We start from the raw sequence: 143,019 nt of genomic DNA on the forward strand, positions 1-143,019 counted from the left end.
AACTGAGGCACACAGTATTCATACAAAACATTAAGAAAATCCCCCCACTTCATAGAATCAGAAGATTAGGGTTGGAAGAGACCTCGAGATCATCTAGTCCAACCCCTGCTCAAAGCAGGACCAACACCAACTCAATCAATTCACACCTAGCTCTGTTTTGTTCTGAAACAGATTTCTCAAGCTGGGAGATCCTGATATGCTCTGCATTGTAATTTCTTTGCAGTGAATTACTAGGCAACCTTGCCAATTTGCTTTAAATATTATAGGGTGGCAAAAGCCATTGTACCTCTATGATCTCTATGCCACAGGAAAAGCAAGTCATCACAAGGGAGTTTGTTGCTGACCTGTAACTTTCTTTTGTGTGTCTTGAAATCTATTACAGTTCCAAACTAAACAACACTGCTCATAATGTAGGTCCTACTGATACAAAGCTGTAGTGATGTGTGCATTCTGATTCAGTTTTAATAAGAGTAATTTGTATAAACGTGAGACATGTATGAATAGTCAGGATGTCACGGAGATGAAAACTGTATGTTGGGTCACCTTGAAGTCTATCAATCCCTGTTCAGGCTGAACAGAAGTGCAAATTGCCTTCCAATCTGCTCCTTTCCCCGGCAGCCCCAAGCTGGCTGCCACATAAGCATACATGCCACAACATGCGTCGCTTGGTGCTAACAGTGTGTCATTGTGTCCTCATGCAACATCCCAGTGCAACATCCAACATACAGTAATTGTGAAGACTCTGTAAAGATCCCACAAGCTGGTCTCTCAAGCTGAGAGAAGGACCCTGAAGGACCAGGACAGTCCCTTGATCTTTGGGCCAGAGAACCAACGTACAAAAGCCTGATTAATAACATTAGGTTCACCCTGGAACCCTGACTGGCTGCAGTCCTGCTGTGTAGAAGTGATCTGGGACTTGTTCCCTTAATGAGAGGGATTTGTGTCTGGTAACAGATTGTTACAGTGCAGTAGATCCCAGAGGCAGATTCCTTCTCCAAAGTGACTCCTGTATAACTTCCTGATCAGGAGTCAGGAAGGAACTGTACCGATGGCACTGTAGGATTTTAAGGTGGGCATGGTGGTGAGGCAGCAGGTCCTCTTTCTCTGGTGCTTTCAGCTGGGACCTTCCATCAGCATCAGGTGGATGTAACCATCACAATCATTTTCCTACAGTACAAAGTACTAGGATTGATTCCTTTGAATGGAGGGGAAGCAGGAGGTGAGAAGGCTGGACTTGATGAAAAACAAGCCACAAGAGCTTTTCTTTGCTCTCTAGCCAATCCTTCCTGCATCTGCTCCTCTCAGCTGTTTCATGGTAGCTGCAGCCAGCAGAGGGCACTGTAGCACTGAGCTACTTTTCTGAAACAATGAAGCTCTTAAAGAGAAGGCTGATAAAAGCACTGAGTTGCAGTGGTGCCAAGGCTTCTGCCTTTCCCTGACTCAATCTGCCAGCGACCCCCAACTCCCACATGAGGCCTAAGCCAGGAAAGATATCATTGTAGGCAGGTGGTGTATTTAACCTTTGACTCCCAAGATACTGTATATACCCTACCCACCCTCCCAAAAACACCAGTGTTTGCAGTGCCTCTGAGGATCATTCCACATGTCATGGACACCAGTCAAACCTCGGAGGGTTTTTCCTTAGTTACCCTGGGCACTGCACCACCCTTCCCAGGTATTGCCTCTCATAGAATAGAATCATAGAACATCAGGGTTGGAAGGGACTTCAGGAGGTCATCTAGTCCAACCCCCGCTCAAAGCAGGTCTCTCTCCCTGATGAGCTCTGAGTCTGCTTGGGTTGGGCTGCAAAGCAGATCCTGGTGTGAATAAAGGGAGGGCAAGGTGGCCTCCTTCATCCTGCCCCAGTGCAAACAGGTACATTTGGGTATAGGGGTGGTAATTACTGTCAGGTATCCCTATACGTCATAAAATATTGTGAGACTGGGCTCTAGTGACCTGTGTGAGGGAGCACAGCACCTCTGTCCCCTGCACACCCACATGCTGTAGGAACAGAGCACTCCAGGGTTGGGTGACGGGCCTGGCTGAACCTGGACCATAGGGAGCTGTTAGTTCTACAGACCTACAGGTGTGGGTTGAGTGGCAAAACCAGGTCCCCAAAAGCAGTCAGCAGTGTGGTTTTAGTCAGCAAGGGCCTGATTCTCCCATACCTTGCTGCTTGTGTCGCCGTTCACACTTGTGCAAAGCAAGGGCCCAAAGGGTGTAATGCACTCTCAGTGGAGTGATCAAGGAGAGGAGCCTGACCCAGGAGCCTTTGACTCCCCATTTGGCACAGGTCTAAATGGTGACACCAGGGGGAGAAACAGGCCCAAGTCCTTATCAGGGATTTTATACACCTGCCCGATGACAAGGAAGGGAAGGGCAGTGAAGCAACTGCTCACACATGGCTTTGGCTGCTCCAGGAGAGATTCACATGGATTTTGTACCATCAGAAGACAGCAAACTTTGGCCGAAGTAAAAGTCTCAGTTCAGCCTCCTGTGATTAGATATTTGTTACTCTAATACTTTATCCACATGGGTTGTGAATGAGAACTGGCATTTCTTCATCAGTGTTAACACCAGGTGACAAAAACCAACCCAGTTATTCTTTCATATTAACCGAAAGACTCATGGTCGAGTCATTTAAGTTCAAATGTGACTGGCTTTAAAATGGTTCTTATCCAATGGGAAATCCTCTCTAGTTTCTGGGGATGACAGAGCAATCAAAAAGCTGTTGTTCTTGTAGGGCCTACACATGAGCCAGACTTTGTGCTCCTCTTAGATTACCACCTCTTTCAGATTTCTTGAGACTATTCTGATTTTGAAAGGTTTCTCTTACAAGTTGCAGGATGTTATTTCTAAAAAAGCCCCCTAATTTAAATGTAGTTAATAAATCAACAAGAGGGAAAAACTCTTGCATGTGACAGGCAGTATTGTCACAACATTGCAATGTGATGGCATCATGATGTGACACAAGACAAGTCTCCAAATGTGGAAGCAGCAGAATTTCTCTAGCGGACATTTTCCCTAGAGTTGTGTCTGAGCTTACCTGTCCAAGTCCTTGAGGCAGAGTGCTCAGACATATGCTACCAGCCCCTACTGGTCATGTGCTGACATTGGGCCTGACCCTGTACTACTGAAATCCATCAGTAGTTACCATCAACATCAGTGAGCACAGGATCAAGCCCATTGGTACTGATACTGATTCACAAAACTGTCAGGAAACAGATGGAGTCATGTCCATTCCATGAAGCCCAGGTGAGAGGTGGCATTACCACAGGGGAAGGGAGTTTTATTAGACAAGAGGAAAACAAAAAATAGGCAGGGAAAGGAACATTATCTCTATAGAATCATGTGGCTAGATTTGTGACTCGATCACGCACCAACACAAGGAAGTAAGATTCCCTGCTGAAGGGAATCCTGGAGGGCTTTCTCCTGAACCAGGGAGAATCCCTGTCCATTGCAGGAAATCCCAAGGGGCTCTGCCTATTAGGGAAATCATTTCTAAAGCCTGCTCTCCAACAGGAAGCCAGGTCCTGTACAGATAAATTCTCCAGGGGAGGAGAACCTCCTGCAAAGAGCAGAGTGCCAGCTGGGGACAGCAAGCCACACAAACCCTGGTATTGCCTGTGTAGCACAGTAAATATAGACACCAGGCCAGGTCCAAGGATAGTGGGACTATATGGGGCCACTCACATTGCTACAGAAACTCCCTGTGTGGATCAGCTATGGGCCTGACTGTCACCAGCTAGGGGTGGACACACAAGCCACCCACAAGAAGGTGCTTTGAAATGTCTGGGCAGGTCCCACATTGCCCAGATGGCTCCTCTGGAGAAAGAAGTGCCCTTGGATTGCCCTCTGTGGGTTTCATATAGGAACCTTCTGCTATGGTTGAGTGGAGGGTGCAGACATATGGAGAGGTCAGAGTAAGGAAGTGTGGAGCTGAGGTGCTGACCCCGCACAAAGTGCTCATTCATGATTCAGGGACTTCTGGAAGCCCTCCTTGGCCCCCACTGCTCTGCACCAGCTGCACTTTCTCTTCTGAGTCTCTCCTCACGTGTGGCTGGGATCAGAGTTTGTGTAAACTCCTTAAGCAATAGGAGACAAGGGGCAGCTTTTGTTGCATGAGGGAGTTTGACCTGTGTTTAAGTAGCTGGGATTTAGCTGAAGGATCGGTACACAGAGCAAACACAGAGTTAGGGCTTTCATAAGCCCTGCATTAATCAGGGACAGGAGCCACTGAAAAAAGCAATGTTGAAGGGGGGTTGACTTCTCACCAGCTCACATACCTCAGGGGTCCTCAGCAGGCAGGGATCCAGATGGGTAACACTCAGGAGTCCTGGCAGAGTCTGCTTCACACAACATGTGGCCTGCCCCATTGTCCCCAAAGGATTCCGGACACAGTGCAGCTGAGAGCACTTGACTGTTGCCCTCTGGGTTTGATAGCGCCCCAACACCCCTTCTTTCAAGGTTGTTCTCTGCACCAACCCCGGAGGAACAATCTCTGTTTCTGGGTGCGTGGCAGCACCCTAGTAGTATCACTGAGGGTCCAGACAAGGATTTTAAATGATATGCATTAAATATACTGCAACACCTGAGATTTCTTGGCTGTCCTTGTGCTTCACTAGAACTGTAAAGAGAGCATCCAGATTTTCCTGTGGGAAAGCACAGGTCCCTGCCATTTGAACTAAAGGAGAATCTCCATTACTTGTTTGCATTATAGGGCATATGACACACAGCACAGCTCTGACTCTATCCAGGAGCAGGCAGGGGTGCAACATACACACCAGGCCACATGTTACAATAGATTCCAAATCTCTAGCACCTTTCACCTGAAGATCACACTGTGTTTTAGAAGCTTTAATTAAAACCTCAGTCCTGACCCAATAGAGGTGGGCATGTCGGTGTTGCTGTCCCCATTTCACATATGGGGAAACTGAGGCACAAAGCAGAGACATGACTTGTCCAAGATCACACTACAAGTCACTGGCAGAGCCAGGAGGAAAATCTAGAAGTGAGAGACTCCTAGTATCCCAGCACTGATAATTACACAACCCACCTTCTCCTGTGAAAAACTTCATAGCATCCCCACCATCCACATGCTCTCTCTCCATAACACACACATGCACACGCACTTTCTAAACATTGTTTTGGGCCAAATGCTGGGTCACAAAGGAACACTCCCTTGCTGGACACATTGACAGCGACTGGCTGGAGGTGTTCATGTCCCCTGCACACATGGATGAAGTGGAGGGGCCATTTGTTAACAGAGCTGCTTTTGGGCTCCAGGACAGAGAACTCAAGCTTTCATTTAAAACAAGCTTGAGGCAAGCCTTGAAAATGTAACTATCAATAAGCCGACAGCTAAGAGTGATTGGAACATACAGCCTGGCTGCATGCTACAGCAAGGCTGAGGGACCCATCAATCCACACGCACATGCACTTCTCAGGGGAAATGAGCTGCGAAATCTGAGGAGCATCCCAGAGGATCTTCTCCCTGCCCTTCCTCACAATTCTCCACCCAGCCCTGTGATCATCAAGGGCAGAAACTGGTTCTGTTTGGAGGCAAGCAACCAAACATTGTTTCTAACCAGCCCCAACATGCCTTGGATGACTCTGCTCATGTTCAGAGTGCTGCAAGGGGAACTCCCCTCTTGTACCCCCATCTGTGTCAATAGCTCACATGGGTGAGGTGCCTTCCTAGTCTCTGCTCCCCAGGAGCAGGAGAGGTGAAGGGCAGAGCTGCTGCTGCTGCGCTGAGTGGGAGTCCTGTATTGACTGCAGCCCAGCCTCAGCCCAGAATCTATAGAGCTAGTACCAGCAGGGAGCCTGGAGTCCTGTTCCTCTACCCATCAGGCAGGGGATGCTCACTCCCCAACACAGCTACAGAAGTGCTGCAGCCGCCAGAAGAGACCTGCCTCATGGACCATCCATTAGGACCACTTGGTCTCTCTTGTCTGCTATTCCAAGGAGACCTCGGCCCTTCCCAGCATCTCCCTCTACAGCCAGTGGCAGATTGCGTTTTCTTTCCCTTCTCACTTCTCTCAGCGCAGCCTCAAACCTCTTAGGAACCACAGCCTCCCAGCATCTCTGAGGAAGGAAGGGTGTGTGGGAGTGAGGAGATTTGGGGCCAATTTCTAACTCTGCCACAGCGTCACTGAGCAACTATGGGCAAGTTACATGATCTCACTGGGCCTCAGCTCCCAGAGCGGGATCCCGACCCAGCTCCCAACCTGCATGAGGGCTCAGGTACTATAGCAATGATCACCACAGAAGAGCCTCTAAATACAAGATCTTTGCATTTCTAGGGCTCCTGTGGCCCCCTCCGTTCTTCTGCTTCTCAGGGATTCCCAGAGAGAGAGAAGGCTTTTCAGCCACCCTAGCTGCAGGAAGGAGCCTGGTATTCCCTTGTGCAGCCCGTAGTGATAATTGCACTTGCTCCCAGGCAGAACAATGCTTGTTTTAGCATCAACAGTTTCTCCATTCTGATAACCTGCTTCTGAGGGGCTCTGACTGATTCACAGACAAAACAGCCGCTGGCACCATCGACTGGAAACGGGTCACCCAACCGACCACAATGGGCCCATTGTACTGGAGATGGACACTGCTAAGTGGGCAGGACGGTGCATCTGGAAGGTGCTTTTCATGGGTCCTGTTAAAGTCAAGAGGTAAAAGCACACCCTTTAAAGCAGGAGAGATTCCCAGGGATCTGGAACCTGCCCACACAGTCTCCATTGTGATTGGATCTGGGGAAGTCAACATCTTAGGGAACCCTCCCTGAAGATAGGTGAACATGCACATCCTTGGCTGGGCTTCCCAGAGCAGACGTCATTCCCAGCACTAGCAATATCCCTTAATGTCGGGCATCACCCTGCTAGCTGGGCTGAGCTGCGGGTGAGAGAGGAGTAGGGGATGCTCCAGTGTAGGCAAGGTGTGGTATTAGAGCCTACACTGGGAACTGTGCTCCAGCAGATGCCGAAGTTTCAAATCCCTGGATGGTGGAGTATTAAACTGTAGTGATTTTGGCAGAAGCCCATTCCTCTCTACCTCTCCCCAGGCCTGCCCCTATCCCGAGTCATAAGTCTCCTTCCTTCCTCCTTCCCAGCAGGGTTTCAATTCCGTTTGCAGTGCAACAATATGGAATTCAAATCCTTAAATCCCAGCAGTGTTACAAAACATACCTTGTGTAAAACCCTTCATTCCTGCACCAGCCACTTAGCCAGAGCTCCCCTCAGAAACCTCCTTCAGAATAAGAGCCTGGCTAACATCGAGTGGTTCTCAATGGGCCCTTGTATTCACTTACCTTGTTCCCAAGGATGAAGTGTCCTTCAAAGGGAAGTTAGATCCTCCTCTTATTAAAGAGAGAAGAGTTTTTGTCCACAGCAGCACTAGCTGTGAAAGGACCAGGAGATATGGAAAGTTGCAGAGTCCTTAGCATGAAGTAATTCAAAGCTGGCTAGCAACCCAAGGAGAAGGCTTCCATCTTTGTTACCACTCACCCACTGGCTAACAGAACCCTCTGACTGGGTGCCAGGGCTCTGAGTTCAGTGTTCAGGTGTAACCATCATACCTTTCTCACATCAGATAGGGGATGGGGGAAGAGCCTGAGGGATGCCCAGTGATCACTGAAATCAAGTCCCCCATATAAAGACTGATTTGGCAAGAGTCCTCACGTTCAGCTCTGGAAATTATGTGGGAAAGAGAGGTCAGGTGGGAGATCTCTGATCTCCACTGGAATTTCATCCTCAGAAATCTCCTGGCTATGGAGCAGGGACTGAGGAACTACCAATAGGACATGACCAGAGCAGGCTGGAATTCAGTCAGCTCCAGAATGCACCCTACAGCTTTTGACATGGTCCAGAAACGTTATGGGCATGTTAGTGAACAGTCCTTGGGAAAGTCCCAAAGGGCAGGCATTTGGGAGTGAGGGTCAAACCAGAATCAGCCTCATTTTACAGTAAGATCTTGGTGGGTCTTGGAGTTCTTGGTCAATGTAGCTGGCTGGTGAGTCTGACAACACAAGGAAAAGGAGGGCCCACTCTATCACAGCTAAAACTGAAACTTGGTGCATGGGAGAGGGAATCCACTGCAGTCCAAATACACAAGAAACCAGGAGGTCCCTTTACAAGTGAACAAGTCTGAGAGGGGTTACCTTTGTCCAACTGAACAAAAGGATGAAGAGGTGCCATTATCCAGCCTACCTTGGGCCCAAAGCCTCTCTGAAGTCAGCTGAGTTACCCAAGCAAGGAATCTGAGTCCTTCCCTCTTCATATTTCTACATATGTAGAAGAGGTTCCAAAGTCCTTTTTTGGTGGATTGATTTCAGGTTCCAAAGGTTATTACTAAAAGCCTTCACCTGAGATCCCCAGGTCCAAGCTGGTCCCTGGGGCAAAGAGTAATGACCTTGGTGATCTCTCTGGACTCAGCTGCAGTTAGATTGCCTCCTGTGGGGAATGTTACTGTCTTGCCTTTGGCAATGAACATCATTAAAGGCTGCTTCTGTTCCAAGTCTATAGCTGTATCACAGAGGCATTGTGCACCAACACTGGGATGTTTGGTAATTACTAACTGGGTGCCCACACTGTAATGCTCCATAGCGAGGGGGAAGGGTGGCATCCACAGTTCTCTCTCTCTACGTTTGCATCAGGGTAATTTACAAATTCTAACCACATTTTAATTTTAAAAAAGAAAAACACCACAGAACAGCTGTGTATTGCTCATCCTCACTGGCAGGCAGACAGCGGCCCAGCCAAGGCCTCAGGGTGGGATAGTAGGGGAGCGGGGGTGATGTAGGTGAGGTGCATTGGCAGAGCTGTGAATGTGGGAACCCGTGCTGGACCAGCAAGGGGTGTGCAGGTAGCAGGGGTGGGGGAGCAGCAGAGCTGTGTGGGATGGGCTGCCCAGCACCTCCGTTCACTCTGCCTAGTTCTGTTCCCTGAGGCCAGCTCCTCACGCTTTCCTGACCAAATTCACTCACAAATTCTAACAGCTAATGCATCTGTGAGCCCAAGGGCAGGGCTTGGGAGCAACCTGGTGATTGCCTTTATCCCTGATCACCTGTGTGGGAGCAGGGATGAGCCAGAGCATGGAGGGCACAGACATACCCAGGGCCCTGCCCTCTCTCCATCCCTCCCACCCAGCCCCCTTAGCCTCCATTCAGTGATTGCTGCTATGGACCCATGTCTCACTGCATTAGAGGACACAGGAAATTTTTGCAGGAGCGGGGAGTGGCATTCTGCCCACTTCCTCTGCCCCCACTCTCCTTTCCACACTGCCGAACGCTAATGAGCAAGGCCCAGTTACACAATAAGAAGCTTTTATACTTCACTAATCGGCCCAAGATCCCACTGGCTCCCCCCTCTCTCTACCCCCCTCCCCCACCGGCCAAGAGGCCACTTGCTTCCCCCCTCCCACCCCTCGTCTGCCTTTTGTAATTTTTAATGGGGTCTCTTGCCTGTTTTGAGCGGACTTAATTAAAAAGCCGCTGTGAGTGATGCCTTGTGACAGCCTAATCCCAACCCGGTGACTCTACAAAGCTTTCGCCTGGGTTTCCCCCTGCTCCACTCCGGCCCTGCTCACTCCCTCGCTGTCTGTGTCAGGTCTCCGTTCCAGTCCCCCCCAACTGCACACGCTGACCCCTCCAGGACCGTTTGGTTTCTCGCAGCCCGGTAAGTATTTGGGACTCTGCAGCTTAGGCTTGTAGTAACAGATGTTAAACCAAGCCCCCTACCTGCTCCCGGGGGCCAGCCCAGGATCATTTCCTACAGCCAGTTCTCCAGGGCTTAGTCTAGTAGTTTGAAATGCCCTGAGCAAGACGGCTCCCCTTCCTTCACTTCCCAGCCTGATAGACAACAGGCAGGGGGAAACCACTGTAATGGACTGAGTGGCTTTGACCTAAACAGCTCTAGAGAGACTGGCTTCACTCGCAGGAGGGACTCAGGGTCCTACAAGATGGAGAACCCCATGCAGCACTGCTGCCAACCTGCCAGTCTGCCTGCTGCAGCAGAAGCTACTCAGAGGAGCTTGGCAGAGACCTTTGTGTTTGCAGCTCATCCTCCCTGTTGTGTGTTTTCAAACAGCCGCCTGTAGTGGCTGCCCATCTGAGCTGCTCACTAGTGCTTGAGTTACCTGCAGCTGTTTCTGGGAGCTTTGGGAACAGGGCATTTGGGTTCTGAGGAGGGAAGGTCTGTTTGTCCATTCAGAACTCTCCCTGTTGGTTCTGCCCAGCCCATATGATAGCTTCAATAACACCACCTCTGGTCTCGCTGTGGAAATGGATCTGACTTTCCAAAGAGGACTTGAATGGCAAGTCAAGCAGAAACATCAACCCAACTGTGGCGGAGAACAGGCAGCTGGGAAACAAGCATAATGAAAGGCATCCTACTGTCTGTGGGTGGAAGTTGATCAAGGAGAATTGTTTTGTCTGTTGTATTCAAACAGGATCCTACACAGCTAGGATTTGGGCAATAAGGGGGAACAGATGCTTTTGCCAGTCAGAGAATTGAGGAACCTCTATTTGAAAGAGTGGATCATGCATGGAAGAGATGCTATGTTGTTTTGCTGTCCAGTGGTTTGAGGTCCAAGCACAGAGCTGAGTGCAGGGCTTAGGATGGGAATAGCAGAGGATTCTGCAGTTCAAGATCCAAGTGCATTGGCAGCACTGTGTAGGGTACCCCAGGATTGAAATACCTGCTTGTCAATGGGGGATGAAATGATTCCTAAACAGAGGGGCAAGTTCATCTCCCAGTTATACTTGTGCAGCCCCAGCGAAGTCGGGAAATAGGTCCATAGTTTGGAAAGCACTCTGGGTCCTTTGGGATTAAGAGCTTGATAGAAAGAACAAGGAAGAATCTCATTGTTTTGTATTGTTGCTCTTTATAAAACTTCAGGCAGGTCTGGGGAACTGCTCTCACATCAAAAGCATGAAATCCAGATATTGCCTCAGATTACAATAGGGGGTTCTGTGCATTCCTCTTCATGTCTCTGCAAAGACTCTTGCGGACCAGCTGTAATCCTTGTATTAGAGAACGGGGAGCCATGGAGTCAAGTAGAGAATTAGAAGTGGGAAGGCACCTTCCTGGGAATTGACCAACTCTACTAGGCAACGCTGGCAGCACAAGACATTAGACTGGCAATCGCGGAAAGACTCTCCTAGCTTTATGGGGCCACCACAGAGCTGCGTGAAAGCTCCACCAGAAACCTGTCTGGGACTATCTGACCTTCTTCTTATCATATGCACAATGTAGCTCAGGTGGCACGTAACCAGGATTGATCACCAAATTTGGTCCGCTGGTTATAGCATTAGCTTCCCCAGCCCAGGCTGGGTACTGATGGGGAGCAAGACGTGAACACTGATCTAAGCCTCCAGTCTGACCTTCATCAGGTGCCTCTGGCTTAGAGTATTCCACAGCCAAAGTGACTCTCACCAGATCCTTTATGGACTGATTGCCAGGCAGAATTCTCAGCTGGCTCTGTGCACTGGTTCCAGCCATGCTGCATGGAATCCTTCCATCTGCTTCCTGACCACAATGGAACTAGGTGTTTGTGTCTTCCATGAATGAACAAGATGGAACCTGACCGACTGAGCTCATGGGGTCTGTGGTGATGCCCACTGGGACCTCCCTATTGCTCACAATATGGTTTGCCAAAACCCCAGATAGGAGCTGTGAGTCCTCAGCATCCCTGAAAAATCAGTCCCAAGGAGTCTGAATAAAGACACCCACATTCCAAGGCTACTTTGGCAAATGTTAACCTTAATGTTTATAAAACTGCTTGAGTTCCATAGACAGAAGGTGGCATTAATTATTATCTGAATTAAGTGAAGGGGGGAGGTGGGCATCTGATGGCAAATTCCATTTACATCCTATCTCCAGATGAATTCTTCACCCCTTCTTGTGTAGAGCTGGAGAGCAAGTGGGGTGAGTTCAGGCCAGGACATGGCTTCCTGGCTGTTATCCAGGACAGGTGTTGAGGCTGGGGAAAGCTTTAGAAATGCTTCCCCAGCTAGTGTTAATGTGGGATTCTTCCTTGTCTCTTTCAGTGTCCTGTGGATGATAAGGAAGCAGCATGTCTGCAATAGTGAGTACTTCCATTGTTCAGCTCTGTGCTGTCCCCTCCCCTGCACTAATTGGGAACTCGGACCAAGAATGGGCCATTGCTCTCTGTTCACTCACAGAGCTGGGGAAAGCCAGCTGGCTGTAAACATTCCTTATCCACAGTGCCAGGCCCAGGTGATGTGCACAACAATCTGACTCCCCAGTTTCTCAGCCAGCTAGGTGTGGGGATCTCAGGTTGGCAGTCAGGTTGGATCAGCATTGATGTTAATGGGCACACACACAAACGGATGCTGTTCTGAATGGTCAGGACAGTGATCTAGTGGCTTGCCATGCAGGTCTTTACACGGTGTTTACTGCACCAATCGTGGCTGAATCCTGAGCTCACACACAATGGAAGCTATGGGAATCATAGAATCACAGAATATCAAGGTTGGAAGGGACCTCAGGGGGTCATCTAGTCCAATCCCCTGCTCAAAGCAGGACCAATCCCCAACTAAATCATCCCAGCCAGGGCTTTGTCAAGCCTGACCTTAAAAACCTCTAAGGATGGAGATTCCACCACCTCCCTAGGTAACCCATTCCAGTGCTTCATCACCCTCCTGGTGAAAAAGTCTTTCCTAATATCCAACCTAAACCTCCTCCACTGCAACTTAAGATCATTACTCCTTGTTCTGTCACCTGCTACCACTGAGAACAGTTTAGATCCATCCTCTGGAACCCCCTTTCAGGTAGTTGAAAGCAGCTATCAAATTCCCCCTCATTCATCTCTTCTGCAGACTAAACAATCCCAGTTCCTTCAGCTTCTCTTCATAAGTCATGTGCTCCAGCCCCCTAATAATTTTTGTTGCCCTCCGCTGGACTCTCTCCAATTTTTCCACATCCTTCTTGTAGTGTGGGGCCCAAAACTCGACACAGTACTCCAGATGAGGCCTCAACAATGTCAAATAGAGGGGAATGATCATGTTCCTCGATCTGCTGGCAATGCCCCTACTTGTCTTAGAGAAGTTAGGTGCAACATCTAGCAGGCTGGAAAAGTGCCACTGGCTGGCATCCTGCTGCAGTGACTAAATCAGATCCACTGTGCGAAGAACATGCAGTCTGCCTAGGTGCCTTCCAGGCCCATTTCTTCTCTTTCTTTACAGCCTACAGCTCCAGCCATCAGGAAACTTAATTCTCCTCCCACTTCCCTCCAGCCCTAATCACTTCTCCCATCCTCCTCTTCCCCACACTTCCTGAGTGTCACCAGCACCTTCTGTATCTCAAGCTAACAGTCAGGCCCCCACCTCCATTCTCCATAGAGCTGGAAGAGGACAGAAGGGAAACTCTTGGGCTGCAGCACTACCATGTCTCTTATAACTGGCCATGTGTGTTCTCTGAGCAGCTCCTGTGGCTCACAGTGAAAGACCATGTTCCCTCAGGGTTTCTTAAAAGGCACCCACAAAATCGCGCTGTGCCATTTGCCCCGGTGATCGCATGTGCCAATGGGGGATTTGTGTGCACAGAGTAAAGGCATTTGCCAATCTCATGGGCTTGAAGGCTTCTTTCAAATATAAACTAGATTTACTTTGTCAGCCCATGCTAAGTGCAGGAGCCAAAACACAGTGGAAGAGGGAACCTTCTCTCTGTCCAACCCTGACACAGGTCCCATTGCAACCTCTTTCCCCATATAAACCAGAAGCAAGCCCTGACACGTCTTACAGTCTGAGGGAACTGTCCCCATTCTGTTCGCAACACAGACGCCATTACCTCCCCCAGCCAAGGGAGCCCCCCACCCCACCCTACCAACTCCCATGGCGACCCTGGTACCTTTGCTGGATAAGTCAGCGCAGGGAGCTGGTGTCTCAGCTGTTGCCCTGGGCACACTAGGCATCTCTGCTCTCAGTGCTCACTGCATGCACAGCCCCAGCCCGGGTCTGGAACAGGGAGGGCTGGGGCACTTCATAGGGTGAGCCTTGCAAGGCGTTCTCGTCTAGCTGTGGTTTTGTTCCCAGACTGGAACGTTCCGGATCGTTTCCGAGGAGGAGCAAGCCCTTCGCACCAAACTCGAGCGACTCACCACTAAGGACCATGGCCCCGTCTTCGGAAAGTGTGACAAAGTCCCTCTGCATACCATGCAGAAGGTGAGAACCACGGCATGGGAGAGGGGCCAGGGGAAGCCAGGCCCATGGGGAGGTCACATACTGGGGGGTGGGGAGCAAATGAGGGGGCAGGAGGTACTAAGGAGATGGGAACAGGATCGTTTCTCCTTTGAACCATCTGAGGCTGAGCCTCTACTCCTGCTCATCGTCCCCTCCTACCTATCAACGTTCCCAGCCCTACATTGCTCCCATTACTCAGACAAGACCCTGGTCATTCCCCATCTCCACAAGTGCTGCTGACCATGCTAGCTTCTAGATGCCACTGAGCACCCAGCCAGGGCACAGTGCCTTTCTCCGGCTGGCCAGGCTGTATACAATATATTTGCATGGCTGCCTCTTCCTCTGGGGCTTGTACTCCACCCCTCTGCCACTTGGCTGCCTGCTAATGAGGCTCGTCTGGCTCCTTGCCAGGAGCCCCTGCTGGCTAGCAGAGCGCAGGGAGAGATGGTTGTCTGGGGAGGTGATTTACCCCCATTCCTGCCAGGGCATGCAGGCAACCCTTTTGCTATGTTTCTGGGGGAGCGTGAAAAGACTGACCCCCCACAAATGAACCATTGGGTAGTGAGAGAGGAGGAGACAGTGGGGGAGGCAGGTGGCTAAGTCTCAGCCACAAGGAGGCAGAAAGGAGGTGTGATAGAGGAGGGGGATAAGGCATAGGATGTGTCCCCTCCAGCAGAGTGAGGAAGGGGATTAATCTGCTCTGATCTCAGAGGAAATCCCTCCAATGGATCCTTTGTCTGAGGGAGCAGCTCTAGAAGCTGCCTCACAGGAGCCTCATTTAAGGATGAGAGACAGGACACCGAGTCCCCACAGTGACACCGGCACAGCTGCTCCCCTCTGTAATCTGGGACTCGAGGAGTGATGTGGCCAACAGGTCACAGGCCAGCTCACAGAGAACAGGCCAGGCGATGACATGAAATCTGCCAAGCAAGGCAGAGACAGTGTCCCAAATCCTCCATCCCAGAGCAGAGCCAAGGACTGCAGGACTGGAGAGCAACACTGCTCTAACCAGCGAGGGTTAACACAGGCAAATGGGGAGCAGGCATCTTTGCGCCCCTTGAGGGGATCTGACAGTGCTCAAGAAAGGCAAGTAGCAAGAGTGGTGGGGGGGCGCAGCAGTGCACAAGGTAGGCTGGAGGGGCATCCATGGAGCAGGGTGGAGCCCCAAGACTGGGATAGCAGAGACGTGAGGCTGCGAGGGTGCTTTAAGGCAGGCCTGAGGTACCATGGAAACCCCTTAGCTAGATTAGGTTAATCAGAAGGGCATTCAAAGAGTAGTGAGGGGAGGGTCTGCACAGTCCGACTCTGTTCTGCCTAGCTGCAGCCAGTTAGCCATTTCACGAGCAGTAACTTAGCCCCTCTGTAATGTCAAACCTAAAACCGGCCCTTGGTGCTCAGGCATCCTAAGCTATCTCCTCTTGCAGCTGCTGCTAACACAAGTGATAAGTCAGTTTCTCATGGGAGGCTTGGACAGGGCCGCCCAGAGGATTCAGAGGGCCTGGGGCAAAGCCGGGGAGCTGCAGCGCTTGTACTCACCCGGCGGTGGTCTGGGTCTTCGGCGGCATTTTGGCGGTGGGGGGGCCCCTTCAGTCGCTCCGCGTCTTCGGCAGCACTGAAGGGCCCCCCGCTGCCGAAAACCTGGAGCAACCGAAGGGCCCCCACTGCAGAAATGCTGCCGAAGACCCAGACTGCAGCCGGGCCAGGGCTCGCGGGGCCTCTGTGAGGTCCCGGGGCAAATTGCCTGACTTGCTCCCCCTCTGAGAGGCCCTGGACTTGGAGGCCAGGGCACTGAGAGAGCCCCTGGGCCTAGCGTGACTGCACAGGCTGGCAGGCCTGGTCTCTCCTGCAGTTGAAGTGGCAGATCTGGGGGCCAGTAAAGCAGCAGCAAATGGCACATGAAGTCACCAGCAGGGGCCTGTGCTTCGGGGGCAGGAGGCCCTGTGTTCTGGCTGTGCAGTCATGGGTCCAGGCACCTCACTCCCTCCAAGTACTGCTACTGCTGAATCAGGCGCCTGTTTCCTTCCACCCTGCCCTAGGCAAAGGACGAGCTGAACGAGACAGAGGAGAAGCGGGAGTCGGCCGTGAAGGAGCTCCGGGAGCTGGTGCATGAGAGAGCCAGCGGGGGCGAGGACGTGTGCAAGGCAGTGGCAGAGAAGGTGAAAGGAAAGGATGACTCCTTTCTCCTTCGCTTCATCCGCGCCCGCAAGTTCGACGTCAACAGAGCTTATGAGCTACTAAAAGGTGGAGCACTTCCTTCCTCTCCACTAACCTTCCCTAGTCCCCAAGCCGGGGACCAGAGCACTCCCCGCTCCTGGGGGCAGATTCATATCCTCCTTGCATCAACAGTAGTCCATGTCTCACCCCCAGGCCTGCTGTCAAGACAGACATAGGGCTCCATGCAGCATCCATCCCTACTGTCTTACACCCTGCAGAGTGGGGCTGATGTCCCCCAACCTCTCTGGATGATTGGGAGGTGGACCCTGGAGCCGTTTGCCCCAGTGTATCCAGCTGCTGCTAGGGTCCAGGTGTAAGAATGATGTAAGGGGAGAGGATAAGAGGTGGGTGAAAGGACTGGAGGTTGTGGGGCAAGCAGATGATGCCAGAGGGGCAGGTGGGGCCAGTGCAGGGCAGGCAGGAGCAGTGAGGTGCTCAGCTCCTCTGGAAGCTCTTATCCTAGGATTCCAATAGGCAGTGGCAACTGAAGCATCTCTATGTGCTGACCTGGCTGAGGCAGGCTGGGCTGGAGGGAAGGGGGAGATGGAAAGGTGGCCCCAGACTGAGGTGGCCACAAAGGCCTTGGCTGTGGCTCCAGGCTCCTTTGTTTCTGTGTCTGGGATAACGAGGCCATAATTAGTGGCAGTGGATTGGAAGATAAGCAGAAGCTGCTGGCAAGGGAGGCATTTTGTCCATTGGCATTTTCCCAGGGTGAGTTTCCTCATTTCATGCCTGACAGTCTTTAATGGCTACAGGGTGCTAGGGAAAGTGGGGCTGGGGGTGGGACTGGCTATAGGAGAGTGCAGCGAGTTACCCAGCAGAGGAGGAATGAAAACCTACACCATCAAAATCACTGATCAGGCTCCTGAGACTGAGGGGGACATGGGGGTGTCAGCTGGGGCTCTTGAGATGAGGAGGGGTAATATGGTGCCAGGTAAGGACAACTATGGTTCCCAGTTGGGGAGAGCTGTGATGTGCCAGGCAGGAGCAGGTTTTTAGCTGTGCTGGTCCCAAACCGGGTACCTTCAAGATCCTTGGGTACCAAGCAGGAAAGAAGGGTAATGTTCTGTGCTGGGTGGCTCTTCTGAATCTCATTTGAGCGGAATGTGGCACTGCCCTGACCATAGCTAGTAGATTCCCCTTGGGATAGGGCATTGCCCTGTGGAGTACCATTCACTTGTGCAGCGAGTTTAGGGTGCTCCAACCTCTTGCGGCTGACATGAACCAGACCTGACTGGAGCTCTGGGCATGGGCCTTTGTGCAGTCCAAAGCCACACCTTATTCTGCAGTAGGAACACATAAGATCCAGCTAGATCCAGACTCCCTGGCCCTTCACTTATCACAGTGCAAGCTCCTTAGGGGCAGGGCCCGGGCCCAGCCCGGACATTGGGGAAGGGGATTTGTTCTCGTCCCAGACCTTGCATACTCTCTCTCTCTCTCGCTGACTCCAGGCTATGTAAACTTCCGCCAGCAGTACCCAGAGCTCTTCGATAACCTGACGCCCGAGGCCGTGCGCAGCACCATCGAGGCCGGCTACCCTGGCATCCTGGCCAGCAGGGACAAATACGGCCGAGTGGTGATGCTCTTCAACATTGAGAACTGGGACTACGAGGAGATCACCTTTGACGAGGTCAGCTCCGCCGTGCTGCTCTGATACGTCAGAACTCCACTCCCCATGCACTCCCAGGGCTCCTCTTTCCCTCAGTATTAGAGCTGGGGGTCCCACCTCTCCCATTCTGGGCATTGAGGTCTAAGCAAAGCTCTTTCCCCCAAGCTTGATGTTAGTAAGTAAGTAATATCTCTGTTTGCATGGACAGAGCACATGCCAGCCCAAGGGAACCCTGAACACACTCCACAGGCCATAAAAAGTGGGTATCACAGTGCTAACAGCACTTTGAATTCAGATAGCACGTTTCATCAGCAGAGCATAGAGTACTTTACAAAGCAAGGTCACTATCGCTATCCCCATTGTACAGAGAGGGGAAGGGACCTGCCCAAGCACACTCAGCAGGTGAGACGAGTCTGCCGTGGTGTAACTTACACATTCTCTTGATCTGTCTTGATTCATATGGTACCCTATTGTATATATGGGAATCGTCCATGCAGCACTGAAATGCACCAGCCTCTAGTGCGGAATAGGGCAGCTGTTTAACAGCACACAGCAACACCACATACAGGAGTGGAGCCAGGGTTTTTGTCGCCCTAGGCGGGGGTCCTTCTGCGCTCCCGGTCATTGGCGGCAATTCTGCGGCGGAGCGGGGGCCCTTCCACGCTCCCGGTCTTCAGGGCACTTCAGCGGCAGGTCCTGGAGCGAGTGAAGTACCCGCCGCAGAATTGCCACCGCCGACCCAGAGCGCAGAGGGACCCCCCGCCGCTGAATTGCCGCTGCGGGCGGCAAAATGCCACCCTCCCGAATCCTGGTACCAGGCGGTCACCTAAATGGAAGCACCGGCCCTGACCACATAATGTGGATAAGAAGTGAGGAAGAAACCAGGAGAATTCAGGCAGGCAGAATATAACTGGCAGAGTTGGAATTTGAACAGGGCACTGGGGGTAACACACTGACTCTGGGGAAATATCCTAGGGGATCCATAATGGCTGGACCTGGCCAGGCCCTTGCACTTGCATGTTAATGACCTCTCTCTCTCTTCCTCCGGCTCAGATTCTTCGCGCATATTGCGTTATCTTAGAGAAGCTGCTGGAGAATGAAGAGACCCAGATCAACGGACTCTGCATCATTGAGAACTTCAAGGGCTTCACCATGCAACAGGCATCTGGCATCAAACCCTCTGAACTCAAGAAGATGGTGGATATGCTGCAGGTGAAGCTATCTTTCTGCTGCCCCCAAGTAGGCAAGAAGAGGGGGATACAGGCTTAGGTTGTCCATAGGAGATGGGACTCAAAGCAGTGGCAAACCAATCCTGTGGAATCTGCAGAGCCGTGAGGCATTCACCTGGCCCAGGGAGGGGGATAAACCAGGGATAACAGCACTAAGGTATTTTAGGTATAGATCATACCTTTATGTAGACAGGCACTACTGTACTAGTAAGATCCACGCTGGAGCTCTCATCATTCAGTTCCGCTGCCCTGCAGGGACTACACTGGGAAGCCAAGACTTGCTAGTTGATGCAAACATTGTTTCTGAAAACACCACCTTGTAGAGAGAAGCTGAAGCCAAAAATGGTACCATAGTCATGGGTTCATCAGAAGTTCACAATTCCTGTGTAGATGCAGCTCCACCTAGCAGATGTGGCATTCCCTGGGCTGCTCTTTGCCCTGCTTGGCAGCGCAAGTGTGGTTGGCATCATTCTGCAAGACCATCTTCTCATGCCTTCAGCCCCACCAAAAAGTTACTTCTGAAAGTGAAGTCACCATCCCCTACAGTGTTCACTGGCTGATGTTATGTCACATGCACAAGGTCCATCCCCATCATTCTCCCACTTCAGACACTATTTGGGCTGGGCAACAATTCATACCCAGAATTTGGCTGATCCTGTGCTTTTGGAATAAGACGAAAGAGAGAGGGCTCCAGCAGCTCCTGCCAGGAGAACTAGATTGTAGAGAGGTATTTCTCCTGTGGACTGGGGACCATGAGTTGCCCTTGAGGTGCTACTGCTGCCTAGCAATGCCTTAGAACACAACTGGCTTTGTACATTGGCAGAACAGGATGCACAGTCCTCAGTAGTAGGGTAACACAAAAGGGCCCTCAAGATGAATGCAAGAAGTAGGGTTTTAACAGGGAACGGGGTGATGGGAAATGGAGAGGAGGAGGAAAGAAATAGCTCATCTCTGGTGACTTTTTCCACCTATGGCACCGCTGCCTTGCCCCACCTGGATGCTGCTTTCTTGGGATGCCCATCCTGCCCGTGTAACACTCTGTGTATGGATTTGGGATCTGCAGGACTCCTTTCCAGCTCGATTCAAGGCCGTTCACTTCATCCACCAGCCTTGGTATTTCACCACCACCTACAACGTTGTTAAACCTTTCCTGAAGAGCAAACTCCTGGAGAGGGTAAGTGTGGGGGAAGGGCCAGCATGAACTGTCCTTGCAGAGGTAGAGAGGGGTGGGGCCAGGGAACACAAAAGCTCTGTCCCAAATCAGGACGAAGCAAAGAAAACCCAAGGGATCAAGTGATGTCTTTTGCTTCTCTGCCCAATGGCTTCCCTGCTCCTGGTTGGACTCTGCTGGTGTCAGTCTGCCAGACAAGGAGAGAAATGCACAGTCACTGGCTAAATGGAGAAACCTGCTCCAACCTGGTTTATCGAGCTCTCATTGAGCTGTAGTGTTGCCCGTAGTCAGGGTTTTACTGAGCTGAGCTCTTCCCAGCAATGGCAGAGCACAGGAGCTGGCAGCTGTGCACAGACAGGGCCCTGTAGGAAATGGGTTGAACATGGAGGGGTGTGAAGTGGTAGGGGCACCTGCTCACTGCGTTTGGCTCACCATGCCCAGATGGTTGACAGTGCTAAGATCACCCCCACTGCTGTTTCATTTGGGGACCAGCTGGGAAGATGAACTTGCAGTGCCCCCCGAAGAAGAGCTGTTTGGGCAGCTCATGGTTAGTCTGCTGAGGGCCTAAGCCAGCCAGACATGGGTTCAAGCATCAGCTGGCTTCCTCAGGGCTGGGGCACGCTGTCTAGGAGGATGTGCTCCCCTTTGTGTGACTGAAAGCCCACGTGCATGAGGCTGTGCTGAGTTCTGTGTTCCTCCTTCCCATCTCACTCCAGGTCTTTGTGCATGGGGAGGAGCTGGAGTCCTTCTACCAGGAGATCGATGCTGACATCCTGCCAGCAGATTTTGGTGGTAACCTGCCCAAATATGATGGCAAAGCTATTGCTGAGAAGCTTTTTGGGCCCCGGATCGAGGCTGAAGACACAGCTCTATAAAGCAGATCCCCTCTCTGCTTCCCTATACAATAGAACTAGAGGTGGCCCTTTAACACCCCCCCCAACCCCCATTACTGTAGCATTGATTGCCTGAACGCTTGTGATGATAAACTCTGGGTGTGTACCTCCACCCATGCTCCTTACCCATCCAAACTCCAGCAAGGCAGCAAGGTCTGCTGCCCTGAGTCTTGGGAAGGATCTTCTCTCTCCAGTTGTCCACCAGGGAAAGAAACCCATAAACAGTCTGTTCCATGGTAAGCCATGAAACTACTAAGAGAGGACAGGGCAGCAACTGAATGGGGAAGAGAGGGTCAGGCTGCTTGGAAGAGGCAATCAGAACTACCACTGCTTATCCCCACCCCTCACCTGAACACTGGACCATAGCTTCTCCCCTGCTCGCCTCCAGCCTGGGTAGTGTAGTGGTTGCAAAGTGCCTTTCCTTGTGCTTGCTGGCCTGGCTTGTGAGGGTGTGAGGCAATGGGAAAGCAAATCTCCAAGGCCAGTATTGGCCCATCCACAGCAGTGTACTTGGAGGCCTCGCTAGTGACAGGTGGCTACAGCTGAGGAAGGAGAGCAGTGTGGTGGGAAAGCAGCAGGGCAGCCCCCGGTAGTGGAGAGAGAGTGCTGGGCATCACTTGCAACTGTGTGGATGACACAGCCAGAGTCCATCATTGCAGGAGAGCCCCGAGAAGTGCTGTTTGAAATATGTACACAAAGAAATAAAGTGCTCAACAGCTGGGATGCTTTGGGTCCCTTTGCACTGGAGGGTCAGGGACTGCACATAAATGGGCCAATGGGCTATCGCTGATGGCCAGGAAGAGGCTAGATGCACTGGAGTTTCTAAGGGTTGATGAAAGATCACACTGCACCTTCCTCCAAAGATGCCAGGGGAGCTGGTGCAGCAGAAGGGACACAAGCTGCATCAGGAACAGCCAGTGGAAGGTCCTGTTAGTGATGCTGACAGCCCTTCTGCCTGGAGAGGCCAAGGCTGGAATGTGCCCTGGAGCCCGAGCTCCCTGTTCTCCCTTCTCCAAGGATCAGGCTCTCTCCTGGCTGCTGCCCATGCTGGGAACGCCCAGCCCCTTTCACTAGCACGACAAGCTTGGCTTGGGCTACATGCAAACACAAAGGCCTAGCAAGACCTGGGGAGAAGGGCTTCCCTCTGCCCCAGGGCGTGCTGGGTGAGACAGGCAGTGGAACAGCATCTCCAAAGCAGGTGGTGGCTGCATGGTTAAGGCTAGTGATACAGCACTCAGTGGCCCTGAGGGCTTCCCACTCCATAAAGCAGCAATGTCAGCAAAGCAGGGGGTTAAATATAGGTCAGGCTGGAAAGCAATGAGCTTCACAGTCTGAGGATGCCTCTCTCCTCCCAGCATTGCAGCAGAACAATGATCTGTGCAAATCAGGAAGTGGCTGAGGCTGGGTACAGAGTAGTTGAGGGGTGACCCCCTTCCCCCATGTGCTGGCTTATTCTCTGATCGAAGGAGGGAAGCAACTATTTGGAGAGGGTGCAAAGGGAGTGGTGCTGTCTCTTCCACCCTCAGCCCAGGGTAGTTCGAGCCAAGGGAAGTGATGCTGTTAGGCTTGTTTTATAAAGCACATCAGCCCAGACCGGATCACATTAAATGAGCTCACTGCGGGAGGACAGCAGACTACTAAGTGTCTTAATCATGGTCCCTTTGACTTCATTGGCCTCCATGCAACAGGCACAAGAGAAGCCCAAAGAGACTCATGGCTTGGAGAAAAGCTAATTTCCCTCTGTCCCAAGACTTCATAGTCACCCCCTACTAGTTAAGCTGTGGTTGTAGCCCAATCCCTCTCTCTTTCTCCTCCTCCACCCCCCCCCCCTTCTCAGCTCTCCAGCTACACACTAGTACCTTTAATTTGCAAAGCAAAATAGCAGGGGCCCATCTGAAATGGTTGGAGATGGAGGATGCCGACAAGGGGTGCATTCATCAGGGCACTGGCTCAGACTCAAACCAAACAGGATGTCTGCTCTGAAGCTGCAGGGAGGATGGGGCCTGTCTGAATAGCGAGGGCTGGGTCTACATCAGCCTTCCTCAGCAACAGCACCCATTCTCCCTGCACATCAGTGCATGCAAGCTCCAGACCTTCCCCAGGATCAGAGGGTGATGGGGCAATGGTCAATGACTTGGTTCTGTGTTACTTTACCGATACCCAGTCTGCAATACAGGATCACTCCTGCTAGGGTTTAGTATACCCCAAAACTCTGCTGGGGCGGCCAGGAGCAGGCAGGTGAGAAGCCACTACTCCCCTTTCAATTTGCATCAACCAGTTCATTGTGGGGATTGATATCTGCAGCAATCTCATGGATATTGTGCTACATGGTCATACAGTCAGCAACCTGTGGCAGAACATAAGCTAGTCCAAGCCAGTGATACTGCAACATGGGCCCCTTGCAGGGGATGGGGAGGTGCTTCCCCACAAAGCAGGTACAGAGTTCATAACGTTTCCATTGGCAGAGGATTCAACAGCCTGAAGGTAGCAGGTCCTTTGGCACTTAGCTACAATGCTGCCCCCATTTCAAGGCCTCTCGACATGCAGGCATTTGGGAAGTTGACTAAGGCTGTTCATGTCTCCTTTCAGCTGAATGACTAGATTACCTTGTAAGCCTCAGCGCAGCAAAGGGAAACAAGCCGATGTGGGCTGGGAGTAAGCCAGTGCCTCGGCAGAGAAAGAACTGGCACTGGAATCAGTCTGGTCAGTGCATTGCTTTCAGAAGAGCTCTGCCCAAAGCAGGAAAGAATTTGAGCTGTAGCAGACACTGTCCGCGAGACCAATTGTTGGGAGAGTTGAGAGGTTCTCACTTGATAGAGGCCACAACACCCCTTTTCCGGCCCAATACAATTCATTTTACAAGGGGGCATCTAAATCCTAGTCAAGGCAGGCAATGAGGGCACTTCCCCACCCCACCTGTCACTTACACGCCACACAAGACACTTTGGAGACCTGCTGCACAGCCAGGAGCCTATTGCAGGGGAAATTAAACAGGATCAGCTAGCCACCTTGGTCTGAGTGAAGGAAACACAAAGCAGCATTTTGTGCCAACAAATGAAGCGGGCTCTGGCTGGTTTAGGCAGTGCTTTGCTATGCACTAGGCTCAGCCAACAGGTGGTTAACTCTTTAGAGGTGTCGTTTCCCAAACATTCAGGCTACAGTAGTGATGAGGAGACTGGATTTATTTCCAGCACTTAACGAGTTAAGACACCTCTGCCTTCCCTCTCTCTCTCTCTGCCACTTTCAGACAGGCTGATTTAAGAGCCAGCAGCCCAGCCGTCCAGTCTGAGAGGAGCCAGCCTGGTTCCAGGCTGAAGAAAAGGGGTTGGTGTGCCAGCATTCACATTTTTGGATGGCGTAGAAGGCAGCAGCCATGTAGGGACTCATCCACCACTCTTGCCTACTCTTTCCAAACCTGCACCAAAACCATCTTCTCTCCACAAAAACTCCCAGCAATTCTCTGGGGTAGGGAGAGGGGAGAACAGGCAGGAGAACATAGAAAGGGGATACAGAATAAACTGGGCTAAAGATGACCCAGCAAGATACATACGTTAACCAGAATTTGACGCACCAAGGGGAACAGATACATGGTGTACTACCAGGGAAAGACTGCAGCATCCAGTAGCAGAACACTCCCAGCCACAGCTTAAGATGTGTTGTTCCTTCCAGTCAAGACACCTCTGGCCAATAGAGCGCACAGAATTTCCCCTTATGGAGCATGGGGGGGACTAACACAGGATTATTTAATGTTTTAGGCATAGCTTTTCGTGGTGCAGAAGGAGTGTGAGTACTTCTGGAAAGCCAGACCCTATGAATTCTAAGCTTTCCAAGGAGACACTAGTCTATACGGCCCTCCAAGCCCCCACTCCAGTGCTATGACCTGGATAGATTTAGGTGTGGGCTGGTCAAGTTGCACAGGACAGATGAGTAATGCACGTATGTCCCTGGTAGCTGGGACAAGGTAACATGCCCTAGGGCAGGAGGGAGGATATCAAGTGGCTGAAGGCAGCTTAGGTCAGGTTATGCAAGTCATGGCAGTGGCCAGCGGGAGGAAACTGTGCAGTGAGAGAGAGGGCCATTGTACTGTATCAGAGGCAGGGACCGCTGGGAATGCCCAGTGGCTGAGTTTGCAGACTGGAAAAAGAGAAGCAGGACCATATAGCCAGAAGAGTGTGCTAAAGTACTGCCAACGTGTCTCCAGAAGACAGATTGGGACGAGGGTGCCTGGGCCAGTGTTCAGTTGCCAGACAATGTGGAGGGCACTTGCCCTGACTCCAAGATGGGCCCAGCCTAATCCAGGAGTCAGTCATGTGTGAGAAATTGGAATCTTTCTTATTAAACAGAGGCAGATAGCTTCTCTGTCGCATTTCTAGTGCTGCTGTGGGTGGGCGGGGTACCCATGGCCTTATCTATTGCCTGGAATAATTTCAAGCAGAATGAGAGGGCAGGTGGGCTGGTGCCACATCTGTACCTCAGCTGCCCCAGTGGAGGTAGATCTAAGATGGGTAGCAGTGCTCTTCTGAGGAGCATCTGACACACTGGGGGAAGGAGAAGGAGACTACACAGCATAAGGAGCAGAATCAGAGGTTGAATTAGAGGTTCTAACCCTCAGCAGGGCTGCTTGGCTGTAGAGAAACAGTGGACCAGGGCCTTTCAGTAGGCAGGACTATTGACCTATCTGATTTTGTCTGCCTGCAATCCCTTTCATGTGGCAGGTTGTCAGAGCACTGCCACCTCACAGAAGACTTCTCTGCACTGCAGCTTCTTCAGACCTGAGCCAAGCCCTTTGCTCTGGACTAGCTTTGCAGTTTGAGAGGAACATGATTTGAAAGGTACCACCTTCCCCATTGTCAGAGTTCCCAAATGCACCACTCACTTCATGCATCAGTTGCTAATGAAACCCCACATGACAACTTCCCAGGACAAGGTACTTCCCCCAAAGCAGTGCATGAAATCATTATCTCCCTCTGCAATTCTATATTTTGTTCCTGTCACCTCATCTCAAAATTCAGCAGGAAAAGAAGGTACAGAGATAGGCAGCAAAAATGCTCAGAGGCTTGAATCAGGGCATAAGCCAACAAACCAAAAGGAATGCGTAGGAAAAAAACTGCCCTTCCTCCAGGCTACTTAATGAAACCAGTCATTGTTGGAATTCTACCACTGGCTGCTGTTAGAAACTGGATATCTGATTAGGCAGACTGCTGGTCTGCTCCAATATAGTCAATTCCACATGGCAAGGTACGAAGGGTGGTACCCTAGAGCATGAATCAGTCTGGAATTCAGAGTTTTGTAAGGAAATTTAGAATTTCCATGACCACCAGACACCTTCTAAGAGGTGTGGGGAGAGGAAAGAAAGTAATATTCTGGAACAGAATCGAGACATCTGTGGATCTGATACTTATCTTGAAGACTGTCTGAAGTGTTCCAGCTCACAGATTTTAACATTCACATTAAGGAGACACAGGATTCTGCCCTACTTCAAAGCACATGGCTTCACTCTCCACATCTCATTATTTAATGGTGGATTTCCAAAGAGCTCTTATCAGACTATGGATATCATCTTGAGCAAGATGCAACCCCTTTCAGAAAAGCTCTTAGCTTTACAGCATTTCATGGGGGACGTTATTGCTGCTGGGTCTCCCAACACAAAGGAAAACCAACTCAGGTGAGATGAACCCATTAATAAAGAGCAACTTTTACATATACAGCTACCACACAAAGACCTGAACTCAGAGAGTCCTTTATTATTTTTTTTAAGTAAAGAAATTCAATTGAATCAAAGATAACAAAGTTACATTGTTTTGCAATGACCTCAATTGATATCACACGGAATAAAGAACAAAAAAAATTCACACACAAGAAAAAAAATAATCAAGGACACATCGTATAACTTTTTAAAAGGTAAACCTCAGCAGATATAGAAAAATTGCATTGCTAGTTGCAAATCTTCTCCCCAGGAGCTGGCAGCTCCTGAGAATGTGACTCAGAACCTGGCAGCTGGGGGGGGGGCAGGTCTCAGTATACAAACGCAACCTTTTCCGGGCAGCATTTAAAGTTAAAAGGATCAGGAATGTGGAAGTGATGATTCTGGGGAATCCAATCAGAAGCAGAATTTCCCATAATTTTTTTTTAATTTCGGTTAAACAGCAAGAGTTCAAAGACATCAAGAAAGTTACACTCAACCCACTCCACTAAGGCAGCTGCACTGGCAGAAATCAGAGTGCACAGGTACAGATCTGGCTTCCTGAAGGGAATACCCCCTTCTGCTTGGTGAGATCTGGGAGAAAGGGATAGGGCTTTTCTTGAAAAATTGTGCTTTCTTAATGGAGAACACAGGTTTATAGTGAACCAACATCTGGGGCTAGAGACAAAATTGCTGAACAGTTGTTTTGGGAGAACATCACTTGGACTGAATAGTCATTTTTGAACTAAATCTGGCCTATCAGCCATATTTCTTAGGACTCCCAGTTGGCAGCTGCCACCAGTTTTAGCACTCTGGTAAAACATGCTTCTACTGGTCACTTTGATATGATGTGCTGCCTCCTCTATTTGTAGCTATGTTCTCTGCATGACAAGACAACCACTGCAAAAGCTTGCCAGTCACATAAAAGTAACAGCCATATATACCCCTACTTCTACAGGCAACTATGGGACTCAGAGACCTGGATGCTCCCCAAGAGGGTTAGAACTAACCAGGCTGCCTGAAGTTAGCAGTGAGAAGGGAAAACAAGCCTACGCTCAGAGGAAGCAGAGTGGGACTCTTCTTGAAGGAGCCATTAGATCTGTTTGGAAAAGGTTGTCTCCTCTTACAGCCCCAGTGCGGTAAATGCTGCCCTTTAATGCAGCGATTGTGCCCTTGGATTTAACCAGCAAACAAATTTTAAAAAGGATACAAGTGTTCAAATGAACTACAGTACAGTTCCTGATAACACAACCGTTCCAACCCAACCCAGATGATTAACAACAGATAATGTGATCTCAGCTCTGGTGCCACCACGCCTCAGCCCCCTCAGCCAAAAGCAGCAGAGTTAGAAAAAACAAGTCCAGATGGAGACAGAGTGGACACAGCAACAGGAGTATGTCTTGCAGAAGAGGGGGCATGGATGCCAGCATCACTACAAAGCACCCCTTCGCAGGCTGTTTGGTGTACCCTAACCTCTGTTCTGAGTAGCCTTTTAAAAACAGAGTACTTATACCAAGAGCAATTTGCTTTCTGCCTAAAATCTGGACCCCTGCAGTAAACATTGCTATTCTGAGTCACTGTGGCTACTGCACGCCACCCAAACACACAGAACTGCCCACGAAAGGACACATGGTGTCTGACTCAAGATAGAAGCAATGCACATATACAGCCTTCTGATTGGCTAGTGTCATCATTGTCCATACACCACCCACTAACACAAGGCTGGGTCCCTTTCTAAGCTTCTTGTAAAGGAGTTTTACAACCACCAATAAACCCCAGATAGGCATAACATTTCCAGGAGGTTCCTTGCATTGCTCCCCAGTGATCAGTGTCACTACATTCGGCAATAAACCCCCCAAATGCCATTCCTGATGTATCGGCTAAGGAGACAGCAAATCTTCTGCTGTATACTACAGGGCCAACAAGCTAGTGGACTGAGGGAGCTAGCTCATTAGAACCTGGGATCTTTTGGATTTTAGAAAGGAAATGTTAATGTTTTAGTCAATAGCTGTGAGTCAGCCCCTACCTCTATAGGCAGGAGAAGTCAGTTGTAAAATAATCTACTGCTTATTTAGTTATAATTTTAAGCCTTAAAACATACACTATACCTAGTTTTAGGCTGTCCAAACCCAAGGTCCTTTCCTAGCTCAGTACACACCTGTCACTCAGTGACATTTCACCCATAGCCAGGTTGCTTTTAGCTTTGACTCCAAAGAAGGAAAGTTGACTGTTTACTTTCTGCATGAGAACAGAGTGACAAGCAGCAGAACTGCAGCTATGTTGAGAAGGAAGTGGGAGGAATGAAGGGCAAGGCACTAGGTGTCTGGACGGTTGTCCTCTACGAAGCTTGACAGAATTAGGATGGATGAAAAAAAAGTAGCTGGCTAAAGTCAAGTTCTGAGACACATCAGTCCTCTATGTTTTAACTAAACACTCTCAATCCAAAACAAATACTTCTCGATAAACAAGAATCAGTGTCAAGAAGTGCTGAGGAGAAGACTGCGGAGAGTTTCAGGTGCCTTCACAATGCAACTGCAACAGGTTCAGACTCATCTGGAAACCCTGTCAAATGCTTCAAAAGGAGAACATTAGAAGCCGACTATTAAAGATTCTGGGAGGTCTGATGAAAAGAAAAGTTCATCATGCTCTAGTCTCAGAGCAGGTCCCAGCTGCTCACCTGCAAAGTTCAAATCTCTGCAGACACCCTGGCAGCAGTGGAAGGAAGATTGGACCAGTCTAAGCGTTCAGGGAGAATTGGTTGCAACCTGACTAGGAGAGACCCTTTCTGGTGGTTTGTTTCTAAGTGCCAATGATATCCAATGACAGGGTGCATAAATTTATGGTACTAAGTGCTAGTTAACTGAGGCCTAGTGAATTTTATTCCATTCTACCTCCCTTCCTCAATCTGAAACCATCAATATGGAAAATCCACTTGTTAGCTCCCATCTCACACAGCAGATCTAAAGAGAAGAGCTGCACTGTTCCATTTGCATTATATGGCTATTTCAGGACGTATTCAGAGGCTTACACTTTGGATGCTTGCTATGACTAGCGTGGTTGTTTTGGAAGGTGCTTGTTGTGGAAGAGAAAAAGTCTCTATAGGCCTGGAATGAACACTCATGACTTTCACCTCCAAAGGTAAGAGCTCAAACCTGACCTAAGTCATATGCTACTATGAGGATGATCTCAACATGGTCCCTGGCATGCATATGCCCACATCACATACCACTGCTAGCATAGTGCATGGGGGACAGCAAATTAGGATCGATGTACAATGACAGACCCTCTTTCGGCAGTGTGCACTGTCTCCTCCAGCTATAGGGTTTAATACAGAAGTTCCCTCTCCAGAGGCCTTAACACAGAATTATGCAGTGCAGCAGATTTTTCGCTAGAAGGAAGGCAGAAGAAATGATCTACAAGATACGGCTTCCAGTCAGACTGGGAAGCTCTTAAAATTTTACACCACTGGTCCGTGGCCCATGCATTCAAAGCCACAGCAAGTCACACTGGTGAGAGTTTTTATTTAACATTTCTAGCTACAAAAATCTTGTTGGGGTGAGCTTAAGTCTCAAAACTCAAATGAGACCCTTAAAGTCCACAGTAAAAGCCTTAAGCAACTCCTTCCCTTTCTCCCAAAACTAGACTAGCTAACTTCCACACCTCCTAGCATTTATCATACTCCAGACACAAGCACAACTACTTCAAGTGCTTTAGAGAATACAGACAGCTCACCTGAAGGTGCAAGAACTCTTGTGGCAAGAGTGCCAAGACTTAGGTCCACCTCCTCCCCACCCCCCCCCAAGTGACTGCTCCAGAATGTCTGGGGTGCTAAGTGCTCCTGAAGTCTCAGACTGCGTATGGGCAGATAGAGAGGCAGTGGGAAAATAAGTGCTATGGAAATCTCTATAGGCAGCAGTACAGGGAAAAGTTCTTGCCTGGTGCTACCTCTGAAGAGGAACGGATGCTGATCATGAACATTTTCCTTAAGTCTTAGAGATCTTTCACAGTACCATCCAATCTAACCCTGGGAGGGGCTTTACTTTCTACAGAAATGTGGTGACCCTCTTTTGGAATCACTGCAGGTAGGATGAGCTCACAAAGGAAGAGGGGGTGGCAGAGTTCAGCTGCCAACAATGGTGAAAAAAAAGAACTGGAAATTTCCCAGTGAAATCTGCTTCCTTTGGGTTTCTCCAACAGCAGAATCCCTGCCTGTCTGCCTAGTTTGACTGGACAAGCAGCAACTCCCACCAGTTTGGGAATTCTCCCAGGTGCTCTTCTCATTGGGGGAGGAGTTATGTTTAGTACTCAGCAAGAACAGAAGTCACTGACTGACTGGTTACCTGCCACAATAAGATCAGTTAGTTACACTACACTATATCCCTGTGTTTGAACAAATGAAGACACCATCATTCTTCCTCACGCCCTAGGGAACAGGAGACCAAAATGCCATCATCTTACTAAAAGCCTTTCCAAGTCAAAGCCTCCCTCACTGAATCCAAGGAGGCAGAGCTCCCCTTCAGGCAGGTTCTGCAACACTTACGTGTATGGTAATGGAATCCCTGAGCTCAGCAGCTAAAGAGCCGCCAAAGACATTGAACACCCAAAACAAGCCTCTCCAGAGCAACAATCCCTTTGCTTTCTGTTAGAAAATGGTTGCAAGTCACCACAGGAGAAGAAAGCCTTCAGCACTTACTTTTAGAGAACTGACATTCTGCAAACAAGGGTCACACAACTCATGTACAGAAACGTTGGAAGAGTTAAAAACTGGGCTTAGTTTAGCACTGCTGAAAAGCCAGGGCTCAGCTACATTGGAAAGGGGTAGAGTTCATAATTATTTTATTAGAGAAAACAGTTGAGGCTCTTTTTGTTTAAAAAGCAACTATTTGGGAAACAGCAAAAACATTTCTTGCTTCAAATACATCAACATGTCACCTGGGTTTTGCCTGCTCTTTGAAGACTCAACAGTTTGATGGGTGCTAAGGACAATTTTTGTTCCCCTGGGAGTGACGACGTTTCCTTCTTGCAGCTAAGCTGGGTTTGGAGGAATGAATGCACATAGTGTAATGTAATGGGAAGGGCAGTCCCTTACTGTGGGAAGGGCAGTCCGGACTCTTGGATAGCCGGTGACTTACGAACAGCAATTGCAGAGCTGGCTATAGAGTTTAAGCACTTCTGAAGTTCAAACCCATTGTAGATAAAGAGCCACATCCTCATACATTTACATCATGTATCTATGCCTATGTGTATAAATAAGAGCGAATTACATTCAACTTGGGAGTGGGAGATACTCTAAGTTATGTCCTATGAATTATTTATACCAACAGCTACTTCAGTGAGAACAGAGCCAAAGTCGGAATGCCCTGTATGATTGTTCTGGTGATTTGTGGATGAGTTATGGACAAGAGGATGAGCACAAAGACAGACACAAACACCAACCAACGTCCTTTAAGCCAGCCACAAGCATGGCCAAATCTTGCAATGGCTTTGCTTGGTCATTTCTTCTGCTTCTACAACAGCAGAACCTGAATTTTCTCTCTAAACAAGACAATGCACAGATTACCACAGTTTGTTAAAACAGGCCAAGGCAACTGGCCTAAGGCAAACGGAAGGAGTTTGTTTCCTGATATGATAATGCACCTTTGCTACAGTAGTTAATTATTGCTTTATTAAACAAAAATCTCTCCAATCCACTGAAGTTCAGAGATCGTGTGGCCAAGGAAGCTTACACCACTAGTGTTACAGGACTGAAATTCAGCAGGGTGTTTTACCCTTAAGCTTCAACTAAAGTGCCTAAAAACCAGGGCTAGAGCAATAAAGTGCTAATTGGTGTGGGACGTGTGACAGGAACAGAGATGAAGTAAATGAATGATGAAAGGAGTTACAAGGACATAGTAATGAGATGATGATATTGAAGGAACTGAAAGTAAAGCAAAGTTTGACCACAAAGTTCCATTGTCTCAACAGACTGTTTCTATTTTTATATTAAGGTCCTTGATTGTCATGGGGGAGCTTTTCTTCTAGGGTGTTTATCTTAAAAGAGCCCTCTGGGCAACAGTACAGTATCAGCCCCTAGATGAGGGAGGAATGCAAGCAACTTTCAAATTGCCACACTTCACTTTGTGCATTAACTGAATTGATCTGGGTGGAAGTTGATATCCTGGGTGGGGAAAAGACTTCACGAGCCAGAAGGGCTCTAATGCCTAGCTGGACATAGAGAGCCTTACCAGATCCTAATAACTGTGGAGGCAGTTAGTCATACAGAGATAAACATTTAAGCTACACAGGGTTAGAGACATTCAGTTCCCGTAAACTCCTAGGCAAGTCATGTGGCTGAAAAAAAAAACCGTTCATTGCTTGGAAAGTTCAGGGGAGAGATTTTGGAACATTCTACCCTGGCAAATACAAGGAGAGAGAAGCAGCAAGAACGGATATTGACATGTCTGTCCGTATCTGTCTCCCTAGACACTCCTTAAGAAAGGGTGTATTCATTCTCTGTGAAATACTCTCACACAAATTGGATATACCCCATAGACTGATAATCAGTGGTTCCAATGCATTTACCAGAACCCATTTCAAAAAGGCCTGGGTTAAAACACAAAAATACAGTGACAAAATAAAACTCTTTACACTAAAAAAAGGCAAGTACCACAAGAAGGCTATCTGTTTTGTCTTGGTGTGAGAGCGTTTACATAGTAGGAAATCCAACAGAATGACCAACGTGAAACTCATCTATACACAGAGGCCCAGCAGAGAAGAAATGCAGGAGCAGCAGAATGCACCACACTTGAGATAGCTGAAGCTCTGACAAGTTGCTCAGTGTTTTCTAACCCAGCTGAATCCTGGTATGGGCACTGCCAGAGAAAGCAAGAGGCCCTTGTCAGATGGTGCAAGGCTGAAACTCTACTTGTCACTTCAGGGTTTCACTCTTTCTGCAAGCCACATCCCAGTGGCTTACAGACTGAACTGCTGGTTTCTATGGATTGACACAGGGTTCTCCCAGTGTTAGGAGAGAGATGACCAGACAGGGGGAACTGAACTCCTAGCACAATTCATCCACAGCTAAACAAGTTCTGCAACTCCGTGAAGAGTCTTGACCAGTGGAAGAATAACCTGATGGTCAGCAGCACTGGGACTTCTACTTTCTAAGTAGGCCATCACATTAGTATGAGAATCCCGCAGCAAGCCCTAACCAGTAACTCAAAGCAGCAAGTCAGTACTTCAAATGCAGCAGTGCACTGTAAACCCATAAGAAAACACAAATATGCTCAAAACCAGTTACTGCCCTCTGTTGTAGCTCCATTTTAGAAGGAAACATTGTGGCCAACCCCCAGTCCCAGGATGTCACAAAGACGATGGAAACCTGAAACAGCAGGTGAGGGAATTCAGAGTTCCAGAAGAGGGAAATATAGTGAAGCAAATCGGAGAGTGTCTTTGGGGCAGTTACTCCTGGCCGGACGCTGCTTGCTCTGTATCTGAGCACTGAGACTTATTCCTCTCCCACTGGCAGATGGCATTGGTGTACTGCACCACAAGCTTATCCATCCAAGTGAGGGGTTCAGGAAAAAGTACAGCCCCCTCAAAAAAGCCCAGGTGGCCTCCGTGGAGTGGTAGCACAAACATGACGTTCTCCTGTTTTTCTGCAATGTTAAAAGAGAAAGAGCATGAGATTTCAGAAGCCAACTGCAGAAGCTAAACAGCAGAGCTCTGCATCATCCCAAACAATGGTACCCACCATGATGTGCTAGGGTGCATCTGTACTCCATCTGGGTAGTGAAGGCTTTGCAAGCACACACTCATGCTTCACAGCAGAGGAATGCAAGCTTTTTGCTGACAAAGGCCACAACGGATTTGAATTACCTGAACGTATTACAGAAGCCCTCCCATTTCATATAGCTGGGAAGCTCATGGAGACAAGTACCAGCCTGCAGTGCTCTCAATACCAGCAAACTGCTTCAGCTGAGATAAAGCACTACAGCCTGGAACTGATGTGCAGCCCATAAAGCCGAGCAGTCCCAGCCCGCAATGCTCCATTTTGACTCAGGCATGTTGCAGGCTGGTACCTAAAGGCTCCACGGGCTGCACAATTCCATATGAAAAGGGCTACAGGCCACACTGCAGAACTCTGGCTGCACTTTAGCCAGCCACTGCTTTATGGCATAATTAATTCAGGGCATCACTTATGACTAGGTTTTCTTCTTAATAGCTTTTGGTGCTGGAACAAAAAGCCCTGCTGTTCTCCTACGGGCCAAGTGCTCTGTTCAGCTGTGAGACATGAACCAGCTCTTTCTTTTTCATTCCAAGGCTCTGAAGGGTCATTTGCCTTCCTCATGGCCAGGGAATAGCAAATAGAACTCTTGGGATTTCTCACTTCCAGTCTCATTGGGACCCCAGCAACAGGTGGAGGAAGATCGCACAGCCACAAAGCATGACAATAACTCACTTTTGCTCTACTACACTTGCTGCCGCAGGTGACCATTAATTTTAGCCCTGAACAGTTAGACACCATCATAGTAACCATCAGCAAAGCCTTTTGGGGTTTGCCCGGTTGCTTTACTGATTCTGTGTGGGGAGCCAAGACGCGAGGAAGCAGTTCACCGCAGAGCAGAGACTATTTAATCTAAAGCTAAACCATTTCCAATTTTGCTTCCCGACATTAACACCAGTGAGGTAGCAAGAACGTGCATTTCTTGGAAAAACAATCTGATCGTTCCCTTGGGCTACACAGCCAGCTGAACAGTGTTTAGTTGGATTCTAACAAAATAAAATTTGGAATCTCCTCAGTGAATGGTGGTTTAAAAAGCAGTTTATTGCACAGCACACGTCCACCAGATTATGGTAGTCTGCAGCCAGACCTTGCGATACATGGTCATTCACAATGTGATGAAGGGAGAATCCAAAAGCAATAGTTTTGGCAATGCATTCGACTCACCTGACAGAGCTCTTGGGATCGATAACAGACTGTCATGTACCAGAGGGTCATCAGCAGCATTAACCAGCATGAGGGGAACATAGATCTGCACCATGAAAGAAGGAAAAGGAAAGAAATGGAGAACCAGTGTTATAGATTCCTGGTTTGAACTCAATTCTCTTACCAACAAAAGGCATCTACTCACAACCCGCCTATGAATCCACAACTGAGTGCCACATCTTGTGATGGACCTACACCTGCAGCAACAATCAGGAACGTAACAACACACACAATTGAAACCATGCCGGGTGGACTGTCACTGCTGGGCTGCTCTGCAGCATTTGGTATGGTTCACCTGAACTGCCTGAAGGGCAAGCTGGGTACGACAGGGCAATCACCAGCAACACCTTACCAACAGGGCAGTTCCAGACAGCAACACTGGATCGTTTCTTTATGACTGGTACTCGGGATGCACATGGTATTCCCCACACATCTGGTGTGGCCAATATTTGAGAGCATTTGCATTCTGCTTTTGGAAGGGAGAATCTAAGCTATCACTGCTAGGCAGACAGTCATCAAATGTACGTTTGTCTCTGGCTTCTGAAGGGGACATGCAGCACCCAAAGGGAATGCACTGCTGAAACCCGAGATGGGACAATTACAAACTGGCAGAGACAGAATAATAGTAAAACTTCAGTTGTGCATGTTGGTTTGGGCACAAGATATGAAGAATGTCATTTCTCTAGGCACCCTGCAGTCGTTGATGAGAGATGCTTAAGCAGGCCAGAGTGGCATGCAGCCCAAGCATGGTCTTTGATTAGAGGTTGCCGTCAGAGGATCAGATGTCAGCCATGATCATGATAGGATTCTGCCATCATAAAATCATAAAAAAATATTGCCAAACTGAGTGTCTTCCTGACACTCTTTCCTGGTAACTATCACCCTGCCTTTGGGACTACAATGTGCTCTTTGTATAAGGCTACTGAAAGAACCTCACCCAGTGCCTGAAGCTGGAGTAATTGAGTAGTTGCCAAGGGCTGGCTGAGGGGATTCAGCCTCTTACTCCACACATTCAGTGCAACAGGAGAGACTTACTTTTGGATATTTAAAGCCCTTTGGTAGCCTATTCACCTTTATCTTTTGATCCAGCAGGTCTTAAGAGGAATAACTAGTACATTTCCCAGCTTGGCTTCTGCAGCCCTGGGTCTCTGCAATGTCTGATCATCTGACTGGAGAGGCAGTGTCTGAGCCTCTTTCCAAAGTGGAATGATTCATTTTAAACGTTTCCGGAATTGCACAGGTCAGAGTGATACTAGTTTGACATCTTTAGAAGGGCTTAACTCTAGGTTTGGCTTTGTGCTCAGAACACCATGCTGCTACCACCAATACAGAAATCTATGCTTAGGGGCTCATAATTTGGCTTCATGTAATATAACCCAGGTGAACTGAATTTGGGGTAAAACAGACGCCTCTTGGTTTCCAAGACAGCCTTTGGTTTGAAGGGAGTGTCACTCAAGTCCCAGATGAAGATCAGGGCCAGGATTCTCAAAGAAGCTTAAAGGAGTTGGGCATTTAACTCACTGAATGTCAATGGGATTTTGGTGCTGAACTCTCATTAGGTTCCTCAGAACTCCCAGCCCTGACACACTGTACACCTGGTGGAGTAATGAGATATGACATCTAGGTACCAGTGATGCAGAAACCAATGAACATTCCTCTTCATTCCCAAGAGCAAAATGAAAGCATAACCACCCCTCCACTGTGATACCTTACCCTTGGTAAGTAATGCAGACAACTCTCCTTTTCATAATATTCTTTCAAGGAATTGTAGCCATGGAACTTCCTGAGGAAAAAACAATACAAAGAACGGTAAGGCAAGAACACTGACTCTCAGTATTGACCAACTGCCATTTTTGATCTAGTCCACTTCACTGGCAGAAGCCACAAGCTGCCCAGTGTGAGCTCCTTCCAGTGGTTTAATAGAGACCATCTGTTCAGTCCCATCTCAGTGTAAAATCTCAACGGCAACACAGCACAACAGATAAAATGCTGCGTTCTCTTCTGCCAACGAGTTCTTCACAAGAGCATAACCATCATGGGGAGGCAGCACAGAATCTGCCAACTTAGCGTGCAGTTCCCCAAAGCATCGAGAGAGCAGAGCAAGTGCAGCACAGTAGCAAGCCGGAGGCAGGACAGATGGCAAATTAAACACTATTAAGTTGTGTCTTTTGAGCATGACATGGATGAGGAAGCCTAGCCACACCTGGGGTCTTTAAAAACATCCTTCCTGGTTATCAGCAATCTTGTGGAGGTCTAATTAAGGTTGGTTACATTAACAACTCCCTTTTGGTAGACATACTCAAAATGCCTTGCTGGATCTCATCTTCAGCTACTTATGAACCCTTAAAATACAGCTGCTGAAAGGCCCATCCGAGGAGCTGAAACTCACAGCAGTTATAAAAGCCTTCTAAAGGAAGTAAATACTAATTTTTCTGCTGGAGTCCAATCCAGTCCCACTACTTCCTTCCCACTTCATAAAACTCACAGCTAAGCTGCAGCCCCCAACCAGGCAGACCTGCTCCTTCCCTGACGAATTCCAGAAAGACTACACGGTAGCAGGACCTCCGTGATCTCACTTCCTGCTGGGCACATAGGGCAGGAATCTCCTTTCCTGGGGAGCAGCTTACAAAGCCCAGGTCACTTGCAGTCCCTTAGCAGCTCTGCTGGCTTTACCACCTGTCATCTTTGGGTGGTTATTTTGTGACTATAGTGTTCGGGGTGGATGCCATTGCCTGGTCTTAGGGGAGACTCCGGAGAAGGAGGATACAACACCATTGGAAAATAGACTGAATTAGTGCTAGAATACTTAAAAAGCAAGGGTTAAACTTGAGAGGCAGGAAAAGGCTGGTATTTAATATTAAGCAATAAAACCCAAGAGCTGAAGTCTCCTCTATTAATGCAGCAAGGTTTAAAATAAGCGAACCATAAGGTTTGCTAAAATGAGAGCAAGCAGGTGTTAAAGGTAGGAGGTATATGTGTGTTTTAAATACACAATCAAAGGTAAGGCAAGGGTTAAATATAAGTTGGTAGGAGCCAGCATGGGCCTGCCACTTCCCCAACCACTTTATGTCCCAGGCCCAAGCCCCCCGTTTTTCATCCTTCTAGACTTTTAGGCAGGGACTGTCTTCCCCGGGGGGTTGTAATGCACTCAGAAAAACGGGACTCTGACCCTGACTGCAGCTTTGGATGCTTGATTCTTACAAAAGAAAGTAGTAGAGAGCTTGTCAAAAGCTGGATCAGAAGTTGGCAAAGACTGTGGAGGTTAGTCAACATTTTGACAAAGTTGCTGATGTCACAAATTTCAGGAGCTTTCTACCCACCTACCAGCAAGTAAGCAATAGCACAACATCAGTGAGAATTTGAAATATGGGCTACAGAGGATGCCTGTCATACCTCATGATGGTGTCATCGATCTGCATGAGGGATGTTGCTGTGTAAAGTCTGCTCAGGTCTGAGTCAACCAGGGCTTGGGGCTGCTTAACGCTATCTCCAAACAGGACTTGCCTGAAACACACAACAGCAGAAAATACAGTAATCACACAAAAGCAGCTTGGGCCTGTCCTGCTCAGACAACCCAGAGAAGCTTTCATCTGCCATTGCTGATACAAACAAATGAGGACTATATCCCCCACCCAAGAGGATTTACTTATGAATGAGCCTGGCTTGTTAGTTTTGGACTGACTGCACATGGAGGTAAGTTGAGAACTTAACGGCCTTCTCCGGAACAAAGATGCTTTTCTGCTACACTGAAGAACTGCATTTGAGAGACATGTAACAAGAGGACTTTTCAAAGCATATCCAGAGACCAGGGGTGTTTGGAGCAAAGGCTTTTTCAGTTAAAGGCAGAATTCTTTGGCTTATGACCAAAGACATGGGTGGCTCTGGTAACAGTGCTAGAGATCATGGGTGTAGCATCTCCTTCCCCATCTGGTGCTATTGCCTCACCAGTGTGGAGACAATGTTAGTTCATACAGAGAAAGTAATTTGGGACATTACCTTAACAGAAAGCTATTCACTGAGGACACTGTCCTAGTCAGAGATTACACCCAAGATAGGACGTGTTATTTCACAAGAGCAAAACTCTACCCTGACAAGTAGGAAACATACAGATCGCAGAACAAAAAGACTGCAAGCTGTGGATAGTAGAAGGCTTGCAAGATTTCTATCCCCTTTAAGAGGCAGCTGTAGGGTGGAGATGAAGTTTGTTTTGGGGACCTGCCCTAGAGCATAAGAGATCCAATATGGAAGCAAAATATTTTGATAACTCAACAAAACCTCCTTTAAGCTTGCAACAGGTTTCTCCTGGTTACGATGCTGAGTACCCGTTTAATGGGGAAATTACAGCCCTTCATATATTTTGAGTTTTGTCAAGTTGTCAAAATATTTGGCCATCTGGAGTGAATTATGTGGCTCCCCACACACTGTACACACAGATAAGAGTTTCCTTCCCTCCAGAAAGATTCTCCACACTGCAAGAAACAAGACAATTTCATTTACAAGATTTCAACTCTGCCAATTGGAATGGGCATGAATAAGTTAACTATTTTAATTTTCTCTCACCTCCCAAGTGTCTCTGGGCATCTTAAATAAGCCAAGGAGAAACCTACATACGAAGGCAACATGTCCCAATCAGTATCCAAAGCTGTTTTGGCGGTGGTAGTGGGCAAGGGGGGAAATGAACATGAATTTGAGTGGACGACCAATAAGAGTTAGTCATTCAATCTGACCTATTGCTCACCCACAGTAAAGGCATGGGAGTAAGGAGAGCACAGGTATCAGCAATACATGGGAGTATTCCTTCTAGCTGTGCATTTTTAGGTTTTGTAACTCAGGCTATTGTGTTTGATAGAGAAACACTCCTATGCCATGAATTCTCAGCTCATATCAAGAGCAATCCTACCTCTCCGCTCAAATATGTGGCAGAGCACAATAGAGAGGTGCTCCCTCACCTCCTGGAGCATAAGGTCTCTGGCTGAAAGGGAAACACATGCAAAATATACTGCTGATGTCTGGCTGCCAAGGTATATAGCAGGGAAGGAAGGCTGCTGGCAAATACAGACCAACACTGCACTTCTCATCTTGCATTTACTCAGTCAATGAGCTTCCTTGGAAGGCAGAAATAAGCAGCTAGGCTCAGGCTGTATGAAAAGGACCCCCACACACACTATATGGGAGCCTATGACAGGCAGGACATAAAGAATGAATGACATGCTGGGGCAAGCTTCCCTTCCCCTTTTGTTCACCAAAATCCTCCCATTCTCGGAAGCTGAAACTTATTCACAGATTTCTAGGTATGGATTCCCTCTAATTTAAATTTTACCCTTTGGATGATCCCCTCTGGAACTGCACATTAATTCGGCGCTGCTATTGCAGCTGAAGCTGGCTGACCCATGTAAATATTCAAAGCAGACGCCCTACTACCATACCTGTGAGAGAGGATGATTTTCTTCATGTTGTCTGCCATGAGGAAGTTATAAAACCTCCGACACTGATCCCACTGCATGAAGGTTTCCTGTGCCCTAAACACAAGCACAAGTCAACAAATCAAAGCAGGTAACAACTGCAAATGTCTGCTTGGAACAGAGCAATAAACCACAGTCTCCAGGCCACTATAACAAGGTGTTATGTAAACAGGCTGCAGGTTTTCCCACCAATGCCTTAATCTCCGACGGAAGAATTTGGTAAATGTCAGAAAAGATGTCTACATAGTCTCATTAGGCATCAGCTAATCACCACTATACCATCACTGAAGTGTCCTGCATCTCAGGGCAGCTTTAGACATTGATGGGAAGAGGTTTAAAGGGACACTCAACTTACATCATACTTGGCATTTAGCCTACCTGTAACAACCATGACATATGAAGAGTATGCAGGGATACTCAAGAGATTGAATATGTTTCACTATTTTGTTAGGTACAGCATTTCACAGTACTTTATGCACCGTTAAGTTTGGCTGTTTCCTCTGTAGGTCAGTTTTCCTTGTTTGTGCAGCTCTTCTGTGCTGCAACAAGGTTGTGAAGTGTCTAAAACAGGAACTTCACCTCCAAAACGCACAAAAAATGGTTGGAGGACAAAGGGATAAATGAAGGACCTGAAACGGCTACATTCTGAACTGGTGTCCCTGTAATTGTCCTGACTGGTCAGAACTCCATTTCACAGCTTACTAAATTAACACATTGCCAGTCTCACAGAATTATTCACATCAGCCAAATTATGTGAGCTCTTCCAGAGCCAAATGTTTCCCTTTGCTATGCAAAGGTCATGAGCAGGTTATTTCTATAACTGTGAACCCTGTTACAGGGTAATGAAGAAATATACAGTCCCTCTTATTTACTGAGCAATCCAAGAACCCTTGGGGTGAGAGACTACTTCAGGAGTTTAATCATTAATACCATGGGAACTAACAGATCAGAGAGATTTATCAGGACTTCCCAAGTTCAAGCCAAAAGCTGTAAGATCCCTAGCAGAGCATGAGTTAATGAATAAGCTACATTTGTTCACAGCACAATACGCACCAGGGCTTAATGCAAGAATGGGATTTAGCCTCAAGACTTCCTTATCTCCATGTCTAGCCAGGATATATCTGCCATACACTTGTGGAAAAAAAGACTCCATTTCATAGGAAAGCTCTTTGCAGGCAACTGAATCTTTAATGTCATTTAAATCCAGGTTAATTGTTAGAGCTATCACACTTCTCCATAGCTGCTGCTTTGGACAGCAGGCCTTATGCTATAAAGAGCCTGAGAAGAGTGCAAAATGAAACCATTTCCTGTATTTAATGATCTGTGCAGGTTTCATGGGCACGGGAACCTATGCCACAGCCTACAGCTAACACTGAATGTCACATTCCACATGGTTGAGAAGCAAAGCCATGTTGTGGAGAGCAAACTCAACAGCAGAACCAAGCCTACACAGATACTAGAGATTTCACAATAGAAGAGCATGTCACCTTTTAGCCTTTGGGGTTGAATTCCCCCATGTGAATTAACTGAAGAAAATAAGGCCTTTATCTATTTCCCTCTCTGCAGCCTCTTCTCACTGTCAGTACTCTGGAGAGCCTGCCCTGCAGCACCCAACAACTCAACAGCTTTCCCAACGGATCCAAACTCTCTTTTACCTTGTCTTTCCTCAGTCTCTCTCCTATCAACTGCCAACTGCCTTAGAATTTATCTTAGAGACAGTACAACAAAGGAAAAGGATCTCCATCTAGACGAGGGATGGGCAAATTTTTTGGCTCGAGGGCCACATCTGGGTATGGAAATTATATGGGGGGGCCATGAATGCTCACAAAACTGGGGGTTGGGGTGCAGGAGGGGGTGAGGACTTGGGCTGCGGTAGGTAGGTGGGCTGGGGCCGGAGGTTGGGTGCAAGAGTGTGGGGGGGGCACTCTGGCTGGAGGTGCAGGCTCTGGGGTGGGAATAAGGGGTTGGGGATGCAGGAGGGTGCTACAGGCTGGGACTGAGAGGTATGGAGTGCAGGAGAGGGATCAGGGCTGGGGCAGGGGAGGCAGTCGGGGTGCAGGCTCTGGGTGGCACTTACCTCAAGTAGCTCCGGGAAGGGAAGCAGTGGCATATCCCTTCTCTGTCTCCTATGTGGAGGCACAGCCAGGTGGCTCTGCGCACTGTCCCGTTTGCAGGTACCATCCCTGTAGCTCTCATTGGCTGTGGTTCCTGGCCAGTGGGAGCTGTGGGGGCAGCGCTTGGGGCAGGGGCAGCATGCAAAATCCCCTGGCTGCCCCTACATGTAGGAGCCAGAGGGGGGACATGCCGCTGCTTCCAGGAGCCGTGCGGAGCCACGTCATGCACTGAGCAAGCCCCCAACCCCACTCCCTGGCTGGAGCACCAGAGCGGGCAAGCCCTGGATCCTGCTCCCTGGCAGAAGCTCTAGAGATGGATTAAAATGTCTGAAGGGCTGTATGCAGCCCCCAGGCGGTAGTTTGCCCACCCCTGATCTAGACTGACCAGCCATCCATACCATGTGTACTCAGGGCTTACATACAGACTTGATGTAAGAGGCCAACTAGGAGTAATGCTTAGCAGTTAAATCTGGAGGAGCTTTGCACTCTCCCATTCCACACACCGAAATGGTCTACATGGAGGTGTGTCCCAATACAAACACACACCTTACCTTCCTTCTAAGGGAGCTTTCTTAATAGCCCTCTTTCAAATTAGCTATTTGGCTAATGAGCAGTTAAAAACAGCAAGGGAGGTTAGGCAGGGAGACTTATTTGAAAAGCCTCTTGCCAAAAGAACAGTAATGCACAGCAGAAGTTCTGTGAATGGAGATTTGCTATAACAAGCTCGGCCAGCAGAGGGAGTCACGAGCTCAACAAGCAGCTAGTTTTCTGCACTGCAGGGGGCACTCAAGGAAACAGATGTTACTTCACACTGAGACAAGTGGGAGTCCAATATCATGCTAACAGGTCCTGTCCTAGACTGCCAATCTGCCAGAGCTTCAGGGGATATTACTAACGCCAGCACACAGGGAAAAAAGCTACTCTGAGAAGGAGTTTTGGCTACAAGCATGGAAATTTAGCATACATTTTAACAGACAAAAAAAGGAAGGACCAGAGCCCAATATAGCACTTGCAAGCCCTGTATACAGCCAGCCTCCACAGCTATGCTGCTGCAGCCACAGTAGACCAACAGAGCACTGATCTTCCAGTCTCGAACCCACACAACACTCCAGACATGTCCCTAGCACACTGAAATCCTTTCTGACTAGGGAAGCGGGTAAACATTTTCACTGTCATAGGACTCAAACTAGCTATGACCTGAAGTCTTAGGAGGATACGAACTGGCCATTTGTTTAAATTGCTGTATTCCAGCTTCAGATGATGTTTTAATACTGTTAAAAAGCTTCTGCAGCCCATGGTTAAAAACAGGGGTTTAACTGCATTTGCATTCTTCCCTAGACTTGGCTGAATATTAAGGTGACTATTTTCTAACCAAAACCAGCATTATTATGCATGCAGTCAGAGCATCTAAAAGTGCTCTATAGTGTTTAGAATTCAGCCATCAAATCCCTTAGTTTCAGGTATTTGCAGGGAACCCAAAGTATCTAGGTTCCTTGGCCAGGCTGAAGTTATCTTTGCTATGCTGATCCTTTAGTGTAGGGAACAGTCATTTTTGCAGCAGCAAGACCACTGTTGCTTATCCTCCTTCCTCTGAAATGGAGACAGAGTCAGTAATTACTCATCTTACTGTGTGGCAATATAAATCTTTTCAGCTTCCGGAGAACACTGCATTACTAGAGGAGTTCTGTACTAGAAGGCCGTGGTAACTGGCAGAGAGAGGCAGGTTCTGGCAGTGTTTGCGGGGCCAGGACTCACATGATTTTAGTGTTCTCTCCAGTGGAGTGCCTCTGACTAGCAGAAGTGACTCTTCCCCAGTGCTTCCTTCCCAATTATGAGACAAACACTGAAATGGTCACGGAGATGCCATTTTAGCCCATAACTTTGTGCTGCCATTCACCATCACCCACTCAGTCTAAATTTGGGCGTGTAGTACATTACTATTAACACCAGGTGGAGCTCTTAAAGCTTCCATTTGGAAGACCACATCTTGTTTTGCCACTCTGACTAAATCACAGATTAAATCCAGAAGGGACCATTATGAATCCCAAGATACTTGCTGCTCGTACTGGTTAGGCTAGTCAGAAATGTTCTTGCTTGTGAACCTGGAGTCTCCTTAATAAACAACTATACAGCCCAAGCTGTCTGGCTAATGGGTCACTCCAGGAGAGACTGGAAGGAGGGGAGATCAAGTCTCTCTTTACAGAAGGTAAAGGCAGCATTTAGTGAGTCCAGAGAGTATCACTCGTAGAGGTCAGGGTGATGCATGCTGGCAGAGCAGGGAGCAGCTTGTATCCCAGCTGCCAGCACTATACTTCCACAGGAACCTGTGTGGACTTACCTTAGCGCGCTGTAACCTTGGCAAACACTGACGCAGCACAGCACTCTCTCTTGGTTGGCCTGGGTCTCTCCTAGGTATTTGCACACAATGTTTCCACCCAGGCTGAAGCCCACCACAACCAGCTGGGTCTGAGGGAAGGTCTTCTTGATGTAGTTAACCATGGCTCCAAATTCCCAGGTGCAACCTGTGAGAAAGGCCAAGTTCAACGTAATGTTTTAATCTTAGTGTTAGACCCCTCCTCTCCAGCTTTTAAGCAGCTATAGCATCTATACTGGAAGTCTGGGTGCCTTCCAGCACTGGCTTCAGAAGAGAAGGTCTCTAGAGGGTAGAGGAATCCTGGTTACCTCAAGCTCAGTTATGCTGCTGGTCAGAGACTTCACTACTTCTAAAGAAGTAACATGCATGAGTGTACCAGAGAACAGCTGGATGTAGCATGCTTGCAATACACACGCTGGGGAACATACAATACTTCAGCATGTCAGGAACACTACCGTATGAGGGTGCAACGGTCCACCTAGACTCATGCACAAAGTGCAGGGCATGGAGGCCAACATGTCACTGTAGGAGTTTTCCCATAGACAGAAACAGTCCTAGATGCTACCCATGATGTAGGGGAATAGACTAACCCTTCAGCACAAAGGATCCCAAGGTCACTGTCTTTGGAGTAGGGTATCTTGCTATACCCAGCATTTCAGAAATAGCAAGACTGAATTCATTTTGTGTTTGACAAGATCTGAATGAAGGAACGGGAATAATAGGGTCATCTCCTTTCCTTCCACTGAAGATAGAGACATCACTTAGAAGATGGAAGTTACAAGCTGGGTCACATAACAAAAAGTCTTATGGGACTATGACCAGTAACTCTGGAGTTATACCTAATGGAGCAAATAGATTGACTTGCTTGTTCAATCTCCCAGTAAGATGGGATACACAAAATAGAGCTTTGATAAGATGTGTCTTGCATCTATTTCCCCCAAAATATATTAGTTTTCCTGAACTCAAGTGTTCACTATTGAGATTTTGCTCTCACCTGATGTCTAAGCAGAAGGGTAAGTGTATTTGTCTAGAAGATGGAGCTCTCTTCTGACTCAAGCCTTAAGGTTTACAACATACACACGAGCACTTACTACAGAAAGTTCTCACACTCATAGGCTTTACAGTCAGAAGGGACCATCTTGATCATCTAGGACAGGGGACGGCAACCTTTGGCACATGGCTCGTCAGGGTAAGCACCCTGGCAGGCCGAGCCAGTTTGTTTACCTGCCGCATCTGCAGGTTTGGCCGATCGCAGCTCCCACTAGGCCAATGGGGGCAGTGCGAAGTTGCACGGGCTGAGAGTTGTGCTGGCCACTGCTTCCTGCCACCCCCATTGGCCTGGGATGGGGAACCACGGCCAGTGGGAGCCGCAATCGGCTGAACCTGCGGACGTGGCTGGTAAACAAACTGACTCGGCCCGCCAGGGTGCTTACCCTGGCGAGCCGCGTGCCAAAGGTTGCTGACTCCTGATCTAGGCTGACCTTCTGCACATCACAGGCCACAGAGCCTGACCTACCCACTCCTATAATAAGCTCATAAAATCTGGCTGAGTTACTGAAGTCTTCAAATCTTGATTTAGAGATTTCAAGTGACAGAGATCCACCATTTACAGTAGAACCTCAGAGTTATGAACACTTTGGAAATGGAGGTTGTTCATAACTCTGAACAAAACGTTATGGCTGTTCTTTCAAAAGTTTACAACTGAACATTGACTTAATACAGCTTTGAAACTTTACTATGCAGAAGAAAAATGCTGCTTTTCCTTTTTTTAGTAGTTTACATTTAACGAAGTACTATACTTTTTTTTTTTTTGGTCTCTGCCATTGCCTGATTGAGTACTGCCAGTTCCAAATGAGGTGTGTGGTTGACTGGTTGGTTCGTAACTCTGAGGTTCTACTGTATTCTAATTCAAACAAGCAACTGACCCATGCCACACACTGCAGAGGAAAGAAAAAAAAAAAGGGGGAAAAAAAAAAACAACACCTCAGGGTCTCTGCCAATTTGATCCTGGAGGCAAATTCCTTCCTAACTCAAATATGGTGACCAGTTAGATCCTGAGCTCATGGGCAAGACCCACCGGATATACACCTCGGAAAGAATTCTCTGTAGTAACTGAGGAGTTCTCCCCCTCCAGTGTCCCATCTCTGGCCGTGGGAGATATTTGCTAATAATATTTGTGGATGGGCCATATGTCTTGTCCTATCCTACAGATCCAGGAATATTACTTCCCCGTTTGCTAGTTGAACGGAAGAGCTTTCAGTTTTCAGGAACAGTATCCTTTAATGATTTGCACTGCCACCAGTGCCTACATTCCCCTTTGATTCAGGTAGGAGAGTGCATGCACAGAGTAGCATTCGTGCTCAAGTTCACATATGCTGCTCTCCAGGAAGAATGACCTATTTGCTGCAGTCTGGACTGACAGTGACATCATCCTCAGCAGCTGGAGGAATCTTCAATACTGGATTAAAGAGTCTTTCAAATGCCACATTTTGATCATTAACCATCTGCCCTCCTCTTCCCTCCTCATCCCCCACAGTCATGCCCAAATTCAAACTTAATTTAATTATTTCCAGATAGGGAGGGAGAGGCTGACTTCAACAAATCTCAGACAACTTGTGTTCTAATCCCGGTGTATATATTCTGCATCTGAGACACGGTCCTTTATTTAAGGTGAAGGCTGATCTCATGATTAATGCATAGGATTGGGAGTAAGGAAACCTGTGATTTTATTCTGGGCTCTGCTACTCACCTGCTGTGACCTCAACTGTTGACAAATTTATGCTGGATAGCATATATGTGTATAAAAATCATTATTAATATGTTATCTGCACCAAATATATTAGTATGCATTAAGAACAATAATATAGCAGTTATACAGCCTAAACTGGCCTATATCTTTACTATAATCCTGTTCACTTATGCTAAGTATCCCATAACACCTTGCATTAGCCAAAGTAAGCTTTGGCTTAAGTAGATAGCAAAGATGTCGGGATCAGGACATAGGAGTATTTTACCATAGTAAGAGGTAGGGAGTTATTCTCATAGGTCAGTACTGGAATACCCCAAAAGAAGAAGACAGAATAGAGGTTGGTCGTAACTCTGAAAAGTTCATAACTCTGAACAAAACTTTATGGTCATTCTATCAAAAGTTTACAACTGAACATTGACTTAATACAGCTTTGAAACTTTACTGGGATTAAGAAAAATGCTGCTTTCCCTTTTTTTTTTTTTAAATAGTAGTTTACACTTAAAACAGAGAACTGTACTGAATTTGCTTTTTATTTTTATGGTCTCTGCTGTTGCCTGATTGTGTACTTCGAGTTCCAAATGAGGTGTGTGGTTGACTGGTCAGTTCATAACGTTGAGGTTCTACTGTGTATGACTGTTCTACCCTGGTACAAACCTAGAAGGTACCTTCATGGACCAGCACCTGAAATTCTAGTATCTAAAACAAAGATACATAAAGGAACAAAACAATAAGCCAAGGAACTGGGACAAACTGATGGGCTGAATTTTAGTGACTTGTAAGGAAATATGAAACTTGTAAAATCATCCTATAAATACTACCAGCTGAAATGCATAACTTTGGGAGCATACCTTCTGCATAAGGTGAATGTGGCATGAGACAGCTTCCTAGAGACCATTTTCCAGACTATACAGGCAAGTCTCACCTTACGCGGGGGTTCCGGTCCACAGTTAGCGGCATAAAGTGAAAACCGCGTATAGTGAAACACTCATTAAGTTGAATGGCGGGTGGAATCGCCCGCACAACAGATGCAGTATTTATATTGCTATTTTTCTTTTTTTGCCCATTTTTGCCGACTGTGCAAAGCTGAATTTGCGTATGTTAAATGAGCCTAAGATGCGACTTGCCTGTATTATTATTGGCTTCTAGCAATGCATTGACTGACATTGGTTATTTGGTCTCTTGCATATATTTCATAACAAACCCAAGTGCCGTCAAACAATTGACTATACTATTTATCAGCATTAAGCGAGTCACTGCATCTCTACCACAGTTGCCCTATTTGGGAAATACCGCCTTTTCTTTCGCAAGCATTTTGAAAGGTGTGGCTGAAGAGTGTTAAATATTGCTATGGGTGCCCTGTACATGGGGTGATCTCATGACAAGGACCTATGGAATGCAGAATCTGTTATGGGTGCCCTGTACATGGGGTGATCTCATGACAAGTACCTATGGAATGCAGAATCTGTTACAGCCTGCCTTCCTGATGCAGTTACAACAGTCACTTTTGGGTACCCGCAGTGTTGTTGTAGCTGTGTTGGTCCCAGGGTATTAAAGAGACAAGGTAGGTGAGGTAATATCTTTCGCTGGACCAACTGCTGTTGGTGAGAGAGACAAGCTTTCGAAGTTACACAGAACTCTTCTTCAGGTCACTTCTGGGTATATTTAGATAGAAGTGAGCTGGGCACTCTTATCTGTGTTGTGCTTCCTGCCTTTGGTACAGTAAAGAGATGCCTAGATCTGTAGCTAGAATGGTAGTGGGAAACCAGCACTTGGGCACTTTGCTTTGAGACTGGAACCTTTGGAGAGAACCTAGAATGGGTTGTTTAGATAAACTTGTGTTGCTCTGTGGATATTCCCACCACCCCCTACTAGGGTGTAGCTAGTGACCGAGACCGAGCTGATGGAGACCAACCAGCAGAAGAACTCCTCTCCTCATTTTCTGTCTCGTCTGCCTTCACCCTTTCCTCTGTTTTCTCACCCCATGACATACTCTTTAGACCAGTCCTACATGCCCCATTTTGAATGGATTCACTCTGAGACAAAGTCACAGCCTGTTAAACCTTTTAATTCTTTGCAGTTTCAGGGAAGGGACATAGCTGCATGGATCTCTTTGGCTAACAGGCTCAGCTCTCAGGCTAGTATTTACCACAAGTTCCCAATCCTTGCTCTCATGGTAGCACAACTGAGCTAGAAAAGAGAGAACCTGTAACAGGAAGAAATAGCAGTCCAGGGCCTACAGCAGAGTTCAGGGGTAAGCCAGCTCCTCTCCTGAATCACTGCCTAAGGGAGGCAACAGGCATTCTGCTAGCTAAAGGGTGGGCATGCAAAGGCCCAGGATCCTTATTACGAATGAGACAGAAGCTGGCAAGAACCAACAGGTTTGCCTCACTTAAAGTGCATTAGAAACAGATCACTGTGGCCTGCTCAGGATTTAAGAACCTTTCACTTGCCTCCAGGGGGGTTTCTGGCACTCAGATTGACTGAGTTTCTGGTAGCACCTCCTTGTACCCTTCTAAAACACCATTTGTTAAGGCTGTTTTTAAATCAGCCAGTAACACTTCACAAATCTCAGAAGCTCCTCCCTGCACCTCTTAAAAATAGTAGAGCATCTTCCTTTGTCTCCAGAGAAAAAAGACCACTGCCAAAGCCAGAATATATCAGGACACTGCATCCGTGAGCCACACAGTTAAAACCTGAAACCCAAACAAGAGGAACTGAAGTCCAACACTGACCCAATGTAAATTTAGCAGCTGCTGTGCTTAAGTGAAGAACTCGTCACTGCTCCAGGGGTCGCAGCACTACAGTTCTAACCCAAGGCCTGGCCCTTCAATGCAAGTCCAAATAATTTTTTGCTTAAAATCCATTTATGCTAACTCGAAGGCCTCGTCTAATAATGTACTCTCCTGAGCAGCGAACCGCGGCCAGTGGGAGCCGCGATCGACCGGACCTGCGGATGTGGCAGGTAAACAAACCGGCCTGGCCCACCAGGGGCTTTTCCTACACAAGCGGCGTCCCAAGTTTGGGAAACACTGCTCTAGAAGAAGCCAGCCACCAAAATAATTACTGACCATTTGACTTGAGGGCTGCGAGCAACAGCTTCAGAAACCTGAAACCGAAGCAGCAACAAGTCAGGCCTGGTCTATGGGATGAATAATTCAAAAGGTCCCTGAATTAGATTATCCTCTTCCCAAAGGATATTTTAGCTGTTGCTGAATTCCTACAAGGATGCGGGCCTATTTGGCTTGGAGTCAGAAGAAAGTCTACATTCCTGAGTTTATCAGACCTGCCTGGCTTGCTGTTTGACAGGGCACTCTTCAAATGAAGTTATTTTTCCGAACCATCTTGAGGAAATGCTGGGCATTCCTTGCCCTTTGCAAGACTGTAAGAAGAAATAAAGAGCCACGTCTCTAGTGCTGCACTAGAGAATATCACCTTGGGGTCCGAGCTCAAACCCAGTGGAGTCAAGGCAAAAAGTGCCATTATCTTCAGTAAACTTTGTATAACTCCTGGACTAGACTCTCATTAAGGCTTCTCAGATTTGACACTAGCTGAAGACAGGACTGCATGTTTAAAGAATATGGCCTTGATTTGTAAGCCCCGCTAGGCACAGTTGTAATGAGCATATTTTGCCACCATTCTGACCAATTCAGGCTCAGGAGTTATTATTAGGCCTGAAATTAGAACTGGCCTGATCACAGTCAAGATTTTCAAGAGTGATTAGTGGTTGGGAGGGGGAAGAAGACAGGACTTGCCACCTTAAAGGGGCTTTATTTGCAGAGAGCAGGTGCTCAGCCTTTATTGAAAGAAAGACTTAGGCTTTCTGAAGGACTCTCAAGTTGGGCTGCCAAAATTCAAGACACTCAAAGTCACTCGTCAGTTTTGAAAACCTTGGCCCGCATGCAGACTACTGCTGGGGTGTTTAGACACTGCAATACTCTAGGAAAACCTCAACCTCAATCCATACAGCATGGATTTGACTGGTTTCCCTAAAAGGTGAGGGAACTGAATTCTCTTAAACAGCAGCTCCCAAGTACCTGTTACCCCCCCAAAGTTTGTCTAGTTTTCTATAGCACTTTCCATACTTCATGGCCTTGAAGATTTCTAAAGGGTAATACTGGTAATGTGGTACTGCTAGCTCAGCAGGCAAGCAGCAGCCAGGAAGCTCAAGAATATTGCAGTTTATTTCTAGTTTAAACAAAACAAAACAAAACCAAACCCACTCATGGACTAGACGTCTGCATGCTAAATACCAACCTAAAATGACATCTGATACAGGGGTTTTAGACAAACTGATAACCCTCCACTCTAGTACTATGTATGGAGCATCTCCATTCATTCCCACCATGCCAAATGTTTGCAATAAAAAGGGTACACAAGAAAACTGAGGCAAGACAAGGAGCCCATGCCATACAAGCTAGGCCGAGGCAGTGAATGCTGCTACTGAACTGCCTGCACAGCATTCTTGGGTAACTAATCTTAGGAGATGCTTCCATTCTTGAGAGATCACATTACAGATGAGCAATTAAGAATTAAAATAGCGTTACCTGTCTAAGCATGGGTTCGAACTACAAATCAGCTATTGTAGCCGAGGATAGCAGGCACTTCATCACTGGAGAAATGCTGATAAGCCCCTTGTTCCCTTAGTCTGAGAAAGCTGAAACTTCCCCACACCCAAAAAGTAGGCCCATGGAATTCAAGCCAGCATGGTACTGTCACTTATTCAGCAAGACACGGAATTACCTGAGCTTTCCCTGGCATTCACTTCTCATTCAGGGGCTAGTACCCTATTTCTTCCATCTTTCTTCCCAGGATGGGGATATACCAGGCTACCCAAAGGAACCTGAACTTCCTAGGCTGCTCACTATGTTACATGACATATTCCAAGACCTCTCAAGGAGAATACCTTCCTAGGATAACCTACCATACCTCGAACATGAGATTCTACACTCTTCTTCTCCCTTCACCTCCCTGCCTTTCAGTATCTTTCCAGGTTCAAGCAATCATGGCAGCCACGCCTGCTCCTCGGTATGTACTCTCTCTCCCTCAACTAAGAGAAGCTGGGACTAGTTTTCCTAACTTTGGGGCCCCTCAGAAACCAATGAACTTCTAGAAAATGAGTTAGAAAAGCTGAGAGGTACTTACCATATGTGAACATGCGTGGAGAAGTGAGCTCAATATTTGGCAGAGCTCCCAGATGATTCAAGACAGCACACCTATAACCATTTTTCTGGGCATAATCAACAAAGGTGCGTATGTACTGCTTCTCGCTGTGATTGGCGATTCCAGGGCAGATGACCATCGTGACATCCTCTGCACATTTAATACATGGGAGAAAGACCACAAGGCTCAGGTGCAGGCTGAAGTGACATTTAATCAAGCGGGTTTTTAGGAGCATTCTATTTCAAGTCAACGGGAAAGCTCTGACATAGGGACAGCTAGAACATGACTTTGCTACCAAGCAAATGAAACTGAAGTTAGCCCAGTATGAGGTGGGGTAGCAAAACTGTGAAGTGCAAAGAAAATACCAACATGCAACTGTTATTGAAAAGGGAGCTGCATAGAATTTCTTGAGCAACTTCATGAAAGTTTGCATCAGCAGTTCTACAGACAATTCCTAGAGACGCGGTTCTCAAATTGTGTGTCGGGACCCCAAAATGGGTCGCGACCCCATTTTAATAGGGTCGCCAGTGCTGCCTTAGACTTATTGGGGCCCTGGGCCGAAGCCAAAGCTCAAGCCTCATTGCCCAGGACTGAAGCCAAAGCCCGAGGCCTTCCATCCTGGGCAGCAGGGCTCAGGTTACAGGCTCCCTGCTTGGTGCTGAAGCCCTTGGGCTTCAACTTTGGCCCCCTATCTGGGGTGTCAGGGCTTGGGTGGGCTTAGGCTTTCGTCCCCCCTCCTGGGGTCATGTCATAATTTTTGTTGTCATCATTGTCGTGGTGCAATGAAGTTTGAGAACTCCTGTCCTAGAGGCAAGAATTCTGTACCAGCTAGGAACAAGGGCTTTTTCAACAATACACAAATCAAATATTTTCCCCCACCAGTATCTATTGTGATTGCTAATTCTCCAAGCATTCTGAAGTCTGCTGCTTTCCATTCTACAGACCAGACAGCATGCTCCTCGAGGGAAATGAAAGATGTTTTTCCCAGGGTACGTTATTGATACTAAGTCTACGTCCCCTCCAGGCTCACTGGAGGAATCAATTTAGGCCAAAAACTGCTGTAAGTAGACATACATGAGAGGTTCATTCCCTTTAGTTTTGCTTTCACAGAAGTTAAATAAGGTGGAGGTAGGAGATAGCAGCTACACTTCTGTATCACCCCATATCCTGTGAACAAACATCTTGTTCTGAAGTACTACTTCCTGCATACGTCAACATGGTGAGACAGCCTTTGATTAGAGTAGTCTAGACTAGGCTGGTTTCTACAGCAGAAGTATTTATTCTACAATAACAACTTAACAAAACCTTCTCTTCAACCCCAAGATTGAGTGACAAATGCAAAGTCAAACTGCTGGACTAAAGGTCTCTGCTTACTTTGAAGGAACCTACACATACTTACTAGCTAAAAACCCTACAGTTAAAGTATTCCCCTAGGTGAACTTGGCCAGTCTGCCACAGAACTCATGACCACCTACTGTCACCATTCAGCTTCTTTGTTCCATAGCGGGTCCTCTGAAAGATAATTAGGCTAAGGGCTTGATGTGCTCTGACATGGACAAGCACATTGTTACATCTCTGGAAAGTCAGCTAATGCATTTTTGTGCTTTGTGTGTGAGCAAACACAGTAATTGAGGTCCCAAGACACTGACATGCAGCGCTAGTTATCAAACAAGAGTGCTTTAGTTCTACATCATGCTCACTGGCAGACTCTAGTTACTGCAAAGTTTTGCCTCCCATTAGTTTCTCTCCAGCTCTACAAATTACCTGGACCAGAATGACAGCGATTGTCACTTTGCAGCATCTCACCACAAAGTGAAGATCCCGTTTATTTCTGACGAGAACCCCTTTGAATTGATTAGACAGAATAAACATCCTTTTCTGAGGGCCCAGTTAGAGCCACAAGCTGCAAGTGAAGCCAGCTACTGAGAAGTACAGTTCACATTGTTTCAGTGAAATCCAAGTTCAACAGAATCATGCTGGTACCAGCGAGCCAAAAGGTAGAGTTCCCTCTGACAGCATAATGTTTAGTCAAATGAAGATGCTCATGATTTCTGATTTACTAGGGTAGTAGTTTCCTAACTTATAGACATAGTTACCCACTGATGTCTGGAATCACCTTGTTTTGTACCCTATACTTGTTTAAGTTCTCCTCTTTTGGAGATTCAATCTTGGGTCCGGGATGACTTTGGAAAAAAAGTTTTAAATTAAACTGCTTTATGATAAGATCCTCCCCTTCTAGAATGCTGTAAACACAGAGATTCCCCTTTGCTCACTCTAGAGCAGGAGTAGGCAACCTATGGCACACCTGCCGAAGGCGGCACGCGAGCTGATTTTCAGTGGCACTCACACTGCCCAGTTCCTAGCCACCAGCGTGGGGGGCTCTGTATATTAATTTAATTTTAAATGAAGCTTCTTAAACATTTTTAAAACCTTATTTACTTTACATACAACAATAGTTTTAGTTATATATTATAAACTTCTAGAAAGAGACCTTCTAAAAACGTTAAAATGTGTTACTGGCACGCGAAACCTTAAATTAGAGTGAATAAGTGACAACTTGGCACACCACTTCTGAAAGGTTGCCGACCCCTGATACAGAGATAGCTGGGATCTGCACTGACTTTTTATCTGAACAATGGTTATCTGGCTTGTGCAGTCACTAATGATGGTTCTTCAGGCTTGCCATCTAAATAAGTGTTTCCACTTCATTGTGACTCAATAGTTCCCATAGCAGCAGCTAAATGTTTTGGCTTGATCCATGCACTTTAACTGTTCGGGAGCTTTTAGTAAAGGTTGACCCATAGCCAGGAAAGCCAACACCGTTGACCCTCGGGCAACTCTGAGCATACCTCATAACATGGAGTTATTGCTAACCTATCCCGTTTTATTTTCTGAAACATTTTTTTTAAATAAACAAGAGAGAGACCCCCAAATTCAATTCCCTCCTATCCACACCAGGATGTAGGGCTCTACAATGCAAGCAGTCAGTTTTAGAGTCATTCAATCTTGGGAATATAGAACAACACATCCTTTACTGCTCTAAGGCCATGTCTACATCTAAAATTTTGCAGCGCTGGTTGTTACAGCTGTATTAGTACAGCTGTATAGGGCCAGCGCTGCAGAGTGGCCACACTTACAGCAACCAGCGCTGCAAGTGGTGTTAGATGTGGCCACACTGCAGCGCTGTTGGGCGGCTTCAAGGGGTTTTGGGGAAGGCGAGAGCAAACCGGGGAAAGGAGACCAGCTTCGCCGCGGTTTGCTCTCGCGTTCCGCGAACCACCCTGCAAACCGCAGGTAAGGAGACCTGCTTGCTCGGGGGTTCGGCGAACGCGAGAGCAAACCGGGGAAGGAGACCAGCTTCGCCGCAGTTTGCTCTCGCGTTCCGCGAACCACCCTGCAAACCGCAGGGAAGGAGACCTGCTTGTTCGGGGAACGCAAGAGCAAACCGCGGCGAAGCTGGTCTCCTTCCCCGGTTTGCTCTCGCGTTCGCCGAACCCCCGAGCAAGCAGGTCTCCTTCCCTGCGGTTTGCAGGGTGGTTCGCGGAACGCGAGAGCAAACCGCGGCGAAGCTGGTCTCCTTCCCCGGTTTGCTCTCGCGTTCGCCGAACCCCCGAGCAAGCAGGTCTCCTTCCCTGCGGTTTGCAGGGTGGTTCGCGGAACGCGAGAGCAAACCGCAGCGAAGCTGGTCTCCTTCCCCGGTTTGCTCTCGCCTTCCCGGAACCACCCAGCAAACCTCAGGGAAGGAGACCTGCTTGCTCGGGGTTCGGGGAACGCGAGAGCAAGCCGGGGAAGGAGACCAGCTTGATTACCAGAGGCTTCCTCAGGTATGCTGGGATACCTGCTTATTCCACGGAGGTCAAGAAAAGCGCTGGTAAGTGACTATACTTGATTACCAGCGCTGGATCACCAGCGCTGGATCCTCTACACCCGAGACAAAACGGGAGTACGGCCAGCGCTGCAAACAGGGAGTTGCAGCGCTGGTGGTGCCCTGCAGATGTGTACACCTCCTAAGTTGCAGCGCTGTAACTCCCTCACCAGCGCTGCAACTTTCTGATGTAGACAAGCCCTAAGTGCAGGTCTGACAGTAGTTTATCCATGGCCACCTCCTAAATTTAAACGACAGGCTCTGAAGTTCAGTATATAGGTACACAGCAGTGCGGATTTTGTAAGCAATAGTCAATTTGGGGGGGCTATGAATCCTCATTTCCCCATCCACTGAATCAAAGTTAGCCCCCAATCTTTCTGGGTTTCTCCAGGACAGCAGTGTAATTTTTCCAAATGTACTTCAACAAATATTTAGACAAGTCACTAATCAGATAGACTAAAGCTATGCATTCCAACGTGGTTGATTGACTAACCTCTAATGCAGTGTTCAGCCAGGGGCTCAAAGAGATCAAAAGTTGCTGTCGCTCCATCTGACATTGTGAGGTACTTGCGAAGTCCATAAGGATGTGGTGATCTCACTCTCCCCATTTTCCCATAGAGAGCCGTCTGGATATGTCCACTCTTCCCCCAGATCATGGGTGGAATATACCTGCAAGGAGAGAAAGGGAATTCAGTTTTGTAGTCTTGAGCCTTTAATAGTCAATTTGCAATCCTCTGACACATCAGAGACATTACCTCCATCACTTCCTGCAGTTAGTAGAACAAGGTTTGAATATATTTGCTACAATGATTGGCAGTGCTGTAATGAGCAGCTTTGCCAGCTCAGAGACGAAAGAGAAGGAAATGTCTCCCTACTAAAGTCTAGTTAACACAGACAGCAGAAAGGCCAGGATCCAGAAGCTCCAGCACATTAAGGTTTTAGTGACAGAAGTAGAGTACAAATGCTCTTTCAGAAACCAATCAGACCCTTGTGGTCTACTGGTGCTGTAAAAATGGGGCAAGCCACCTTTTACTGTAGATCAGGTTTTAAGTGGTACAAGTTGCTTAAACTGACTTCAAATTAGTCAGCAGGCATGAAGTCAGTTAGAAATTTGGAACCCTAAAGGCACTCATTGAGCATGAGCACAAGGCCACATAGCAAGTCAGTGCCAAGCCAGTTTTAAGACTCTGGGGTATGGCTCTCAGTCCCATCCATGCCAAGTCTGTTAGTATGCCACATGCCTTCCTGACAGGAGGTGATGGCTCAGTGCTTGTACAGAACTCTGAAGAGCACAGTGCTAGATTAGTGGCAGGAATGTTACTGGGCCACTCTGCCTCTCCTGTTGCTAGGTAGGACTAAAGGGGAATAAAACCAACCAACCAAAAAAAAACCACAGGACAACCTTTCATTGCAGGGAGCTAAATAAAGCATTTCCTGCCAAATGAGGGAAGCACATCTGTACTAAGCTTATCAGGAGCATGCTAGGGCTGGATGCCAGGGCAGATGGCTTTTTATCTCTGATTTACTGTTCCTCATGAACCCAAGAGGAAAATGTGGAGGTTTGGGGGAGGGGGAGGAAGGGGATGGTTTTATCCCTTTTGCTAACACACTAGCACAGCTGGCAAGAATTCACAGTTAATGAGATGCATAAAGATGCACAGGCATGAAAGGTCAAACACCTCTCCACCATGCCGGGGGACAGAGGCTCAGCACATGTCTCAAAGGGATGCAAACACAAATCATCTCTTAACATAAAAAGCATGAATATGATTCATTAACTAGAAGGAGAAAACTAATCCCAGGGGACATAGGTCAGCACACACCCCAGTTTGGAGCCACGTTCCTACTATGCAGGGCATGTTACACAAAGCAAGTTTCAGAACAGCTGACAGCCTCCTGGGAATCCGAGCGTGACTGTGGAGCAACAGCTCTGTGATGTTTTCAGGAACTTTTGACATTTGCTTCCTCTTTTATTGCTCCAGACCATATGAAGTAAAGTTCCTGTTTTCTTGAGCAGAGGGTGGAGGCTTTGCCAAAAGAAGGAGGAGAGCGTGGATTCCTCCATTCAACTTTGCTGCTTAAGGAGTAGCAATAACTCAAAATGAAACCTGAATTAAAGCCTTTTACACCAATGCACTCAACAGCTCTGCCCCATCCTTTCCCCTCCCCTTTCACACCACAGTCCCTTCTGCACTTCAACACCAAGAGTCCACCCAGAAACTAAGTTTTTTGTAATTGATAAAATAGAAGCTGGATATATAAGGAAGATGGACACGTTCCTATAACCCTGACTGCCTTGCTTGTAGCATCTTCAGATTGCCAGATCTAGTCTTCCTATGTTTGTACAGCCCATAGCTCACTAGGGGTGCTACTGCAATAAAGTTATCACTATAAAAACATTTTGTGGACTCACTGAACACGTAGATTAGACTCTTCCACAAAGAAGATTCTTCGGTACCAAGTCTTAAATTATTGCAGAGACAGGGATTTTATATACACATAAAAATATCTTAATACAACCTTCACTAGAGAATTACTGCTAATGCGTCAATATTAAAAACAAACAAAAGAATTAGGTACATTCTGTTAAGATTGCCAAGTGCAATGCAGCAGACGTACTATCAAAAATATAATTCTTACAACTCCAAACATAGAAGGGGGTTGAACTCACAAGCTAAGAGCAGACAATTCCAACACTGATCTTCACATTTGGTTTCACACAGCCTATTAAAGGGAGTCAACTTTATTTCCTATTTAGTTACTAGCTTATTAACAAAGAGACAGCACTGAAAGTACAAGTGGTTTCCTTGACCAGCCTGGATGTATTTTTATTCTGTTTCGATGTACAATTCACTGCCAAAAATCATATCAGGTTCTGTTCCGAAGTATGATTTTTGGCAGATAACCATATCAAGCTGGCTTTCTGAAGACCCTTGTGAACAGCTTGAAAAAATGCATGTGAGAGCGCAGCTTCCAAGCCAATGCTGCGGCCACATGTAGGGCTTTCCCAAAAAAATCAAGAGGAGCTGCTCTGGAGAAGTCAAATCAGCTGGAAACTGGAAGAGTGAGTGAGTGTGTGGAAAAGAAGCTTCTCCTCCATCATGTGAGGTGGGGAGGAGAGGAAACTAGTAAGGAATGGCCCCGATTCTCTCTGCCCCCACATCTTCCCCCCACCCCCAAAACCCAGTCAAACTGATACTTTTGCTTAAACCAGAGGTGGGCAAATGACAGCCACATCTGGCCCATGGGACCATCCTGCCCGACCCTTGAGCTCCTGGCCAGGGAGGCTAGTCCCTGGCCCCTCTCCCGCAGCCACACAGGCAGCGCTCTGTGCGGTGGGGTTGCAGGCTCCTGCCAAACAGAGCGGTAGAGTGTCCAGCTCCGTCTGGGCAGCACGGCTGCCAGACATACAGTTCTGAGCGGTACGATAAGGGGGCCGGAGCCAGGTTGGATAAGGGGCAGAGGGTCCGGGGTGGGGGGGCAGTCAGAGGACAGGGAACGGTTGGATGGGGCAGAGATTATGGGGGGCGGTCAAGGGACGGGTTGGATAAATGTGGGAGTCCCGAGGGGTCTGTCAGGGGGCAGGGGTGTGGATAGAGGTCAGAGCAGTCAGGGGACTGGGAGCAGTGAGGTTAGATGGGGGTGGTGTTCTGAGGGCGGTCCCAGGAGGGGGCAGTTAGGGGACAAGGAGTAGGGGAGGGGGGTTGGATGAGTTGGGGATTTTGAGGGGGGACAGTCAGAGGGCGGGCAGTGGGAGGGGTCGGATGGGGGCAGGCGCCAGGCTGTTTGGGGAGGCACAGCCCCTACCCAGCCCTCCATACAGTTTTGCAACTCTATTGTGGCCCTTGGGCCAAAAAGTTTGCCCATCCCTGGCTTAAACAGACTGGAGCAGTTGCACTCTCCCCTATTCACTCTAATGGCACATGAATGGAGCTAATGCTAATGTATATATGAGCAGTATATATGCACAAGTAACAAGTATTGATTAGAAATATAACACTATTGTTAACAGAAACGTACAACTAGTGTTCACATATCTTTCTATTAATAGTACTAGATTGCAGAATAGTCTGCAAGTGAGTCAGTTTAAAAAGTCTCAAGCTCAAGGAACTCGCTAGAGGGCTCTCTGAAAAGCCTTCTCAAATTATTTTTAGTTGAGACCAGGGTCATATTCAAATGCAAACCTAGTAGATTTACTCTAAAAGCTACTGCTTTAAATTTGGGGAAGAAAATATATTACTCATACATACAGATTTAATCCCTGCTTTAAATGCTGATCTCAGCAGGACCTCAGCTCATAGGGCCTATAGTTCTTCCATGATACAGTGCCAGAAACATACATGACGTTCTAATTTCTCACAAAAGATATCCCTCCCATTTGTTGGGAGGGAGAGCAGCATACACCAGTGCGACTGATAACACATTTAAACTCCCAGTAACTGCAGTATGCATCCACTATCGCAACCTATTCATATTGCCCACGGGACGGGAGTATGAAGAGGGAAAAAGAGTATCAGAAGAAAGGGCTGATTAAGTGCAGCCCATATCCCTCTCCACTGGAGAGTAGACCATCAGAGCTGAATTTATTAATTAAGAAAAAAGAATGAGACTACAGCTACTCTGAAAGTTTCTACAGGCCACAGTAATTCTGAAGCCCTATAAATTGTGGGAATATCTCTTCCAATCTAAGATGTTGTCGAAAGTCCCCAAACCAACACAATAAAAAGCCTCAACTTCCTTGGGAAATGCCACCTCCTTTACAAATGTGATAAGAAATCTGCTTGAGGAGCACCTCAGAAGTACCCAAGAAAGAGAGCTGCCGCTCCAACTTTCTCAACCATTAAACTTTGAAACCAGCCTACTGAGATGATCTGAAGGTACACAATAGTCCTCCTACTCCATATTGATCTAAATCAGTGTTTCCCAAACATGGGATGCCGCTTGTGTAGGGAAAGCCGCTGGCAGGCCAGGCTGGTTTGTTTACCTGCTGCATCCGCAGGTCTGACCAATCGTTGCTCCCACTGGCTGCAGTTCTCTGCTCCAGGCCAATGGGAGCTGCTGGAAGCAGCAGCCAGTATGTCCCTCGGCCCACGCCACTTCCTGTAACTCCCATTGGCCTGGATGAGCGAACTGCAGCCACTGGGAGCCGCAATCGGCTGACCTGTAGATGGATCTGGTAACCAACCAGCCCGGCCTGCCAGGGGCTTTCCCTACACAAGCGGCGTCTCAAGTTTGGGAAACACTGATCTAAACATTTTTCCAAACTATGTATAAAAGCAACACTGGAAATTAAATACTGCTATTTTAATATTGCACATATACATCTACTCCCAAATGCTTTCGAGAGCTACACAGGCAATAGCAGAGACTCTGAAGGTAGAGGACAGAATGAGGGGAACTGGAGTCTGTTTCCAAATATATATTTGAAAGTCCAGAAGATAACCCCTTTTTAGCCATGCAGGAGAACATAATAATCAATACATGGCCACTTTGCTTCATGCTGCTTTTAACATCAGGGTGCGGTCATTTATGCTGCTGACTTTGTGCCAAGACAAGAGGGGCCAATACTGGAACTCTGCTTGTGACTGATATCAGAGTCAGACATGCAGAACTCTAACCTAAAGAAGGAAACACTGAACTCTCCTCCAGTGCATTCCCAGATATAAACAAGGACCTTGCACAGCTGCTCAGTGACAATGGGACGTTACAGTCTGTATCTCTCAAGAGCTCAGATCCAGTTTGACGTGTTTTGCCATTCTCCTATGCTTACTGCCCTCACTCCATCCCCTCAGCACAGTGTTGGAAGATACATTCGAAGACCCCCAAAACAAAAAAGGAAGGTGTTATACTGAGGCACATCCTTCCTGCAACTGTACATTCCAAGAAGGCATAAAAATAGATTACAACTGAAAAAACAGGTACTTCTACAAGAAGTAAAACAGAGGACAGATGCCTCAACTGCGTTGTTTACAAAAGAACTGTTACCCTGTACCATGCAAATTATCCCTTAGGGTATTTTCGAGATTCTATCATCCAATTAGGAAGCTTTTAAGAGAAGCTACAAGACAACTAACTGCATACATTTGTTATCAGTCAGACATCTCTATACAGGAGAGGTGCACTGGATCTGGATGACTGCCAGCAGCAGTGTACAATATGCCAGCTACCTCAAGATTCTTCAGCAACTATGCACGTAACAGAAGATTGAGACGTAAATCTAGGACCATAGGTGGGGGAAGAATCTGGGTAATGGTAACATGCTGGGCAGGACAGATGGAACTAAACAAAAATGTGGTTGAGTTTTATTGTACAATCCCATTTTATAATGCCACAGATTACTTGCTAAAACAAGAATGTGAAATTGCATTACTGAGATGGTGGTAAACAAGATGTATGCAATTCCACGGGCATGGAATATGCAGAAAGAGAGCTGAAAACCCCAACGCTATATTAGGCAAGGCACAACCCATTGCTCGAGATATGGCTGATGGGACACGAGGACCAGCTCTTCCAGCACTGAAAAAGCTAACTATTTTCCCAAAATCATGATATTCTGCTTTTGCAAAGAGATCTCAAATTCTGGTATCTATATTCCACATTAGGAGGTACTTTATTTGGTATTTTTACTCATTTTCTGAGGTTGTAGTACTTATTTTGAGTTAGATATTTAAACACTGAAGAAGAGGAGCCTGGATGAAAGGGTCCAAAACCTTGGACTGGCACCAATTAGTAGTTATAGCCCAAGCCACTGGGATTTCACAGGATAAGGCATATAACATTATCAAAAGGGACAGGTATATTTGGGAGAGAAGTTGCTACACTTCTATTCCAAGCAGGGACAGAAAGTTGCTGCTGCTGCCAGGAAAATGAAGTGGGTTCTCAATGGAACTACTTCTCACATCTTCATCAGCATTTTGTTCCCTTACAAATCTTTGATTTCCACACTCCCACATCCAACAATACTGTTGGAAACCAGGCTCACCAATCTAGCAAAGGCATCTGTTCAAAGAGCTACATACTCCTGTTTTCCTACAGCCCCACCCCAATGTTTACTTGTTTGTAACAACTGATTGTAGAGGCCCAAGATTTTCTTGGACAACATTTTATCCAAATAAGTTTTAATAGGAAGAGCAAAAATATAGCCACATGCTTGCTGGGCCTAACATTACTAACATTAAAGGTTATTTTCAAGAGTTTAGGTACCAAGAACATAGCCTCAGAGTTAAGAAGGAATTGGTCTGTCTAACTTTAATATGGGTCATATGTTACCTGCGAGAACTGGCATGTCAACACTACTGCGCGCGTGGAACTAAACAAAGATATTGAGCCCCTGAAGAGACTAACGCACATCCTACTTCATGAACATTTGACCCGGGCTTTTTCTATGGCACTAGGAACAGTTCCCTAATAGACGGATTCCAAGTCATCCTGCATTCTTATCTGCAAGAGGGAATCCTTTCGCTTTACTTCTACCTGTCTCCCCATCAGAACTTGGAACGAATACAGTCAGCATTAAGCAGCAAGCCACTCTACAATGGGGGGAGCAGGGGGAAGGGAGGAAAATCAACCAGCTAAGGGCTCTGGAGTAGGTATTTGTTGTTGTTGTTTGGAAGGGGGAAAAAAATGTTCCCATGGCAACTACGGTTGCAGAGTCCAGTTGCTGACAGACTGTTCAGTGCTGCCTTCTTAATTAGAAATCTAAGACAGCAGCAAGCTCCATTTTCACTTCTCTCTTATTTACATGCAGCCCAGTTTATAGTTGCTATCACATATCCAGTCATTCGGATGTAACAGCTTTGGTGACCCTGTAAGTGCCACAGCCACAAGATCCTGCCCAGAGGGGGTGAGCCAGGACACCATTCTAGGTGCCCATCAGTGTGTGCAGAGCTCAAGATTTCAATTTTATTTTATTTTAGGTTCCTAGTCCCTTCCTTCTCCCCACCTATGCTATGCTTCCAGCCTCTGATCCTGTCACCCTAGATCATTGCTGTCAATTTGGAGGTATTTCTCTGAGGACTGATACTTCTGCCTTTTGGTTAGAAATTATTATGCAAGCACTGATTGTAAGAGGGGTGATTCCAGAATGGCAGTTTGTTTCACAGCTCCAGTTGAGTTTTACACTTCAGCTGGCACAGCCCAAACCCTAAAGTAGTTTACACCAGTACACACTGAACATGCATGTTTAACAATCTTATGCCTCAACAGAAAGGATTAAGTAAAAGGATGCATCACAGGGATCCCAGAGATTGTGCAGGTATGGTCATAGGCTGCCTATGTGCTCCCCACATCTCCATTTGAAATTCATGCCCACTTCATTCAGAACAAGATTTGAGGTTCTGCAAAATCCTATTTCTTGCACCAAAGGAGTCCAGGAAGCAGAACTTGCCCTCTGCGCAGTGATTTATTCTATTTCACTCAAGCTCTTGGAGGTGAGCAAGCAGATAGCAAGCAAAGAGCCTTTTTAGGCACATTACCTTAATGTAGCATGCAAAATGCTCAGCTTTTCAGAAGACCCATTAAGTGGCTGAGCAGAGCTGAATTTAGAAACCTCACGCTGCTTTGCTTAGGGCAAGGACATCTTGCATTAGTCATGTGTTTACACTTCTGTAGTTAGAAGTTAGAAACACTCACTAACCCTGAATGAGCAGGCTACCCAGAATAGTACTTTGATGCCAAGATTAGGTTCCTTCTACTGGAAATGAAGAGAGCTAGCCTAGGAACACATGAGGAGCTATCTGCAGTTTAAATAACCTGCTTTGGACTCTTTTACAATCCAACGACAACTATATCAAGGTAACATTACTAGGGGCTTGGCTACACTTGAAACTTCAAAGCCCTGCTGTGGCAGCACTTTGAAGTGTGAGCATGGTCGCAGTGCCAGCGCTGGGAGAGAGCTCTCCCAGCGCTGCATGTACTCCACATCCTCATGGGGTTTAGCTTGCAGCACTGGGAGCCGTGCTGTGGCACTGTTTACACTGGCGCTTTACAGCGCTGTATCTTGCAGTGCTCAGGGGGGTGTTTTTTTCACACCTCTGAGCGAGAAAGTTGCTGCGCTGTAAAGCGCCAGTGTAGCCAAGGCCTCAAATAGGTAAAATGCAATCTTAGCCAGTTTTCATTTTAATCATCTCCTACCTAAGCTTCAGCACTTCACTCAATGGATTTTTCCACTTGTTCAGAGAGTCCCCAGTCTCATTGTGACAAGGCTATGTGCACCAAGTCCCCCACACAAAATCAAAGCCACAGAAGCTGGTGGCCAAGAAAAGAGGAAATGCCTAAGGAGACTAATACCATCTTGGAGAAAGTGAAGAAGTCCTAAAGGTTTCGCTTCTTTCATATCAAGAGGAAGAAGAATTCTATAATCTGGGTATAGAAACAAAGAGCGATGTTAGGTAACATCTCTCAAAATCCGGAAGTTGGATGCTTCTGTGGAAAAGGAGAAAAATCCACTTATAGTGAAACAAGGTCAAAACAAACTGGATTTAATTTCAAAAGATTATAAATTTATGCATCAAAACAGGGACAGCGCTACTTCGTATTCTTCATCCCCAAATCTCAAAGTGCTTTACAAAAAAAGGCATGTAAAAGAGCTAAGAATTACTGTAAGGTATATTGCTTTGGGTCACAGGCTGGAATAACTGGAAAATAAACCCAGAGCCTCCAACCAGCATGCAGTAAGGTTACAAAAGGGTGCAAGAGACAAACTATTTCTTTGTCCAAGTCAGAGGAACTGTGGGGTAAATTATTTATATACTTTATAGATGAATCTGACTAGTGAGTGGAAAGTAGCTAGTTAAGACAGGAATGTGTTGAGGGAAAGCAACTTGTTTTTCCGCTTTCGTGGTGTGATCAATTAGAAGTCAAATCTTTAAATGAACCCTAGCAAAGCTGGAGCAGGTTTATGCAGGGGTCTTGGCTATTGTTTTTTTTAATATTCTAAGCTACCAGTTATGAAGGTAAGAAATATCTTTACATTGATAAATAGGGTAGGAATTTCTTCCTTTCAGAAATCCCTTCTAACTTTTTAGTAGTACATCAATTACAATAACCACAAATTCTTACCTACTGAAGTTTTCAAGTGAAGCCAATCATGGACTTAAACTATAGACCAAATAGACAGGGTTTTAATTTGAAGGGCAAGCTCACTGGAGTGAGAGCCATTTTACTGAGTTTGTACAGGGCGGAGTACAACACAGTCTGACTGAGGCCTTGAGTGATACTGCAACACAAACATGCCAACCACAACCACCAAATACCTTCTGCGCTATGGAACAAATGTTTACAAATGGTACCTATCAGAGCTATAAGAATCCAGTCAAAAGGTCACTTGGCTCTCCATTTTTTAAATAGGCCTTCACTAAAACAGCTGAAGGTTTATTGTGAAGAATTATGTTGTCTGCTTCTCTTAATGGCGAGTTTAAAAAAAAAAATCCTTGGGAATCACCCACAACACAGTACTGTGGTTAAAGTCTACGTAGGACTGGCAAGGACAGTCCTGTGGGTACACATCTTTATTTATAGAATTGGTGTGATCTTCAGCTTTTACTATTAGTAACACACGACAAATGATAAAGGAGTGTCCATGCTATGCATTGTGGTTTATCACCACTGCTGCAGGAGGATATGTTGGCAGTGACAGCTAGCCAAGCATTATGTTCCGAAAGCACCAGCACCTCCACCCTCTGCAAGACACAGAAACAGATGATCCGTTTTCAACTTTATTCTGTACAACACTGTAAGAAATAGTAAGTCATCACAGGAAATGTTTTCAAACTCAACCCAGCTGGACAGAAATACCTTAATAGTACAGAATGAGTATCAAGTACTGGAAAAAGACAGCCAGAGTTTTGTTTAATATGGAGGATCAGGTAGTTGTGTAAGGACAGTATGGGAGCAGCTGGAAGTGTTGGCCAGTACGTCCCTCGGCCCACACCGCTTCCAGCAGCCCCCATTGGCCTGGAGCAGTGAACCGCAGCCAGTAGGAGCCGCGATTGGCCAGACCTGCGGATGCAGCAGGTAAACAAACCCGCCCGGGACTTTCCCTACACAAGCAGCGTCCCAAGTTTGGGAAACACTGCTGTACGGCAAAGAGCTACAACAGAAAGCTGCTCCCACAAAATCTCAACAGGCAACAAAACAGAAGGGCCTGTGCCCAGGCAGATGCTTTTAAAGCCCATTAGAACTGAGCAGCACATGAAGGAAATAGGTCCTGCATGGCATGATGCAGAGAAACATGAGCTAGAGATCAGACCTACATAGTTTTGTTAGATTCCTTGCCTTCTCTCTAGAGCAGGCAAAATGGGTGCACCTGCAGAGAGGCTTGTTGGACATGACCCATTAGAATTACTCAGGAGTCCATAGTGGGCCCATCATGGTAAGCCCTACCTGGTAGGAGACCCAGTTTTAATACTGTAGCTCCCTCCAACACAGTTAACATGATGTGTGGTCTTCCAGTGGGAACAGGAACTAAGATTTCCCAAACTGTACTACAGAGTCCAAGGAGACGACAAAGGCTCCTTTTAGCTTCTCCATAATGCAGCCGCAGTATAAACCAAAGGAAAAGAAATACCCTGAAAGCAGCTTCTCATTCTCCAGCCTAAACAAGCTACTGCAGTGTAGGATACCATGCCTCTACATTGCATCAAGTAGCATTGGCAATCTTGTGTACTGATCAAGAATGCTGTAGCATTTCATAGGCTGTTTACAGTTTTATTTCTCCTTTTGTAAGGAAGGCTAGAGACACTAGAACTAAAGAAGTCTACGCTGGCACCTGCACAGTTTCTGAAACTTCCTAGCCAATACTCAAACTCTCACTTATGACTACCGGAGTGAGACCAGAGCAGCCAAATTTGAATCCAAGCCCAACAGGTACTAGTACCGAACTAATTAGTTCAGAGTGGTTTACCGCAGGACCTTGTTCTGGCTCATCTAAAATGACCTCCCTGTTATGATCAAGTCTGCTACAGATTACTAATACCCTGACCAATGACAGACATCCAAGGCAGCACATTATAACTTCTTCCAGTAGATGCCCTATAAATATCCTTTATGAAACTTTACACCACCCACAGACACCAATGTATTTCAATAACTGACCACTACAAATCAAAGCTGACAAGAAAGCAAGTCTGGGATTGATGGTTACCTACCATAGTAACTGACTTACGTGCTCTGTCACTGATAGGTACATAGTGTTAAACTGATAACTAGCCTGAACTGGCTGAGTGCGTGCACATCCTGTTATATAAACACCATTAGGATGTGTGAGCCTATTTTCAGCACCATATGCTTTGTGTTTGTATAATGGAAACTCAACCCCATATATCAGTGACTGAGGCAGTAAACAGTCCCTCAGGGAGAGCAAGAGGAAAATATTTGTTAGAAATGGACATGATTTGATATTAATAGAACCAATACCAACAAATCGGTTTCCAGATTAAGGTTTGGTGGCTTGTGGGCAGAAGATTACAGTTTTCAGACTATGCTATTTTTTGGGTGTTCAACAATCTACTTTTCTAGAGCAGCTCAAACAAAGCACACAAAACTATTTTATTTTTATTAGGAAGTGTCAGTGTTCAGATTCTCACACATTTGAAAATGGACATTCAGCAACAGAAAGGCTTTTATCAATAGAGATACTTTGTACTTCATGTGCTGCACATTTCAACTGAGGAGCTTCGTGCTTTACAAACATTAACCCTTACATCACTTGGAGGCGTCACTACTGTATATGCATTTACAGATGGTAAGAAGGCAACAGAGTTAAGTGCTCTGCTCCAGGTTACAGAAAGTCTACTACAGGGTCAAGAGTAGAACCCAGGAGTCCTGTCTGCCAGCTCCCATGCTGTAAATAAGAGGCTACGCTCCCCATTCTTTCAGGGTGGGGCTGGAGGGAGAAGTGGTCCAAGTTTAGGATTTTTGGACTCTCTCTCAAGAAGACTGATCTTGTAAACTTCATAGTCAACACCACTTTGAGAATTCTTTCCCAGGTGTCTGGCTGGTGGGTCTTGCCCAAATGATCAGGTTCTAACTGACTGCCATATTTGGGGAATTTTCCCTTGTGTTGGACTGGTAGAGACCCGGGCAGGGAAGAGTTTGCCTTCCTCTATAGCAGGGGTCTCAAACTCAATTTACCTTAGGGCCAGTGCCAGTCCTCAAATCCTCCCAGTGGGCCAATGTCACTCATACCAGCCAGAACCTGTCCCCCCCTAAGTCCCCCCCCCCACCTGCTTAAAGCTCTGGGACGGAGTTTGGGTGGGGGAGAAGGTCTGGGGTAGGGGATTAGGGTGCAGGCTCTGGGAGGGAGTTTGGGTGCAGAGGGGGTCAGAGGTTGGGCTCTGGAGGGACTCTGGGGGGGGTCTGGGGTGCAGGCTCTGGGAGGGAGTTTGGGAGTGGGAGGGGGTGTGTGGGAAGGGGATTCAGGCTCTGGGAGGGAATTTGGGAGTGGTAGGGGGTGTGGGAAGGCAGTGCAGCACTTAACTTGGGGCTCCAAGGTGGGGTGCGCTTCTGCCCCCAGGCACTGCCCCCGCAGTGCCACACTGGCTGCAGGGATGCTCAGGGTGGGGGCAGTGCACGGAGGCACAGCCCCGCCCTGCCCCTGGGCCACAGGGAGGGGCCAGCAGCCACTGGAGCGAGCAGGCAGATGCCGCTCAGCTCTGCTGCGCTGCCCTTGAAGGGGGAGCACCTGGGGGCGGCAGGTGGGGCCAAGGGAGAGACCTGGCCCCAAAACTGCTGGAGCCCCACGGAACTCATTGGGGAGGCTTGCGAGCCACAGATGGCCCACGGGCCAGGAGTCTGAGACCCCTGCTCTATAGCATGGCACACAGGTCACTTGCAGATTTAAACGTGTGTAAATGGTGGAGTCTCTGTAACTTGAAGTCTTTAAAATTATTATTTGAGGACTTCAATAACTCAGCCAGAGGTTAGGTGTCTATTACAGGAGTGAGTATGTGAGGTTCTGTAGCCAGCAATGTGCAGGAAGTCAGACTAGATGATCGTGATGGTTCCTTCTGACCTTAAAGTCTATGAGCTTGCTTCCTATTCACTACTTAGACAGAGGAGAAGCTTGCAGATTATTCAACCTCTCTGGAATGATTCAAAAAGTCTTGTCTTAAACCAAAAGGCTTCAGAGCCCTTAAATATTTAGCAGCAGATATTCTGCATCAGCTCAACTGGCCTGTTGCACATTTGGAGTTTTAGCTGTCGCATACAACAGCCAAAGTGAAAGCTATTTGGGGAACTTCATACTTACATTAGTCTTCCTGTGAAAAAAAAAGTCACTGCAGACACCAGAAATCAAGTTTGTGGAAGCTGTCTACAGAGACAGGAAGCACTTGCACTGCAAAAGGGGTTTCCCTCAGCTATGCTGCATCCCTCAGCTATGCTGCAGTTGTTTTTTTTTCCCGGGGGGAAGGAGTGGGGGGAGGGATTAAGTACAGTTTTATATAAACACAGTGGATTTCATAAGCTATATCCCCAAAAGCTTTAGCATCAGAGGCAAGAGAGAAGTGTTCCTAGTCAAACCAATGAAGTGGAATATTATGGTAGACTTCTGGAAAACATGAGCTGCTGAATGAAAGTATAGTACCAACCATATGGAAGATTGGAAAGTCAGTGCTAGATGACCACAGGGGAGAGGGGAGTGGAGAGAAAAGACCTGGGCTCCAATCTCTCACAAATCCACAGTGGATTATTTATTAGCGTCCCGGTTTACCATCAGATTAGTTCACATGTCCCTGAGGCTGCCAAAATATACCTTCTCTTTCAATTAATTTGTCAACTGTTTGTGTTAGGTAAAACACTAAGTATTTTCTGTCTTTTCCTTGACCACTGTTGGAGAATGGAGGCAGGAGACAAGCAAAGGAGCAGATTTGCTCCTTTCAGGAGGAGGAAGCAGCCAAAGGACAAAGCATGACAGTATGAAATAGCATTCTGGTGCCAGGCAGCATGACTAGGATATAAAATTACCACACAGGCAAAGGATAAAAGGGTAAAAAACCTAGGCTGTATTCCTGGGTGTGCTTTCAGCATGTATTAAAAGGCTTTTCACAGAGTCATTTGCCTAAGCCTGGCCATATGAAACATGTTTACAGTTTTAAATCCTTGATGAGAGGTCTTGGGGGGAGGAGAGGTCTGGGAAGGGAACAGATCTCCTGTGGTTATCAATCTCGCCCCGCAAGAAACCAGAGAATGGATACACACTGGCACAGCAAGAAAACCCACATACACCTCTACCTCGATATAACACTGTCCTCGAGAGCCAAAAAAATCTTACTGCGTTATAGGTGAAACTGCGTTATATCGAACTTGCTTTGATCCGCCAGAGTGCGCAGCTCCGCCTCCCTGGAGCGCTGCTTTACTGCGTTATATCCAAATTTGTGTTATATCAGGGTAGAGGTGTATCAAAAAACATAGCTCAGAAAAGGCACAATGAACACAAGATGTGCTTGTTTAAGTGAGAGTCAGACAACAGAACAAGTTATAGTTATAAAGGAACAAGAGGGACAGCAGGTTGCTAACTTAACTGAACTTGTCTGGCAGCTGGTGACAAAAGACAGGTGCAAATTTTGGTCATCCCAGAGCACTGAGAGACTGACAGTCACTGATCAGGATACAAGAGCCTCAGAGCAAGAGACACTGCTGCTTAAATTATGACTGTTAAGAGCCCGCTGCTACCACAGTACCAGTTAGAAGGTACTTCCATTTGATGAACAAGACAGAGCCAGACAATGAGAACAGTGAAATGGTGGGTAGGAGGACAGATGGGGATTTTAGCAATGTGCCACATCTAATTCCTTTCCATTGGCTGGGTCTGAAGGGAGTCCACAAGATTTTACTGGAAAGCTTGTAAGTAACTTATTTGGTGATCCTGTTACAAGCACCAGTGGCATCTAACAGTCTCAGGTATCTAGCTGGCAACAGGCTCAGGCAACTATGAAGCTCCTCACTAATTCACTTAACACCAGCTGGACTACTGAAGGAAGGTACTACATCCCAGTTTGTGGTTCATGGAATAAGACCGTCAAGAAAAAAAAAATAGACTCAAAGAGGAACATGCTACAACATTACACTTAGTAAGGCACTAAACGTGAGTGGCATGTCTGATGAAGACACTCTGGACTTGGGTTTCTCTCCGAGTTGGACAAGCCACAGCCAAGTTTCTAAAGTCAGATTCAGTAGCTTCATATATGAAGTGTACAGACCCTTCCTGTTGATGAGTGTAAATAAAGATTTTGAAAGTATAAATACAGCTGAAGGCTGTGAAGCTGGGACTAAACCAACCCCTTAGAAATCATTTCAGGTATTTCCTACAGAGTTTTACAAGACAGCATCCAAGTTATTCTCTCATTTCTACCCACATGCGTTCCCTTTCCTGAAAGCTCCCTACCACCAATCACTCACTCACTTTAATAATACCTGTTAACAGGCCACTACTTTTCCAACATGTACACTGAATTTGAAGTTGCGGCTGTCTGGAAGCCAGAAGGTGATCTTCACTTCACTAATACAGAGAAACAGCTGTACCAGTGGGGGATTTAACAGAAAGCTGAGTACAGACACAAAGGAGGAGAAATTGTGGCATTTTTCTTCAAACACGAATGCAAAGTAAGCTGCATAATCAGCTTCCTTTATGCTCTAAAACAGCTAGTATTTAATCAAGCCTTACAAGATACTACAATGGAGTATGAGCACAAGTAATAGTGTTGGTTAATTATTCTTGTGAATGATTTGCATGCATATTTACAGAGATTTAAATATTTGTTTCCTGAAAGTCTCTGGAAATGGAAGTTAAAATAAATTCTTGTCTATATGTATTTCATTCTTAAAATTAAAGATGTCAGAGAACCACACTACTCCTCCCAAAGGGAGAGTATCTCCTTTTAGAGAAGAGTTACAGGCTGAAGAGAGTCCCACTCAGATCAGAGTTTTGACATTATGGGTTCCGTGAGAACGTGGACAGTAAACAGTGCAATATTGCACAGGCTGTTACTGTCATGTTAAGGCTCTGTGGAAAATTTACTTCTGTATTTCCTCCAGTTATTGCACAACAGAATAGCAACCTTTAAGTGTTGCATTATCTGTGTTTTTGATGTTTATATTCTAGAGCAGGGGTAGGAAACCTTTCAGAAGTGGTGTGCCGAGTCTTCATTTATTCACTCGGATTTAAGGTTTTGCGTGCCAGTAATACATTAACATTTTTAGAAGGTCTCTTTCTATAAGTCTACAATATATAACTAAACTATTGTTGTATGTAAAGTAAATAAGGTTTTTAAAATGTTTAAGAAGCCTCATTTAAAATTAAACGAAAAAGCAGAGCCCCCTGGACCAGTGACTAGGACCCGGGTGTGTGAGTGCCACTGAAAAGCAGCTGGCGTGCCGCCTTCTGCACGTGTGCCATAGGTTGCCTACCCTTGTTCTAGAGGTGTCTTAAAAGAGGGAGGATCTAGACTTTAAGAAAGATGAAAGTCAGAGACAGACAGGCAAGACTAGTGCCCCTTGCAACAGCCTGTGTTGAGTACATCCACCTGAACCTCACCTTCCTCTAGGGCACTGAAGGTCACAAGTCTTGTGCTTTCAGAACTGCTGACCAGCATAATTCTGTGTATGTGAGTAGAGTCACTGGAGTAGAACCTCTAATCCCAGAGAGTATTTGTTAATATACTGTACTTGACCAATCCATTGTTCCCTGACAAATATTTCTTGCAAATCTGAGAACAGATGGATGGTCTTCGGCTGCAGCACTGCATTGGGATTCAGGTGACGTAGATTCAATTCTCAGTTCTGCCACAGGTTTAGTGTATGAATTTGAGAAGTCACTTAGTTGGAGCCTCAGTTCCCAATCTGTAAAATGAATATAATACTTTCTTCCTCTCACCCTTTATTCTGTCTCTTTAGACTGTAAGCTTTCAAGACTCAGGCTGTGAACTGTTGTGTTTGCACAGCACCTAGCACGAAACCCCAATCTTGGTTAAAGCTAAGATCTTATTGGAATACAAACAGCGTTCATAGACGCAATTAGACTTTTCATACTCAAATAAAAGTTCAGGTTAATTCAGTAATCCCTGAATTCTCACAGATTGAATCAGTCAATCAATCAGTGTTTCAGAATAAAGATCTCAAGATATTTTCTGTTCCTTGTGTATAATCACTTAAGAAGCTTTAAACTGAAGTCAGTTTCCTTCCAAAGCTTCACACACAAGTTAATGTAGATTCTTCCTCAATGCAACAGGCCAGTATTAAGCATTTGATTTTACTTCTTTCTTGTTAAAAGTTACGTTGACTTTGCAGACAGCAGAGTAGGATAAGTTTTGGCCTGATACCTTAAAGGGTCACTCCTGCAGTTAACTAACAGATGCAAGTTGTGCAAGTTGTACAAGCCTCCCTCTCAAAGAAGAACTGGCAAGAACCAGCATTTCATTGCTTTCTTATTTATTAGACTGCTATGAAAGAGATCTGTTTTGCTCAACATTTTGATGGTTTCACCCATCTTGAAATGAACTGCAGGCACTCTGACAAATGGATTGAAAAGCTCTTATACTGTAAGTTCTAGAAGTGTCAAAATGCTCTGACTCACTGGAGTGTAGGACGTTATAACAGATATTCCCTACACCTCCCACAGGAGGAAGCATGTTGTGCTGGGCCCTACTCTTCCACAGTGGGGAACACGTCCCAGTGATGTAAGCCAAGACACTGACTGGGTCAGGGACTGCCTTTCCATGCATTTGTACAGAACACAACACAACGTGTCTATGTCTATACTGCAGCTGCAAGAGAGCCTCACAGTCAGGTAGAAAGACTTGTGTTAGCGGAGCTCACACTAGAGCGCTAAAAAGAACTGTGTGGACATTATGGCACCGGTGGCCGCTCAGGCTAGCTATCAGAGCTTGGACCAGGCAATGGGGTGGGCTTGAGCTTGTTTGGCTACCTCGGCCCAGTTGTTTTTAGTGTGCTAGCTCAAGCCCTACTAGCCCAAGTGTGACTACCCGAGCTGAGGGGTTTGCTCCCAGACACGCCTAATGAGGCCTGAATCCTGGGGACCCTGGGCAATACAGTAACAATCATTTGAAAGGGCTTTTTTATGCCAACAAAAATAGGTCCCTGCAATTAGTTCTGCATCTCCAAAGAATACCCTGCCATCTATTTATACCCATTGTTACAGTGTTCTTGTACAACTGTATGCAGTGAGGTGAGAATACCTAAGCTCAACTTCTCTTCACTATATAAAAGTTCATTAGTTATAAGGTTTGTATTTATCACTCACTCTTTGGTCAGAAGCGGGCAGGATTTGAGCAGGAAGCGGGACAGAGCAGTGTCCTGGTAAATGAGATCAGGAGGGGCAGTTGGGCTCTTTAGATTCAGGCAGCGAACGATGACATAGAGAGCAGCGGCGACTGCAGCCAGCTTCACCCCATCGAACACTGCTGGCAGCTCGGGGGTTTCCAGCATTGCATTCATTTTAAATCTAGAGACAAAGAAAAAGTTTAGCGTTTTTGCAATATAGTGACACATTTACACAGCAAGTCAAGCTGCAGTATGAAATAGAGAATCCCACTGATAGTGCTATAAAGAACGCTTCCCTGCACAAATAAATACTCCCATGACAGGGTCCACTCAAAACAAGTCACATCTGGAGTTGCCTTGCATTCTATGACTCTAAAGGGTCATCTCGTGTAGCTCTGGTACAGACAGGGGGATCAGTTAGGGAGGGACATTTATTCCTATTCAGTGTTGCATTATGATTTCAGTAATGTGGGTATCTTAAGCATCAAACACTGCCAAGATCCCGAAACCACTAGCTGACCGCAATATGTCCAAAGAATGCCCAGCACAACTGAAGGTGGGAGTGATGCCACGTTTTGGGAAGAGATGAGAAACCAAGACATGCCCAATTTCTCCTCTTAGTAGGTCAAGCCATAGTTCCACACAAAGTCCCTAGAACTGTCATACCACCATATAACTCCAAACCAGCCTGGAAGGGGCTAATGAGGTTGAAAAGGGGGAAGTTAACCAGGTAGACCACAGCTGAGGGGAATCTGATGGACTAAAAAAATCCCCTGAATGAGGACAGAGTTCATCTGCAAAGCAATAGGAGGGGCTAAGATAGAAACCAGGAAGCTGGCAACAGAAAGGGGCTGCAGGGAAGCAGTCTGCAGTCACTCCTCGGGGGAAGGGAGGTGTGTTTGGGCCTAGAGTTTTAATCTGCAGCAGGAGCAGCAGAAGCTCCCTAAAAGTGTGTGTGTGGCAGGGGCCCTATCGGCATCCACACTATGGCTCTGGCTCCACACCACCCTTTCCCCCAAGGCCCATTCCCTGCCCACTCCACTCCACCCCCTCCTCTGCCCTCGCCTTACAGCAGGTAAGAAGTGTGAGGGCATAATCCTTCCACTTTTAAAAGTGATGGGGCCATGGTCCACTGCCCCCCCCCGTTCTGGCACCCCTGATCTGCAGTCACCCCCTGGGAGGAGAGCATTTGGGCTGACAAACCCAGAGGGAAACCAGATGTAGTAGGAAAGGCTCAGGAAAAGTCAGCAAGGTTTAGGATGGTGCAGACCTTGGCTGCTGATTAGAGGGCTCCTGAGCTGGAACCGGGAGTAGAAGGCAGGCCTGAATTTGCCTACCAGCCACTAGGGAATGAGAAGACTGCCTGGGACCCTTTGTATGGAAAGGCAAAAAGGTTTCCCTGGAAGGGAAAAAATCACAGGGACTTGGCCAGAGGGCCAAGCCACAAACACACAGCACCCAAGTCAGACAGAGTGCGAGAGAGCAGCAGGACATGCAGCAAACAGCAGAAAGAAGTGTTGGACTGGCGTGGAGCTAATCCCCAGACACGGTCAGAAGGAAGCACCCTAGCAGTGAGTGGACTCAGGGACAATCTAAATCCTTCAGATTGCTTGAGGATAGGAACACTGGAATGTGTGTTTGGTAATGGGATACCTATTCTTCAGAAATACCAAACACCCCAGAGGAGCAGTCTGGGTCAGTGGATTTAGAGAGAAGTTTGACGTGATGACACTACCATGAAATAGCGTCGAAGTAAACTCCTTCTCACACTGAACTATAAGATTGTTTACTTTAATCTATCATGTTATCTGAACCCTCCTTATCGTTTAGGCTATATTTTAGTCATGGGTATTTTTAGTAAAAGTCATGGACAGGTCACAGGCAGTAAACATAAATTGACTTCCCATGACCTGTCCATGGCATTTACTATAAATCCCTGACTAAATCTTGGGTGCATGGGGGAGGGGACCAGGATCCTCCCTGGTGCTGAGGGGGTTTTGGAGGGGCTGGCAGGCTCCCTATCTGGCTCTGTGCATCTCCCTGGAAGTGGCGACATGTCCCTCGGCTTCTAGGCAGAGGCATGGCCAGATGGCTCCGTGCGCTGCCTTCACCCCAAGCGCTGGCTCAGCAGCTCTCATTGTCCAGGAACCGTGGCCAATGGGAGCTGTGGGGATGGTGCCTGCAGCAGAGGCAGCATGCGGAGCAGCCTGGCTGCACCTACATCTACAAGCTGAGGGACATGTCGTTGCTTCCAGGGAGCCCTTCGAGGTAAGCACCACCCGGAGCCCTCACCCCATCCTGTGTCCCAACCCCCTTTCCTTAGCCCTGAGCCCCACCCCACTGAAAATCCTGCTGCTGTGGAGTTGCAGGGGCATGGTGGCCCAAGACTGCCCAGCAGTGGCCGGTGCGACTGGCTGCTGCAGAAGTCATGGAGGTCCTGGAAAGTCATGGAATCTGTGACTTCCAAGACCTCCGTGACAAACTCGCAGCCTTACTTATCGTTGCCCAGGACCACAAGGATTGCCAGATTGGATCAGATCAGAGGTCCATCAAATCCAGTAACCTGACAGCGCCAACACCATAGGCGTTGGAAGAGGTGCCAGAAACCATGCACTAGGCAGATATGGGATAACTTGCCCCTCATAGTATCAAATATCCTATCTGGGTATCAAACGCCAGCTGAGTGTGTTATTTTTCCACTTAGGCTTACTGTAGTTCTGCAACCAACAGACGAGATTACGGTTAAAAACCCAGAGCCCTACACAAACTTCTTAGATACAAAATTATGCAAAGAAACACAAGGATCACACACTCTTCATCCCTCTGTATATGACAGAATCTATGAGAGTCTCCAACTTTGGCCTAGCCTCTGCCCCAGAAGCAGACATGCAACGGTCAGCCTCTATGTAGAAATCATAGAAATGCGGAACTAGAAGGGACCTTGATACTAGGTCTCCAGCTAGCTACTGTTCTGGAAAAGCAATCCATTTAAGCAGACCCAGAGCTAAGTGGGCAATTTTTCCTTAGCCCTTCTATCCTCATGCCAAATATTAACTCATCCAAAGAAATGAGAGAAATATTTACCAGTGTTGCTTGTTCTTCAGAGCTAGAAGTATTCAGGCAGTCCTCAAAGGATCCGAGTTTTACTGTTCAGATCGATGTTCTAGTAGAATTACCCTAAAATGAAACCACAAAGATCACATTACCACCACTTCCAGTAGAGAGATATGCAGCCTAACAGAAAGCACAAACGACTGTGTAGAGGTCCCACTGCAGACAAGAATGTCTGCAAGCAAAAAGATAATGGTAATTAACTTGTGTCTGAAAGTCATGGTGACACAGTGTACTCTTTGATACATCTGCTTCATGGAAGCCTTCTTTCAAGCACAGATTACTTTAGTTGATCTACCCTGCATAGCAATTCTTGAACTGCACAACGTAAGTATATTCATTGCAAAAGACAAATCCCACTTTCACTGAAGCAGCCTGTAAATTCACACATGCTGGAAGTGAGAAGCACTTTTCAAATACAATTCAGCCTTGCACTTGAGAAGACAGGACATATGGGAAGCGGTACTGTGCACGGATCACACACACTCTCAGGATTTCCTGCCATTGCAAGGGTCTACCAGGCCTCTTCTCAGCTTTCTGTAGACTGTACAGCACCAGCACTGTGAAAGTGCTAACCTGCCAAACTGAAAAAATCATTTTCATTGTTTTAACAGGCTTAGCCAAAAGAACTCTTACTTTAACATGATAGGGAATAGAACCCCTCACCCCCGTCTCATTAAATAAGCTTTGCCATTGCTTAATAGGTAAAGGGGCTTTGCAATTATTTTTACAGGCCCTATATGCAGGCCTCAGGCTTAACTAAACCAATGCTACTTAAGAACAATTTGTTTATCAGCATACAACTATGTATGAAGAAACAGGGTATGAAGCACTGACAAAAGAGGAACTGGGCAGGGGGACAAAGGGTCACTTAAGTGCCAGCTGCTTTAAGCAAAATATAGTATAATAATTATTGCCTGCTTATGGTAACTGCAAGGTGGAGTTACAGAATGACCAGCTCACCCACTGCCAAAACGCATGATAAGTGTGGAAATAGCTTGCTCAATTATAGAATGACCAGCTAAATCACTGTCAAAACGCATGATATATGTTAAAACAGCTTGCTGATTTGCAATATTAATTTACCAGAAAAGGACAAATAACTTTGTTGTACCAATTATATTAGACCAGTAAAAACCAGCAGGATCTTATTAAAGGGGACAAGGCAAGGATGCCACATTTATTATGATAACAATTTATGACTAATAACTAATATCTTAATTCTTATACACACACACATTATACCTAATACCTACATACACACACACATTCACATTATACCTAATACCTATACACACACACATTCACACCCACATTCATCAGGTGTTCTGCAGCTGCTGCATAGTTACCAGTCCTGAAGATAGCTTAAGTTCATGGCTTGATTTTGCAGCTTGGGTTCGTAGCTTGTGGCAGCTAACTGGCCATGAAAGCTGGGCACAAGGCTGAGCTGGATCTCTGTTGGGCAGGCACCAATGTTCTTCCATGTTGGCAGCAGAATGTTACCCAGAGTCTCTCATCTCACCCTTCTTTTTTATAGGCTTTTAGTTTGGATTCAAAGTCTATAGGTCTTGCCGTGTCACGCTGCCTCTGGGTTTAGACTGATCACCCATCAATTGCAGGCGTGACTTTCAGCTTTGGACTCGGCTTTGATCTTCCTTCTGTTGTTCTGTCGTCCTTTTCTTTTTAGGGTGGATGCTTCTTACTTTGTTTAGGGCTGTTGTCTAGGTCTTCAGCCGTTGGTATTTGAACTTTATCTCATCAGGACAGGCTGGGGCTGGAGGTTGATTCCATCATTCATACATACCTCATTCACACATCTAAACTAAACTAATAAGATTACAGCAGGGTTTGCAAAAATGAAGGTTGGAGGAAGCTTTTACAAAATGGAGTGAGTGTTTTAAAATGGGGTTTGAATTACAATATGGAACAGAAGTTACAGTGTAGACAAGTGTAGTGAATGGTGAACAGAAGTTACATTAATAAAGTGAACAATTAAAAACAATTTCATTTATCAGTTCTACAACTTGTGTAATCAATATGACGTTTTGCGGTTTTAACCTTTATAAGCTTGGTGAAAATTGTAAGGGGCAGAGCAGCCTACCCCTTGCATGGGGTTACGCTGTCTCTCCCTGTATGCATACTTGTAATCTTGTAGTCTTGTTATAACAGTAAAGGTGCCTCAGGCTGTCGGATCCAAAATTAACAGGGTGGTGGTCTTTTCCACAACAAACAGATGGAAGCTCATTTACAAACTCAGTTTGGCTTCCACACTTTTGGTATCACAACTTACAGCATATCATTCTTCAGTAACATTGTGACAGCAATCAGGCGGTTCAGACATGCCCATTTAATTAACAATAATATACATGGCAAAATCTGGTATGTCATGACATTGCATTAAGGCAAGTGAAAAGGATATAGCTTCAAAGGCGAGTCACTTATGTACTGGTTCTTCCGATCCCCTGGAGACAAACGCTAATTTGGAATCCAAGCTTCTGGAGAAGATAATCACAGCCCTGCCTTCCACCCTCCATGACTCAGCAGCTCTGCATGTATTATTTTAGAGACTCTTCCATCAGCCAGGCTATCCTGCACTGGGTCTAACCAATGATACTTAATTGTCTTTACAGGAAAGCTCTTAAATTTGTATGCCTCCTATCCTCTCAAAGGAACTTCGGTGTACTTTTGACCAACTGTTGACAAGTTGGCATGTTAGAAGCCATAAGATGTCACTAGACCTATATCTACACTGTAAGAAACAAGAGGGATGAAAGTAAGTCAAGGGAGGTTTAAGATGGTGACATTTTTTAATCCTTTAACCCATATTTCCATTAAAACAAGGTTGAAGGGACCCACATATCAAGTGATCGGGATGGTCTCTCCATCACTTGAGGTCTTCAAATAAACTAGATGTCTTTCTAAAAGATGTGCTGTAGCTTAACCAGCAGTTGTGGGCTTAATGCAGTAGTTACTGAGTGAAATTCTATGGTCTGTATTATGCAGGAGGTCAGACTATATGGTCATAATAAACAATAAGGTCTCATCTGCCCTTAAAAATAGTCCAGGAATTATGTGGACAGGCTTGTGTCATCCTGACCGTGTTTTCACAAAGTTAAATGCGATGCTAGCGCAGCAGTTAGACAGTCTAAGTGCCTCCCTCTGACCTATGTATAGCAGTAGGTCACACCAAGCTGAGTGTGACATACTGCAGTACATAGGTCAGAGGGAGGCACTGTAAGTGCTAGGCGTTTCTGTTAAGAAATAAGTCCACAAAAAACAAATATAGGACAGAAGTCTTTGAGACAATTTAGATGAGGATAAGCCAGGCAAAAAGTAGCAGAAGTCGGTGAGAAAGAAACAGGCAGAAGTCAACAGGCCTCCCCACAGGAGGCACCGCTGAAGTAGAACAGTTTTTGAAACATCCCACTGAAAGTAAAACAAAGCTGAAGGTCACTGCACACTCTGCACTAAATACTGGAGGTTATAGCAGGAATACTAGTTTTAAAAAGTCCGCTTGCTTATGTTCAGGCATTCAGAATTAACGTGTCAGGAGTAGATTTGGTTTGAGGTGGGAAGGGGGGTGGTAATGCATTATATGGTGTCTTCTGCATACAAATACATGGAATTTCCACAGGGTACAAACTCCGCTCTTACCAACAGGTTACCGTACATCTCAATAGCAAGCTGTACGAAGGACTGCCTAAAATGCCAGAAGAATAAAACTGTACATCTGTTTCTTGCAGGCTCAGTAACACGTGGATGGCAAGATATCAAACTGCTATTTCAAATTTTATGCAGTTACATGAAATGTTTAGATCCATAATCAGCACAAACAAGAACTTTTTGTTCTGCCTCTTCCTCAGAGATTCAAGTCAATTGACGACTCCACAAAAAGGGTACCTGCCAAAAGCTGAAAGAACACCCTAAGGAACTTCTGAGCATTTGGTAGGAAGTCCTAAGAAGCATGTTCTGAGCCAGACCCTGCACTAAGGGTCTCCTTATTTAGCACCTGTGAAGATAATCTAATCCCCTTGGAAATGAAACTACCGAAAACACATTAACCAATTGTTAATGCGTGTCAGCAGTGTCCCAACAGACAAACAGTGGCAGGCTAGTGCGGGACAGATTCAAATCCCAACTTGCAGAGAACTAGTAGCTTGTGCAGACAAGCCCTATGAGGGGAAACTGAACAAATCAAAGTTGCAGCACAAGTTCAGTGCTGAAAGACTAGTGTGCCAAAACCAGGGCTCAAGGGAGGGATTTGGTTGGTCAGTCGGTCAACCTTCAGAACAGAGGATCTGGCTCGTATCATGGTCTGACAGAAACTTCTCGGCTAGCGCCTCTGGTGGATTTTGAATTCTTCATTACATAGCACACAAGCTAGATACTTCAAGTGCAGAGGTGCTGTAAGGTTATGGGAGAGTGTTTACATTGCATAAGGTACCACCTAGCTGGGGCTAGACAACCAGGAGTGTTCGGTACGTTATCTGATTTTATGGAGAGCAGCTAGCATCCAAAAGACCCACCCTTGGAACTGAGCACTTTGAAGATATTTGCACATACACTTTAGCGTTCTAAGCAAATTTACTTTTGAAAACTTTCCCTACTTACAGAATTATCCAAGAAATCTCTTTTCGCCCTGCTAACAGAGACACTTTAAGTCTAGGTTGCAGCCAGAGCCTCGTGAATCTTTCTTTCCTTCTCCCAAAAGAAACTGCTTTGATTCTCCTTAGCAGCATGTTTCAACAGAACCATTTTAGATATAACACATAACACGCAGCTCTTGCATTTTGTCCTCCTTGTTCCAAATCTGGAGTTTTCACAACCCATTTGACAGATTCTCTATAATATTAACTGCTGCTCCATTTAACTGTCCACAAAGAAGCCTCGCAGATTCCTGCTTGTCAAAAAGAAATATGGCAATTTCAGTACACTTAACCATAGGGTGTACAGGTCAGATGCAAAACCATTAGGGCTCTGCTATTGCCTTGGTAAGGTGCATCCAAATGACTATCTTACAAAGCAAAGAAACTCACATGTACTCAAGCACATTCCCAGCCTTCCCTAGGTTTGCACCCACAAATCAAAATACAAACATGTTTATGAAATAGCAGGGAACCAGGCAAACCAAGCTAGTGCATATAAGGTGACTGCATTCAGAAATACATTCAGTATTACTTAAGAGTAACCTTTATCAAGGCACAGAACCATTATAATGCATTTTGCCACATTAGGGTACATCAGCCTGACCAGCTCTCAGAATATGGAGCACTATCTTATCTAAAACTATGATTAGGTTTGGAAACAAGCTCTATGGAGTGCAAGTGATGTGTCACAGTGGAGACGTTACGGAAGTCCTTTATGCATGGATCAGAAGATACGAGTGTTACTCTGCTTCAGGATAATAGCAGGTTCTTTGATTCATCAGCTTAAAGCAGAACCAAGGCCCCTGCCCCATTTAATTGGCAACACCAAAGTAAGTAGAGAATCCCTTATGTGCTGGAACCCCAATGAACCAACCTCCCCATATTTGTCCTTATTTTGTAGGGTAACTGCAACCTGGATACTTATACTAGATAACCTGCCTAAACAGAAAACAAACAAACAAAACAGGCAACCTGATAGATCTCACAATAATTTATGTGGAAAAAAAATACTGGCCAACCCCTCCTCCAACAGGCGTGCAATATAGCGTAGCAAGTTATTTATTTAACATGCTACCCACTGGAGCCAGAGTTACACTAAGCACAAGGGAAATACACAAACCTCAGAGCATCTTACAACAGCACTCCATTACCGCACAGTCAGTCTCTTCAGTGCAATGCTACTTCATTGAAGCCCTCGGCGGGATGCTGCTGGCATCAAGTCTCAGCTACATGAACCAACGTGGAAGTTATAATCTGATCTTTTAGGTCTATTACACAGGACCTGTGTAACTGTCTAGGAGGCCTGTTAGGTTCCCTCACAGTATTTTTTAAAAAGCACAGTCATACTGTCCAAGCCTTATGTATATTGAGCCCGTCTCCTAGTAGGGAGCCTGCGGATTCCCTTCTCTACACTGTCAAAGTCCCCACATCAGAACTGTTTTCAGCCAAGATAACAGGAAGCAGGGCCCATCACAGGTGCTCTTTGGTCAGCTGCAGGAGTTGCTGCTGAGTGATAAGATACACTTCATCCCACCCAGGGCTGAGCGCTCAGCACAGCTTTCTCTGCACAGTAAATATGAGACAAAGTCCAAAGCACTAGGCAAATAGGCCAGCCTCAAATATTATAAAATATAATTAGAGAAAGATATCTACACTGTCAACATTAGAGGGAACAGTATCTCCCAGTGAAGCCGCACAGGGTTATCTGTGCAGTCTCCCAGCACTTGCAGGAAATGTACAAGCAGGAATAGTGCTCTGAGAATTCCATTTTCTCAGACCATACATGAGAAGAGGAATCTTGCAGAGTCCCTCACACAAAGCGTGTTTGCAGCCAATGAAAACTAGTAGCACGAGTCCAGGGGAACTCTTTAATTTTGAGTTTTATATTCATAAATTCAAAAACTAAAAACAAGGCAACATCATTTCAAGGCTGAGATAAGCAGAAGAACAAGGACCTCTTTAAAGAAGCCCAACACATAGTCACCTAGTTAAGAACAATACACAGAATGCTTCTGGCACATGCAATTCTCAGATTTGGGTGAGGACTGACCAGGAATGCAAGATATGTAAAGCCTTAAAGTCAGCTGAGAGCTCCATCCGTTGATATTTAGGTTTCTAGAAAATGTCACCCTCCATATCCCTCTCGTTCCCCCCCAAAAATCTCTGCAAAGGCACAAAAGGCGGTGAAATGCCAAACTCCCAGTGAAACTCAGTGAGTACTGTAATCTGGAAAGGTTCTTAGGTGCCTATTTTCCTCCCCCAAATAAGTTCACTTTAATACTTTTAACCTTGTTCTGCGTAACTAATCCTGCATATTTCTCACAGTATATGTACTTCAGATTTTAATGCATGTCTGAACAGCAACTAGAAAAATGGGATTCTGACTAGGATTACTAGGTCATACCATAATACAAATTTAATAAATCTAAACTCTGCACTTCTAGTTCATTAAAATGGCTTTTCTTGCCAGGCAGAACCTGAGACTCTGCCCCTACTATGAATTAAAGGATAAAAATCACTGCCACAACCCATGATCTAACCAATCTTGCCACAATTTCCCTACCGAAGGGCACACTCATACCATATTGCCAGAGGACCCCAGGCCCCAGCCAGGCCAGAGACATCAGCTGGTACTATACAATGTGTGAGGTTTAGCACACATCCAGTACATAGCTTATGATTGTAGATTAAGTATACATTAGAATTAAATAGTTTGCACTGTCAATGTATTGGTGTGCATTACATTTAGTTATTTTGACACATATAATGCCTTCCATACACATTATACGATGCAATCCCAACCCCCAAATTAGTTTTTTTAAGGCAGAGTTTTGTCACAATTCTAAGAAAGTTTCCATGTTTATTTTTAGTTCCACTGTACACAAATGTATTTGGAATTTATTCCCGTGGAAAAACTGCAACTGAATCTGCTGTACTGAGCTAAAGCTTTAGAAGTAAAAAGTGAAATCAACTAGATTACGGCTATTGAAGATTACTGGGGTTTTTTGAGCAGACAACCTGAAACTGTAAAAAGCAAACAGCTGAAATAGTGATAAATTCGTTAGATTTAATTTTCCTCATTCTTACAAATCTGAAAGATGTAAAAACACCTTATTTAAGTGACAACAAAAGCTTTTTTAAAAGAGGAGTTATTGATGGGTCTAGCATTCCTGAGAGCTCGATCCAAAGTGACAAAGAATGCTAATGCCCTGGGTCGATCTCCCTGGGATTCCGCTTCCGACTACTTATTTTCATGCTGTTTAACTGAAGTGATGCAGATGCTGAAACAGAAATTTCTTAACGGTGTGATGCAACTTCAGTACCAGGCAACTATTCTACTATTGCATGTATGCAATGACACAGGGGAAAACACAGGACATCTTATGTTTGTTTCCTCCCACTGCTGCTAGCACTAGCAGCACTGAATTTATGTTATCAATGAGAGCGCTACCCGGGAGCAAGTACCAGAATTGTAAGCACCATGTTATACAAGAGTCCTTTCGGTAGTGTTAAATTGTGCTTAAAATGCTGCCAACTGCCTGCACGCCTCTTCCCATTAGCATTCCCACCATTGCTACCTCTGGAGCAACAACAGTGGCTTTTATTTATTTTAATTTTTTAAACAAAAAGCTTAGTTTAAACAGCTGTTTTCCTCCTTGTATGTTGACATTGAAATTGGTTGTCTTGTACTGAAGTTAATCAACTCTTTTAAATACATGATTAACTTATCCATCAGATGAACCTTTAACACTAGATTTGGCTTTTAAAGAAAGAGTGGGAAATGTTTATTTGTACATATGATCAGATTTCAAATGTTTGGAGATATTAAAACAGTTCATGAACATTTTGGATTAGCAGCAGGTGAGGTTTATTTTAACATTTATGTAATGTTTTGCATTACAAATACAGTGTATGCTGAATAATCTTTAGAACCCAAAACCATAACTGAAAATAATTCTAAAACACTAACAGAACTTCAGAAAACTTTAATATCCCATACAAAATATTGGCACCAGAGCAGGTGAAACCACTAGACCTGCCATCGAAAGCAAAAATTGGTTAAAAGCTAGTTCGGGGTTGGCAACCTTTGGCATGCGGCTTGCCAGGGTAAGCACCCTGGTGGGCCAGGCTGGTGTGTTTACCGGCCGCGTCCACAGGTTCAGCCAATCGCGGCTCCCACCGGCCGCGGTTCGCTGTCCCAGGCCAATGGGGGCAGTATGAAGTGGCGGCGAGCACATCCCTCAGCCTGCTCGGCTTCCCACCGCCCCCACTGGCCTGGAGCGGTGAACCAAAGCCAGTGGGAGCTGTGATCGACCGAACCTGCAGACGCAGCAGGTAAACAAACTGGTCCAGCCCACCAGGGTGCTTACCTTGGCGAGCCATGTGCCAAAGGTTGCCGATCCCTGAGCTAGTTTGTGCCCAGGCTGAGACTTTGTAGGTCAAGATTTATCCTGGTAAGTATTAAAGGCAGTATTACTGGCCATTGAAAGTGTTTATTATAAAATCCTAATGCCACCACTAAAATTAATCTGCAATCTTTTGTAAACACAAAAGAGGAACAGAAAGGCCAAGGGAGTAATTACTAGAATTAGCAAACTGTTTACTTACAATTATTAAATACAAAGCAGCCCAGGTAGACAACAGATGCTACAAATTGCAGTCCAGAGAGTAACTGATTTTGTACTTACTAATTCTAACTGCCTTGTTCACAGTTGCCTCCACCGCACCTGAGTACCAGACACCCAAACACCATCTTTTTCTACAACTTGGAACCAACTTGACTTGTACCTGCAAAGCAAATCCCCAGTGTTATTCTGGTTATTCCTTCATCACTTCATCCCCCTCAACTATTACCTCCACCCACAACAGTGTTGCTATTTTAGATGGTATGCCCTTCAGGACAGGGAAGCATCTCTGAGGGTGCGTCTTTATATGTCACACAAGTGCTTCTCCCATCTGTGATACTTTATAGCAATCTTGGATTAGCTCACTAAATAGGAAGCCCAGATCTTACCTGAAGAGAAAAGAGGGCTAGAAAAAGTTCACTCAAAAGCCAAAGCTCCATCCAGAAGAAGCTGTTTTTCACAGGAGGGGATAGTGACAGAAGGGATATACAGCTTCAGCCCTTCCCGTAAGAAGCTACTTCATCCTCAGGAGAAACAGAGACAGCTTCTCTCTCTCCAGCACCAGTAAAGCCTGGGGCAACTGCCATCTCCCACTGAGACTCAGGCTACACTACCAACTTATTTCAGTATAACTACATCGCTCAGGGGTGTGGAAAATCCACATCTCTAAGCAACATTGTTATGCCGACTTACCCCCAGTGCAGTAGCTCCTATGTTAACAGGAGGGCTTCTCCTGCTAGCTATCGCCACTCAGGCAGGTGGAGTACCTACGCTGACAGGAGAAGCTCTCCCATTGGTGTAGGCAGCGTCTTCATTAAGAGGGTGCAGCTGCAGTGCTGCAAGTGTAGACAGGCCTGCAAGTTATGCTCAGCTATGCTCAGTGCAGAAAAGCTGCAAATATATCCTACAGGGTATGTATGGCAAGGGCTTATTAAATAAAACACAGATTAGAACCTGTTGTATCCAGTTCCCTAAAGATGCATCTTTCTGTTCTGTACCCTCACTAATGAAACCTATAGGAGGATGAACAATGGAGCAAAATGAATGCATCTCTAAAGCCTTGCGCAGGTACAAAATCTGTATACACATCTGATCCGCAAACATGGTCCATGGATATCCACAGCTTTGCAGGGCTCTATGCAGCTCTACTGGACCAGGAGAAAAACAGCAGAGAGTCTGCCCAAGCTTTCCTTGCGGCGCAGGAACCAGACCAGCATATAAGAACTGAGTTATGGTTTGGCAAGGGAAAAAAAAACATGAGGGAAGGGAACCAAACAAAAAATGCAGAATAAACATCTAGCCAAAGTCCTGCTGTTAGACGTACAGAAGCGGCAACCAAACATGAGAGAAAGCAGGTCTAATAAAATGAGAAAGGGAGGACAGTGAGAATTCTAAAATGGCTGAGCTACTTTTTAAAGCCCATTTCATTGAAACTGAGTGATGACAATTAGGCAGTAACAGCTATTTAGCTTAATAAAACAGCTATTGATAAAAAGTAATAAAATGAAAAACTGAACACTTTGTACGAGTCAGTTGATTCGATTAATAAGCCCAGGCTACAGGCATTTCTAGACCAGAAGTCGTGAGAGAAAGGAAGCATGGTAGTCATCGTGTGCACGCGCGCACACTCACACACACACACTCTCTCTCTCTCTCTCTCTCTCTCTCTCATGACAATAGGACAACTATAACGTCAATCAAAACCAAAACAAGTAGTTATCTAGGTGCTACAGAAACCGGAAACTGCTGTTTGTATGCATAGCTGTTGGTTTAATAAAGAACTAGTCACTGAAGACAAGGATGAGTTTTTAAGAAAGTATCTTAAAAGATCAGTTGATGAAAGAAATAACAGCTGTAACACATGAACAGCAGTACAATATCTGATACAGTGTAACATGAAAACTTATCTGGAAAACCCAAACGGACTGGGACAGAGCACTGTCTCTCAGACTGACAACTAAACAGACTGCAAGTGGTAGTTAAATGACATCTAGAGTTAGTTACAGAATGCCGGAAATATAGCAGTGTTGGCACAAGGCTATTAGAGAGACAAGGCAGGTGAGGTAATATCTTGTATTGGACCCCCGCCCCCACCCCCGAAAAATGACTGTGAAGTCCTTAAAAACATCATTTTCATCATAACCTCTAAACTGCCAAGAAGACTGGTACACAGTCCCTGAAATCTAACCATCAGATAGTGATTAAATCAGCAGAAAAAGAGGGTATCATCATAGTCCTCAACTGTGGTGACTATGTAAATGAGGCCAACCGACAACTCTGACACCATCTACAATAAAGAACTTAAAGATCCCACACACACACACCGCAATTTACCCATGCCTACCACAACCCATGGGGTACCTCAGTCAGAGCATAATCAAAGACATTACCTCACCCATCTTGCCTCAGAAATATATCAGGTGCTAGGAGTTGGCCAGGGAAGGAGGTAACAGAAGGACATGTATCCAGTAGATAGAATACCAGACTGAAGTGAGACCTGAGTTTTAGTTCCTAGGTCTACCACCATCAACTTGCGACCTGAGTCATTTCACCTCTATGCTACAGTTTCCAAGCTGTAAAATGGGAACAGCAATACTATTCCACCTTGCGGATCACTTTGAGATCCTTGGATGAGGAAGTGCTATAACAATGCCAAATATTATTGGGGACGGGAGGAAGGAAGGGTGCAGCAGGGTTTCATATTATGTACATTTTTATTTAGGATCTTTATTAAATGACATGGAAAGACAGATTATGGCTTATTAAGTTTGCTGATCCCAAATCAGAAGGGTATTTCAGACACCAGTGAGAACAAGGTAATAATACAAGGAAAACAAGAGATTAAAGGTATAAGCAGGAAAATGGAGAGAACTTAGATAGCGACAACCTATAGAGTAAGGCAAACAATCCTTTTTTTCTAATGGGAAGGTGACACTTGGAAGGCAGGAACAGCTGAAGGAGACTTAGGGGTGATAGTGGACAGCAAACAAGACATGAGTTTGCAATGTGATATGGGTGCAATAGAGGCTAATGCAATTTTGGACTGCACACACAGAGGCATCACATCACCAAACCGGGAGGCAACTGTCCCTTTATATAGAACTGAAATAACTGCACCTGGTAGGCTGCACAGACACATGCCCACGAACAGCAGTAATAAAAGTGCTCCTGAGGTGGAGGGATTGAATTACAAAGAAATAACTAAACACATGCAGCATAGCTAAATGGAAAGAGGGGAAGGGAAGAGGACAAGACATGAGAACAGGCTGCAAATATCCAGAGCACGAAAAGCCTCAGGAAGGGTGAGAATTTTTGTCATGGGGATGGGGGAGAAAGAGCATGTTAAGAAAGGGAGAAAGCAGATGATGAATGCCAGAGAATGTTCTGGAGGTCATATACACCCACATGAGGCATGGGCTCAGTAAAGTACAGGTGAAAGCCTGTGACATAGGGGTAATTTTGAACTGGGCTGCACACAGCACCAGTAAGTAAGCAGTAAGGACTATCCTTACTCTGGTGTGGGAAAGAAGGGTTTGTCCTCCACAGGGGCAGGAGCGAGCCAAAGGGATGGGGGAGAAAGAGAAGGGTCCTGGATTCCTGCCCAGGTCCCCCACCCCACACATGGAAGAAAGGAGGGATGGGGTAGACACCATATCCCCACCGGGTTCCCCACCACTAGATGGATGTGGAGTGGGGACCTCGATCTCTGCCCAGTTCTCCCCCCGCCCATCAGGGTCGGGGGGGAGGAAATAACACGCGATCCCTGCCCTGTTCTCCCTCCCCCCATCATGATCGGGGGGAGGGAACGACACTCGATCTCTGCCCTGCTCTCACCCCCGGTGACACACGATCCCTGCGCTCTCCTTCCCCCCCCCCCCCATCATGGACACTAGGGGGGAGGGAGTCGATCCCTGCGCGGCTCTTCCTCTCCCCCATGGATGTGGGGCGGGAGGGAGACGCTGGATCGCTGCGCGGCTCTTCTCCCCGCCGGATGCGGGGTGTGGGGACACTCGATCCCCGCCCGGCGCCCCCTCCTCTCACTAGATGGCGGGGGGAGGGAGAACGACCGATCGCTACCCGTCTCCCTGCCCTGCCCCGGGATGTTGGGGGGATCTCGGCCCCTGCTCACCTCACCTGTAGGCCCGAACCGGCCACTGTTCTCGACGCTTCCGGCACCAGTTCCCATCGGTCTGCACCCGAGCCGGCCCTGCTACCAACTACCCCTTAGCAACCTCCCGTGCAATTCGATTGGAGACTCGCCACGCCACTCTCCGCCAAACCGGCCTGAGGTTGGCCAGTAGGCCGGCGTGGGGGTGGGCAAACGCTCACACCCCGCAGCTGCTCATCTATTGGCTGCTTGTGGCGCAGTTGAGGCGGACGTTTGGATTCCATTGGCTTTCAGTTACTGTCAGTCAGAGATGGGCAGGACGGCCATTGGCTTTATGACGGACGGGGTGGTGTAAGGGAGGGGTAGGGAGCGGGAGTGCGAGCTGGCGTGTCCCTGAGTCACCACCACGGTCTGGGTTTTCTGCGGGCGGGGCTGCTCCCAGCCAGCCACCTGCCAGGCCCCACGTACCTGGCTGCTGAGAGCCCAGTGGCCTGGCGCCCCACTGCTCTGTAGCCTGCCCAGCCCCCCGCCCGCCGAGGGCTCCAGCTCAGTGCCAGGCCCTTAGTCTGACCCTAGTGTTTCCCAGATGGTGGGTGGGGGCCTGCTGCAGATGAGAGGCCCAGAGTGGAGGCTGGGGAGCGAGTCCATCCCACGCTCACCCCTGCAGCGGCTGATCCTGAGGAGCTGGGCCCAGCCTTCCGTTCTGGGCATGGAGACTTGGCGCGAGGGATCACAGCAGCGCCCGGGTTTGGTCTGGCCACCCTCCATGATGGCACGGCCGCCCTGTCAGGTCTGAGTGGTGCTGCCATCCCATGCAACAGGTCACAATGCCACCCATTCAGCTTTGGCCCAGTCGCCCTCTGTCATGCTGGAGGGGCAATGCTTTACCGCATACAGGCCCATGTTATGGTCCTGCTTTGGCATCAGGCCTTTAGCCTGCAGATAAGAGCCCTGGTTTACTATCAGCTTTTGGACTGCAGGGTCCCAGTGGAGGGCAGCAGTTTGCTGTCAGCCCATTAGTCTGCAGCGTTTGACATTGGACTTCAGCCTGAGGGGTCCCAGACAAAGGCCTGGTTCAGGAATCGGCCCTGACTTTCCCCTTGGGCCCCCGTTCAATGTTTCTAGGTTTTCATGCACTGGGTGTCAGTCAGCCTGTCAGTTTGTGCTCTTCCCCTTTAAGTGCAGCTGCTCAGTTCTTGCAGGTGGCAGCTCATGTGCTGCGGGAAAGGCTTCCGTCCAATGGGAGTCAGTCTCCTCCCATCTGTGCACAGAGAGTCCATGTGCTGCATGGTGAGGCGGGGCAAAGAGCAGTGAGTGACAAGCACCTTGATTATTCATCCCAGTGAAGAGACACGTGAGCCTATAGAGAAGTGGCTGCTGTGAGCAGAATCCAGATGCACTTGGAAGAGGCACTTTTATTCTCTGTGCTTAGCGGAGACAAGCTACAGGCTCTCCCAAAACAGGCATCCTTGTATTCCTGTCTGTGAATCCCAGACCAAAATGATTCCAGATGAGAGCCATAACAACAAGCAGCTCAGAAGGGAGCTGGGAATGAGGTGAGGATCATTTCTCCTGCAGCTTCCAAAGTTCAGAACAGCCTCCCTCCCTGGGCATTTCTTCTTCGTAGTGACCCTCCAGCTCAGTTCAGCTGTTTTTTCTCCTTGGCCTGTGCCTCTCATTGCTCTCTCCCTCTGATACTATTTTTAAATTTTATAACTATATTATAATAATGCTTTGTATTTCCAAAGCTATCTTCATCTGAAGATCACAAACCTCTCTGGCCCAGATCCTCAGAGGTATTAATCTCCTAACTTGAACTGATTTCAATGGAAATAGGGAGCCTAAATATCTTTTTGGTTACAGGCCTCTGGAAACACTGATTAATCCTCAAGACATCTATAGGAGATGGTCACGATTGTTGTACCCATTCCACAGAGAGGGAAACTGAGGCACAAACAAGCAAAGTGACTTGCTTAACTCACCCAGAGAGTCAGTGGCAGCTAGGGAACAGAATGCGGATCTCACTCTCGATCCTGTTCTTTAGGCACAAGCATAGGCAGCGAGTTATATGGGCCCGTGGCCTCTGTGCTCCACCAATATTCAGGAATGTGGGCCCGGCTCCACCAAAGTTTGGGCTTAAATTTTCAGAGCCATCCCATCCATAGGAGGAGCAGGGCAACTGCCCTGGGCTCCACATTTTGGGAGGCCCCGTGCTTCAGGGAAACAGGGGGTCCAGGGCAGCCTGCAGGGGTAGCAGCAAGTGACCTGGCCCCAGCCCACCACACTCCGCCTCTTCCCAGCCCTACTCTTCCCCCGTCCTACCTCTTTCCACTTCTGCTGCCTCCCTTGGGGAGTCAGCAGGGCAGGCTGGGGCCGGGTTGCTTGCTGCTGATGGCACCAGGCCCCCCACTAACTCCCCCAAGCTGCCATGGATCCCACATCCCCCTGAAGCACAGGGCCCCCCAAAGACCAGGGCCGGGCGCTGTTGCCCTGGTCTGTACGATGGATAGGATGGCTCTGCTTGGAACCGTTCTGGGCACCTGTCATAAACTTAATCCCAGATTTGGACCTTAGCGTCCAAAATATGGGGGTTAGCATGAAAACCTCCAAGCTTAGTTACCTGCTTGGACCTGGTACCTGCTGCCACCACCCAAAAAATTAGAGTGTTTTGGGGCACTCTGGTCCCCCTGAAAAACCTTCCCTGGGGACCCCAAGACCCAAATCCCTTGAGTCTCACAACACAGGGAAATAATCCTTTTTCCCTTCCCCCCTCCAGGTGCTCCTGGAGAGATACACAGACACAAGCTCTGTGAATCCAAACAGAGTGAATCTCCCTCTCTGTTCCCAATCCTGGAAACAAAAAGTACTTTCCTATTCCCCCAGAGGGAATGCAAAATCAGGCTAGCAATCCAACACACAGATCTCCCCTTGATTTCTTCCTCCCACCAATTCCCTGGTGAGTACAGACTCAATTTCCCTGAAGTAAAGAAAAACTTCAACAGGTCTTAAAAGAAAGCTTTATATAAAAAGAAAGAAAAATACATACAAATGCTCTCTCTGTATTAAGATGATACAATACAGGGTTAATTGCTTAAAAGAATATTGAATAAACAGCCTTATTCAAAAAGAATACAAATCAAAGCACTCCAGCACTTATATTCATGCAAATACCAAAGAAAAGAAACCATAGAACTTACTATCTGATCTCTTTGTCCTTACACTTAGAAACAGAAGATTAGAAAGTAGAACTACTTCTCCAAAGCTCAGAGAAAGCAGGCAGCCAGAAACACAAAGACTCAGACACACAATTCCCTCCACCCAAAGTTGAAAAAATCCGGTTTCCTGATTGGTCCTCTGGTCAGGTGCTTCAGGTGAAAGAGACATTAACCCTTAGCTATCTGTTTATGACAGCACCACCAAAAATTATACAAACCTGGAACCCATGGGCACAAGTTCTTCCTTTTAGCTGCTTTGGAGAAACACAGACCAATGAATTCAGTTCTTGTCTGACAAGGAATCTTTTCGTTTACGTCTGAATTGAATGTATTTGTAATGTTAAGACTATTCAGTCTAAGTAGATTTGAGCAGTGCTCCTTACACTTTTGGCAAATTGTACCCACCACTGTTCTAGCACAAGTACGACCCCAGCAGTGGAAGTAAGAGTGAGTGCACCCAGTGTAGATAAGACACTGACAGTTGCTGGCTTTGAATTTTAACCAATGCGATCAGGTCACTGGCAGCACAACGGTATTAATGCTCCTAATGTTGCTGCCACCTAATGGGATGCAATAAATGAGTGAATTTCAGAAAGTCCTCCCTGTAGCCGCACAGCCCTTGTGTCTCAATTTCACCATCTTTAAAGCAAGAATAAACTTTACTAATTTGGAGGGATGTGAGAATGGACTGGTTTATTAATGTTTGCAGTGTGGTTTAAGCTAGCTATACACATTCCCTAGACAAGATGTGAATGCTGTATATTATTACTAGCCCATAAAATGAGATTGAATGTACTGCAGGCAGAATAGTGACTGTCAAAATGGCATCTGCTTATTCAACGCACCAGTCCTTGTGTTTGGCTTTGAGTCACCCTATCCTCACAAGTGAGTCATACCTGCTCACTGTTTATTACTGACACATATAAATGTCTACTCTTGGTAGCACTGAGAGTCTAGCTATGGGAGAACAACTTGGAAACTATTCTGTCTCAGGCATCACCAACAGAATTGACAGCTGAGTTCTGAGTGCAGGATCTTTATGGCTGGCAATGACGTAGGAGACAGAAAGAGACCATCTGGTTTTCTGATGCCGGTGGAACTTGTTAGCAAAATCTGCTTTTGATAGATAAAGTGAGCCCACCGGATCGGGAAGCCGAGGAGAGAAAACAAATAAAGAGCCCCACAAATGAAGTTTACAAAGCCACTTTTCTGATAACCTCACAAAAAGGCTCCATTGCGTGACAAATGTTAGACTCCTAACAACATCTGCTCCCGGTTAGTTAATGTCATGGTCACTTTACAAAATTAGTTAGAAAAAATCCTCTGATTTCAGACATTTTTCTTCCTTTGTTTACTTACAGTTTAAACTCCCTACATAGAGTAAGCTCTCAAGAAACTAGTCAAATTTTCCAAAGATTTGTGTATCCGGAGGGATGACTAACTCGTAAGAAGTGACTCATCATGAAGAAGATAGCTCCGGATACAGACAAAAAGGGAATTGCTCAATTGAAAAAATTCTGCATAAAACCAACCACAATCCTAACTATGGCTTTGAGGTTTCTCCTTGGCAGTGATGAGCTCTGGATTCCTTGCTAAAGGTCCAATCCTGCACTACTTTCTCTAGGAAATCTGCCATTGATCCGTGGTGTCTGGGGTCCCTAGCATCTTTTAAGCATCTACCTACACACTGTGAAAAAATGGTGGTTAAATGCCATCTAATGTAGCTGTGTCAGTCCCAGGATGTTAGAGAGACAAGGTAGGTGAGGTAATATCTTTTATTGGGCCAACCTCTGTGGGTGACAGAGGCAAGCTTTTGAGCCACACACGGCTCTGCTTCAGGTCTGGGAAAGGAACTCACGGCAAAATGCCACACTATAATATCTGTAAGCCACTAACCCCCTTTTTTTTGTCCTATAACTGCTGAGGTATTAACGATCCACTCTATCTTGAATGGTCCCTTATTATATGTGCTAACCACTTATGCTGAACAGGCTGCTCCATCTTGCATTTTGCTGTGATGCTGAGAGTTCCTTTTCGCAGACCTGAAAAATTACTGTGTGGCTCGAAAGCTTGTCTTTCTCACCAATAGAAGTTGGTCCAATAAAAGATATTCCTCACCCACCTTGTCTCTCTAATGGTGGTTAAACTCAGCTGCGGCCAAACTGGATTATAACAGAGTTACTTTTGAATTGGCCTGGTCTGTGTGGATATGGTCAAATTATATTTACAACCAAGATAAAAAATGGGCTTATGACAGTGTCTGCACTGATGTTTTAGGCTATATCTACACTGGCAATTGAAAGACAAAACTATTGTCATTCCTAGGCTTTAAAACACACACACACAGAGAAAGACAAAAGTTTTGCTGAGGACAAGCGCGGGTATGAACAGTGCTGTGTCAGCAGGAGCACTCTCCTGCCGACAATGCTAATGCTGCTCCTTGGGGGTGGAAAATCTCCTGCCCATGACAAACAGCAGCCACATTGCGTGCCTTTTTGCAGCACAGCTGTAGCGGCACAGCTGTGTCACTAAAAGCTGCGTAGTGTAGACATAGCCTTAAACAGGTTTGAAAACAGTTTTTACCCTGGTTAAATGTGATTCCAGCCAAATCAATTTCAAGCAGGGTTGGGTGGTCACGGGACACAGTGCAAACTGCTTGACAACCATTTTAGAAAAGTGTAGCCGTGTTGTTAAGCAGTGCTTTCTGTAGCCCCAAAGGGAAAAGAGCCAGGAGTCTGTGAAGTCCTATGGCTGGTGTCTACTGGACGGGATACTAGATGATCAGTGGTCCCTGCCTGCCTTATACTCTATTAAACAGCAGGAGACATTGTTAACACAGAGTCAAGGTTGCCCAGTGACTGCTCATGCCCTTCTCGAATATAGAGTTCAGCAAACTCAAACTTCTGAAAATCAGGAAATATTGAGTTAAGGTAAATGCCCACTTAATCTTAACTCTGCTCTCTTTGATGATGCTCCTCAACAAGAGATGGCAGTTCCCAGCTCATGTAAGGGGGTGAGGTGGGGAGAGGGGCTCAGATGCCCCCAGAAAGGCAAGTCTCTCCTAAATCTACCTCACATGACAAGAGGAATGGAGAGGAGTCAGACCCCGTATCTAGGCAGGAGGCCCCAGATCCTGGTGCACATACAGAGGCAAGGGTATGGGCCTCAGACACCCCCAGAGAGGCAAGCGTCCCCCACCCCCCCATATCCCAGATAACATGAGGAGGGTAAGGAATGGAGTTCAGACCTACCCCCCACCCAGAGTTAGCCAGGCTTGTGAGGCACCTTGCCACCACCTGCCCTTAGCTTGAGGAAGTCTTGTCTGTGCCTGCCGGGGATCAGCTCCCTGAAACCACCAGCCTCTGGCAACGCAAGCACTGCCTTCAAGGCTTCTGCAGGCCTCACTCTCTCTGTATGGCAGGGGTCAGCAACCTTTGGCACACAGCCTGCCAGGGTAAGCCCCCTGGTGGGTCGGGCTGGTTTGTTTACCTGCCGCATCCACAGGTTCGGCCAATCGCGGGTCCCACTGGCCGCGGTTCACCGCTCCAGGCCAATGGAGGCTACGGGAAGAGGCAGCCAGCACATCAGCCCACGCTGCTTCCCACAGCCCCCATTGGCCTGGAGCAGCGAACCCCTGTTTCCCCCACTCCTAAAACACAAGCAAGAGAGGGACAGATTTTAGCAATACGGCATGCAGACTTTTCAAGATCTCTGCCCACGGTGGGACGCAAACTACATAACAGCAGGATCAAAAGCTTATTGCTGCTCCCCCTCAAGCTATCCAGCTGTAGTGAAAACTTTTCCCCTGCAAATCCTCTTGGCTTTACTCTCTGCACAGGCTAAGAGTAATCTGTCTGGTGGTTGACGCTTCCTCAAATAAGTGAGGCCGTTGTGCCAGGATCAAAGCCATGGTTTGATCTCTAGATGTAGGCCAAAAACAACCATCACCATCCTTTGCCAGAATATGCCTTTCGAAAAGCTGTTTACTTCGGCAGGCTGTGACTCAGGCACCAACAGGTCATATGACCTCAAATTTGGATCACTACAGGTACCCTGGGCCCCTATGAGGCATGCGATATTTCAAGGCAACCTGAGTAAGTGTGCAGATTTTAAGGGACTGAGAAGAGTTAGCCTTTACGCAAAAAGGGCTTCTCAATGTTAACTATAAGAATCTATGTTATTGCTGACCTAGTTAATATGAGAGGTGCCCAGATACTACAGTGATATCCTCTTTAACATAAACATATAGCAAAACACCCCACCACACACATTTCTTCCCAAGGGGAGAGGATAAGAGAACAAATATGGGAGACCTGTTAATCACACTGCTTAATGCAGTACTGCAAGTTTCCAAACTGTGGTCCAGGTAGCTTGGGAGCCACTGCTACTGGCAGGCGCTCCTGATATTACAGTGATGAGCACAGTATAAGAACCTATTGAGAAGAGAAGGGAATAGCCAGCACTGCAAACCCTTATATTGACGGACGGCAGGTTGGCAGGACTCAGTCTATAGAACAGGAGGAGTGGAGCTAGTAGCTGTGCTTCTGCTGCAGGAGAAGTGATGCTCCTGAAGGGGCGTTATTAGCCTGCTCCTATTGAAGTCACTGGGAGTTTGTTATGGCTTTCCGAGGGAACAGGCACAGGTCCTCAGTGTTACACCGTGGTTCAGGAACAAGGATATGCTGGGATGGAGGCAACACATGTGCAGGGCCAGCTCCAGGCACCAGCGAATGAAGCAGGTGCTTAGGGTAGCCAACAGAAAGGGGGCTGCACGGCTGGGTCTTCGGCGGCAATTCAGCAGCGGGTCCCTCAGTCCCTCTGTTCCTCTTTGAGCTGCCACCGAAGTGCTGCTGAAGAGGAAGAGAGGGAGAGAAGGACCCGCCACTGAACTTACCGCCGAAGAATGGAGCGGCACGATTGAGCTGCCGCCAAAGTGCCGCCTATTGGCTTTATCTTTATTTTTCACTTCGCCGCTTGGGGCGGTGACAAAGCCAGAGCCGGCCCTGCATGTGTGTGAACGTAAATGAGCCTGCAGGATGTTAAAATGGCCCCAGAGCTCATGTGTGTTGGGGAAATTGCCCCCTCCCTGCCCCCATGCGTGGCATGAGCCAGTGTTGCTAAGGTCAAACCCTTGTGTTGATTAGCACAGCAGTACTCCTGTGACTGTCTGTGTTTTGACAAGCAGTGTGGTACAGGCGGGTGGAGCTGCCTGGCCAGGAGCCTAGGCTGAGTCTGTGCAGCTCTCAGGAAATGCCATCTGAGCAGCAGCCTAAAAAAAATCTCATAAATGAAGAGTGAGTGAGAGCGAGGTGTCCAATTTCCAGGCAGCCTCCCTACTTGGAAAGGGTTTGGCTGCCCCATGCCAGCAGCTCCATGCTTCTGACTTCCCTCCAAAAGGGCAGTATGATACGTGTGGCTATTACTAGAATCCCCTTGCTTAAATGCTTTGGATGGAGGGAGCCTTATTGATTAATTATTTATATTGAGAAGAACCCAAATGTGCTAGGAGCTGTACAGACAGAGAAAAAACACAGCCTGATTCTCATTGTCTTGCACCTTGTGTGGTCATTTAGCCCTGTGCGAAGTGGCTGAAAAGAGGCTTGCAGTTCAGAATTCTGCACCTTAGACCAAAATGCACTGGTGTACATGATGACACGTGGTGCAAAGCAGTGAGAATCCGGCCCAAAGCTGTATAGGCAGGGGGATAGAGGGCCTCAGGGACCTTTATCTTTAATTTTTCAACTCCTTCTTTCCTTTGGCTGCTGTTGCCACCGTGGGGGATTTTTATACCTTCTCAGCCATGATCATGATCTTGCTTTGCACGAAGGTCCCATGCTTTTTTCAGTCTCTCTCCTAATCATCAGGCCTGCCCACTGATTGAGTACCTCACTCTTGGAGCCCATCACACGCTTGGAGGGAGTGCTGAGATGTAGAACTGTACAAATGTGGCAAGAGTAGAACAGAAAAAGAAAAGTCTCTTGTCACAGGGACCTGGTTGCCAAATTGCAGCAAATTTAATTTAGTGCTGGTCAGTGACAAGCAAAAAAAAAAAAGAAAGCTATGAAAATTGTAAGCTATTCAAAGGAAATGATTCTTCCTTCTTGCAACACTCTGCATGCTTTGCCTTGAGAAATGGAGAGCTGCTCCCCAGCTAGGGAGCTGAGTGTGAAACAGCCCCGAGGTCGGTGAGCTCTGTGACTGCGGATGCACAGGGCTGTTTGTGTTGTGTACACATTCTTTTTTTTTAAACTGAGCCCAAAAGGCTGCTGGGCACTTTGCAGATCTATAAATAGACAGGTCCCTGTTCCAGAGAGCTTACGGTCTGCAGACACGGAGCAGGGATGGGAGAAGGGATGCAGCATGCAAACCAACCAATGAGGTGGCTCTTGGCCAATTCTCATCTAGTGCTTTTCCCTCTTCCATTTCCACCCCCGCTCACTGTTGACTCCATTCCATAGTTTCTCACTATCCCTCACCCAGTTCCTCATTGCCAAGTTCCAACCGTGTCACCCCACTTCCACCCCAGTCCTGTACAACCCATTGATTTAACACAGAAGAAACCCCGTTAGCTATATTACCCATTCGCTAACTCTCTACTCAGTTACTATCCTCTTTCCCATGTCTCCCTCACTAGGGAGTCACACACCTTGTAGCTTCTGTAGGCTGAGCTCATTGCACACACCAGGGGTTCCTTCCATTCCCCCCACAAGAAACTTGTGTGGCACCCTCCTATTCCCCCCTGTTTCAGGAACTCCCTATAACCTCCCCCCATCCCACTTCCTCATGTCGGGGAAGGGGGGATCACCCAGTCTCTGGGATGCTGGCAGCTCTTGCCTAGGCTTTAGACCTCATATGAGCACTGACAAATTCATTGCTGGAAACCAGTCTGTTTCCCCTGTGTGTTAGGATGGTTAAGATGGGTATTGAACTTACAACAATGTGTTTAGTCTATATGAAATGTTTGTGAATTGCTGCATGCATTAATCTCACTTATAATATCGTGATCACATGCTATAAGTGACATTTAAGTTTTTGCTTTATGACTGTAAAGATGTTTGCTCTGAAACAGTAAACCCAGTCAGGAGGGCTCATCGTCTAACCATCAAGAAGACCTGTGGACTCTCATAGGGCTGGAGCTAGGAAACAGAAGCAGAGAGCCCCAGAGTCGACCTGGGTTAGCCCTAAAAGTCATTCAGCGCTGACAGATTACTATAACCTTTTAAAACCAGAGACTGTAACTCATTTGTGTATATAGGTCTGCCTGCGTTAACCTTGTAATAACTCGCTCATTTCTTTTTCTTAGTTAATAAATCTTGAGTTAGTTTTTTACAGGAGTGATCACAAGCGTTGTCTTTGGTGTGAGATCTGAGATACAAATTAACCCGGGGTAAGCGACTGGTCTTCTGGGACTGGAAGCAACCTGATTATTTTGTGATCTTTGGCGTATAGTAACCGACTAACACTAAGTCCATTATTCCTGGGGTGGCAGGACAAACTGGAATGGCCAAGGGGACTGTCTGTGACTCCATGGTAAGACTGTCATAGTGCTTTAGGAAATCACACTTGTTTGGCGGTGGGTGAGATCTAATTATGGAACACACAAACACAACCAGTTTGGGGTCTCTGCGCAGCTTCTTGACAGTCTGTCCTGAGGTTGACACTCTTGATTGAGAACCAACTCCAGACAGTGTGATACTCCACATTCCTCAGTTTCCTTATCTGTGCCAGGAACCTGTGTGCCCCCCAATCCCTCATGCCCCACAGATGAGGGTCTCCCTTCTCCTCACCATGCCAGAGACATTTGAAGCTGCTGCCTCTGTTAACCAGATGCCAACGGCTCCCTGTGCTCCCCATTTCTTCCATTCAGTTTTTCTGATTTAGCCCAGAATTAATAGGGTTCTGCTCACTGAGGCACAGACTGTTCCATGACATTTAAGAATTAATTGGCTGCTGTGTTCAAAAGTTACTGTTACAGACAGACAGAAATGCCGTCCAGTTGAGTGCCAGACCTTGCTTCACTGAGCCAGCAAATCAGTTTCCTTTCCCTCCCCGCACAGATTCCTGACTCCCAGGCCAGTAAAGACACAACTCCCAGGTCCTCCTGGCAGCAACTGCTGCTGAATCCTTTCTGCAGGAAGTAGAGGAGGTGGGAGGTAAGGTAGGTGGGTGGGCGGGTGTGCATGAGCTTCTTAAAGGGCTAGTCCTACCCTGGATGTGCTGTGGCCGTCAGCAGTGTTTCTGGGTGGGAGAGGTGGGCACGCATGGGGCCAGGAGCCCCCAAATTCCTATCTCTGTGGTGCACTTGGCTCCTGCTTTCTGGTGCTCCTGGCAGCCTAACAAATCCATCATAATAACTACTAATGCCTGGTGCCTCTGTGGAACAAATATTTGGTTTATTTTCCAGGACTCTCCTTCATTGCCAATAAAAGAGGTGTTTGCTCCCAGCCCTTCCCTGAGATAAGCCACACCAAAACCAGCATTGACCTAGCAAGCATCCTGCTCAGGTGTACTTCCTAGCAGTGCAACAACTGCAACAGCCAGGAAAACATCCGTTCAGCCAACACTCCTCTCCACATCCACCTCAGCTTGTGGGCCCTCCCACCCAGACACACACACCAGATTCCTCAGCAGCCTCATTTTCCATTCCAACACAGAACCACCCGCAACGCACATGGCTAGTTCTTCACAAGCACTGCACGTCCTTACTCAGAGAGATAAAGATGTGTGCCCTGTAGATACAGGCATGGGTGCAAAGCGTATAATGTGCTATTTGTATGTGAGACAGTCTGTGTTCATAGATAGAACTGTGGGTGGAAAAAAGAAGTATCTAGTCGAGCCATGGTAGCATTTTTCTACAATGCTTCTGATTCCATGTGCAGGACCAGTAAGACAGGCAAACTGCAAGGTCTCAATGCATGGATAAGTCAATAGTGTAACAAGGAGGGGATTTAGGTTTATTAGGAACCGGGAAAGGTTTGGCCTTTACAGGAGGGATAGGCTCCACCTAAACCAAAATGGAACCAGACTGCTCACACCATTTATCTTCTGCCTAATTCTGAGTGGCCTAGCTGGCATTGTTCTGAGTTTCTGTGAAGCTGGGAGTTTGGAATGACTACGATTGTCTAGCTACAGGAAGCCAAACGAGCGAGACTGTCAGTCCCAAATTTTGGAATTGATTGATTTTGTCAATATTGTCTCTGTAAAAGTTGCTGTATGAATAATGGTAAATGTGGAGAGTGAAACAGGGGTTTCAATCCTGCTTAAGTGAAAAGCTCAATGCAGCCTCAGCTATGGAGGTGTTACCAAATCTTCCATAATAAATATATCAGGGAACTTTCCTGTTCTTTCACTGAAGCAATTCCACAAAATCACAGCAGGGGGCAAAACAATCATCCCAGGAAATCACACCACACTCTACACCGTGCAGTAGCTGTAGAAATGTGCAGCAGGACTGGAACTAGCCCTACCTGTATTTGCATGAGTAATAGTTACCCTTTTGCAAACTCTGTCAGATGCCTATGTTGCCATTGGGTCAAATTAATACAACAATCAGGAGAAATAAGTAATGGGGCTGACTCTGTAGCAAACTGATTTCAGTGGGAACCTGACTCTGCCAGGGTTATGCTCCCCTTTGCAAGGCTAACCCTGAAAATCATTTGGAAATTACAGCTGATTTAACATACAGCTGCCCTAGGGTGACCGGACAGCAAGCATGAAAAATCGGGATGGGTGGGCGGTAATAGGATCCTATATAAGAAAAAGACAAAAAATCAGGATTGTCCTTATAAAATCAGGACATCTGCTCACCCTAAGCTGCCCAGAACAATACCAAGCTCTTTTCAAGATGCTGACCCTACAAACAGGATCTTCTTAGTGGAAAAACATCAGGTTTGGAATTTATTCCTAGCAGACATGAACCTGAGCCCTAGTTTCACTGTGTTTAGGACATGATGCCAGCCTCATCATCTTTGGGGATCCTTCTCCTAAAAGATGAGATGCACAAGGAGATTAATCACCTACTAATTCCTCTTATTAAGAAACTTCATTCTGTGAGGATGGAGGATTTTGTTTCTGTTCCAGGATGGAACTGACGTGCGTCTTAATGCGTGTAACATGCCCAGATATCATGAATATGGGCACCTTAGACATTCCTATTAGAATAATATCAAAATAATAATTATAACAGTAATGTAAAACTCAATAGTTCACATGCAAGAGTCTGTGTGAAACTTAGTTCACATACAGGGGTCCTTGTGAAATTTGTCAATTCTCATGCAGAGCTCTGAATGAAACTGAGGAGTCTGAAAAACTTGGCAGTTCAAGCACAAAAGTCCATGTGAAATTACCACCTCACAAGGATTATGGGAACATTTTCCTCATTTTTGATCTATGTAGAATTCATGCCCCAGGTTTCACTTTGATTCTCAGAGAGTTTATAAGCTAAGCAGGGTTGATCACGTTGGTACTTGGAAAAGAGCCCTGCAGCGTAAAGCAAAGTACTGCAGGAAATATCAGAATTAGTGGCTAAATAGGTGGCACTCTTCTGAGTTAGCAAAGAGCAAGTGCTAGGGGGTGCTATGCTGCAGGAAATGGTGATGGTGATTCTTCTCTCTTGAGACATGAGCTAAGGCTCCAAGGTAGCAATAACGGGCTTCTGGAGATGCTGTCTTTGAGATGAGATGGAAAACCAAGGTTTTAGCCAACTGTAGTCATTAAAGATCTCCTGGCGCCTTTTACAAGAGTGGGGATGTTAATCCCAGTATCCAGGCCAAATTCTGTAATCCTTACATATTGTGAGCCCCAACCAATCTTATCCTGCTTTTTTGTTGCCACTCACAATGCTGGACTGCTCCCAGGGCAGCCTCTACTAGGGGAGCAGTAGGTACTGTTGAGGTTAGGGTGATCAGACAGCAAATGTGAAAAATCGGGATGGGGGTGGGAGGTAGTAGGAGTCTATAGAAGAAAAAGACCCCAAAATCAGGACTGTCCCGATAAAATCGGGACATCTGGCCACCCTAGTTGAGGTGCATGAAAGGTACAGTGATACAGATGATAGCACAGCATGCTAGAGACATTTTCTCTGCTCTGCTCCAGGTGTAAGCAGAACAGCAAAGCAAAATTATTAAGATGTCCAAAGTGATGCCCACATTTCAGAGATTGGAGTGTGTTACTGTCACTTTCCTGCTCTCTCTTGCACATGGAGTGGGGAGGAACTTCAGGAAAAGTGAGAGGAAGCAACCAGGGATTAGCTGGGGAGACAGGAAACAGCAGAGGGAGAAGGAAAAGAGAAAAAAAAACTAGCAAAAAAGACATGTGGAAAGACATAAAAAGGGGAGGCAGGAAGCAAAACAAGGGGAAAGAGTGTAGAAAGGAAAACAGAGAGAAGAAGATAAGAGAGGAGAGAAAATAGAGAATAAAGAAAAAAGAAAAGACAGAAATGAATAGGGTGACCAGATGTCCCAATTTTATAGGTACAGTCCTGATTTTTAGGTCTTTTTCTTATACAGGCTCCTATTACTCCCGACTCCCCATCCTGATTTTTTACATTTGCTGTCCGGTCACCCCTAGGAATGAAGAAGGTTGCATTAGCTGTTGTACAGCAATTAAGGGCTGCAGCCATGTTAAACGATTCACAGGGTGATTTCTCTGCATCTCCAGCTGCAAATGGCAAGGCCCTCTTGTTGGTCTACTCTTCCTTTCTGATCGCTGCCCTCCTATCCTTGGTGAGTCTGAATAGTCAATTTCCACAATGCACTTAATTGACTCCATTCCCGTTTACCCAATATCAGATGTGGCTAGTTTTGGAGTCAGCCAGGCCTAGCAGAGAGAAGGATAGATGAGAGACTGACACAGGCAAAGTCAGGGGATGCAGGATGAGAGACAGAGAGAACAGAAATGTCGTAATACAAGGAATGTGCAAAAAAGATAGTTCTTCCAATGATTAGGCATCATAAAAGATGTATTGGCTAAAAGTGATAAGGGGAGGCTGTGTCAGATCCTAGGAGGAAGCAGAGAGACAGCTCAGATGGCATCATGCTAAGTAGGAATCTGACAGCAGATAAGGTATGGACAGAGGGGATCAAACCATAACTACAATATGTAACCGTGTCCAGGGTGGGTCATGTTCACCGCTGACGGATTTCTGAGAGCTGTGTCCTCGCCTGACACTTAGGAGCACTCATGTAGCTTGTCATGCCAATGAAGTCTTATTGATTTGATTTGAATCATAATAGGTCCAGATGGAGGTGACTCACAGCATTTTTTCCACTAAAATAATAGGTGGAACTCCAAACCCTGGACGCAAGCAACCTAAATGTGTATGTTCCTAGCTTACTAGACTCCCCTGTAATGAGTCAGGTTCTTTCCCCTGCTAAGTGCTCTGAAATGTTTTGGAATGTGGTAGGGCTAAATAAGTAAATGTCCAGGGAGAGTTCCACCAGTGTCTAAGACACTTCCTTGCGGCTCTCACATTCCCGGAAGACACCAAGGCCTGGTCTACACTGGGGGAGAGGGGTGTCTGATGTGAGATATGCAACTTCAGCTACAGGAATAGCGTAGCTGAAGTCGATGTATCTTATTTCGACTTACCTCCCGTCCTCATGGCGCGGGATCGATGGCTGCGGCTCCCCCTGTCGACTCTGCTACTGCCACTCACCCTGGTTGAGTTCCGGAGTCGACGGGAGCATGTTCGGTGATCGATATATGGCGTCTAGATGAGACGCGATATTTCGATCCCCGATAAATCGATCCGGCGGGTAGTCTGGACGTCCCCCTAGAGGGAACGCTGCTTCCCGTGTTTTAATGTTGGCCCCATGTCATTAAAGGGCAAAAGAAGAAACAAACCCTGTCCAGGTATTTGGCAAAAAAAAAAAAAAAAAAATAGCCACTGAGCAAATGATCAACAAAGCTATTCATATCAAGTGCTGTGAAGGCCTGAAAAGTAACTGTGAATCAATTCCATCTCATTCCCAATATCTGTTTCCTGTATGGCTCCAGGTCAGACATGCTGACTTTACTAGAGAAGGACTGTCTGGATAAATAGCCATTACTGAATTGTCAAGAGGGTTCACCAGGGAGTCAGTGCTACAGCTGGGTCCATTTCACTTCAATCAGCAATTGGGAAGACAAGGAATGCATGGAATTTGCAGCAGATATTGAACTGGGGGGAGTTGGAGACACAAGTGAGGGCAGCGCAATAATACAAAGGCTTCTAGACGGCTGTGATGAGAAAATGGGAATCTCTTAATGTCTTGATCAACAGTTCCCTTCAGAAATATGGGGAAATGTTTCAATCAGGATATTACAATGTAGCCTGTAACTATGGTATAAAGTATAAGAAAGAGAGAAATAATCTTTCTAATGAAAATGGAAGCTTCCCAGAACAGGCTACTCTTCAGAATGATTCCCCCTGTGCCAATTCTTTCCCCTTGCTTTGGGAGGGAAGCTGTAGCATAGATGATCCGTGAGCATTTTCACTCTTGTGTCACTGTCATCCTTGCTACCACTAGTGGAGCTGCACCAATGAGGAGTTAGAGTTCCTAGGTTTCCTCGGGTTGAGAAGGCCTGAGTTGGGACAAGTGAACTGTCTTGAGAAGAAAGAGGAATGATTTCAGGGGGTTGATGGGGTATGACTAAGAGAAATTGAATGGAATTAAGAAAACAAAATTTAGTCTGAATGTCAAGATAAACTTCCTGGTAGTAACATAGATTTCCTGGTGGCATAGTCTCTCCAGAGATGGAAGCCCCATCACTTGGGACATTTAAAACTAGATAGGGCAAAAGCCAAGTCTAGAAAATGTCCCATAGGGAAAATCCTGCAGCAGCCCCCCAGAGATGAGCCATTTGGGACTGAAAGGGCTTTTTCACTTCTACAAAACTAGCTTTGCGGAGCTGAGACATCCTCAGGATTGTGAACTGATTGCCTGCGTCCCAACCGAGCTGCCAGCTGAATTCCCACTGCGGAGTCTCTATCCTTGGAGGTGATAGAAGAGGTAGTGGAAGCCAGGTGGAATCTTCAGTGGCAGCAGCTACAAAAATTCTCTTCTGATTTATAAACTGAGCGCTCTGGATGTAATAAAACCCCTCAGTGCTTACAGAGCATGTTATACATTTTGATATACTTTACAAACATGTGGGATCCACCATGCACATTTCCCTTCCTGTTCACCTCCACAGTGTGCCACAAGCTCTGTCCCTGCATAGTAAGCTGCTGACGACCCTGAGCTGACCCCTGGTGGGTGACTTCTGCTGCTGACGCTCCCACACGGATTGCTGTTGGGACACATGCCCGGCTTAGAGTTTGGGTTTTTGTTTGCCTTTTGAGGAAAGGAGTAGTCATATGGTAACAGAAAATGAGTGATTGGAGCCACTCTTCTGGATGTGGGACCTTGACATTGCGGAGGGGATGCCAGACCATCTCCTGCTGTTGTTTCCATTCCCTGCAAACATGTGGTTTTGGGAAGCTGCAGCCAAGGAGGCAAGGAAGCTGCAGAGAAGGAGGCTGAATTCATGAGCCAGAGAGAAGAACCCATCTGTAATCTACCTAAATGCAATCTGTATTCAGAACAGAGGGCCTCATCCACTCTTACATATCCCCCTGCCCCTGTAGGCTTCAGAAGGCACATCTACACAGGTCTCTGAACCTAGGTGAATTGACTCAGGCTTGCTGTACAGGGCTAAAATTAGCAGTGTACTCATTCAGGTTGAGGAAGGAGCCTGGGCTCCAAGACTGTCCCTCCTTGCTAGGTTTCAGAGAATGGGCTCCAACCCAAATCTGAACAGCTACACTGCTATTTTTAGCTCTGTAGAGCAAGCCCCATAAATCCAAGTCAATTGACCTGGCTCTGAGACTCACTGCCATGGATCCTTTTTTGCTGTGTAGACGTACCCAGAGACACCACCAGTCCTGTGTTGAGGTCCCACTGAGCTTCAATTGAGGCACCATGGGAGTCAGCCCTATGGTTTATAGGAGTCTCCTGGCATCTGAGACAACCTGGCTGAGACAGGAACAGATTTATAGTGATTGCCTCACCTGTAAAGCACTGTCCCCTTCTGGGGCTGCATCAAAGATCTGCATCGACCTGAGTCAAAGCCATGGGAACACAATGGGCCCCAAGTAGCCAAAGCTGCCTTTAGCCCTAGGGACTGCAGGGGGAAAGGAAGGAATGGGTAAGACTTGCAACCAAGTCAAGCATAGTCAGCCTGGAAAATCCTGCACCAAGTTGTGGGTGGGTGGATGAGAGAGACGATGGGATCCGGACAGGCTTGTGTACTCCAGTAGTAAGCTATCTAGCCTCAGCCAGTCTCAGAAATGGCAACTGAAAGGCTTCTTAAAAGGGCACCCAATGTATCTTTTAAGTACTACTGTTTGAATAAACGAGTCCCTGAGCTATGGCAAATCCTACTCTGCTCACCAGGCCCTGGGGGGATCTGAGCGGGGTGGGGGAGGCATGTAGGCAGAATGGCTGGGGCATGAATTTAGACATTCTAATTAAACTCAGAGATCAAAGGGAAACATAGTGAAATAATCAGGGCCAGGCATGGGAAGGAATCTCTCTCCTTTGTTTACATAGATATGAAGCTCAGGAAGGGAGAGGAGAAAAGAGGAGGGTTGGGGAGGGAAAAGCAAAAGGAGAATATGCTTTAAGAAACTGTCTCTCTTAACTAGCTGACAGAACAGGTTTCTGTAAATTCCTTGGAAGACTATGTCGTCTCTGTTCATTGTTGTTATTATTTATTTCTATATGGTAGCACTACGAGGCCACAATGGAGAACATGGCCCCTCTGGACAAATATAGAGCAAGAGACAATCTTGGCTCCTACAAGTTTGATATCAACCATTTCCAGGAGCAGGCTGAAACTCCCAGTTAAATCTGACTCGGAAGGGTCTCTCTAGGACAAACTTTAACAACTTGTGAACCCCTTTCACTAAAATGTCAAGTCTTGCAAACCCCCTCCTTAAAATGAATATTTCCAGGAATTTTCTCCTTTACCTGAGTATAAATTATAAAAGCAGTGCTCTTGGAAATATAGAATTTGTTTTTATGCTTATTACACACTATTTATTATCTATTATTTATCAGTACAGTATTTTTATTACATTATGAAAATGGCAATACTTTTCCAAGATCTCACTTTTGTAGCTTGTATCACTTTGAATAAGCCTGTTATAAGACAAGGCTCCTTGGAATATCAGATGTGAAACAGCATGAAGGTATTTAAGAAACCACCTCAAGGAGTTCCTCCTATACAAGCAGTCAGGTCTTGAGCAGTCCAGGCAAACAACGCACATTACAACAAAGCTTAAACTTGTTCTTCATAGTAATTTTAAAAACTATATGAGCTGCCTATTTAAATTTTAAAAACAGCAAAAAATATCCACCTCCTTTCCATTTCTTATAAAGTTTAAATCTCCTCAGTGTGATACAGATGCTTGCTTTGATCTGCACAGGCGTGGCCTTACCATGAGGCGAACTAAGGCGGCCAGTCTGGGGGGGAAGGGGGTGCCGCTAGACCCAGAGTGTAGAACATTGTGTCTGCTGCTGGTGCATATATATTCTCTCTGCTCTAGATCGGTGCTTCTCAGACTAGGGCCGCCGTTTGTTCAGGGAAAAACCCTGGTGGTCCGAGCCGGTTTGTTTACCTGCCACGTCCGCAGGTTTGGCCGATCGTGGCTCCCACTGACCGCGGTCCATCGCTCCAGGCCAGTGGGGGCTGCAGGAAGTGGCACGGGCTGAGGGACGTGCTGGCCACCCTTCCAACAGCCCCCATTGGCCTGGAGCAGCGAACCGCAGCCAGTGGAAGCTGCGATCAACCTAACCTGTGGACGCGGTAGGTAAACAAACCGGCCTGGACCGCCAGGGGCTTTTTCTGAACAAGTGGCGGACCGGCTTTGAAAAGCACTGCTCTAGATGCACAGAGATGGTGGAGTGCTGTGCTGGAGGAAGGAGGGCACAGGAGACATAACAGGCAGGCAGGACAAAAAGTGAGAGGGAATAACAGAAAGCAGCAGGAGCTGCAGGGACAGAGAGGAGGAGGAGCCTCTTATGTACCTCTCTAGCACTCCCAGGAGCCTGGACTGATTAACACCAGCTTCTCAGGGAGCTTCCTATTTCCTGCTGCTTCCCTGAACCCACTTGAGGAGAACAGGCAGTCAACTGAATTAGTAGGAGCCAGTTAGGCCCTTAAGACACTGATATCTTCCCTCACTCAGGCCCTGCTACCAGCCTGCTTATTTGTCCCATTCAATTGAGTGTTGAGAGCCACTATAGTTGGCACAGAACAGGCTCATATCTTTGCAACCAAGAAGACACGGAAAGCACCACTTTGATTATTCAAACAGATAAAAATGCTAGCGTTTACTATGCAGACAAGAAAAGTTACATTTGCTGTTCAGGTGTTTGAAAGTTAAGTGTTACTTAACATTTTTGAGCAAGGCATTTTAAGTTGTTAGTTGTCCTTTATTGGGATAGGTAGCAGAGCAGTACCATGAGAGGAGTAGAACAGGAAGAAGGCAGAACTGAGACTTTTCAAAGTTTTGGCCCAAGCAAGAGGTCATGGAGGCATCATTTGAGCTCCCCACCTCAGGTGTCAAAATGTTGTGGGCCGGCCCTGTCTGCTTAGCTCTTGGAAGTCCAGGGGCTCCAAGCTGCTGGCCCCATGCTGCCTGGAGTCACTAGGGACAGCTCTGTCTGCTATTAGGGAATTTTTCCCCAAGAACCTCCTGTAACATTTCGTGAACCCCCAGGGGTTCACAAACCCCAGTTTGGGAACCACTGGTCTAGGAGAATGTCCCCACTCCTGTGCGGGTCTTCCCCAGCATAATTTAATTATCATGGGAAAGTCCCCATGTGGGGAGCGGGTCTCATTTTCCACAGGACATGAAAAGAACCCAGGTGTTGTATCAGGATGAGAGGGTGACACTACATGGACCCAACATGTGGTGGCAGAAGGTGCTGATCCAGCTGCCTGACATGGGGAATCTCCTCACAGGTTAAAGGGGGCTGTTTCCTGGTGCCACTGTGTCCTTTTTCTTTTTTCTTGTGCTAGAGCTGTGGCAATTCTGCATGTTAAGTGTGGGAAGGTCACCCAGAAGGGTGATTAGAGCAATTAGTGCAGCTGGTGTTGGAAGCTCTGCAACAAAGCATCCACATCTGCCAGGGGAGGGTGTGGTTCCCAACTAAATGGAAGCGCAACAGCATATAACTCATGGCCCAGTCCTGCAAGGTTTTATCCACACACTAATCCCATCAGTGGGACAAATTGCCTGAGTAAACATTACTCATCTGAATAGACCATTGTCAAATCAAGACCAGCATTTATCCATTGGCTCGGGGAATCACTCAGTTATCAAATGAAATAGCAAGAGTAAAGTTAGGAGAGAGCACAAGTTAGGATGTAGGAGTGTGTGGCAATAGGTTTCCAAAAAGAAGGACTATTTAGTGCTTATCTGCCTGCAAGTATCTGCTTTGTATTTGAAGATTCAGTCCACTCATCCTTGCTAATCATGACAATGGTTCCATTGTTCTGTAGCTTGTCTAGGCCAGTCTGAAAGAAATGTTGATATGTGCTATTAGGAGAAGGATACTTCACCAGCTGGAGCCTCGTTTCCCCAGATGGAAATGGGAAAATCTCCACAATCCCCAGGGCATTGTGAGGATAAGCCTGTTAAAGACTGGGAGGCACTCAGATACAACAGTAATGGGGGGTTATATAAAAGTACTTGCGAGATACTAATATTAATCTGAATATAATCTTGTTTTATTGAGCTTGGAGCAGAGGCCATGAAGTCAAGCTGCCTGGGTTCTTGTCTCAGCTCTGAAACAGATTTGCATGGTAAACTGGGCAAAATCACGTCACTGCACTGCACTTTCCTCATTATAACCCGGGAACAATAATGCTCTCCCTCCCTCCCAGGGGAACTGGACAAGAAATGGCTGTAAAGCGATATGTGCTATAAATTATTATCCTTCAGTATGTGGGTTTATTTAGATGTTCCTGAGTTCTTAGTTACCTAAATTTTAGCACAGCCAAATACTCTGGGTGCCTACAAATAATAGCCCTTTATCAGTAAGGGAGGTAAAAATTTAGGAAGCTCTTTTATATGGGGAGAATAAGGAAAGGTCAAGTCTCATGCAGAGACTGTGAAAAATCCCAGATGTCTTTTCTGGCCATCAGTCGCCAGGATTTGGGATGCAGATTGGCCAGTGACTAGTTCAGGGCAGATGAAGCAGTTGAAGCAGGTGATTCTGGGTGCAGATCCCAGCAGCGAGTGCCTGGTTGCCCTGTCAGAAGGATTAGGAACAGGCTAGGGATTAATCCTCTTGAGAATGCATTATAGATTGCACCTTCCTCCTCCTCAAAGTAACAAGCATGTGTGTTGTTATAGAAGGCTTAATTTCATAGCATTAGGAAATCTCTCCAGGACCCAGATATTGAGGTATAAAATATAGCCCATATTGTGCTGCTGTGACTTACTCTTCTGTGTGTGGGGCCAAAGGGAGGAGGGAACCTGCTGCAGATACATAGTGAGCAGAGAGACAGCTTTGGGGCCTGAATGCTGAAGTGACTTGGGGGTGATGTATAAAAAGGTTTCCTAAGACGCAGAAGATATGGGAGTGGGGTTGGCCTCTAGGCTGGAAGGAAATCTATCAAGTTTAACATTGGTCCACTTTAAGGGAAAAAGTGGATGCAAATGCCAAGCAAGCTGATCCTAATGCCAAGTACCATGGTGTGAATTCAAACACCAACCATGTAGTGTCAGGAGGGATTTCAGTACCTGGTGCTGCCCTAAATGACAACTACAGAAACATAGAACCATTGCATTAGAAGGGACTGCAACGGTCATCTAGTCTAACCCCCTGCCAAGATGCAGGATTTGTTGTGTCTAAGCCATCCAAGACAGATGGCTCCAGCCTCCTTTCGAAAACCTCCAGCAAAGGGGCTTCCACAACCTCCCTAGGCAGTCTGTTCCATTGTCCTACTGTTCTTACAGTTAGGAAGTTTTTCCTGAGATTTATTCTAAATCTGCTGTGCTGTAGATCGTACCCATTGCCTCTTGTCCTGCCCTCTGTGGCAAAAGAGAACAACTTTTCTCCATCTTTTTATGGAGCATTTCAGGTATCTGAAGACTGCGATCACATCCCTCCTTAATCTGCTCTTTTCCAAACTAAACATTCTCAGTCCCTTCAGCCTTTGCTTATATGGCTTGAATTCCATCCCTTTGATCATCTTTGTTGCTCACCTCTGGATCCTTTTCAGTTTCTCTCCATATACACTATTATTAGTGTCTCGCAAGTACTTTTATATAACCCCCCATTACATTATCACTGCTATACACTGGTGACCAAAACTGGACACACTACTCCAGCTGAGGAGTAACCAGCACTGAGTAGAGTAGGACCAAAATGCCTAGAAAGCTGGTACTAGGCCACCCCTGGGAAGAGAAGAATCCACAATGCACTGGGCTTTAATACATACTGAAAGAGGCCATTGTAATATTCCAGATCATGTCTGGATGCCTGGCTCCATTCCTTTCTAGAGGAACTTTGTTTTTATCAAGAAGAGACCCCACTCAGTTCTGGGAGTGGGAGAGGGAAGCCCTTCCAGGCAGAAGCATCAGGATATGGGGGCTGGTGTTTCAGAACCTTAATTGGAGAGTGGGGGAAGTTTATGGTATTGCTATGAGTTGGATTAAACTTCATTGAAACTGGTGGGTGTAACAGCCGCTTTTCACTCAGGATAAGTGTACAAGCACTGGAGCTCCTTGATGGAATAAATGGCTGAAACGGCAAGGACCTCCACATAAAACAAAGCTGAAAGCCTCATGCAAGGTTGGACTAGACGTTAGCCATGTGGCCCAAGGAGAGGTCAAGTATGATCTGATAAACAAAGGGGAAGGGGACTGATTGGACTGGAGCAGTGTGTCTGTATGTATGAGATGGAAGCAGCAGGAAACAGCAGAGAAACAGAGAGAGAGAGAGAGAGAGAGAGAAGGAGCAGAAAGCCAAGAAGAGAGCAGAAAAAGAATGGAGGCTGTGGCCCTGAGTAAAAGCCTAGAGCCGGAGTGCTGGCTGAAGGGGTCTTGGAACTGTGAGCAAACTGTTGTTCCAGTCCTCCTGAGTTCAGAGAAACAGAAACCTGACTTTGTATATTCTTGGTAATTAAACAGGATTGCATCAAAGAAATACATGGCTCCATCATCAATTTCTCCTCCTAACTGAAACAATCCTCAAGCCCTAGATTTTGGCTAACAGCTTGGGTTGAAAGGGGTAAGAGTATACTTTGACCTGGTGGAAGCAGATGCAAAAGAAACTAAACCTAGCAATAAAACCTTCCATGATGGAGCTTGGATTGTTGCAGTAGGATGCAGTGAAATTGACCTTTCCCCTCAAAAATCTTTTAAATAACCCATCCCCTGCAGGTGGCTTGGCTGCTCTGTGAAACCTGGTTTCGGTTTAGAGTACATAGAAGCTGCCTCCATCCATAGCTGCTTTATTCTTTTACGTTACAGGTCAGTTACTCTCCTATTTAATTCCTGGTGCATAGGATGTGTATTCATTCACTGGGCTCAGGGAGATAAGGCTGGAAGGTGATGGGCAAACCTAACTTCTATGATTCCTTGAAGTCTGTCACTCTCTTTCACAGGTCTTCTGTTAACAAGCCACTGTTGCTTCCTGGAACACTTTGAACTCTATCCTAGTTAGGGACAATCTGGCTTCCCCATGGCATTTAAAAAAATACTCATTCTCCTGTTTATTGCCAGGAACACAGTGGCATTTATGTCCTTAGGTACTGAAGGAAAAGATGCTGCTTTTTATTCTTTTCAGAGACCATCCATCTCCCTAGAACTGCCTCTGTGGCTGAGTTACAGGGTAAACACCTTTGTACAGTGACTCACAACTCCGGGAGTCTCACCCCACCCACTTCTGGGTTCTCCTTCCTGGCCTCTTTTCTCTCAGGCTCCCAGCTGCCTAGCCTGCTCTGAACACAACAACAATAATTACCCCAGTACTGGGTGCTTCTACAAAAAGCAGGTTCTTTGCTCCACTTCCTCCTACAGCTTCTCCTCCAGCTGAAGTGACCTCCTCTCTTTGTGGAGTCATCTTCATGTCAGCAGTCATTGACTGTGATGCCACCAGCAGAAGATGGAGATGCTAGGAGGGGAATAGGTGGCTAATAGGTCCCTATGTTTCCTGGGCACGGGCGGCATGGGGCTGTGCTCCTGGGATTTATTTAACTGGTGTGGCCTATCCCTTAACTCCAAATGGCCACCTGGCCATGAAAGGCCATAATGTAAACCAACAGTCCTTTGCTGATCCAATCAAATGTACTGTCAGCAGTAGGCCCCTGACCAGGGTAGGTTTCTTAGGTCCCTGCCACAGCTTCACCCTGAACTGGCCTTTGATAAACAGCCAGTCCTTTTTATTTGGCCTGCTGGGCCTTGATTGGCCTCTGACTGCTCCTAGCCCTTCTGACTACTGGGGGACAAGTCTCACTGGTTCTTCCAGTGCATGATCCTTGGAGACATATCTGGGCATAGAGTGACCAGATAACATAGGTGAAATATCAGGACGCAGGGGGGCGGGGAGGGGCAGAGAAAAAAATGGCTGCTGGAGCTCCAGCCCCACCCCACCCCCCCACCAGCTTGCCTCCACTCCGTCTCCACCTCCCCCCTCCCTCCAGCGCTTGCGCCACCATACAGCTGATCAGTGCAAGCCTGGGAGGGAGCAGGAGGAATGCAGGGTGATTGGGGAAGAGGCAGGACAAGGGAGGGGATTTGAGGAGGGATCCAATGGGGCAGTGAGGGGGCGGGGATGGAGGCAGGGCCAGGGCGGGGATTTGGGGAGGGATCCAATGGGGGAAGGAAGAGACGGAGTCGGGGCAGGGGGGCATGAGCCCCCTCCAGGCTCCGCTCTGCCTGTGAATGGAGGCAAAATATTGGGACAATTCGTGTCCCAACCGAAGGTAGGTCGGGACACGGGACAAATAAGCAAATATCAGGACAGTCCCAATAAAATCGGGATGTCTGGTCACCCTATCTAGGCAACCCCAGAAATCCAAACTCGCTGTTCTTCTCTTCAGCTTCATAGGGCTGAGCCAAGGTGGCAGGGCCTCCAGTAAGGAGCAGCAAATGCCTGGTACCTCCTGTCATAGTGCCTTGGGCAATTTCTGTTACTCTGAACTGCTCTGCATATACGATGGGGGAGAAGCCTGGCACATAAGGAAACAGGGGCCATTCAGGGAAGGATTGTAGTTTGCATGGCTGATGATCAGATGATTGACTGAGAAACCACAATGACAACAGCAGCACTATTAACAGCAGTAAAATTAAGGGTAATGCTGAGGCACCAGACAGCCAATCTCCCAAAGCTCCAGACCCTGCCTGCAGGAAAGCCCCTCTGATTGGCTGCCTGCCCCACTTGCCTGCCTCCTGCGGAAGAGCAGCCAATCAGGGCTGCTGTAGAAGGTAGACAGCGCTCTCTCCTCCTCCCCTCAGCAGCCTGACACCTTCTTCATAGGTGGAGAGGAGGGAGCAGAAAGGGGCTAGCAGTGCAGGGCAGATCCTCAGCAACTCCTCTCCCCTCCAGGCGTGGGGGGAGAATCCTTGGAGCTGCACCCCCAGCCTGGAGGGGGGAGCAGGGACCCTGCTGCAGTCCCCCAGCCCTGGGAAAGGAGGGTGAAGAGGCCCTGGAGATGCAGGAAGAGCAGGGGCAAGGTGGAGGAGCACAACTAATGGGGGGTAGAAGGGGCTGGGAAGATGTGGCGGCCCACACAGACCGCACAGACAGAGGCTGCCCACCCAGCATGTTTGCTGCACTGAGAAGTTCATTTCCACCATTCCCCAGAAGTGGCAGGAGCCATGATGTCCTTCCCCTCTGCTCTCTCCTGCCTGACACGGGACAAGAAAGGGAGGATTGTGCTGCACAAAGGTCACTCCTCCTGCTGAGCCTTGGCAGCAGTGAAGCTAGACCCATCCAGCTGGCATTGGCCAACCCAGCCCTCTGTCCCCATATTCCTGCCAGGAGGGGGGCAGGTGCTGCAGAAGCTGCCACAGTCAGGAAGTGCCCTGCTGCCTCTCATATCTGCATGAGCTTCCACCACCATGCCAAGGGACAGGGACTTTCAGTGGAAAAACTGTGCCCCAACACAGGGGCTGAAAGGGGCCATGGAGGCTGGAGCCTTGCAAACAGCTCATTCGTACTCCTCAAGGCTGCTAATTAAGCAACTTTGTCTACAAAATGGCAGATTCATAACCCTTTATTTCTCACCTTTGTTACTAATGGCTCTGACTGTGGAGCAGGCCCAGTGGCTGGGCACTTCTCCAGGTGAAACCCATGTGCTATTTCTGGCCTGCTCTCTCATTTACCAAACCAGCAGCAGTGCCCTCCTGGCTAGGGCCTTGCACTGCCCTGCAGAGCATCCAGTCAAGTCTTGGTCTGTTGCTCCCATGGGCTGGGGCTGGGGTCCTGGTCACTGCTCTGCCTAGGCCTCAATACTGTGCTGCAGGAGACCTGAGCTTCTGGAGCTGCAGCAGCCTAAACGTGGGAGACCTCAAATCTGGCCAGTAGTTGCGGGCTACAGAGGCTGGGACTGAATCCCAGAAGCATAGCCCATCCCCAGATTTTATATAACCAATCAGCAACCCTTTTGTAGCTCCCCACAATCAATAACAGATCTTGCTGTCTTGGTCCACGTACTCCCATTGACTGCAAGAGCTAATGAAAAGAGACATATGATGGGCTGGAAGGGGTAGAGATGTGTCTTGTTGTTATCTGCTTTGAGTTGATCGTTAGCATCTCACCTGGCAACCCTGGCACCTACCCCGATTCTCCCTCCTTGTCTAGGTCCATCCTGGGGCCTAAGAGCTTTGTGAACTGGGATGCCACCAAGAGACAATGTGATTGAAGCAGACGTTAGGAAGGGCTGAGGGAGAGGGATCTGCTGTGGCAGTGATTCCCTCTGCACGTGGGCATACAGTGTGCCCGGGTATGCAGTGCAGTGCCAAGGAGATAATTGGATTAAGTGAAACGCTATTCCCATTCACTGGGAAATATTGTCTCCTATACATTTGGCCCATTATTTATTTGTCAGTCGTAGATTTATAAACACAGACTTTCTATCTAGCACCCTCTCATGGCAAAGACACACCTTCCCTTGTATCTCCACTCCCCAGATGATGCCAGCACAACTCCAGAAAGAGGGTAAGTTACTTTGCTGCTGCACAGGAAGCATAGAAAGCATAGTTTTTGTAGGTCCTACAAAAATGGAAGCTATATTGAAAACATTCTCGGTAACTGAATGTTGACTACCTGTATTGTTATACGGGTCAGAAATCTGGATTTTCTTACAGGCAGACTTGGAATGGCTAGTGGCACTCCCTATGCACTGTCAGCACCAAATCCTGAGCATCAAGTGGTTTGGCTTTGTGCGAATGTCACAGTCTCCCAAAGATTTGGCCTTTCTTCACTCACTCATTATATTTGAAAGCAGAGTTGCATGCTCTTTGGCCACATCATCACGATGGACAAAACCACCTCAGTGCACTGTGCTTTCAAACTCTCCATTGACGTGTGAAGGGGTACATGCCCTGTCCTACCTGGGACTGACCCAGAGATGTGTGGATCCGCAGAACTGTGCCAGATCAGGGAACTTCACTACACTGATGCCTGGTGCAAAGCCTTCAACCTTGGTCACTCTGACGGGCACAAGGGTCCTTAGCAGTCTATGTGTAGATGATGATGATGAATGTTGGCTAATTAAACATAGAATCATAGAATATCAGGGTTGGAAGGGACTTCAGGAGGTCATCTAGTCCAACCCCCTGCTCAAAGCAGCACCAATCCTCAACGAAATCATCCCAGCCAGGGCTTTGTCAAACATAGGTCTGTGCAAGCCAATGTACTTTCCCTCTTGCACTATAACAAGCAGCAGTTAGTTAGGAACTAAAAAAAATATTGGCAAGTCGGAGGCCTGTTTGCTTATTATTGTGTTGCAACAGTGCCTAGAGGACCCAGCCTGCTGTGCTAGGTGCGGTATAAACACAGAACAAAGAGATGCACCCGCCCCACAGCATTCAGATGGGGGCTGCGTGTCAAGAGTGAATTGCATGGACAGAGCTGTATGGAGAGCCCGGATTTGAACAATAGGGTGCTGCAGGTCAGGCCTTGAGGGGCATTGGCAGAGCTGTGCATACAGCCCAGGACTGCAATAGCAGACAATATTGCGGAGCTGGAGCGAGGTGCATGGGGTGAAGACCAATGCTGAATTTGTAATTGAAGAGGTGTCCGGACTCAAACTTTTTTTTTTTTTTTACATTCATAATTGATCCAGCAAGCTCAGAGGTGCTAGGGCTATGGACTGCCAAACCGACAGGTGCCAGGGGTAAGCACTGGTGAGGGCACATGCAGTTATGTTTCTTGCACAACTCCTTGGCACTGGGTTTGCATTTTGCTCCTTGAGCTGCATCCAAACAGCGAGGGACTTTCACTCCCCTTCCTTCTGAAGGGAGTTTCCATGCCATTCGCGTTGCCTCCGAGTCCATTGCCCCAGGCGTGGGCCCGTCCCCTGCACACCCCTCCACCCAGCTCCAAGCGCAGCTCGCCGCTGCTGTTTGGGGTGGGTGCCGCGTGTCATTGGCCAGCCGGCTGGAGCACGTGGGGCTGGGTGCAATCTGCAGGCTCAGCCTTGGAGGGGAGGGCGCCCGCTGACTCACTCACTCGCTGACTCTAATCCCTCTGGAGGAGAAGTCGGGACACAAACAGACTTGAGGAGCGAGTCCAGCCGGACGGGCCAGGGAGCGGCGCAGAGCCGGAGTGGCGAGCCTGAGCCCGAAGGGAGGGAGATGAAGGAATCGAGCCCTTTGCGGACGCTGTTCGGTGCCATCCTCGCTGTCTCGGTGGTTTTAGCTGTGACGGGTGAGTTTGGATCATAGGCTCAGTTTAACTTCTGTATTTGGCGATGCGGGGCAGCTCCACTGTGGCCAATGGGGCTGTGCGTGGGGGCCAATTCTGTACCTGTTTGAGGCGTGTCGTTTGTGGGGCAGCACCCCCTCCTGCCCCCCTAACTACGTCTATGGTTTGGATCATTGCCTCTTCCTCCTCCCACAGTCTGTCCTGCTTCAGGATCTCCCGGGTGTCTCACACTCAGGCTGAATATCCGCGCTGGCATGGGGGGCCATACCCAGCCTGGCCCGCCTGCCGCTGCAGATCAAAGTCTGGGATCCTCTGGCTGTGGGATTCGCCTCGTCCCGAGATGTGGGGGTGGAGAGGGCCAAGTAGCAGTTGCTAAATCCCCTTCCACTTCTGGCTGATGTTGAGAGCTGGGAGAATGGGCCCCTGGGGTGACAGCAGGAGGGGTATGGCGCTGCACGGCGATCGCTCAGCATTTCTGCAGTAAGACCCCCCACTAACACCTAGCTCTTAGCACCTTTCCTCAGCAGTGCTTCGCTGGCGTGAGTGCACAGGCCCTGGCATCCCACCCCCTGGAGTCAGGATCGCTGTCCCCATTTTACAGAGGGGGAGGTGAGGCACAGAACAAGGTCACAGGGCAGGGAGAGGCTGTGGGTACAGCTCTGGACTCACACCCAGCGGCTGTAAATAGAACCTAGGAAGTTTGGCTCCCAGCTTCTAGCCACTCGCTACACAAGCCAATAGTCCTGACAGACACCCCAGGCCCCAATTCTCTCTCCCAGAGCTGGGAAGAGATCCCAGGAGTTCTGGCTGACAGACCTCTGCTCTAACTATTAGATAACACTTCCCTCTTATATAACAAAACACCCTGCCCTGTTTGCACGGCCCTTAGCTGGGAAGGGAAGACTGGGCATGCTGTGAGCACAGGGCTGGCGAGAGACAGGGCGGTGGTGAAGAGGCTGTACTTTGGGGGTGGAAGGTAGGGATGGGGTGAGGGGCTGAGAGGGTGGAATATGGAGAGGTGAGGGACAGGATGTGGGATGAAACACGGGGAGTAGAGGGAAAAGACAGGGGGTGCTCGCTGGAGCAGTGGGGGGCCCTGGGGCAGTAAGGGACCGAGGCTGGCACAGGGGCAGTGGGGGACCTGCAGGTTGTGTTGTCAGTTTTGGTTGGGAGGGGCACCCATTTTCCCCTCCCAAGACAGTGTCTTGGACTGACCCGGGCTAGGGCTGTGATACAGAGCCCAGGGGACATTTTTGCCTCCCTGCCAGTTCTTGGGGCCGCATAAGCAAACATTTCCAAACGTGGCTGGTGATTTTGGGTGTCTCAGTTGGGAGCCCTATGTGGGACAGTTGGGGTCTGATTCTCAGGGCACTCACAGCTCCAGTTAAAGGCAGTGGGAGCAGGAAGTGCTGCATGGCTCTGAAAATCTGGCCCCAGCTGTCCCAGACACTGAGGCACCCCAAATCACTGGGGGCTTTTGAAAATTTGGCCCTTCCAGTGCCTGCTAACAAAGGGGTGTGGCCAATGAGACCTGCTGGAAATAAGAGGGGGCCCATTCTGCCCCTGCCCTGGGGAGGAATGTGGTAGAGTGGTCTTTCCAGCCTGGTCTCCTCTGCCTTGCCCTGTCCTGGCCCCAGTGTGAACCAGATGCTCCGTAGTGGAGGCAGCTGGCACAGCAGATGCTTGGGGCACACACACTTGTCACCCATGTGTCTCTCTAAGTAGCCAGTGCCTCTCTGTGAACAGACCCAGTGCTGTGTGTAGAGCCTTGGCCAGCTGGCTATAAGGATCCTTGGTACTGAGTTTCCGGGTGCCCAGGAGACTTGAGGAGCATGGGGCAAGTAAATAGCCCCACTCCTTGGTGAATGAAATGGGCAAAGACATCCCCACGCCCCACTGGCCCTTCAGCATCTCCCTCCTCCTCCTCTGTTGTAGCTCATGGCAGTGCATTGATGGAAGATGAGGTCATGCAGAGCCAGGCTGGGCGGCACAGGCAGCAATTTGACCTGGTGCCCAAGCTCTTCCGCTTTCTCAGGCTGGGCTAAAGGAGCAGCAGCAGCTTTTCTGAAGCCTCCAGTTAACCCAGGACGGCCCGCTCCATCTGCCACGAGCACACCCTGCGGATGTGGAGGTCTGGGATGTGGGATTAGTTCTGAGGAGCCTTGCTATTAAAAGACTAATTAGTAATAACTCCCTGAGCAGTGGCTTAGGCTAATGAGAGCTGTGCTGTTCAATACAGCTCTGGGCAGTGAGCTCTCGGCTCATTAACTACCCACACAGGTAGTGTGGGGGGTGGGCGGGCAGGGGAGGTTGTCCCTGGGATCTCCACCTGAGCTAATCCCCTGCTCTAACGCCTGCAGATGCTGATGTGGCAGAGAGAAGCTTGGTGTCAGGAGACAAGCTGCCCCAGTGCTTGCTAATGAGAGACACAACCTTTCACCCAGAGGTCACCCATTTGAATCCGCCCAGGTCAGCAAGGAGGGCCCTAGAAGTTATACCCAGCTGCCAGCTGTTTGGCAGACCCCCTCTCCCGCTGTGTGAAATAAACTGGTGGGTTTCAGCCAAGCTCCCGGGCACAGCCAAAATCACTTTCACAATTGGTTCCTGGGCTGGCAGTGTCATTAGCGAAACCATGGGCCGAATGGCTGTAGAGGAGTTTCCCTTATGCCCCTGTTGAGGGTGCAGAGGCCTCACTGGCTGACAGGGGATGGGGCAGGAGGAGCTTGCCCTGTACTGTGTGAACTACACCTATCCTAGGAATGGAGATTTTCCATCTCCAGGGGAGTCTCTCACGGAGCGGGGTCCTGGGCAAATGCTGGTGTGCTGCACAGAGCCATCTGCAGGTGGGTAGCAGGTGGGAAGACTTCTGCTGGGCACTACTTGAGGCAGATGCCCTGATGGACCCTGGGGGCCTCTCTCTGCACCCAGGAAATGGACACAGACAGGAAGTGCCCTCTGGGTAAGATGGATTTTCTTGGGGCAGGTCTGAGCCGCCTGGAGGGCTGACCCTTCTCGTGCTCGCTTGCTGTTTGGAGCAGCAGCTGGCCCTCTCTCCAGTCAGTGATAGGCCACTGGCCTGTACCCCTTCTGCTCCACTCAGCTTCTCCTGGGCTTTCAGAGTGTTTGTTCCTTAGGAGATGCTGTTTTTTCAGTCTTTCAATATAAACCGTCTTAACTGAAATATCAGATGCTTAGCCCATCTGATTCCTGGTGTGAGTGCATCTGACGCTCTATTCAGCTTGCACCATTCCGCTCTGCTCCCTGCACTGCTTGGATACAGGTCTAGGGGGTAGAAGGAGGAATGTTCGCTCCTCCGCTTACTCCCCAAGGAGGGCAATGTTGGCTATGAGTCCACCCCATCCTCCCAGGAAGTTTGTGGTCATTTCACAGCTGCCCCTGGCCCAGTGAACTAGGAGGAATGGGTTGGAGCAAAGCACATTTAGGCTGAATAATAGGGATGTTCTCAAAGAGTGAGATCTGCGTGATGGAAAACAGATTGCCTAGGGACAAAGCCATGGGGCACAGACTGAGGAACCAGCTGCCCTGGTCCCCAGTGCAGGATGGTCAAGGTGTGGAGGGGTTGTTGTGCGGAGGGGGCAGGGCATGGGAGATGGGGGACTGACACTGTCAAATGGCAAGATGTGGGGTGACATGCTGGGAAGACTGGTGGCTCACTAGCGCAACTGGAGTCAAAGCAAAGGCCCAGTTGCAGAACAGTGGGTACTGATGGTTCCCCTCTCCCTGAGCCTCCCACACCCTCCTGCTCCTAGCACGCCTCACCTTGGGCATTACCCTGCAGTGCTGGAGGGGGGTGAGACATTCAAGCACAGGAGGAGAGCTGGAAACTCCTTGGGGAACTTACGAGGGACTTTGGTCTCCTGGGCAGACGCTGTGGAACTGCACTGAGAATGTAGGTCGGGGCCATGTGCGCTGTGAGAGTGGGAGCTAGGCAAGTTCCCTCCTCCCATCTCTGCCGGTGCCCTCTGTCCTGACTGCTCTTCCAGTCCTGGAACCCCATACATAGCTCTGCCAGTGCATCTGGATCCTGCCCTGCAGCATCGTGTGTGAACCCAGCCTGGGGCCCCCCATTCAGCTGTGCCACTGCACTTCAGACTGTGCTGCACCCAAAGTAACATGGATGAGCTCTGTAAAGGCAGGGTATCTTGTGTTTAAATTTTCCTGCAAGATCAGATTTCAGTCAAAAACTTGGGTCTGTAGCTGGCTCATGTGTGGTTTCCCTGGCAGTTAGTGTTTGTAATGACTTGTGGTCTTGGTTACAGGTGACTTCTGTGATGTGAACCACTGTGAGAATGGGGGTACCTGCCTGACTGGTAGCAATGAGACTCCATTCTTCTGTATCTGCCCTGAAGGTTTCACTGGGATTGACTGCAATGACACAGAGAAAGGTACAGCCCATGCGGGAGGCGGGTCCAGATGCTCCAAGACTGGAATCTCATCTGTATGTGGTTGTGATGCATCAGCAATAACACAGCAATGTGCATGGATCTGTTGGATCCACGTATGCCTTGAGGGCACTAGCACATAGCAAAGTTCCCATGTACTGACCCTCTCCACTGGCTGCTTCCAAGTTCCAACCCTGCCGATGATCTGTGCAGGGTGGTGTTATAAAACTGGTGCCTATAACAAGGACATGAACACAGGTAGATCTTAGACTCTTAGGATGAGCTTCTTCTCATTGAGAAATAACTAACAGACTGTCAAAGTATGTGTCATGCATTTCTCTAGTGATTGCTGTACTGCAGGATAACATCGTACTACTGCTACCTGGCAACGGAGTGGTAAAGATCTCTGTTATGGAGCCGAAGGTCCCAGTTTCAAACACCGATGACAACCAGTGCAGGCTTGTACCAGATTCTCACATACCGCAGGAGCACTAACCCAGAGCCAAATGCAGCTATGTCAGATCCATGCAGGACTTGAGGTTGTTAGGCTTATAAGATGCAAACAGAATCTTTTAAAAGGCGATAACGCAATATGCTGCGTTTATTGAGAGTACAATTTGAGCATTGAAATCAGCGTGTCCTTCCATTCACTCACTCACTCTCACACCCACCCTGCCACCCTCCAAAAAAGTTCAGCAGCTGGATCTTATAGTTACTAGTCCTTAGTGTTGCTCAGTCAGTTCCAGTGGCCAGCTGAAACTGCACACGAAGGAGGGGGAGCTGGGCTCTGTCGAACGCGTTCGAAGCTCCGATGTTGATTCAGAACAAACCCAAAGTCCCATGGCAATACACCCTTCTTTTATGGTGATACGTTCCCATACAAGTCTATGGACCTTCCTGTGTCACACTGGAGCTGTCAGTCATGAGGTATTCAAGGTTGCTGTTTAGCATTATTTTGAGTTGTTCCCGGGAGGATCCGCAGCTGTTTCTTATCTGTCCCTTTGGCTCAGCTCCTTATCTCGTCCTTGAGGTGTTATGCCTTTGCTTTAGGGTTGTCAATCTGCTATCCTGTAATAAAGTTGGTGCCTCTCACTCCTCCACTCCCTTCTTGACCATCCGGCCATCACCTACATTCTTCATTCACACCAAACCGTAAATAAGGCAATTACAGCCATAAAACTTTTATCCTTCTAAGAGCGAATGTTAACACAATCAACAAAGAATAAACTCAGAACAGTTTACTAATTCAAGGCTACAGTTTTGTCTTACTAATTCAAAACTACCAAAATGGAGTATAAGGCAAAATAAGCCAAATGGAGTACAATTTTACTTGAGAGGAGTGCAATTTTACTTCAGACAATTTCTTCGCATTAGGCTTTTGGCCTACAGGGTCACCAAGTCACAGTAACAGGCATGCTTGTGCCAGAGCCCTGCAGCCCTGGAACCGTGTGGATTCTTCCTTTCCCTGGTCCCATTTGAGAACTGTTTGCTTCCTCTGTTTCTTTCCCCAGGCCCCTGCCACTCTAATCCCTGCCATAACAATGGCGAGTGCCAGCTGTTGCCCAACCGGGGCGATGTCTTTACGGAATATGTCTGCAAGTGCCCTGCGGGGTATGCAGGCACCCACTGCCAAAAGAGTGAGTAAGGGCAGCTTCTGTGAGGGTGGCACCAAGCACTGGCTCTGGGGCAGATGGGAACATGACAAAAGTCCTCCCTGCAGGAGGAGCTGCCAAGGTGGGAGGGGAGCATGGAGACCAGGTGTCCATGGGGTGGATTGTGGTTGTGTATGTAACCCAGTTACCTTCCACATATTGTTGGGGGGTGTGTAAGTGACTAATCCAGCAAAATACCCCACTGGGTTTGTTTACACCAACTCATTGGATGTTTCTCACCCTGAGCTGCTGGGAATGCACTGGGCAGCCTCGCATGATGACTCTCCCCTCACATGCTTCTGAAATGACTTGCTGGCTCTGGTGCTTGCTGGAAGGGGTTATGTGATTCCATCCGTTCTGCAACAGCCCAGCTGTCAGATCTGCTCTGGATCGCTGGTTCTGGAGCTGCCCCTGGAAATCTGGGAGCTGGAATGGGAGGGGAGACCTAGGCACCAGCATGAGGTGGGGTGTGGGAGCTGGTGCCACTTGGGATAAGTAGGCCAGCACCAGGTGAGATGCAGGGACTGGTCTTGGGTGGGATGTGGGGAGGTGCCAGAAGAGATGGAAGTACTGGGAAGGATGCAATTGCCAACTCTTGATAGGATGTGGTGCCAGGTGATGAGTACAATGTCGGACCAGAGCCAGGTGGCATGCAGGGGCTGGCACCAGGTGGGATGCAGGGTTCAGCATTGAGTGCACTGAGAGAACTATAGAAATGAGAAAGATACTGAGGGAGAAGGCTGTGCAAAGGGTGTGTCTGGCCTCTGCATCTTAACCATAGCCCGGTCAGTGGCAATTCTGCTTTTAGGACACCTGGGGCTCTGCCTGCTCTAGAGGGGAATTTGTGCATCATCTACAGTGTAGAGTGGGACCCTCCCCAGAGCTTCACATAGATGCATAGAAGAACCAGTGCCCCTAAGCCCAGTCTACTCCGGTAGGAGAGGCTCCCTCCCACAGTGGCATAGCTGGGCATCTCAGCTAGAACCCCACTTCTACAAGCCGCCCGGCATGCACCTGAGGGCTGGTATGAATGCAGGGTGGATTAAAATGCTCACTTAGCTTGCCAGGGCAGCTGCCTGCTGATAACTCTCTGCATGGGTGACGGGACTCCCTGTCCCACCATGAGGTGCTGAGTTTGAGACTGGGGAGCAGAATCTCTCTCTCATCTTCTTCACTCCTATCTCCCCTAGACGTGAATGAGTGCTCCTCACAGCCATGCAAAAATGGAGGCACCTGCCTAGACCTGAATGGTGACTATGCCTGCAAATGCCCCTCTCCATTCTTGGGGAAGACCTGCCATGTCCGTAAGTCCCTGACTGTGACAAGCGGCTACAGATCCTGCCCCCGCCTCCCCGAAAACTTCCCGTTGCCCTGCTCTGCTCTCAGCAGTACCCGCAAGCACAAAGGAGGCCTTGTTGGTTGGCATTAGTTAAAACGGAGGTTGATGGCTTTTGAAGTCAGCTCTGTTGTTGTCCATGTGCCCCATGACACTGGAGAGCCCAGTGCTAATGAAATTAGTGCTGCAGGAGGCAACCTGGAGAGAGCATTGAATCCCCTATGGAGGATCTCCTGCTCTTCTCTCATCTCATGACTCTGGGATAGTCCCAGAGACTGGATCATAACCCATCACAGAAGGGGCTTTCCCTTTTCAGATCTCTTTACATCTTGTTGCTGTGATGGGACAGCTGTGGTGGCTGGATTGTGGAGAAGGGAGGTTCGTACAAGGAGCGTTCCCTTTTCAGGCTTTCCAGGCCTGTGATGGTGGTGAAAACCTGCATGGAGAGCTCTGCACACACCTGGACATCTTCTTCTCTGAGAGTGTTCAAGACAGTTGCTGACCAACTGGGCCTGAACAATCTTGGTTCAGGAAGTGCTGAGGGCATGGCTATGCTGAGGGGTTAGGGTGAAGCCAGATGCGGCTGGGGAGCAGGAAATACCAGCGACCTTCTCATTTTAATGAGACACCAAACCAGTGCCCCAAGTGGGCAATGAAGGTCCCTGCTCTGGTCTAGTTTCCATTGCATGCCCATGAGACAAGAGGTCTCTCCAGAGAACCAGGAATGTGATGGTCAGAATGTCACCTTCTCTTTCTCTCTTGTTCTCCTCCTCCCCTCTGTTCTTGTTTTTCCTTTACCGGTGACCTGCCCCTCTTCCTTTTCATTCCCAATCTCCCTCCCCTTTCTTTCCCCGTTTCCTCTTCTTCTCTCCAGGCTGTGCTGTTTTGCTGGGCATGGAGGGAAGGGCCATTGCAGATGCCCAACTCTCGGCTTCATCTGTGTACTATGGGTTCCTAGGCCTGCAGCGCTGGGGTCCTGAGCTGGCCCGACTCAACAACAAGGGAATTGTCAATGCCTGGACCTCCAGCAACTATGACAAGAACCCCTGGATTCAGGTACTAGCTGGTTGGAACACACAAACTTTCCCTTGGGTGGGTCATGAGCTCATTGCGGAACAGGCTTCCTCTGAAGCACCAAGCACTGGCCAGCGCTGGACACAGTATGCTGGGCTTGTTAGAACGCTGGTTTGTTCTCATGTGGCAGTTCCTACCAGCACTTCCCCATGCTCCAGAGCTGGGACTGGGGGACTGCTCTGAATTCTGTTGGCCAGTGGGAATGTGAACCCATTGTCCTATTCCCTGCTGAAATCTCCACCTTGGAGAAGGAGCGGTTTCAGATGGGAAACCTCCTAATGTTAACATGACTATAAGAAGGGGGTGTCCCCGGGCAGCATCCCTTTGGAGGCAGCTGGCACTTCTTGATGCAGGATGCTCAATCTCCTGGGAGGAGGCAGTCAGGAAACACCTTGCATTGCTCTGCAGCAGTGCTCTCTCTGGTGGTACAGATGGGCATCCTTCCCTCCTTGATCAGAGGTCTGGGATCATGGTGTGAGGCTGTGGGGATGGGGAGTTCTAGCACAGGAACAATGGGGCAGCCTGCAGATGGACAGAGCACTCATCACAGGACAGCCCCTTTCAAGGGTGCCGAGGCTGAGTTGATCCCCAGGAGTCCAGCTGGGCTGCAGGTCACATAGACTAATACTCTATGGGAGACCTGGGAGGCCAAGGCTGTAACGCAGACCATACTCTGTGTTATGCTCGTTAGCATGTACCCTATCCCATCCAAGTAACCCTGTGTCATGCCACAGGTAAACCTGCTGAGGAAGATGCGGCTGATAGGGATCATCACGCAGGGTGCCCGCCGCGCGGGCTGGGCCGAGTATGTCCACACCTTCAAAGTAGCGCACAGCCTGGATGGACGCGTGTTTGTGTTCTACAGGGACGAGAACCAGGATCGAGACAAGGTGGGTACTGCAGTAATGGGCTTGCTGCCTCCAAACGTGGGAGGGAAACAGGTGTGTGTGTGTGTGGGGCTGTGTGTGGGGCTGTGTCAGTGTGGGGCAAGGAGAACAATGCACTAGGGGTGTTGGCACATGGGTATGTTACCACTGAAATTATGGCACTGGCGGGGGTGGCGTCTGCTCAGAGGAGATGTTGTGTCATTGCAGGGGCTGCAAACAGGACGGGGGGGGCGGTCTCAGAATGGTATTGAGAACAATAAATACCTGCGGTTTCATAATAATAGAAATGACACACACTACACCTGCCTACACAGAGCACAGCAACTAGTCAACAACATTCAGAGAATCCCTGATTTGTGACTAACACCCCAAGTTTGCTTTGCTCTGATTCACAAGCTTCTGGGCACCCTCTGGGTAGTACGTCTCCTGTTTAAAATGTTTGTCAACCTATCAGGGAGCAGGCCTAACACTCCGTTTCTTGGGTGACGAGCAACACAACAAGAAGAGCAAACAGTGACCAGGCAAAGTGAAGGGTACATCAGCTCTCTAAAGCTGTCGATGATTTGTTCAGCCACATCAGACCAGTCTTGACAGCAGATACATTTGTGGGAAACAGGACTGGTCTTCGAACAATTTGCTAGGGGGGCTGAACTGGTAACAAATAAATCAAGCGTCTCTACTATATACTACAGTGTACAATACTATATATGTGTATATTTACAGAACCAGTAGCACATCTATAGTGTATCTACTTCCCTGTAAGTCACCTGATGTATAATTTGACCTACTAATTGACAGCAGTGTTACCAACTCTCAGGATTTTATCACACATCTTGTGATAATTGGTGTACTTCTTAAAACCCCGGCTGTTGTGATCCTGTGACTATACAAGAATCTCATCCTTCATTTAAAAAAAAAAAATTATAACCCTCATGGCTGCAGAGAAAAGCATGTAAATGTGACCCCAGTGTACTCTAAAGGAGTGGTTCTCAAACTAGGGCTGTCGATTGTTCAGGGAAAGCCCCCAGTGGGCCAGGCTGGTTTGTTTACCTACCGCATCCGCAGGTTCAGCTGATCGCAGCTCCCAGTGGTCACGGTTCGCAGCTCCCGGACAATGGGAGCTGCGGGAAGCGGCGGCCAGTACCGCTTCCTGCAACTCCCATTGGCCTGGAATGGGATCGAGTGGGAGCCGCGATTGGTTGAACCTGCAGTCGCAGCAGGTAAACAAACCGGCCTGGCCCACCAGGGGCTTTCCCTGAACAAACGGAGGCCCTAGTTTGAGAACCACTGCTCTAAAGGGTAAAAACAAAACGAAAAACAACAACAACAAAACAAACACTAGACAAGTGGATAAAAAGAATCCAACATTTCTTGTTTTAGAACAATCTCATGATTTTTAAGCCAATCTCATGTTTTTTGGGGCTTGACTCATGATCTTGTAACATTTTGGTTTGGCAACACTGAGTCCAAAGCATTCTTCGGTGTTGGTGGTGAGTTGTTCTGTCGCATGGCTTTTGTTATTGAGTCTACAAGATAAAAATCGGACCGGTAGGTCAGGGATTACTATGGACAACAGTCTAGGGTAGAGGACTTGATATTGGCCCCCATTCCTGCCCACTAAACACACTCATCTTGGCCTGTGCCTTTGCAGGTTTTCCCGGGGAACATGAATAATGACGGCATGAAGTCCAACATGTTCAATCCTCCCATCACAGCCCAGTACATCCGCATCTACCCTGTGATGTGTCACAGGGCCTGCACGCTGCGCTTTGAGCTGGTTGGCTGCGAGTTGAATGGTAAATGTCTACTGGGCCAAGGATATAGCCTTCTGCTCTGGGGCACTCACGCCCATCTGTTGGATCTCTGAGGCGGGTGGATGTGCATGTCTACAGCACGGGCTGGGATCTCATCTGATCACACATGCTGGGCTGGGTCAGTGCTTGGATGAGTGACCTCTAAAGATATCCCAGATGTAGGAACTGGCTATTGAGACTCAGTAGGGGATGTTCTTCCCTCTGTCAGTGCTAACCTTAGTGTCCCAATGTGGCACTAGAAGGCGCTGTGCTGCAGGGAGTTGTGCGGGCGACTTGGTAGGGGAGGTGCTGTCACCTTGGAGTCATTACTGATCCCAGTGCAGTGCTATGGGATTTTGTGCTGCTGGAGGTGTTGCCTTTCTGACGACACCTGACAACCCTGAGTTGTGAAAGATCCATTGGCTCTTTTTGTGAGAAGAGAGTCTCAGCCAAATCACATCCTAGATAACAACCTTCTACTCTCTAAATCCTTCCCAGGCAGTCTCAATTAGGATCTTTCTGCACTCCGTCCCAAACCCCTGAGTAGTGCTGCTGTGCAGCTGTTGAACAGCTGCTGAGATCATTTCCCTGCTGGCTGAAACAGCTTCTGTAGAGTTTGCAAAATTCTTTAGGATCAAAGTCCCCTAGAAAATGTAACTTAGCAGTAGGCTCAGCGAATCAGATTTCTCTCTTGCTAGCTCAGCATTCCTAACAAGACGTGCTGACAGTGCTTGGCATAATGGGCCCAGTTCCGAGTCTCTGCATTGCTCCAGGATTGCTATTCTGGGTGAAAAGTTGTACGTTGTGTGTTTGTCCAGTCAGTGCTGTTGGGGAGGCTGGGAATGAGCCTCTGTTGCCTGGCTGTTTGGTGGCCCCGGTATATTGCTAGTGGGATTGGTGCGTCCGTGCCACAGCTGGGGACTTCAGCAAAGGCCAAGGATCAAATGGGGCATGGACACCAGCCTCCCCTTAGGGGCGAAGGGCCAAGAGCAGGGTGGAGGGGGAGTTAAGCTTGTCCTTCCACGGCCCATGCTGGAACTGCTCTGGGAGATAGAGGCCTCCGTCTCTAGCACTATGAATCTTCTAAATTCACCTTATGTTTCGTGCCCTTGGAGCCCTGCCATGACCCCGGTAGTGCCTGGACTCTGCTAGGGCCCTGTCCCTCACAGGGAGGGGTGAGGAACCTGGGAGAAAGAGCCCCCTGCAGGAATACCGGAACAGGGGTCCAATCCCTGGGAACACCAAGGGCAAGCAATTGGAATTAGTCTGTATGGACACAGGATCTGGAGTTCATCTGGAGCCTTTCAGGGAAAGTGGGCAATGCTTGTGGTGGGGACTAGACGTGGCCCTGGGGCCAGACGCTGGCTGGCAGGTCTGGGCCCAGCTACTTTGGCATTAGGAGCTCAAGTCTAATTCCAGTAGTGTTTGTGCTTTGGTTTTCCATCCCCTCCTCCCCACACACCAATCTTCTCTTTGTCTGCATCAGTGACTACAGTGACACCCACTGGTAACAATGAGAATTTCAGGGCTGGTCGCATCTTCCTGGCTGCAAAGTTACAGTGTGAACTGGCCCATGGAACAATCCAGCTAGGCGCTGCTCCACCTTCCCTACTTGGGGGGCTTGCAAGGCCTCAGGCAGCCTCCACACTCCAACCTGGGGCTTGTTTCCCTATGACAGTGGTTTTCAAGAGGCTTCTCTAGGCTGGGGATTTCTGCTGGGCCCAGAAGGAAAAGGGACCTTGCCCCTGGAGTGGACTCTGCACATATAGCCTGGGAGCTGTGTGCTGTGCTTAGAGAGGAGTGGCCCTCGGAAAGGACTGGGCATGGGGGCTCAGGCTTCAACCACTTTTCTGGAGGGGCAGTACTGACAATGTTGTCCCTATAGCCCTCCTGCAGCAGAGGGCGCTGCCACACAGTGAATGGTCCTCCCAGGGGAAATTAGGCAGAGGATAAAATGCAGAACTGGGAAAAATGTAAACCCAGCCAATCCAATGACCTCTATTGCCTTCTCGAGAGGGACAGGGAGTTTTGAGGTCCCAGCTCTGTGTATATTTGAGATTCCTGCTCTGTGCTCATGGCTCAGTGCTTTTTATGCCTCTACATTTGTAGTCTCTGCTTTTTGCGTCTTTGGTGTCCCTGCTCTGTATTTATCTGGGATTCCTGGGACCCTGCTCAGTGTCTGTTTGGGATTCTTGGGTCCCGCTCTTTGTTTGGTTGGGATGACTATGCTGCTGGACTCCTCCCTTTCACTGTGTCTATAAACCATTGTGTTACAGTGTATTTCAACACGGCAGGTTGTTCGGAGCCGCTGGGCATGAAATCCCGCTTGATCTCTGACCAGCAGATCACAGCCTCCAGCGTTTACAAGACATGGGGCATCGATGGCTTCACCTGGTATCCACATTACGCCCGCCTGGATAAGACAGGCAAGACCAATGCCTGGACTGCACTCAACAACGACCAGTCTGAGTGGCTGCAGGTGTGTCTCCATCATCCCACAGTGGCTCTCCCAGCAGGGAGGTAGGGAAGTCTGGTGATGTGAACATAGGCCCTTGGGCCAGGAGTACATGAGCTCCAATAGCAAAACTCATTCGGATTCATTCTGTGGTCTTGGGCAAGGCACCTGAGTTCTCAGCCTCAGTTTCTCCATCTGTAAAATGGGGCTAATATTCCATTACAGCTGCCTGAATGGCCACATATTCCTATTGTGAAGGGCTGGATGCTTTTGGAGTTACCAGGTCCCAGGGAGGGGAGCTTGGATACTGGGCAGAATACAAGCAGTGGCTGGAGCCTTATTGTTTCAGAAAAGCCATGTGTTTGCTGTGTTCTGTGCATCTGGGATGGCAAAGGAATCTCAGCAAGGGATTCATAGACCCTTTGGACTCCCCTCCCCCCAACTTTCCCTCTTCCCATTCTCACCCTCTTTCTTTCCCTCCCTATTTTCCAGGGGTCCCTGCTGCACCCCTAGATCTAACCATTTGTATGAGTGGCTGGAAGCTGCTTGGAGTGGGCGGCAGAAACCCTTTTCAGCCCCACCACCTATCTCCTGTGGCATCCCCCCACAGCACCCTTCCTCAAGATCGGCATCCCCATTCTGCATGGATCAGCCTATGGGAGCTTGGTGTAGCTCCTCTGCCACGTGCCTGACCCTCCAGCTCCAAATTGGCTGCCACTTGGCCCCAGTTTCCTGCTCTGTGCTGGTTTTCCAGCCAGCAGAGTGAACCACAGGGGAAGCTCTGTCATCCCCTCCTGAAGCCAGTGTGGTTACTCCAAAGCCTGCCTACAGTTTGGTTGCTGGCCCAGGGGCGGGCTATAAGAGGGGCCAGAGACTCCTGCAGTGCAGGAATCTGTCAGGTTTCCTGTCATTACCCCAGGCCCCAGATTCTTCCTCAGGTGATTTCAGAATCCTCTGTGGGTGCTGTTCGGGCAGGGAAAGCAAGGTGCCATCCCTCCAAGCCAGAGAGTCTTTAGGGAGCTGAGCAGTCAGTCCTGCCCTTGGGACCCAGGCAGGGCCCTCCAGAACAAACCTTTCCCCAGCATTTGCCTTTATCTGATCTTCCTTGTAATGCTGTAGCATACCAGACAGGTCCTTTTACCAGCTCCTCCCTTTGCTGGGGTGTCTCTGGCCCTATATGAGATCTTTTGGTTCATATTCTTATGTAACCTGGTTGCTGCTCCCTTGGCTCTGGCCTGGCCCCAGGCCAGCCTTGTTCTCTCCCTCCTTGTTCCCTGCCCACCTGTGAGAAGACTCAGTACCAGCAATGGCACCCTGGCTGGGGGACGGAAAAGGAAGCTTTGCATGCCGAATTGGGGGCTGCTCTGGGGCCTGGTGCACATTGCATGACTTGTGTGGCTGCTTTGCAGCCCAGAATAGCTGGAGCACAAAGAGCCCTAGCCACTCCCTCTCCTAACCCTTAGCTGCCCACTCCTGCCTCTGGCCACGCCCCAGCACACCCCTATACCAGGCAGGAGCATAGGGTTGCCTGTGTTGGCTCTATGCCATCCCTGCACAGGGTATTCCTCAGGGGACTTTTCCACCCCCTCAATGCTCTGGGCTGGAGTGGGGGCAGAATCTGCCCATGTTCCCAGTCTGCCAGGTCGGCTATGTGATGTGTGCAGTGGGCTGTCCTCGGCAATGGTGGATCTTCACTTAGCAAAGATGCACAGAGCTGGAGTGGGTACATGCAGAGCCCAGGACTGGAATAGCACAGGGGCTGCTGTCAGGCTGGAGGGCCATCAGCAGAGCTGCATGGGCGAGGCTTGCATAGCTCCTGACTCTCTCAGCTTGCTTGGGACCTGCCTCGCTTTTGAGGCAAAGCGAGCGGACGTCCTTTGAAAACGCCCACATCTCTGGCAGATCGACCTGCTGACTCAGAAGAAGGTGACTGGCATCGTCACCCAAGGGGCTCGGGATTTTGGGCACATTCAGTACGTGGCGGCCTACAAAGTGGCTTACAGTGATGATGGGACATCCTGGACCGTTTACAAGGACAACAGGACAAACAGCAGCAAGGTGGGTGCAGGGAAGGGGCTTTGGTAGCACAGAGGGAAACTACAAATCCTAGCATTCCCAAGGGGCTGGAATGAGAAGGCACCCAGACGGTGATGACAAAGGGTCAGAGGAGTGGTTTCACTAACCAGAGAGCTGCTGGTGATACCACAGTACTTAGGTCATCAGCAAGGAAAGCCAGGAGACAAGAGCTGCTGTACCTGGGGTCTAATGAGGTAGATGTGGCAGGACCCTCATACCATCCTTGCTGTGTATGGGGGCGGGGGGTGGGAACTGCTCAGCAGGGCACTTGGGCAGCTCCCCATAGGCCTGTGATCCTGTAGTGTGTCCTCTCCCACAGTGCCTGCAACCCGGCACTGCTCCCTCTCCCCGGGCAGGGCCAGCTCCTTGTTCTAATGGCTCCTCCCCTCCCTCTGTAGATCTTCCAAGGAAACTATGACAACACCTCTCACAAGAAGAACGTGTTCGACGTGCCCTTCTACACCCGCTTTGTGCGCATCCTGCCCGTGGCGTGGCACAACCGCATCACGCTGCGCATGGAGCTGCTGGGCTGTGATGAGTAGTCTGCTGGGGATGGTGGCGTGGAAGGCAAGGACTGGGCTGCTGCCCCCTCCCTGTCCCCAGCCTCCCACTCCTGGCCTTTCCCCTGCACGCCTGCTGCTGTAACATCCCCCTCTCTGTGTCTCACCCACGCTGTCCCACGATAACGTCTGTGTCTGGTTCCTGGTCTGGCAGTGGGGAGGGTTGGAGAGAGGCAGTGAGTGCATGACTGTAGCTGAAGCTGATAGAAATCTCATGGGAGGGCTCGGGTCCCCCTTGCCTTTGCTTTAGAAGAGCATGTGATGGCCCCGCATTGGTGGGGCTACCATACTTGCACTAATACACAGAGGCCCCTGGAGCTCTCTGGGCCCACAGCTCTGCACTTTAGGGGGCTGTCCCAGATGAGGGGCTCTTCCCCTCTGAGCCCCTCATGTTGGTCCAGGTGTTTCCCATCCAGGCCCTTACGGGGCTCCCTGCAAACAGAGGCCCTAGCAACCTCCATCATATCCTGAAAACTACTCCCCCTTTTAGCTCTGCTTCCACTGAAGGGCCCTTATCAGTCAAGAGCTCTTCTGTCTCCATCACTTTCAGCGTTCAGGGGAGCCTTTGAGTGAGATGCCCTGGAGACGGGGCAGGCCCCTCCACTCATGGCCTCTGTCTCTCAAGCATAGGCAGGTAGCTGGCTTCCCCCTGACGTGTGTGTCGAGGGGAGAGGGAGCTTCCAGTTCTTTGGCTCCTAAAGTAATTCAGAAGGGCCCTTGGAAAGAATCTATTGCCCCTGAGTGCACCGATCACTGCCTCCTTGCAGGCCGCTGCTCGGCAGCAATGTTGCTGTGGGTCCTGTCAGTTCAGCATAGTGCCAAGGGAGTGGTGAGAAGAGGCGGGGGCATAGATCAAGTCAGAAGTCAGAGGGCTCTAGTGTGTGAAGAAGCTGGCAGCTGGGAATCTGTACACACAGGGCCTCTGGCTTTGCACTGCAGAAGCTGCCTTTCTCCTGCAGGGCACATGGGCACAAAGGGGGAATATGTGTAATTTCTGTTGTAAAATCTTGGCAGGGCTGGGAATGTGGCCAACAGTGACTGACCCAATGTCCAGAACCTGCCAATAATGCTCCAGGGCAGATACCGGTACACATGCTGCTCACAAACACTGCGGGCACAAGGACAGGGCAAGTGCTATCTGCCTTCCCACTTACTTGTGGTCCCATGAGCATCACTTCTGATCACCCAACTGGCCAGGAATTCATACGGGAGAGCCCAGCCAACCTGCCAAGTCACCGCAAGGTTCTCATCCCCCACTGCCACCCAGAAGTGAAGCCCTGTGCCCCTGCCCAGGCAGCCACTGTTCCTGGGCTCCAGCCATCTTAGTGCATTATGGTGAGTCCACAGCCCAAACCCTGCTGTAGGCCAAAAGGCCAGCCTGAGCAAACACAGTTTGTCCATGGTGCTTCGCGGTACCGAGTCCCATCTTGGTGCCCAGCTAAAGGAGAACCTAGAGATTCTCTAGCCATGTTTTCTGATGTTTCCTCAATTCCATCATCTTAGGACAGGGCAGAGTAGTGCAAGGCAGCAGTGGCACACAGAGCAAACAGGGCTTCAGGTGCAGGGAACTCCCTAGCAGACAGCAAACCCCATGGTATGATCCTTGGCACAGAGGCAACTGGCAAGTTGGATGACACATGAAAGGGCCTGGGATGGGGATTCAGGGTGTTCTGTGCTGGTTCTGAACCAAACTTCTGCCGGAGTGCTCCAGGTTCCTTGGAGCATCTGGTCTGTCCAGAATGTGTGTGTGGGAGGACACTTAGTTTACTCTACGCTGCTGATCTGCCAAGGCCCCTGGCCACCTCCCATTGAGGCTGCTCAGCTTGCATTGTAACTCCCCTTGCTTTCCCATGGGACAGTCCCAGGATGTTAATTCTGGGGAAGAGGGGCCCAAGTTCAGCGGTGTCCCCCATCATTGGGCAGAGGTTGCCCTCAACAGGGTTGGTGCCCATCGTAGCCTATCAACATTTCAGTCCTGGGTGCCTACCCGTGACCTGGGTTACCACTTCTCCTGATTTTATTGTGAGTCTCATGCTATTTGGTGGTTTCTCAAAGCCCCAGCTCCTGGGGTCAGGTGATTACAGGAGAATCTCAGTTCTTACTTAAAGAAAAACAAAAAGTAGATTCTGGTCCTATTGGCTGAAGAGAAAAGCTTGAAAACATGACCATTAAATGCTCCAAACCCAGAAGAACCCAACATTGGTTCTTTTTTAAATCTCAAGTTTTTTAAGCCAAAATTTGAGTCTTTTTTAAATCTCAGGATTTTTAAGCCAATCTTGTATTTTAGGGGGCCTGTCTCATGATACTTGAGTGCTTTGGGATGGCAGCGTGGCTTCATCCATGCATGCTACCCACTACAAGAGAGAGGGGACAGACGGGCACAGCAACTGCACCACAGGGCGGGCCCCTCACTGACCTCACAGCAGGGCAATGGCTTGGCGTCTGGCTGAGCAGAGGCTCTAGATTTGGGATAAGTCCCCGTTGGCAGGGACCTGACTTGAAGCGCAATACAGAGCTGGACCTTCTTTACGTGTGTTTGGGAGGGAGATGGGTTCTTTGGTGTAAGTGATGGAATGAGTGAGTCTTGGATGGGAAGGCAGCGCACCCTGTAGGAGTGTCTGACAGTATTAAAACCAGCTGAAACTCATGAGTGTCCACCTGCTTATTTGGGTCTGTGACTAGGCTCTCACCTGGTGCAGTGCTGAACATGGAACAGGATTCTGCCCTGCTCCCTGCCTGCGGCTGCACCCCATATCACTCCCTTTGGCACTTCCTAAGCCTGTCTCTCTTTGGGAAGAGCCAAGGGAAGTTCATGGAGGATAGGGGATGCCCCATGCGTCTGAGGTCTGGGATTCATGTCCCCACTGCTTCAAACCCATTCCACCCACACAGCCTGCCAGTGTAGCATGGCGTCAGCCGCTTCCCTCCATGGCGCATCTCCTGGGCTCTGCTTTGCAGCCAGCAGCAGCACAAAGCTGGAGGCCGGGCCACTGTCATGGAGCTGGGTACTGGCCTGGAACTCTGTCAGTTCCCTGAGTGCCCCCTTCAATCTATCACCGTAATTACCCAATTCACTCAGCTCAGAGCCCTTGTGCTCCGAGAGCATCCGCTGTCTCACTGCAGCCTGGGAACTCCCTCTGTTTGCCCAGCTCCCTTTTATCTCCGTGAATGCTCTGGGGCCTGGGATTAGAGTCGGATTCACTCCA

At 47.8% G+C, this 143,019-nt stretch overlaps 3 protein-coding genes across 9 annotated transcripts; 2 read left to right on the top strand and 1 right to left on the bottom strand.

Annotated features, from left to right (window-relative positions):
- Positions 1-9,568: 9,568 nt before the first annotated feature.
- Positions 9,569-21,940, top strand: RLBP1 (retinaldehyde binding protein 1). Its single transcript, XM_050968852.1, has 8 exons — positions 9,569-9,665; positions 12,038-12,075; positions 14,045-14,173; positions 16,228-16,432; positions 17,857-18,035; positions 19,068-19,226; positions 20,307-20,417; positions 21,131-21,940. Exons 2-8 carry the CDS (start codon positions 12,064-12,066, stop codon positions 21,287-21,289), a joined length of 954 nt encoding a protein of 317 aa, XP_050824809.1. The 5' UTR covers positions 9,569-9,665; positions 12,038-12,063; the 3' UTR covers positions 21,290-21,940.
- Positions 21,941-27,031: 5,091 nt separating this feature from the next.
- Positions 27,032-93,577, bottom strand: ABHD2 (abhydrolase domain containing 2, acylglycerol lipase). Of its 4 annotated transcripts, XM_050968839.1 has the most exons (12): positions 93,477-93,560; positions 89,406-89,505; positions 80,045-80,137; positions 76,941-77,141; positions 58,176-58,351; positions 53,800-53,967; positions 45,873-46,056; positions 41,385-41,477; positions 39,352-39,462; positions 37,672-37,741; positions 35,920-36,004; positions 27,032-34,627 (listed from the first exon to the last, which is right to left on the bottom strand). In XM_050968839.1, exons 4-12 carry the CDS (start codon positions 77,132-77,134, stop codon positions 34,431-34,433), a joined length of 1,278 nt encoding a protein of 425 aa, XP_050824796.1. In that variant the 5' UTR covers positions 77,135-77,141; positions 80,045-80,137; positions 89,406-89,505; positions 93,477-93,560; the 3' UTR covers positions 27,032-34,430. The 4 variants fall into 4 exon arrangements, with proteins under 4 accessions (XP_050824796.1, XP_050824795.1, XP_050824797.1 ...); XM_050968838.1 differs by lacking the exon at positions 89,406-89,505 and having other exon boundaries at positions 93,477-93,577; XM_050968840.1 differs by lacking the exons at positions 76,941-77,141; positions 80,045-80,137; positions 89,406-89,505; positions 93,477-93,560 and adding an exon at positions 60,882-60,983.
- A 29,766-nt stretch (positions 93,578-123,343) lies between these two features.
- Positions 123,344-142,460, top strand: MFGE8 (milk fat globule EGF and factor V/VIII domain containing). 4 transcript variants are annotated; one of them, XM_050968938.1, is made up of 10 exons: positions 123,346-123,580; positions 127,858-127,983; positions 129,492-129,617; positions 130,823-130,936; positions 131,843-132,024; positions 132,777-132,932; positions 134,581-134,725; positions 136,999-137,201; positions 139,080-139,235; positions 139,652-142,460. In XM_050968938.1, the coding sequence occupies exons 1-10, from the start codon at positions 123,508-123,510 to the stop codon at positions 139,793-139,795; spliced, it is 1,425 nt and encodes a 474-aa protein (XP_050824895.1). In that variant the 5' UTR covers positions 123,346-123,507; the 3' UTR covers positions 139,796-142,460. The 4 variants fall into 4 exon arrangements, with proteins under 4 accessions (XP_050824898.1, XP_050824897.1, XP_050824895.1 ...); XM_050968939.1 differs by having other exon boundaries at positions 123,347-123,580; positions 137,017-137,201; XM_050968941.1 differs by lacking the exons at positions 139,080-139,235; positions 139,652-142,460 and adding an exon at positions 137,670-139,073 and having other exon boundaries at positions 123,344-123,580.
- Positions 142,461-143,019: the final 559 nt, after the last annotated feature.

The sequence above is a fragment of the Gopherus flavomarginatus genome, chromosome 9 (assembly GCF_025201925.1).
Source record: "Gopherus flavomarginatus isolate rGopFla2 chromosome 9, rGopFla2.mat.asm, whole genome shotgun sequence".
Taxonomy (NCBI): domain Eukaryota; kingdom Metazoa; phylum Chordata; order Testudines; family Testudinidae; genus Gopherus; species Gopherus flavomarginatus.

Bases quoted from the DNA above. Each gene is read 5' to 3' on its own strand.
- MFGE8 (XM_050968938.1), top strand. From the start codon at position 123,508: ATGAAGGAATCGAGCCCTTTGCGGACGCTGTTCGGTGCCATCCTCGCT. The intron at 130,937-131,842 runs GTAAGTCCCTGA...TCTTCTCTCCAG, and splicing joins GGGGAAGACCTGCCATGTCC to GCTGTGCTGTTTTGCTGGGC. The intron at 134,726-136,998 runs GTAAATGTCTAC...ATTGTGTTACAG, and splicing joins GGTTGGCTGCGAGTTGAATG to TGTATTTCAACACGGCAGGT.
- ABHD2 (XM_050968838.1), bottom strand. From the start codon at position 77,134: ATGAATGCAATGCTGGAAACCCCCGAGCTGCCAGCAGTGTTCGATGGG. The intron at 58,352-76,940 runs GTGAGTGATAAA...CTCTCCTTGCAG, and splicing joins TGCCCGCTTCTGACCAAAGA to GTATATTCCACCCATGATCT. The intron at 41,478-45,872 runs GTAAGTCCACAC...GCTTGTGTTTAG, and splicing joins CAAGGTTACAGCGCGCTAAG to GGCACAGGAAACCTTCATGC.
- RLBP1 (XM_050968852.1), top strand. The intron at 19,227-20,306 runs GTGAAGCTATCT...TGGGATCTGCAG, and splicing joins AGATGGTGGATATGCTGCAG to GACTCCTTTCCAGCTCGATT. The intron at 20,418-21,130 runs GTAAGTGTGGGG...ATCTCACTCCAG, and splicing joins AGAGCAAACTCCTGGAGAGG to GTCTTTGTGCATGGGGAGGA.